General features: G+C 40.6%; 1 protein-coding gene and 1 long non-coding RNA gene across 5 annotated transcripts; one reads left to right on the forward strand and one right to left on the reverse strand.

Annotated features, from left to right (window-relative positions):
• Positions 1 to 3,783: 3,783 nt before the first annotated feature.
• On the reverse strand, positions 3,784 to 95,832 carry ppp1r16b (protein phosphatase 1, regulatory subunit 16B). 4 transcript variants are annotated; one of them, XM_082534241.1, is made up of 11 exons: positions 95,655 to 95,832; positions 65,717 to 66,131; positions 41,381 to 41,451; positions 28,197 to 28,342; positions 24,448 to 24,551; positions 16,450 to 16,574; positions 8,800 to 8,925; positions 8,618 to 8,693; positions 8,332 to 8,461; positions 7,889 to 8,030; positions 3,784 to 7,283 (listed from the first exon to the last, which is right to left on the reverse strand). In XM_082534241.1, exons 2-11 carry the CDS (start codon positions 65,982 to 65,984, stop codon positions 6,810 to 6,812), a joined length of 1,662 nt encoding a protein of 553 aa, XP_082390367.1. In that variant the 5' UTR covers positions 65,985 to 66,131; positions 95,655 to 95,832; the 3' UTR covers positions 3,784 to 6,809. The 4 variants fall into 4 exon arrangements, with proteins under 4 accessions (XP_082390367.1, XP_082390364.1, XP_082390366.1 ...); XM_082534238.1 differs by having other exon boundaries at positions 7,883 to 8,030; positions 95,655 to 95,829; XM_082534240.1 differs by lacking the exon at positions 95,655 to 95,832 and adding an exon at positions 92,392 to 92,415 and having other exon boundaries at positions 7,883 to 8,030.
• Positions 7,216 to 8,632, forward strand: LOC309707123. Its single transcript, XR_014276919.1, has 3 exons — positions 7,216 to 7,318; positions 8,421 to 8,476; positions 8,576 to 8,632. It is a non-coding gene; the product is annotated as an uncharacterized lncRNA (long non-coding RNA).
• Positions 95,833 to 114,826: the final 18,994 nt, after the last annotated feature.

Raw genomic sequence — 114,826 nt, forward strand, 5'->3', positions numbered from 1 at the left:
CTTTACTCATCATTACATAGAGTGCTTTCCACTGTTTCAAATTATTTTGACTTTGAGTCGTTTATTTAACTGCAGATGAACGTGTTGCATGTTCTTTAAATTCTGGGCAACAGGACTGAGACTGAATCCAACATCAAAGGTTGGACATATCCACCAACGCCTGTCCAGCACTGGGTCATTGGCTCTCTGTTGGCAGACACTTTCAGTTAAAGGAAGGAAATGTTGCTGCACGTCGAAAGACTTTGGAAACCAGTAAGTCAGGTTTATTGAAACAAAGCGTGAGGTTTTGGACACTGCAGCATTTCCTCAAGTTAATGTTTAAATTATATGATGCCTTCTCTGCTGTTGGTGTGTTTCGTGACATGGAATCAATATTGATAGGATTTTATTGGTAAAATGCCATTATTCATTCTGCTTGTTTGATTCTTTATTAAATCCGTTAATGACACCTCACGCCAAAATAAAGAGGCTTCAAAGGTTTTCAGCATAATCAGCATAAATAGATATCTGCATGCGAAACTGCAGTATCTGTAGGCAGGGGATAAAAATTTGGTACCTGAAACTTTCTGGTTTCCATTTGTAGTGTGTGCTTTATGAAGTAGTCAGATTAGCATGCATGCAAAGTCTGTGTAAAGAGCAAAACAGCGGTTGCATAAGCCAAAAGTCAATCTCAAACCCACTGTTTATTCTCTTTGTTGCCTATGCAAGAAAAGGAAAGTTTTGAGCGACACAAAGTGATATTCAGGGATTTATTCATTCACGGACTTGGTGAATTTGTGTGTGTTGACATGAAGATTGAGCTAAATGCTAATTCAATAGCTGGGACCGCGTCCTCGTTTAGGTTTGATAGTGTTTCTAGTAGATAATGGCAGACGGCTGGAGCGTGAATTGAGGCTGCGGTTTGTGGAAGGCCTCAGACATGGCAGCTCCCAGACCGGGCAGATCCCCATCTACTAATGAGAAGTGAATGAATTGCAAAAGGGAGGGAAGGTGGGGCATGACAACGAGGACAAACAGCTTGTAGTTGGGTGGGGGGTTATATATAGGAAAGAACTGGAAGGGGCATGTATCGAGGAGGGATCCCACTCTGAAATTTCAGGTAAATTATCCTAAATATTGGCATTAAAATTCTTTCACATTCAGTTTTATTCTTATAAGCCAAAGCACCAGAGAAATAATAAAAACTAATGCAGTACAGCTACAGTATAATTTGTGGTTTGTTGCTTTCATAATGTTTTAAGTGAATAAAGACAACCTGATGGTATTCAATAACTTCAGGGCCTAAGATGTAACTGTGTGCCAAGCTTGTTTAGTTTGGTGAACTCTGATCGCGGAGGAGGAATTTGCTGTCAAAACAAACAAACGGAGATTTCATTACAGTCAGATGCCCTCAGAGTAAAATGAAAGTGTAAGATTTCATGGCAGCTCATCCAAAGGTTCACATGTCAGCACATGCCAGCATCCTTGGTGTGCCAGAAGAAAAGTCATCTGGAGTCCTTGAATATCACTTGATCATTTCAAGGCAGTCCATTTCACATGTGGTCAAGCATCTAAGTAATCAATAAGGTCTTATGTAGAGCCCAGTTTCATCACTCAGAACCGCTTTATATGATCATTAAAGTGATACTTCAGTACTGAAATGCTGCATCATGCTTGAAAATGAGTTGCTGCCTTCGATTGGACTGTGTGTAAATATCTCGGCCTGTTATCTATCAACATTGCTGAGACAGAATGGCATCCCCTTATTGACTTAGACATTTTAAATTCAGGTCAGATAACCCACTGAAGCCCTGTTAGGTCCAATGGACCCTGGGAATAAGAAGAGGTTCTGACCCAGTAAGCCGTCTGTCCGTCCATCCATTCTTTTTGTGCAGCTCTTCTATCAGTCTTGGCTGGACGCTCAGTAGCTATGGCGTCCTCCCAGTGGAGGCCCATTTTAAAGCTGTCATCCACCCTTCCTTTGCATACTTTTTCTCCTTTTAGTGCAAAAACCTCTTCATTGATCCCATGGACTATTCAGCTCCTGCCACTGGTTCATTTTCTTGCTTTATGGACCACATTCCTGCTTGGTTCCCAGTGCTTTTTATCAGCATCCTCCATTTATGTGGCCAGCCGAGTGGTCAGTATGTGTCTGTATGCGCTTTCTGGAACCGATCCACTTTGCCCTCCACAGTGAAGAGGACTGAAGGACCTGGACCACAGCCAGCTGGCCTCCAGTTAGTACAGCCAGGGCACAATAGCAAAGCCAGGCAACACAGAGGAGGCCAATGTTGTCCAAATCATGCGTTTTCCAGCACCATTGTCCTCGCCTCTGTTTATATGCCTTAGACATAGTGACTGTGCCCAAATCAAAGAATGATTTCTGCAAACATTTGCTTAGCACACTTAAAGGCCTGTAAGATGACTTAAATGTTTGCACTGATTGGCCTTCTCAGCGGCTCATGGAGTGAAAAACAAACTATTAGTACAAACACTACATAATTTGCCTAGTTTAGGAGCATGTATATATGTTAATGTAATAGTTTACACACTCACCAGCCACTTTATTAGTTACACTGTGCTAGTACCTGCTTGGGCCCTCTTCACACAGCTGCTGCAGATTTGTCGGCTGCACATTAATGATGCGACTCATGTTCCATCACATCTCAGAGTGCTCTACTGGATTGAGATCCGGTGACAGCATCGTGTTCAAGAAGCTAGTTTGAGATGATGAGAGCTTTGTGACATGCCGTTCCATCTTGCTGGATGCAGTCATCAGCAGATGATGGATGTGCTATGGTCATAAAGGGATGGACACGGTCAACAATAATATTCAGACTGTGGCATTTTAAAAATGCTCATTCGATACTAGGGGGACCAGACGCATCACACCACCATCAGCAGCCTGAGCTGCTGATACAAGGCAGGATGGATCCATCTGAATTTAAATCACTGTTGCATTCCCCTCTGACCTTTGACATCAACACAGCATTTTCACCCAGAAACCTCTTGCTTACTGGATATTTTTTCTTTTTCATATCCTTCACTGAAAAGCCTAGAGATGGTTGCGTGGGAACATCCTAGTAGATCAGCAGTTTCTGAAATTAGTCAGATCAGCCTCTCTGGCAACAAAAACCAAGTCACTTTCATAGTGACTTGTGTACTTCCCCATTCTGATGCTTGGTTTAAACTTCAGAAGGTCATCTTGACCATGTCTACATGCCTAAAGTCATTACTGTATGAGTAGCTGATTACATATGTGCTATAATGGCAATGTGTACATAATAAAGTGGCCGGTTGGAGTACTCATAACAGGAAGAATCTAGGCTAGGTAACAACTGCTGTTCTAAATAAACTGGTGAACCTAAAGCCAGTGAATGAGAGGAAGTGCAAAAACAAAGGAAAGAAAATCTTTGAAGGAGGGAGCAGAACTCAGGCCAAGACCCTGACAGCTGTGAGATGAAGGACGGCACAGTCTCTGCTGGTCTCAGAACAGAAAGTCGCTGCAGACGTCAAAATACAGCAGACATCCAGAGCCAACTGTAGGAACCAGATTTTAAAGAAAATAATGGAGGTTTTGGTGTTTAGTGACCAGTTCAACTGTACATTATACATCTCTATATGAACTATTTATTATAGCTTTTTTGACATCTATCCAAAACCTATTTACCCATTTTCAATGGTTGTGATTACAGTGATTAAAAACAGAAAACGAAAAATGTTTCTTCTCATGTCCACAGCCTGCAGGAAATCTGAACTCAAACTGTAACAGTATAAGAGCTAAACAGATTCAGATTCACCATGTAAAGTTCTCAAAATATACATTTTATTCAAAATATGTTAATGTAACCATCAATATATTCCAGTAATTACAAAATCAGTAGTTTTGTCTTCATAATTTGATCCTTAAACACAAGCCTGGATCTGTGTATGTGATCACAAGTAACTTTTGAAACAGGCTACTGTCCCTTTCTGCGTCATACTGAGCAGTCGGTACTTTTCTTGAACAAATTCCTGTTCAGTTGGATTGAATTTAATTAATAAGGAAACAGGGTTGAACTTTTTTTTTAAATCAACTTGTTTGCAGCTACCAGAAGTAAGCTGCCTCATAACAAGATGACATCGCTGTACCTAAAATAAGGGAAATGGCAAACTGTTTGACTTCATTTCTACTTCCTCAAGTTGAGGTGAAAAACAAACTGACCATTGCAGAAAAATCATGCACTAAAGTTCAGTCATTCAGCTTTAAATGCACCACAGACACTGGTGTCTTAACACTCAGCGATATGTGGGTATGCACTCGACTCTGCAGACATTTTGGACTCCTGGGACTACTTGAGGGTCTACTTAATCGCACAGTCCCCCCCCCCCTTTGTACAACCAAAAGTCTGCTAACACTATTCACCCATATGGTTAACTGTAGTTTCCTATATGTTCATCAACAGTAACAACACAGACATGTAAATGCAAAAACATGGGAACATAACAGGGGGAGTACTGATACAAACATATTTACAAACCTGTCTGTACAAATACTCGAACGCTGTACAGTTGATGTGGTGAGGAAGAAGGGTGATGGCGTGGCATTACAGGTAATCACATTTTCAAAGAAGTCGGCCATCAGAAAGCTTCCCGCCAAACTAAATTATTTTCAACTCATGGAAGACTCTTTGGCACAAACACATTTAAAGGAGCTGTTACATTTAAGGAATAGTTTCGAATTCCCGGGTGTAGTCTGACTGGCTTCTGCAGGTTTGATGACAAGGTTGGTACTAAACTCCTTCTTAGTCTCCACAAATAGAAACTACTTGGCTTAACTTACCACGAAGACTCGAAACAAAGAGAAACATCTTGCTCTGAGAAGAAAACAAAGTCTCACTAATGTTTTTCACTTTTTTCCTGCCATGTCAAGGCAGGAAAAGGACGCCTGCAGTGTTAATGGCTTTATTGCATTTAGGTAAGCCTGCTCACGACACACTGTGGTTAGCGGTTCTGCATGTGCTTGTTTTAAACTAAGACAAGTGTCACTGTGAGCGCACCAGCTATCATCTAATGGTGTGGCAATGACCAGTTTTTGAAGACAGTGTAGCTAGTAAAGATCCAGACAACATATCAGAGTCTAGATTTCCTATTACGGAAGTCTGTCATTTACAATCTGACAATCCTGCAGAGATTTAAAAGTCTTCAAACAATAGCTCATTGTTTTGCCACTGCATTCCCGTTAGTGCATTCCTGCTTTGCTCTCAGACCCTTTGCTTGCTGTGGTGCAAACTGCTCAATATTTCTCAGACTACAACAATGTCTGATAGCAAAAATCAGAGTCTGGGTGTTAATATGCTGACTGCTGGCTCTAGCTCCTCTCATCAACTGTTTCTAAAATGATGAAATATTCATTTAATTCAGCAGACAAACCACTACATGTAGTACTGGGTTTTTTTTTCCTTGGGGGGGGGGCATGACACATTACCTGATATAACAGCCTGGGCTCGCTACATACCAAAGATTCTTCTGAAAACTCATTTTTCATTTACAGTAATCATTACATAACATACAGTTTCAGTTTAGAAGACAAATACAGTGACTCAGGGGAAGTAAAGCCACACAATGGCCACCAGGAAAAAAACAAAAACGAAACATAAACAAATAACACTGTTATTTGTAGTGACATATTCATGAATCCATCCAGTATGATGGCTGGTTTTGTTTTTTTTTTAATTACACGTACATAACGCAGACAGTAACCCTCATTTCATTTGAACCGTTCTTCCATGTCAGAAGGTGCTCAGCTGGGGAGATTCGTCTCCCCCCCACTAACTCACACACACTCTCCACACGCCATCCAAATAATAAATACACTCGACTTTAGAAACCATGTTTTTTCTTTGTTTTGTTGTTTTTTTTACAATTTACATTTCATAAATAAAACATGTACAGTAATTTTCAACCATGTTTGCTTAAATTATCTATACGAGTGAGCACAAAGTGAATAATGCATAAAACAAAGCACGACCTGTCAGTTTAGGTTCCACGTGAGAGGACGGTGAGGTGACGCATAGTTGACGGAATATAGTGACCGTTTCAAACACTAGTGCAGTACTTTTACTCTTTCCGGTTATCTCTCACTGTAGAAGTACACTTCATGAGTATTTTAACACTGTTTTATGGCATTCCTTTCCCTTACTTTTCCAGGCAGCATGTCAACACGGAAAGAGATGTCACAGATCTCCTTTTGCCATGTTTTGCATTTTCTCATGTGTTGTACTACAACAACACGGTGTATTACAAGATATCAGCACCCTTCCAGGATGACTGTCCTGCTTGTTTGAACATGACAAGAATGTGGTTTGATAACAAGATTAGTTTATCCTGGAAGAAATGCTGTTCTAATGAAATAATACCAATCTGTTTGTGGGGTAACAGACAAAGTTTCTTCCATGTGTGAAAGTAGAGGATTCAGTACCTTGCGATCTTCTCTCCTAATTCTAAATTTCTGTCAAAAAACACTCCCCATCCTCTTTGATTTTTAACAGGGAGAGCGGGACCACTTCTTGTCTTTACATTTGTTGTGTAAAGAGACTCCATGTATGAAAGGAATTTCCTCCACTTCTCAGCTGCACTTTAAAGGAGTTACGAGACTGGGAGGTGAAAGGAAATGTTTTCATACTTTAATCGGGCCGCCTGTCTTGAAGACATTTTTGAACCGGGAGTGGTGAAGGATGTTCAAAGACTTTCCTTCTTTCTTCTCCTCCCTTCTACACAGCCTTCCTTGCTTCCCTCCTCTCAGTGCAAACACTTCCTGTTCTGGTAACAGTCACATGACCGCGCACCAACTATGACACGCAGCAGCAGGTCCGCACCTTCGGCTGCTCCTCCTCCATAGGCTGCTTGAATTTGAGCAGGGGTGGGTCGCCGCTGGCTGGGGTATAATATACGGCGTTGCCATTGGAGGAGACCAGCGGCATGCGAGGATCCTCAGTGGTGGTTTTGGCATCAGTGAAGGAGTCTGTGGAGCCGTTACCAAGGTGACCGTTGAACAAGGGGTGGTTCAAGAGCTTGGCAGCAGCTCGCTGCTTTTTCAGCTCTGACAGAGTCTGAGGGCGCTCTTTTGGCCAGGCTTCCTCCTGGGACGGCTGGGTGGTGACAACCCCACCCTTACTGGACGTCGGTGTGCTGCCATTGGAGGGAGGCTGAGGTGGCATGGATGTTGTCGTGGAGATTAGGCCATTCGGCTTGCTGTTGCCTTCTTTGAGGATGGTGGGTAGGTTGGACTTGTCGGGCAGCTCCACAGCGACAACAGGCTTGACCTGCAAGACATCAATAAGGATTACTTTAATCCTCTGTAAGACTTTCTTTTAGCTCATTAAATACACAAAGGCCTGACTGTGCAGGGCAGATCAGCAAACTTTGATCTGCTGCCGAGGCTTACAAAGTTCAAATGAAATCAGATGTAAAGCCAATTTATTTCCTTCATTATAGAGAAAATCTCCCAACTGTTCAGAGTTATTTTGTGCCAGAGCAACATTTCTCTGAATGTCATCTGATAATCTGCAGATAATGTGTGTAAAAAGTTGAGGTTACAATAAGCAGCGGCGGCGGCAACAGAGTCTACTGATAATGGAAGACAGTATTTCAGTTTTTTTCTGTTGTGGGTTTCCTTTTGTGCAATTGCTCCTGGGTGCTGGAGGAAGTCCTCTGTCTGATTCATCCAAATGTGACATTTCAGCTTCTGAGTGGGAAGAATCATCTTTCTACCTGTGCTTAAAAATATCTCTCACACACATTATCATCTGACAGCGTGTGTGTGAGGGGGCGGTAAATTCCACCAAGCCACCCCCCACCCACCCAAAAAACCAAAGTTAGAACTGCATAGAGCTATTTATGTAATCCTTAAAAATAGTCTCACACTAACTACTTGGCTATTCTCCTGATCAGACTCCTTTTCTTTCTCGTCCTCGTCTTCCTTTTCTTTCCTCCACACGATGGCCTCGGTCTCGTACTCTTTACGACACAGGTTGTGTCTGTCCGACAAACTGGCTCGCCGCACCACTTTTCTGTGAACACAAGTGGAATTCCCAGTAAGAAAAAGCAGCTAGAAAAATAACAGCTTACCATATATGGTACTTTTACACATGAAAGTTAAAGAGCAGAAGAACTTATACACACGCTAAACTGACAGCTTCATTATGTCAGACATTATGTCATTATATCAGCGGAGGCTTCTATCCACCATTCTCCTATTAAATGTAAATACAGCTGTAAGTATACAGAACAGATGTTTTGTCTGTTTTCTAATTTCTCCAAATAACAAAGCCTGTAGTAGCCATGCTACCACCAACAGATGTCAGCACATACCCACGACTGCCTGCACTGGACGTTCGCCTGCACAGCGAGGTCTTGTGCTTGAGCTGTGACTTCATGATAATGTCGTGTTTGTGTTTCAGGTCCAGCAGGATGGCTCTGAACTCCTCGTCCTCACACAGATCTTAAAGCAACATGGGTAAAAGGGACACTGTTAGTAATGCTTAACATAAAAGTGAACACTTGGAAATGAGACCCTGCTGAGACGATACTTTTTTTCCCCTGAACTCATTACCAGGTGCACCGGACAAGTGAGTGCTACAGTATACTGTAAACATACCAATTGGAGTCTCCTCCAGGAAGGTCTTGGCATTGAGACTGGCTCCGTGAGACACCAGCAGCTCTGCCACATGCATCTAAAGCAGCAACAACAACAACAGTGGAAGCAATTTGTATTAATGGTTCCAGAAACCTTTGTGTGCGCCTGAGGCTCTTATCTCTTTCCTGTTGTGTTTTCCTTACCTGACCCCAGCATGCTGCAGCATGAAGAGGCTGCCATCCATCTGAATCTCTGAGGTCCACACGAGCCCCCCCCTCCAGCAGCAGCTCTGCAGCCTGCGCGTAGCCATTTGCTGCTGCGATGTGTAGCTGCAACAACAGAGAAGGAAATAGATTGTTTTCCCCCAGTGCTCAGGATTTACTGTTTGCATGCAAAAAAAATAATGTGAAATTCATACTAAAGTGGCAATGAACATGCCAAAGAACGTTATATAGTGGTAACTTACAATTGCTTACTATGTGAGACATTACACCTGCAAAAATCTACAAATAAAGTATTTTTTTGCTTCTAAGTTTAAAGATGTCAGTTTATTGCTGTGCATCTTCTAATATTATGTTAAATTAGATGTAGATTATTGTGGTCAATTCAAGGTCCTGATCAAATTAGGCTGAGCCTGCCTCCATGAAACAACCTAATCTGTTAATGTTAAGATATTAATTCTTGTCCTAGCCTCATAAAACTAGCCTGGAACATGTCATCACTCAGAGGGAATTTGTAATCTTGCCCGAGAGACCTATCCAACATACTGTAAAGAAAAAAAACGAACTGAAACTAATTTACCATTTTCAGACAACGAAACCTAAACCTGAAACTAAACTGAAAACAAACATGATTAAAGTAACCCACGCAAACACGGGAACAACATGCACACACCACACAGAAAGGCTCTAACCAGTTGGTGGAGTCAAACTCCACTGAGCCAACAGTGCTAACCCCTGCACCACCGTGCTCCCCAATAATAAAAACAATGTTTAATAATAAAGTAAACAGGTAGTTTCAAAAGTTCTAATCAATAAAAGTCTCAACAGACTGAAGGGCTCTGTCCCAGAAGTCTTTTCATCTTCCAAGGAACAACTAACAAATTCAGAGCCTGTCATCGAAGATTGTGAGCCTCAGTGTGATTAGTGTGAAGCTGGGATAAATAATTTGAAGCCTGGCTATTTACTGGGACCCGTGTAAAAATTAATGTGAGCTCGCCAACTAGAATATTTTAATAGCAACATTTTGTTAAAAATAACTTTTAATCAAATGGACCAATATGGCAAGGCCATGATGATCCACTTGGTAAAATAAATCCGCTTGGCATCTTTCTTGGCCTTAAGACAACAATTCTGACGGCTAAAGATCCAAACGGGACACAAAAAAACCCCCCAAAAAAAACCAACTTTTTTATTGCTTAGAGGCATAAAACAGATGATTTATCTATAAAAGGGCTTTACAGCAACCTAAGCACGATAACACACAAGCATCAACAATTTCCTCCAGTTCAGCAAAGGAGACCATATATCGTAATTTAGAAATCTTCTTTAAATAAAAGGTAACAGGAACAAGAAATACATTTTACAGGTGAATCAAAGCCCAGACTATAATCAGACATCCCAAACTCTGAACCTAAAGAAGCAAAAGGTTCAGGAGGAGCTATAATTGTGTTCTCAGTTGATGTTTAGAAGAAGGTAATGGCTAGACGGCCATTAATCTGGGTTAAACAGTGGTCCAGGGTTGACAGCCTGTTCAGCTGGTGAGGTTTAAAATACATATGCAGCTTAATGTCAATGGCATAGAAATGTCAGAAAAGGATGAATGATGGCAGATGAAGAAACAACATAGATAGAAAAATAATAAGGGACCCAGAACTGAACCTTGTGGAACTCCACAGGTTAAGGAAGCGATGTTAGAGTTCATCCTAACAGAGACGGTCCTATTAGATACATAAGTAGAAAACCAATCTAACAAAGAGCCAGAGATCAGATGAGAAAAGAGAAATAATGAAAAAATGCAAAGTATAATTACTCTGACAGAATCATCAAGTTTTTACACCAAGTCTTTTTCAGCATTTTGCTTATAAGAAATAGCAACTAAATAATGACCTAATTCAGCTCCACTTTATACATTTAAAAGAGAAGCAGCAGAATATTTGAGTGTCTCAAAGGTTCTCAGAGTAGAATATGCTTTCAACAACCTCAAAATGTTGTTTTAGGAGGAAACAAAAGCAAAAATCTTTTTTTCATTTTTTCATTTTGCTTTTTTAAATCACCAAACTGAAAATTGTTAATTTCAGTTTTTATTGGAACCTCCTTTGAATATTTTCCTTTCCTGGCCTTCAAATTACTGAATGCCTGAAAAAGAAAAATATAATATGATGGCAGCACTTGGCCTTTCATTCTGCCAATTTCTAAAGCCCCACACAAACTGTGGCTGTGAGGTTGAACAATAACAAACTGGTATAAAATATGTTTATTGCAACAGGGAAGTTGGCAAGTGGTGTGACATTCATGAAAGTCTGGTTTGCAGCTTCACGTGTCACTTACAGGAACTGTACTTAATGCTGTTTGCCTCTTTTGGTGAGACCGCAGAAGTAGGTTATGTTTGGGATAACAGAAAGCACCATCTATTCACCAGTCTATCTTTTGGAAAATGCCATCAGCATTCCAGAAGACCGAATATCGAATCCCAGCGTTCCTTTATAGGCATCTAAAGGCCGTGAGACATGCAGAATTAGCTAAAGGAAACAAGCTAAAGTTGTCTAACATGCCATAAAAATACAACTAAGGAACACATGAGTTTAACAGAAAACATCACTGTAATTGTAAACCAATGTACCGGTGCATCCCATCAAAGAGTGGTTACATTGATCAAAACTAAAAGACAGCCTCCTCATTAAGGACAAACTTCCTCATCTAAGTCAGTGTCAGATGAGGCTGAGGACGACAAGTAATAATAGGACAAACCTGAGGCAAATGAAAAGATCATTAGCATTAGCCAAATGACAAATCTGACCTTTTGGCGGGACTGGACAAAAAGCCGCTGAAAACATCTAAACTTGATCTAATAACAGTCTGTCCGGCTTACTGAGACGTTTCACTCAAAACCAGAAATGTCAACCTCATGCTGACAGTACAGGTTAAGCCGGGGGACCATCAGAGTCTTTGCTGAGATTTTCGTTCCGAAACAAACCGGTGGACCGACACTGGGCAACACTGCCTGTGTCACCGTGCCAAAAGTTTCATAATGTCAGCATACTGTGAGCACTCCAGTTCCTCCCACAGTGCCACCAGCAGCATGTCCTGATTTACCCTTCCACTGGTCAAACGCATGCCGGGACAAGTACTCTCTTGTCTTCCGTTTTCACCCACAATCTAACGACATGCAGCTAAATGTGTGATTAAAGGACTGAAATAACCTCCATCGCCATATCTTAACTTAACAATGCGTTTCACTTGTTATTTCCAGTCTGAAATGCTTTGTGTACATGTGAAACTTCACTCGCCTCACTCATTCTCCTTCACAAGGCTAAAACTATAGTTTTCTTAAAAATAAACAAAACCTGAGATGACAGTAATTGAAAAGAGAGGACTGCAATAATAGACCCATAAGTTAGGAGGCAGGCGCCAACGTGGTGCACTTAAGAAACTGCTCATCTACTGGGATTTTCCCTCACAACTGTCACTGGGGTTTACAGAGAATGATCTGTAAAAGTGAAAAGTGAGTTCTCTGGGTGAAAATGACTCATCGATGTGAGAGGTCAGAGGAGAATGGCTAGACTCCTTCGAGGTGATGAAGGCAAGAATAACTCAATTAAGCACTCATTACAACCAAGGTATGCAGAAGATCACCTCTGAACACTCTGGTCCAAAACTGGACAAAAGCAAATTGGGAAAAACATCCACTGGTCTGATGAGTCTCAATTTCTGCTGTAACATTGCGATGTTAGGGCCAGAATTTAAGCAACATGAACGCATGGATCCATCCTGGCTTCTATTATATAGTAGAACAGCATTATAGTATATAGTTCAGGCTGGTGGTGGTGATGTAATGATATGGGGGATATATTTTTTGGAACACTCTAGGCCACCCATTACTACCAATTAAGCATCATTTATATGCAGCAGCCTGCCCAAGTATTGCTGCTGACCATATCCATCTCTTTATGACCACAGCATACCCATCTTCTGATGGCTTCCCCCAGCAGGATACAAAGCTCAAACCATCTCAAACTGGTTTCTTAAGCATAACAATGAGCTCACTGTCTTCAAATGGCCTGCACAGTCACCAGACATCAATCCATCCACAACCAAACCACAGAGAAACATTTCCAGCTAAATCTACACAAGGAAGAATTAAGGCACTTCTAAAGATATAAGGAGGTGTGTCCAGTGAGTGTATTTTTATATATAAACTTTGTGTTTATGTGTCCTTCGTCAGGTTTATGGCACAGAGAACAACATGTGACACTTGTTACTTTTTTTTAATAAACTTCCAACAAAAATGAAAAATATTTCTCTTGCTTTGTGACTTCTGTCTGAAGTCACAAAGCATACAAATCATTGTGCCTGCACATCAAAACAGGATCATAAAAATGCATTTCACTGGAAAACAAAAGATTAACCTTACATAACTTCCTGTCAGTTCAGGGTCTCTTCCTCTCATCTGTGCCAGGGATTTTAATAAGGCATGCTCTAGTTTGCTTCATCGTGCTCGAATGAAGATTAACAGGATGTAGAAAGCAAAGGGACAAGCAGCTCAATCACACAATCTGTAGTAAGACTTTAAAGCTTAACGGGGTTATTTTGGGATACTACTATCCCCTAGCTACTTCCATCCAGTGATCCGTCACTGTGTTTCCCCCGTGTAGCTAAATACCTAATACATAATAAAGACTTCATTAAGGCATCTGACATTATATGCTCTACTCAGTAAATTATGTGCTAATGATTTTTTTTGTACCTTGCTTGACTTTTATTGCATCACTGTACTAAAGTGCTAAACAAAACAAATTTAGGGACTTATTAGGTACACACAATCCTCGCGTACCTTTGCACTATGCAGCAAAGCATAAAGACATGAGGGCCTTTATTAGTTTTCATTCTCTTGTCTACTTAAATCGCTCTAATCACACTTATGCATCAAACTTATAAACTTTAGGGGTTGGCATAAAACGCACACAAAAGGCCAACAGGAGCACACACGCTACTGAAAACCAAATATCCAATCTGACCATGTTTTCTTTGATGAAATGCTGCTTTTATGTTTCTTGTCATCTCTTCCCGCTCCTCTTAAATGCAATTTTATCATCACTACAGGTTTACTGTAATCTAACATTTGTTTAAATAATGACTGCAGGTATCCTGAGCATTCATAACTGGAGCACTCAGACCATTTAAAATCATACAGCTGATTTGTCTTTAAAAAATTATAATGAGGCTCTAAATGCCTGATTAGCTTTGGAGGTTTTACGGCCTCGCGAGACAGTGTTGCAGAGCACATGATCTTTAAAAGGTGAATCTGTAATAAAGACGGTCCACTGAATATTTACACACCATTTGCTTTTTTCCCCCTCTTTGTTCAGACCTGTGACGCCTGATATTAACGCGAGAGGTTTGTCTCTCTGCAGCACATCTGGAACCTGGTGGGTAGGAGGGTTCATTTCATGTTTAGCTCTCTTATCTTATTTTATTTCTAACTGCTTCCTTTTCAAATGCTTTTTCTTCATTTCCTATCATACGTAATATTAAAGAAGATCAAAGTTTCCAGTAATGAGGTCAGTATATATCCAAATAATCCCTATGAGCCAGCAGCTCAGGCTTCACGCAGACTGCTTTAAATGAGCCAATTCAGACAGCTTTTTTCTACTGGCTGTGATGTTAATAAAAACGCATATCCCCAACATGGTCATCTCCGCCACACAGGTCTATGTGTGAGCCAAGAAGCCCTAAGGGTAACTATGGGGGGACAGCAAGCTGTGTTGAGCTTAAAGTCAAGAGTTTTCCAGTGTCATGATGGTGGCTCTGCTCTCTCTGTCTAATATTTTATACATACAAACTGTTGAGCCACACCTTACTAACGCATGAAAGAAGCACTGCTGAAATTTGGCTACTTTCAGTTTGTGATGCAGAAAACGTGTTTATGTTCTTGGTGCTAATCTGCTGCTGAGCCTCTTTTATAGCTGCTGGAATTACAGCTACAAGAAAAATGAAAAACAAAATCCATTAATTACATACTGAATACTCATTCAGTCAATAAAAATAATTTCATTGCTGACTAAACTAAAATGATTTCCATGTCTCCTTTATTATGCTAAGGGAGAATCTCAGACCTGAACACAATGAATAATTTTCAGTATTTAAACGTGTAAAAGGTTTCCCAGCTCTAATGTACAGTTCATTTTAGAAACAAACAGCAGTATCAACACCGGGCCGAGCATTAAAATACATTATGTATATAATTTTCTCTCGTCTTCTTTGCAGCAACACGGTTGCATTTTACTGATATATTTTTTATGTTCTTTATAGCTCTCCATCTTCTGTTCATCTGATAATATTTCTGATTAGAGTAGATAATGCTCACTTGAGCCATTTAGCTCTGAAGAGTGAAATGATGTGTAAACACCAACTTTTCCGTGAGCCTGCACGGATTCTGAAGAAGGAAGCAGCTTGGGTTAACAGAGAAAGTTGATCCCGACTGAGGGTTTGGGTTTTGTCAAGCCAGCTTGGCATGTTGAACTTGCTTTGCAGTCTATTCATCTGCTCATTTGCTATGCAGATCTTCTGTTTATATGAGAAACAGAAGAAAGGAGGGGAAGATGAGAGGGAAGCAAACATCTGAACAGAAGAAAGTTGCTTTAAAGTGTGCTACAACATCGTTTTTCTTTCCTCAGACAGTGGATAAACTGAGGCGCTGCACCAAGTCCCAGTGTAAGATGAATCAGATGAATTTTATAAATGTGTATCATCCAAAACTACTCTTGCAGAATCCAAGGGTAGAAATATGGAGCCACAAATGAGCACAATAGGACCACTTTAACAAGCTTACATGGAAAAAATGGCTTCAGCCCAGGAAATAATATTAAAATCATTTCCTCTTTATTGCACCAAGATTTGTTTGCTTAGATAACCCAACAAAAATAGCAAGAAAAGGCTTAAACCCCAATATTAGAAACCTCCGGGTGATTCACCAATGGAAGAAGCCTCCAGAGCGTACAGACAATTAAAGCAGTGATATGGCAACACACTAACTGCATGGCTGCAATGCATGCATATGTCCACCCTGCTAAACTTTCCTAATCTTTGAATGTAGCAATCTTAATATCTGCTTTCCCTTTTTTAATAATATAAAAACATTTTGTCTGAAGAGCAAAAGCAGTGGCTGTCGTCCAGATGATATCACAGTGAAGATTTTAACCTCTCAAGACAATTTCTACCCTCATCTATGGCAGACTACTCTAACAAAAGCTACCCGCAGTAACAAAACACTTGTAGCTAATTTAAAGCCACAGTCAATTATATCTCAGACAATGTATTGTGGAGCAGCTACAGAAAGGCAGCTGCATTAGCTGCCTATTAACACCACACACAGAGCTTAGCTTTGCCAAATTAGTGCACCATCACTGAGTAACCTGAGCACATAAATCTGCCACTTTACATCACATTTTACATTAATCTAAGTGTATTTATGCAGTACATGCAACCAATTTTATCATTTTAAGCGAGCGCATTCTGTTCCACATAAAAGGAATTAAATGTTTACAATATTAAAGCAGCAAGAACTTCAGTGATGCCGTTTTAAACTGAGTTTAGTTGAGATTTTTAGAAGAAAATCAAAGCAGATAAACTTACCAGAGTAGCTCCCTGAGAGTCCTGCTGGTTGACCTTTTCTCCTTGACTCAGCAGTTCCTGAATGTCTCCTATCATCTTCCTCTCCGTCGACGCTCGCGTCTCGTTGATCATCTCCTGGGTGATGCCTGTCAGTCAAACATGCAGGCAGAGCAGCCAGAGTTAATCGCAGGGGAGTTTGGTCCTGACACTTTTAATATATAACTGCAGCCTGAAATGGACAGTTTTTGATGTGAGGCGAAACCCACTTGGGTATGATACCTCTGAGACACGTACCTGAAAATAAATGTAAAAAGTTAGTAAAGCCTTCTTTAAACTGTAACGTCTTCTTTTTATCTAAGGAGGATGTTTTCTGCCAGCAAAGCAGAAATAACTGCTTTTTGTTATCTTAGTTTGATAATATTTTAAATAAATGGTATTTGTAATATAAAAAAAAAAAACTAATGCTAGTGTTGAAGGTGAATTTAATCTTCACATAAAATTTTTTAAAATGCATTTATTTACTGAAAATCAGTGCAGAGCTGCAAACATTTGGACTTGAGCATCTGAAAGTATAAAGTGACCATTTTCTGCAGGTAGCAGAGTAGTTTATTCTCATGCTGGCTGTCCTTCCATGTCCTGGCAAAGAGGTTTGTTTGCAAAGACGGTTTGGCCCAGGTGTTTCTGGATGTCACTTCCCCTCTAAATTCCTCGTTTAATCCATCTTCCTGCTGCCAGGCAGGGCTAAATACTGAGACTGCCACACTTCAGCAAAGAAGTTATCCTCCTTCGGCTCAGTAACATTCAGCGTTAATTGAAAGAGGTGTCAGTCAAGACTGTCTCTTGTATTCTTGCAGTGTAACTATCAAAATATGTGAATTAACCTCAGAAGAGATCTGGAGCACAGGGTCAAAATATCTACACAACCAAAGTAAACACCCTGCCCTAATTTAACAAAAAAAAAAAATTTAAAAAAAAAGGGAAATTGAATTCTCATTCATCCTTAAAATGCTGTTTACAGAGGACACTCCCCTGGATCTGATCATTCTAACTTGAAATAAATTGTAGAAGCAGTCAGGTCACATTTGACTGCACATTTTCCTTTGTTAGGATTTCAGCCCCGTGACCTTTCTCAGTAATAAATTTGTCACATAAAGCTGAAGGCAATGGCAGTCAGTCATCCACAACTCCTACTGCAATGTCACTCTTTTGTTTTAGCAGGTGTCCACGCATGTGAAGGTTAACAGTCGTGATGAAGGGAGTTAAAAGGGTGAGTTGAATTTGCAATCAGAGTCACCTGGAGGGGTTTTAAAGGCTCACGGATCAAGGAAATGACAGCCCCTTTAGTCGATTTAATCCATGCCTCCAGCAAATGTTTTCTTCTGTGTTTTCTGTTGTTTCTCTCAGATACTCGTGTCACAAATTCTACCTCTTTCATATTTTGATTTTGCTGCAGTGATGCGCCACAGCCTGAAAAAAAAACTCCCAGAAGGATTAGAGGATGTCAAATCTAGAAAATATTCCTCACCCTCAAACAAAGGATTGTTCCCCCTGTTTTTAGCCTTTTCAGGAAACGTACATAACTGGCAGTAAATGTGACTACATTAGTTTCAGGTGCTTCAAATACCCTGTTGAGTTATAAAGTTGTATTTAACTAAGTAAACAATATAAATGAGAACAGACAAGAACATCGGGCGCAGTGAAAAACCTAACCAAACAGTTCATAGCGGTTGGACAAAAGATCTAGTCAAATATTCACCCAGAACCATTGATCAGGTGTTCAATGTTTGTATGTGTGTGTGTGTGTGTGGATGTAGCAGGCTTGTATAAACATACAGTACATGAGGACATGATGTCATTCAAGTATACACAAGCAGTTATATTTTTGCACATAAGGCAACAGAATGTCCTTTCTGTCTTAGGGGCTACTTGTTTAAACAGCTCCTAACTGCAGTGTTAAGCAGAAAGGAGCCTGTCTTAAACTGAAATGTCTGCAATTCCTAGTAAAGGGTAACCATGCTACCATGGCAGATATCTGGTATGGCAATCCTATAGCAGTTTCCTGCAATAGTACAGTAATAAAGACAGTGACTGCTGTGATGGCTGCACAGCTGGCTAAAGCTGTCTACACTGCACTTAAGGCCACTTGTATCTGTTTTTACTTACATTATGAAAATGTACTTATTCTTAATCTTGTGAAGAATTAATTACTTGGAAATAGGTTTTTAGAAATAAGCCACATAATGATTTTTTTTTAGCTCCAGTCTTTTTTCTTGTTCACTGCTCTTTGTGGATTTGGCCAAATGAATTCCACATGATATAAGCAGATGTTATGCATGCTACATGGCTGATTTCCAACCCCTAGAAACTATAAAACTAGTATAAAATGAATAATTCAGTGAGTAAGTCTAATCAGCATCATTATCATAAATATAAATTCCTGCTAGGTTTGACGTCACCCAGTAACAGTACCCTAGTACCCACTCCAACAGTCCATCACTATAAATTTTTATCCCAATACTGCATAATTCAATTCAATTCAGTTTTATTTATACAGCGCCAAATCACAACATCAGTCGCCTCAAGGTGCTCTATATTGTAAGGTAGACCCTACAATAATACATACAGAGAAAAACCCAACAGTCATATGAACCCCTATGAGCAAGCACTTTGGCGACAGTGGGAAGGAAAAACTCCCTTTTAACAGGAAGAAACCTCCAGCAGAACCAGGCTCAGGGAGGGGCGGGGCCATCTGCTGTGACTGGTTGGGGTGAGAGAAGAAAGACGGGATAAAAGACATGCAAACTAACCAGCTGACCTGCACTAACGGCTTGGTATTTCCACACACCTTTTAATAACACAAAATTAGTATATTTACAGTATTACACTAATACTTATATGTATAATTAGTATACTAGGTATAATCAGATATAGTCTAAGTATACTTAGACTATATCTGATTTAAAAACTAAAAGAAATGAGGACGTATTCACTAAGGCTACGTTCACACTGCAGGCGAAAGCGCATCAAATCCGATTTTTTTTGACCCTATACGACCCATATCCGATCATGGTATGACAGTGTAAACGTTACAAATCCGATATTTTCAAATCCAATCTGGGTCACTTTCCTATGTGGTACTGAATCTGATACATATCCGATGTTTTAGAAAGCGACTGCTGTTTTAATGCGACGGTCATGTCGCATTAAATCCGTCTTTTACGTCACTGACACAAGACAGACGCCAATTATCAGCGCCGGAGAAGACATCGTGAACGCTTCCTGGCCATCCAGTGTAGATGTCAGTGAAACTGTTGGGAAGACAACGTTGGAGAAACGTGAACATTTTCTTTGTACTGCATAATCTGCAGATTCTGACAGAAATCTGCAACTATCCTTTGAAGCACCGCTCCTCTCTAAAACAGCAATAAGGATCATTATTAGGTTATTCACATTATTATGTAAATAACAAAATAACTTAAAGCAAAAATTGGGAAACGTGAAGTCCGAAGTCTTTATATTAAGGGCCATCAGTCAAACAATATTGTTTGCTCTGGGTCTAAACAGAGCGCGTTGTGTGTGACGTCTTCTTTTGTGCATGCGCCGCTTTGAGCGTTCACACTAGAGTGCGTTTGCTGTCGCATTTTATTTGTAGTGTGAACGAGCAGACAAAAAAATCGGATTTGAGCATTAAGACCTGCAGTGTGAACGTAGCCTTATTCAGCAATGCTTCTTTTAAACATAACAGTCTTCCTCTCCTTTCTCTCTTTTAGTGCTGCAATTAAAGTGGGGGTTTTTTCTCTCCTTGGGAAGGAGCAACTTTACATTTAGCTCAGATATATTTTGTGAACAGTCTGTATGTTTGGTGTTACGTTTTGAGCTGTATGAAAAGTTGTATTTGAAGTGGTCTGGAACTTTTGTCTCTTAAGTACTGCAACTGCACCTTTACGTATGCACCATGAACGCATCACAGGGATGAGAAGGGAAAAGGGACGTCTGGAAGGTGTAAGCAGGCTATGGGATGTCATTATCTTCTTATTACTGAGCAGGTACCTCCAGGCCCTCACCGGAAGCAGTGCCAGGCTTCAGCACATTGAATAGTAGTATGCATTAACCTGCCAATCAGATTTCATTACTCAATAACTGAAGGTGTTGGAACACTTTTCCGGATCATTTGAATTTAACACCTGAACAGAAGAAACAGAGCAGGGGCTTGTCCAACGAACTATGACTGCTGCTGCACTGGAATCGTGAGACTTTTTCCTTTCAAATAGCGATGCAGAACAGGCCAACGATATTCAAAATATGCACAAAGTGTTACCATCTTCCCTTCTTTATTGCATGTGTGGATTTGACTGGGCATTAAAAAAAGGCATTAAAGGTGTCATGCCCCACTCTATTTTACCCAGATACACAGATCCGCTCCTTATCTCTGCAGCTCATCACAGATGAACTGGTCTCTCCGGGGAAGGATCAAGGAAGCACTGAATCCGTCGATGCTGCATATCAAGTGCTGTGCGTGTGTGTGCGTGCGTGCGTGCGTGCGTGCGTGTGTGTGGGGAGAGAGGCTGACTGTGTGTTCCCATCCCTGCAGTGTCTCAGGGGAGAGAAGTCTTATCCAGCAGTACAGTGCTGAGAACATTACGGGAGCAATTAGCAGCACCACGCTCCTTTTAATCAGCTTAATAATCATTCTTCTCACCTACTGTACCGCTATCTGCTTTCTGCAGCTTGAGAGATCCTATTGTAAGCTGAGAACCTCATTTTCAAGTGTCTGTTTTCCCTCTGAGAGCCCCCGCTCTCTGTCTCTGTGCATTTTCAATAATGCCTCGCATCCACACAATGTGGCTTCATGTGTCCTGTTTGTACTGTTAAAAAGATCAAAATTATTAACTGCAAACTTGTTTATGAGTGCAATAACCAGGCTTCTCGAGCTTTCGTTAACCAGGGAAATATGACTGAGCACCCCTGATGCTCGCCTTCAGTACCCTGCATCTACAGTCTCCTGCTTACTCACACCAGCTCCACACATGCATTTGGCATTTAGCAGTGTGCTGAAGGGCACCTTAACCAACTTAGGAAAGTTTCACCTTTTCTTTACTTTTTTGTTTTTGATACCACTTGTGAAGCACACCAACCAACAGCCTCGTACTGGTAAACAAAGAGGTGTGAGCATATGAATAAGCAATGACTTTTGTGAGGCAGCACGCTGCCCTGAAACACGTCGAATGTGTCTGTATGAGACTCGAAAAGAAGGATTAGATATGATTCATGTACTACTGAGTTTTTTGTCTTTTTTAAAGATGTTTGTTGAATCGCTAAAGTGGAGGTGACGTTAACAGTGTTAACAAAATGTTAGAAAGATTAATATGTGTGTACGATCTGGGAGGCAAAGAATACACTTTAATACTTAGAAGGAAACTGTGCTGCACACTCACTCATTTTAATAAAGTAAGTATGAAGCTACAGCCTGCTAGACTGCTTCTGTACAGGAAAAACAGAAAGTTTGTTCTGTCCAAAGCAAACAGCATCTTCCATAAAAACAAAATCAATGCAGAAGCAGAAAAAAAACTGCAGTTCAGTCAACAGTCGTGTCATGCTGGCCCCAAAAATCTTGTGGCTTGTTAATGGCTTGTTATCAGGCCTTTGCCAAACATGATGGCATGCTGAAGAGATCAAACCATTTGATTCAGCTGTGTTGGAGTAGGGATGCATCTAAAAGCTGCAGGATAGTAGCTCTCGAGGACTGGGATTGGGCACCCCTGGACTAAGTCAATGACTGCCCATGACAAGCAGATGCTACGTGAAATTGCTTGCAAATAGGTAGGCTGCACTAATTGCTCTGGTCACTAAGATATTGCCATGGTGGCCTGTAGTTTGCATGGAAGACAAGTGACAGTGAAACTATGAAAAGCGCAACGCAATCTAACTGGGGACTGTTCACCTTCAAAGTAAAAGTAGGACTTTTTGAAATATGTTTTGGATGCAAAGGTAAAGCACCAGTTTTACTTTGGAGGCAAAAAGTCTCTGTTTTGGTTTGCATCACACTTGTTTGCAGACAAGTGAAACTCTTCTATGCAAACCTTGTAATAAGCAACAGGAGCTTTTTGGTATGACAACATGTATCCACCAAACTGACACAACCACTTGCCACATTTTTCCCAGCAAACCAGGGGTTGCCAGGGGATGCTGACTGGCCTTGAAAGTGTATAATACTGGCACACCAGCTTTGCTAACCAGACATAAGTGGTTAGGACTTAGTAACACTAACCAAGCTAGAAAGCCATAACTAGGGTTAGCCAAAAACCCAACTGTACCCCGTTTCCTGGTTAATAACTACTAATACAACTGGAGGTCTGTGTGACGTCTTTGTTTTAGTCTATGGCCCAAAGGCAACACCATTAAACTATGTTGTAATCAGAAAGCAATTAATTAAATTTTTTTGCAATCTTTTTAATTGCATTTTGCAAAATGATATTTGAAATGAGCCACAGTTTAGCAGCCAGTTCTACAATAGTACAGTGAAAACCGCCTGCTGCTCGTTTTTGTTGTTTTGTTCCCAGCCGTGAGAACACATGCCAGCTTGAGGATGTAACCATTTACCAGAAAACAACAACAAAACACTGAGAGCAGCTCGTGTTAAGAGGCTTGATTTTACTCCAGTGTAAATAAATTTGTCTGTTGCTTCGACAGCTTTTGTACGCGTCTTTCTTCACACCGCACAAACACTTCTTCTGTCAGTCTGCCCCAGGGCAGCTGTGGCTACAACCGTAGCTTGCCTCCACCAGTGTGTGAATGTGAGAGTGAATGAATAGTGGTATTGTAAAGCGCTTTGGGTGCCTTGAAAAGCGCTATATAAATCCAATCCATTATTATTATTATTATTATTATTATTATTATTATTACCGCACAAACAGACAAAAATGCAAACCGCACGAGTTTCCCCCTCCTTCATCACTGATGTGCAGTTATGTCAGCGCTGATCTCCTTGAACTCTCTTTCACTCATGTCGCAGAGACAAACTGTGGCGTCTGCAGCTGTTTACAGTGACACAGCATGAATATACAGTATCCTAATCTGCACCCCGCTGGCACAGAGAGAGAGAACTGTGAATACTTTCAGCTCCTCACAGTGTCAATCATAAAACTGTGCCTGACACTACGTGTGATATCAGGTCACAACTCCGATGCCATCTTCTTCAGCAATCTGTTCTTATGACCGTTAAGACTGCCAAAAGCTGCAAGCCGCAAAGGTTAAAATAAGATTTGCATCTTCCTTCCTTCTCATCTCTAATTTTTGCTAGACCTGGGCTCTTAAACGACTGCTTTTTATAGCAGTCACACTTAAAAAAGTAACAAAAAGTAACAACACAGTCCAAGTGTTAAAGTACAAGGAAGCTGATTAAACTGTGCCTGCCTGCTTTAAACTCCACACATAACCTGTCACAGTTTTATTCAGACTAAAACAGCAGATCTATACAGCAATACATGAACTTTGCTGTCCAGACAATGATTTTTAGACTGGATACAACTTTTAACTTTTCTAACATAAGCTTTAAAGTAAGGTAGCGGTAGGCTGTGTTTTCAATAAGTCTAAGAAGCTGAGGCTGAGTTAGCAAGCTAGCCTCTTCTGGTAAGTCTCCTGGCGTTTTGGCAAAATACACAGTTGTCGACTAGGAATGAACAGATGTAACCAGGGAAGGAAATGAACGGGTTGAACTAAGTGAATGTTGTTTTTCCTGGAAATATCTTGTTCACTGGGAGTCTAAAAAGAAAAAGGAAATGTTTTACAAAAAAACTCACATGTGCTGGTAAAGTTAAAGTTACATTTAATTGGAATAATCCCAACATAAACGTACTTTGTGTAACATCATTACTCCTGCGCATAACTATGTAATCTTCTCTCAATTATCAGTCTGACAGTCTGCAGACAGACTGAATCTGATTCTAAACTTACTAAAAGATTTTATCATCTGTCTAACCTTCCTGTCAGTAACTTCCCCTTTAAGCATTTATTCTCTACCTCTGTTGGCCATGGCCGTCTCAATGATGTCCAGCGTGGGATCATCTTCACACAGGTCGTAGGGCATGTTCCCATCGGAGTTGACTGCCAGCAGATCTGCGCCACTGTGGGAAATGAGCGGATGAATATTTCAACAAATCCAATCAGAGTTAATAAATGCTCCGAATGTACAATATGCAGGGCTAACGACTCAATGAGAAAAAGTGTTCAATATATTACATTTCATAGCACCATCTGTGATCCTCAAAAGTTTAAAAATAACCAAAACAACTTGAGTCATCAGGGTAACGCCGCCCTGTTTTCATGTCCCGACCTACTGTAACACACAAAGATGCTGAAAACTAACAATCTATAACTCAAAGTCTTGGATGGGGATGACAAAACAAATGTGCATTGCACAGCACTAACTGAAGAAGCTAATTAACGTCTTTCAGCCCAGAACAAATGACACTGCCTCATTCAGCAGTTTTTAACTTCATCCATGTCACAGCACGGTCGCTTTGACGAGTCCTGCACGTCAACAGATGGCAGCAGTGTGTTTGTGTGTGTGTAAGTCTCTGCATACAGGCTGCAGTTCAACCCGTCATGTTAACAAGCAGAAACAATACCAATGTGTACACGTGCAGTATGTTAATTTGCCTGTTTTGTCTCTTTGTGTGTACATGTGTCGCTGTTATTGCTTCATTAGGATGCAATTAAAGCCTAATAAACTCAGTCTAATTAAATCCTAATTAAACATGTCCACAATGTGTGAACTCATGAGTCATCTATACTTCTTACACGTATTTGCATCCAGTCAAAGACAGTAACAAGGACATTTTTCCCTATGGGAATTTGGGTCAGTGTTACTGAATTATTAACAACATCTGCATATCAAAGTTGGATAATAATTCAGTCTCTGTCATTATTAAACCACTACACATCCTGCGGCTGGAAATAATTCAGTATTATCCTTTACTGACCTTCAGTGGGTTTGCTTTATCTTCAAATATCATTATAACACTGATTTTTAGTAGAGGATAGTGTCATTTCCACGATGTTTTTCACTCTTTTTTTGTATCATTTGTCACAGCTGTTAGGTGCATTAGCATTAATTGTTGCTTCTGTTGATTTTGGAACAGAAAAACCTAATCTGTCTGGACAAGAAAAAAATCAGGTTCCTCAAACTGCGTCTGTGGCTCATTGGGGACAGTAGCTGCAGTTATATCTGTATATTTGACAGCATGGCAACAACATGCCATGCTATTAAGTTTAGAGTATCATGTAAGCACATGTTTTTGCCTGGGAAACCATCACAGCCATTCATTATACTGCTGGTCAATTTAAACTTTCAACCTAAAGTGGATTCATTATGGTTTAAAATAACCATGATTTATCTTATACTGGCCCCTTAGCAAACTTTTTAGCTTGGGGCTCTTTAAGCCAGGTCTTCTGATTGGCTGTCCTTTACAAACAGAAGAGCTGAAAAGCAGGTGGGAGGGGCTTCCATATTAAAATCCTCTCTTTATAACATCATACAGATCCAGGAGCACCCAAAAAAAAGTTAGAAACAGCGTTTCAAGCCTCCTCGGGAAAATCTGTCCCTTAGTATGAGCCCACTATCACAACAAAATGAACAATAATATGGGAAACCATAACAGACCCACCACAAAATCAAATTGTATTGTTTATTCTGTGGCCTGTAGAGCTATTCATACATCTGATGTTCACAGAAATCTTTATATCTTGTCACTATATCATAACTGTAAGCCTCTTCTCATGAACTGCAATAATGCAAGTGAAGTTTAGTAGAAATGAAGCACGTCTTTTAAACTTTATGACTAATAGTTAACAAATTAACTACATTTTGGTGCATTCAGTCTCGAACTGCAACTGTTCGGTTTGTTTATTTTTGTTGTTTTAATGCTGTGACGTGCTGATCTCAATATTTACCCAGAACTGACATGTTGAGCTGAATCCAGCAAAAACCTGATGTCATATTGTTACAGAGCTACTACAGGGAGTGCAGAATTATTAGGCAAGTTGTATTTTTGAGGAATAATTTTATTATTGAACAACAACCATGTTCTCAATGAACCCAAAAAACTCATTAATATCAAAGCTGAATGTTTTTGGAAGTAGTTTTTAGTTTGTTTTTAGTTTTAGCTATTTTAGGGGGATATCTGTGTGTGCAGGTGACTATTACTGTGCATAATTATTAGGCAACTTAATAAAAAACAAATATATACCCATTTCAATGATTTATTTTTACCAGTGAAACCAATATAACATCTCCACATTCACAAATATACATTTCTGACATTCAAAAACAAAACAAAAACAAATCAGCGACCAATATAGCCACCTTTCTTTGCAAGGACACTCAAAAGCCTGCCATCCATGGATTCTGTCAGTGTTTTGATCTGTTCACCATCAACATTGCGTGCAGCAGCAACCACAGCCTCCCAGACACTGTTCAGAGAGGTGTACTGTTTTCCCTCCTTGTAAATCTCACATTTGATGATGGACCACAGGTTCTCAATGGGGTTCAGATCAGGTGAACAAGGAGGCCATGTCATTAGTTTTTCTTCTTTTATACCCTTTCTTGCCAGCCACGCTGTGGAGTACTTGGACGCGTGTGATGGAGCATTGTCCTGCATGAAAATCATGTTTTTCTTGAAGGATGCAGACTTCTTCCTGTACCACTGCTTGAAGAAGGTGTCTTCCAGAAACTGGCAGTAGGACTGGGAGTTGAGCTTGACTCCATCCTCAACCCGAAAAGGCCCCACAAGCTCATCTTTGATGATACCAGCCCAAACCAGTACTCCACCTCCACCTTGCTGGCGTCTGAGTCGGACTGGAGCTCTCTGCCCTTTACCAATCCAGCCACGGGCCCATCCATCTGGCCCATCAAGACTCACTCTCATTTCATCAGTCCATAAAACCTTAGAAAAACCAGTCTTGAGATATTTCTTGGCCCAGTCTTGACGTTTCAGCTTGTGTGTCTTGTTCAGTGGTGGTCGTCTTTCAGCCTTTCTTACCTTGGCCATGTCTCTGAGTATTGCACACCTTGTGCTTTTGGGCACTCCAGTGATGTTGCAGCTCTGAAATATGGCCAAACTGGTGGCAAGTGGCATCTTGGCAGCTGCACGCTTGACTTTTCACAGTTCATGGGCAGTTATTTTGCGCCTTGGTTTTTCCACACGCTTCTTGCGACCCTGTTGACTATTTTGAATGAAACGCTTGATTGTTCGATGATCACGCTTCAGAAGCTTTTCAATTTTGAGACTGCTGCATCCCTCTGCAAGATATCTCACTATTTTTGACTTTTCTGAGCCTGTCAAGTCCTTCTTTTGACCCATTTTTCCAAACGAAAGGACGTTGCCTAATAATTATGCACACCTGATATAGGGTGTTGATGTCATTAGACCACACCCCTTCTCATTACAGAGATGCACATCACCTAATATGCTTAATTGGTAGTAGGCTTTCGAGCCTATACAGCTTGGAGTAAGACAACATGCATGAAGAGGATGATGTGGACAAAATACTCATTTGCCTAATAATTCTGCACTCCCTGTATTCCTCACTGCATACATGACCTTTTACAGCCTAAGGCAGTGCCATTACTCAATTTTCCTGAAGCATAATGAGTTAAATATTAGATTTCATAAGAACATATTTAGACTTTCGTGGTGCTGGTCTTTATCTCAGACAAGATAAGGGCTGTGCTGCAGGAAATCATGATGTATCATATCTTTATGACTTACTGTGCGATGAGTATCTTAACAAGTCCTGCGTGGCCACAGGTAGCAGCAGCATGCAGCGGCGTCCACAGTTCGTTGTCCTGAGCGTTAACACTGGCTCCTCGGTCCAACAAGAGCTTCACCATCTCCTCATAGTTGTCTATGCAACACTGTATGGAGAGAGAGAGACAGAGGAAAAGGGAGGGAAGGAAAGGAGGAGTAGGACAAGATTAGATTTGGTTCAGGTTTTAGGAAATATTCAATAGCCCAGTATTTTCAGGATTTGAATTTCAGTGTGGGATTGTGGGTACTGCACATAGAGGAAGAGAATGAATGGATGGACCGATGGAAGACACAACAACAGAACAATAAAATATGTGCAGCTCACCACTATCCCCTCCTTACCCAAACAAGTGGTCACCCTTGTGGAAAACAGTTAACCCCCAATTTTGAAATATGACTTTAAAGGCCTGATCTAAAACCTTGGGGGGGGGAAAGTAGTAAGGAAAATACAAAAAAATATGATGGTTTGTAAAATAACATTTCAGCATCTTAATCATTCAAGAATGACAACAAAACCATAAATAAGTAAGTACCCATTTGTGAAATCTATATAGTATTTTGTTAGGCTATCCTAGATTACAAATCTAAGCAACTTCATACACATTCATCCTGACTTCTCAGCCATTGTGTGGGTTTGTTTCCTGGACAAAGGCAGAGGGTCACAAAGTATTTTGCTTGTAAAGCTGGGTGTGATTACAGGGTGGAGAGGAAAGAGAATTTTCCATGAAAACCATTCTCCAATCAGACGGCTGTCAGCAGCTGCAGTTTGCTCCATCAGAGCTAATTAGTGAGTGTGTCAGTAACAACAAATTACTGCCACAGATAACAAAAAACAAGAGAGAAAGAGGCAGGAAAGTGCTGAAGAAAAGGATGGAATTACTTTGTCACAGTGGGAGGGTCAGATATTATCAGAAAATCAAGACGTTCAGGGAGAACAGTTTGTTTCCAAAGTCTGAAAAGGGCATGTCAGCTAATGCCTCTGTTATTGTTTGCGGTGGTGAATCTGGTCCATGACATTTTTAATCAAACCTTCCAAACCAATTTTTATTTTTCTGCTTTGTTTTGTTTGTTCATTTTATACCAAAGAACCCTTGGACACCTTTATATCAAAGGAAATGAGACATCTGTCACACAAAAAAAACAAAACAAACAAATGCAAAATCACCTTTAGCAAATTGTTTGCTGACAATCCTGCTAAAAAACCCAAAAGTGCTTCAATGAAGAAAAAAAGGGGGGGGAAAGAAAATAAAAGAAAGGGGACTGGCAGCAAATACAAAAAAAAATAAAGATAACAAGCAACAAAAGAAAGAAAACAAAATACATCCACTCAGTAATCCGCTTATACTGTGAGGCTTTGGCGAGCAGCAGCCATCTCAGCATGTATTGGAAACCACGATGTTAACACACAAGTCTCAAATTGTTTCCACTTTCTAAATCCCCGATTGCAATCCATCAAATCACAAGCTCCTCTGTTCAACTCCTATGTGATTATATTCTGACTTCAATTCTGCAATTTGGGTAAAAATTAGTCAAAGTTTGTGAACTACAATTTTCTGTTAGCTCACCATCCCATGTCTTCAGATTATTGATAGACTCTACTTTTCTGCAGTTTAACACTTTCTAAAGTGACATTTTTTTTGCACCGTCTTCTCAAACGTGAGGGTTTTTCGGCTCTTCTTTATTTCATCTGATTGCGAATTGTTTACTTGAGAATATAATCTACAAGGAAACATTTTGTTGCATGCACAGGTTAAACCTATGCGCTAGTTATACGATGCTAATCACTTCTGAGCAGAAAAAAAATAGACATTTTCTGTTAAACCAACTGTATGCTTATTTTTAAGCGGCTATAGGTCGTTTTACTTGTATATAAGCAGTTTAATTAGAGTGAACCTGCTGTTCTCCATATTACTTTTCCTTAGTAAAGCCTGTCAGCCTCACTCTCTCATACAAAGCTCCCTTTCCTTAAAGGCCAACATCCCTTTAAGCCATTTTTCTTCATATTGGCTTCCAGTCCCCTGGCTTCTAAACAGAACTCATGACTTTTGAACACCATCCACTCCACATGCCACTGTGAAGGTTCTGAAACAAACAAAAAAACGAAAACAAAAAAAACATAATTTCTTGATGTGATTTGATTGATTAGCATTCAAATATCTCAGTGAAGACAGAACAAAGATCTACCACAAAGCAAGAAAGCATGAGACAACAACAATAATTTCTCATTCTTAATAAGAAATGATAGTTTCTGGCATCTGTCTGTGCAGGTAATTATTCAATCTGGAATAAGAGAATGGACTGTTGGTAATAATTTACTCATTAACTGCTTAATATGGCATTTAAGGTGGATTTGATGTTTAATCCGCAGACAATATAGAAGCTAAGTACAGGGTGGGCCATTTATATGGATACACCGTAATAACATGGGAATGGTTGGTGATATTAAAGTCCTGTTTGTGGCACATTAGTATATGTGAGGGGACAAACTCCTCAAGATGGATTTACAACTCACAATGTTTAAACAGGACTTTAATATCACCAACCATTCCCATGTTATTACGGTGTATCCATATAAATGGCCCACCCTGTACTGTAACATCATCCATGGGTTTCTGGAGGCTTGTTGTGAAGCAATTATACTTTCGCCATCTTGGTTTTAAAGAACTAGATGTGACTACGAGGGTCAAATGTCACTATGAAACCACTCACTCATTAACTAACAACTTAAATCTGCCATCTATGGTTTAATCACAAGCATAATGGCGTAGTATAACAACAGTGATGGTAGGAATAATATCAGTAAATTTTTCTGTGACATACAACTGTCATATCATAATATCAATGGCACAGTGCAGAACAGTGTTTAAAGCCCAGGCATGCCCAACAACGAGAGCAGCGTGTCAGCCTCCAATGATGATTTAGTAAATAGTGAACATTAACAACCTCCAACAAAAGAGCAAATGTTTGATGGGTTAGGGTTAGAGGTTACAGGTTAGGGATTTTCCATTTCAATTTTATTATGTGCAAGCATAGTGCAGGGTCCTGAAGAGTTACAAGGTTAAATTACTTGAGTTATTGTTACTGTTGAAATGTTGAGCATTTCAGTGGAAAAGACTACCTGGGATACTTTTGTGCTTATGCTTTGTATGTATACCTGTATCTCTAATATTGCACTATATTACTGCTGCTGGCACCTTGTGGCAACAGATTCCAATTTTGAATCAGGGCGTCTATGATCCATGAGCTCACTGGAGAACAGAAGGATGGAAAATGCGTTCATTTTGTTTGCACTAATAAATGCTGCTGTCTGCAAGCTGCAGTCACTGATGTTCAGTATTTTTTTTTTCCTGAACTGTCAGAAATGCTGCAAATTTTATTGAAATATTCTGTTAAATTTTCACCTCTAATATTACATTTGGTACCTTTCAAGATGGTCGAGGACAACTTACGAGCAATGAACAAAACCACAGTATGGATAAAATAACAGCTGCAAGACAGCATAGAATTAAAATTCACAACACACCAAAATCAAACAGCATAGACATGTTTTCAGAGATGTTTTCAGGCTGGCTTTAAAGACAGGGACAGGATCAATGTTGCAAATGTGGTGCAGGAGAGAGCTCGAAAGAAGGCGGAAAGCTTTTTGGTAGAAAGTTCAAAAGCCCAAGGTGGACAGCCAGGCAGCTGGTATAATAAGAGTAACAGAGGAGAGTACAGGAAGGAATGGCAATGTGCAGAAAGTGAGAGAAAAATGAAGGTGCGAGATTGTGGAGAGAGTTGAAAGTAAGAAGCAAAAATCTTAAAATTAATGCAGCTGCTGAAGGAAATGAGTAATACGTTCTATGGAAGGAGTTCTGGCTATGAACAGCTGAACCCTATAGAGAAGTTTAAGATTTTTACTTTAATAAATATGATATATAACCAGAGCACGTCCAAGAAAATCAGTACTGATGTACAGGATGTATGAAGCCGACCAATATCACATTGGTAGAAATATGCAGGCTGAGTGATATTATTGATGTGCGTTTCAAAATTTAAGGCATTATGGAAAACAGCAACTAAGCTCTTGATCTGGGAAGGAGGAACGATTTGAGAAGTGGCAACGCACAGAGCGAGCTTAGCACATTTGTTCAAAAAAAGTTTTAGTTGCCCAGTTGTTACACCACTAACAACTGGGCAAGGTTGTGAATTGAAAAGTTTTCACTATACATGCTTTACAGACTTACAACAGACTTGACCAGACTTTAATCTCTTTAAAAGAATATCATGAGAGATTGTATCAAAAGGCAGAACTCAGATCAAGAAGCAACCCAGAGTCGGCTGCCATCAGAAGATCATTTGTGATCTTGACCAGGGGTGCCTCTGTACTGTGAACTGGCCGAAAACCAGACTGAAATTGTGAGATGATTGTTAGTAGGGTATGAATAACTCTGCAGAGCAACATTCTTTTTTGTTTGTTTGTTTTTGAAAGAAGAGTAATGTATGGTAATTATTTTGGTTGAAAGGGTCTTCTTAAGAGTCGAACTTATCAAAGCTGTTTTAAGAGGTAGGGGGGAAAAAGGACAAGATTTGGGAAAAGTAAATTATGTCAGTTATAAAAGGAGCGAGAGAGAATCAACAGGACTTGGCCCCCTAGTTGACAGTGGCTCTGAGGTGTAGTGGTTAACACAGTTGTTTTAATGCATGAAACATCCCCAGCTGGAGGCCAGGAGGAGACCTAAACCCAGCTGTGTTGATCCCTTGGGAAATAAGGGAGCAGCTGAAAGCAGCTAAAAGCACCCGTGCAACAGTGGTGACAGAGCTTAAGTAATTAAGCTAAAATGTCAAATTAAGTATAAAAAAGTTTTAATGTCAGGGGTGTAAAGTAGTTAGTAAAATGTTTTTCTCCATCTCTCTCTAATGTCTCTGTTACACCCGCGAAGCAGTTTTCACTTTTTCCACTTAATAACTATACCCAGTAATGCCAGTGGCTCCCTTTTTACACTCTGCATCGTCTTTTAGCAGCGGTTAGAATGAACGTCAGGACTTCTCAAATTTCCCCCTCATCTTTGAATTTCCACCATAATCATCATATAAACGTTGGGAGGTCGAGGTGCAGAGAGATTTTTTCTTTTTGTGGATTTGCATAAAAGATGAGCTAAAGTGCAATCTCCAGAGATTTCTAGTATCTCAGAGTAGGAGTGAAAGAAGGGAAGGCAATAATACAGAGCGAGGCAAAAACATAACTATAAGCCAACTGGAGAGAAATGCCAAGAAGAAGAAGCATGAGGGGCAGATTAGAAGACAGAAGAAAGTCACTTTGGGATATGTAAACAACAACCGCAGACTCCATTCTTCAGCATCATTTACATAGAGTCCCTGCTTTCAAGTAATTTTAGAAGAATTAGCAGCCTACTCTACTCAAACTCAGAGACCAGAAACCTGTGTTACATTTGACCATAAAGAAAATCCCTTTAGGATCATTTATCTATGTCATGAAACCAACTATAGCTCAGCTGTGTCTGTGAGATGATGTGACAGCTCAGACTGTTACCTTCTGTACCCCATACAGTACATCCCCTCTGGCTCTAAAACAAACCCTCAATCTCCATTCTTTCCATTACTTGCACTCCCTCTCTGACGCTGCCCTCCAGCTCTCTGATAAAACTTTAATCTTAATGCTCGAACAACAATAAAAATTAAAAAAAAGACTTAAACCACACTGACGTAAGAGAAACTGATTTGTGTACATTCTTTGGAGTTTTGTAGTGTTGACTTACAAGGCTGCTCAGATAAGGCACATCTGACACGAGCGTGTGATGGTGGGGGAGTACGTGAATTAATATACAGCACAAGAGAGGAAATGAAATTACAGCACAGATGCCGAGGACAGGCAGCAGGAAGACAGATAAGAGGTAAAATGGATGCAAAGAAGAAAAAAAAGAATGCTGACTGGAAACATGTCGAACTGACAAACACATCCTTTCAGAAACGTTTTAGTGCAGGGGAAGATTTTCATTCTGAAGATTATCGATGAGAAGTTACGAAATGAGGTTTTGCACCTGATCTGCAGAAAACCTTACAGGCTGTCTGTTTAGTTAATGATCATTTTGGATGGATTGATCATCATCAACATAAAAACATAATCAACAATTAAGACAGAGATATGGTTTGAAAGAACCAAATACAAGTTTAAAGCAACGGGGTTTCTTCTGATGGTAAAGTTAGCAAACTTAGTAAATGTATGATTCTTGTGCTGCTACCCCAAAATAAAAATATCAGTGGTTTTAACCAGGAAGTGAAACAAGAAGTCTGGTAAGTCAATGTTGGACTAAATATGAAGTGAAACAATCCAAACTTATTATTGGCCTTGGACTAATAATAAGTCCATATACACACACACACACAAAATGGCTATAGCCTGGAGATCCAGGACCCAGTCGCAGAGCGCCGGAGGAGGTGCGCTCAGACGTTTCTCTTTTTCTCATGATGCAATTTTTCCTTTACTATCAATGATGCAAATAGCGAGGCATCAGACAAAATTAGCAGGAAGGAACAAAGTATCTTTATGACCTCCTTCTGATGCTGCCAAAAGCAGAAGTGGTATTCTGTGAAGGCTGCTCTATGTATGTCAATGACTTCCGGTGTTAATGTTAGAAAAGAAACCAAATTCAAAGGAAAAGACAGAAGTGCATGAGTCACACATCTTTTTTTTTTTTTAAACGTGCGCGTGTCAGTTGATGCATGTGTGAGCATATATGGTGATAAATTGATAAACTGGTAATTCAGTGAACAACTTATGGGTTTCATTTTCCATCCGAGTCTGGTAATTGGCAAGCTGCAAGAGATAATAAAAAAAAAAAAGTGAACACAAGCTTGTCAAAGACATTCAGTACACTGTGTTGGCTTATTCCAGCCGGCGGCAACGTCCTGACAGATGTCATCAGAATCAGAAGAACAGGCTGCAACCTACACACAGCAGCTAACATCTAGGCTAATCTCTCCAGCCTTCTGAATACACCCACATGCTTAAGCCCACCTGCTAGCTAACTGCTTGGCTAATCTCATTTCCTGTGACAAACAAAAAACACACACTTTCACCCACGAGCTACGAAAGTAAAGACAATGAAGCAAACAGGAAAATAATGTGCCATTCATGCAAAGCACTGAGAATGGGAGCATGGTTCAAACAAAGGCCCAGATTATTTCTGTGTGCCTGGAAAACAACGGCAACAGTCTTACCGTGGGCTGAGAGGACCACAGCTCGGGTCGAGGAGCGAAACGATGAGGAAATAAGACCAAGTATTTGAATAGGGGCAGAGAGGGCAGACGGTGACGGGCCTCGTACTTAAATCAAAATACCGAGGGGTTAAGTGAGCAAGAGCAGGGCCAGCCTGCTGAGACTACAGCTGATATAGCAGGAGACTAGAGGCTGAAGGGGGTTTATATTTTACTATAGCTAGAGGAACTAATCCAAATAATAAAGAGTACATTAATATGAATGAATAAAAATAGAGATGCCTTGTTGATGAACTGCAGAGAATTAAATGAAATGGATTAAGAAGTGGGGCATCAATGGATCACCATATACAGCCTGAAAAGCAGATTTCAGGAGTGCAACACAATTTAAACGCCTCCCGTGTCTCATTTCCTCTGGGTTTTTTCCCCCGCCTCCATCTCACAGGCATCATACTGCATCTCCAAAGAAAAAAATGCATATAAAAGTATAGTATATCAAAGAAAGTATATTAATAAGAAAGAAAGCAGGTTATTACTGAATTTTGGAAGCAGAGTATAAGAAGATGATGTCGAATGGCTGGCGTGTCTGAGTCCTCCAAGGCTGAAGTAATGAAGAGCTAAATGACTAATGAAGAGTGTGGAACCACACAGGAATGCCGACTCACAATTTTACAGCTCAGCCTGATCAAACCCTGCAAATGATTATACAGCACGAGCATCAGTCATATCGCTAGCAGTCGGTCTCCCTGCATAAATATCTGCCTGAACACAGCTAATGTTTTTTTAATGCAACTCCAGCAGTCTGTTGCTGTTCGGGGTCATCGTGCCCACTCGACAACATGGAGGCCCCCACCGAGCAAAACACTCAGAGCCGGAAAACAGCTGTGGCTCGCCCAAATATGGGACAACACAAGGCAGGTGTGTTTAGGAAAAAAGAAAAATAGAAAAAACGCTGCCTTCCTCTACCTCAGAATAGCTTCAAATCAAAAATATCCTTGTTTACCTCCATTAACTGCAGATTTCAGATACTGTAAAGCACTCCAAAGGTTATAACATCACCTTAACAAAAGAAACGGATACGATTTATGGTACATAACACATGTATGTAGACAATATTCCAATAGGGCAGCAGCGTTCACTCAGGGCGTCAGGAAGACAAACAGTGTCTGTTTCTGAAAAAAGCTAAGACAAATTCAGAAGGGTTGGATGAGGTGATTCATTTGTTGCAAAGTGCTCATTTTACACAGAGCCATGAATGTGGTTTCCCCCGATTTCAGTCTTTATGCTAAACTAAACCGCTGCTCATATTTACCACAGAGGCATGAAAGATTTATCTTTTATCTAACTCTCAGCAAGAAAACAAAACGTCAAACGGTAAATAACTAAGGATTTATGCTTGAAGCTAACAAGGGCCTACAACAGTGTGCTAGGTGTCTGATATTAATGTTTTGACTCACTCTAACCCTTTACATAGAGTACGGAGCTCAGCAGGGAGATTTTGATGTAAAAATCCCAATAACTATGAGCGATTACGTAACCATTAAACGCAGACTTACTATGAGCTACAGCTCTGTGAAACAATGGTGTGAGCTCCCCCTCGTTTCAACATAAACGTGTTTTATTCACGAAAAGAAATAAAGCCACAATCCTAAATTGAAACAGCGATGTCTTTGATTAGTGGAGGTCAACGTCTATGCCTTTGTGGCCCACAGATACAATCAATCGATCAATCAAACTCGAATGTGTTTGGAGAAAGAGAAACTGAGTATTACCCAAAGAACATCATCCTCACAGTCAAGCATGGAGGCGGAAACATGCTTTGGACTATTTTTCTGCTAGTGGTACAGGGCAACTTTTCCACATGGAGGGACCAGTGTGAATGGGACAAGGTCTTCCAGCATGACAATGACCTAAAACATATCACAAAGGCAACAAAGGAGTGGCTGAAGCAGTGGCTTAGCCAGTCTTCAGACCTGAAGCTTCCTAAAACAACGGTCCCCAACCTTTTTTGCACCACGGACCGGTTTATGTCTGACAATATTTTCCTTTAAAGGCAGCTAAATTGAATTGAATTATAGGTCTTTAAGGTGTCGCAGATAAATACAACAAAATAAAACCAGTAGCGGTACCAAAAAAAGGAAGATTTATTCATAACACACGGGAAAAGACCGAGGGAAACAGAGTTAATAATAAAAACCATTTTAAAAAAAAAATAACGCTAAAAACCAATTAAAACCCTGAAAGCCATAGATTTTAACCCGGGCCTCAACTCTCGCGGCCCGGTACCAAACGTCTTATGGCCCGGGGGTCGGGGACTGCTGTCCTAAAAGATTTAGAGAATTTAGAGAAGAGCAGTGGGCCAAACTCCCAGCTGAGATGAGACAAGAAATGTCTTACCACTTGCCAACAAGGCTTTCTCCAACTACTAGGCCATGTTTGGTTGGGATTAAATTTTAACTTTAAAAAGAAAAAGAAAAAAGCTGAAATTGTGTTTTTTCTGGAGTTTTGGTTGATATTCTATCTCTGTCCCTTAAAATGAAACCACCATAAAACCTTTCATGTCTTTGTAAGTGAGCAAACATACAAATTCAGCAGGGGATCAAATAATGATTTTCCCCCAGTGTATGCTTTACTATTGTACTCGACAAGCTTCCTCATCAAACTTGTCACACTTGACCCCCTACAGCAGGGTGCTTGAAAATGACACCAGAACACATTAGAGGCTCTCACCGCTGTGTTTTATTACATGATTATTTTGGCACGAACATTTACCCACCAGAGTGGAAGCTACACCCCTGAGGCTCATCCACTAAATGGAACATTTACCCACATTTGGCAGTTTGCTGGGTGCTAATTTGAACTCTGGATGTCAGAACTTATGAAATAAAAGAGCAGTAAACATGTTTAAATGCTGCAAATCACTGTAGAGTAAAACTGTTATTGCCTGTATGGCAGTACTGTAATACTGTGCATGTGCATATACTTAACAGACAGAAACAGTGAAAGCAAGTTTTTCCCCCTCAGATATTTTCAGGGTGAGCCCTCTGAACTGGCAGGCTACTACTTCCAATACAGCAGTTTTCCTTAAAATGAAGGACTGAGGCTGTGTTTCGTGTCCACGCTCCACTCACATTTACGCAAACAGACAAATGCATGTACGCTGATTTTAGACATCCCAGCTAAAGGAATCTGGATGCATTCATCGAAAAAACTGTAGTAAATACTGCAGTGTGTGTAGTTGTGTTATTGTACATACAGTGACCCCCTGCAGGACGCCTCCTGATTAATGTCTCGAGTCAGTGAAGCGAGACCAGTCCAGGACAGGTATGACACTTCATTTAGAGAACATCACTGCTACCTTCCTTCATTTATCTCACCTTCTGTCGGGTGTCTGTGTGTGTCTGTATGTGTGTGTATGTGTGTGTTCTCACACTCATTTCTTTCCCCAACATCCATTTCAGTATCTAGTTTACTGTCTCTGCTTAATCTAGCTTCTGAAAAACAAGATGACAAAATGAACACAGAAGAGCATTTGTGTGAATTTCCTTTGTGTGACTGTAATTTTTTACAGTGTGAGCGCATGCATGTGTGCGCGTGTGTGTCTGTATGTGTGTTGCTATTCATAGTCACGAAAAGGTCTCATCTTGAAGACACTGGCTGACCCATCCAAATAGCAGATTACCAGGTACACACACATTCAAAGCTGAAAAGTCAATCTGATCTCTTGGCAGCCCACCACTTTTAAAAACAGCATTCACACTGTTGGTGACTGATGGACTTCAATTTTCTCTTCCCCTGTTCATTTCACCGCCTCTCAGCAGGAGCCTGGATATTAGGCTGTGAACAACCAGGAGAGAGAGAAAAGGACGGCTGTTCGAGCTGAAGCAGACTGAGAAGCTAAAGAAGGAGAGAGGACATAAACTGTCAGGGGTACACTGAAATTGCACAAGGAGACAAACGAGAAGAGCGGGGGACGAGGAGCTAAAGAGCAGAGGGGAAGCCAAAGTCATAAATAAGTATCGGGCCTTCTGAAATGTTTAAATGTCATCACTCAGGAAGTCAGATTTGTTTTTATTTTACATTAAAATGTGACCCCACTTGGGGAAGGTTGAGAAAGTTTGATGACTTCCACATTGTAAACAACTGCTTTTTCACCCATAAAGTTGCCATCCAGACCTAAATAAAATCTAGAGTTTACTCTACGAGCTGCTTCAGCAATTGACATTTCAGCTCAGGAGGGACAAACAAACCGATGCAGTGAGCTATACCAGCAAGTTTATGGCCATCCTGCTCCTTCAATAATCCAGCTTTCTGCAAAATAAAAGGTTCTCTCCTGCTCCCATGTTTCCAGGAATCTTTCAGCTCAGCGATGGACGCTGGGACTGAATAATGGCGATGTCAGAAAACCTACAACTGGGGTACAAAAAAGTTTATTTTTTAAATTCAAAGGCTGACTTTGTTTACTGAGAAGTTTAAAATGAAAAGTGACACGCAGAATTGATTTGGTTGAGGGGGAAGCTTTGATTATCATGTCAGTAATAGCTTTCATTAGCAAGTGAAAACAGGCCTCACATCCTCTATGAATATCCGATGGCAAAAAATGATTCATTTCCCCAAAACTGAACTCATTTCCGGACTATTAAAAATCATTTTTTCAATGTCAGAAAACCTCAAACATTAATTCCCACCCAGGCAAACCTCTCTGGAAATTATTTCATTACATTAGGGGCGATCGTGGCTCAAGAGTTGGGAGTTCGCCTTGTAATCGGAAGGTTGCCGGTTCGAGCCCCGGCTTGGACAGTCTTGGTTGTTGTGTCCTTGGGCAAGACACTTCACCCGTTGCCTAATGGTGGTGGTCAGAGGGCCCGGTGGCGCCAGTGTCCGGCAGCCTCGCCTCTGTCAGTGCGCCCCAGGGTGGCTGTGGCTACAATGTAGCTTGCCATCACCAGTGTGTGAATGTGTGTGTGAATGGGTGGATGACTGGATATGTAAAGCGCTTTGGGGTCCTTAGGGACTAGTAAAGCGCTATATAAATACAGGCCATTTTACCATTTACATTTCAACAAAGAGATGGTGATGGTGGAGGTAGAAAAAGCCTTGATGTTACAGCGTTCAATGAAAAACACATGATCAAAACAAAGAGATTAAAAAACGTTTTACACATATTATGTGTCTAACAATAGTAAATGTCAGCGCTGCCCCAATTAAAATGATTAACGGTGCATTTTTCTGAACATTTCCTCTACCTAATTATTATTTTCACCTCCCCAGTTGGTGCCTTTTTTTGCTTCTTGAAGCTCAGTGGTAGAGGTAAGAGACTGTCACAAAATACAGGAATACTCCACTGAGGTGCATATTTTTAAAAGGGCTGCATATAAACCGAATTCCAAACATGTTTGGATTTCACATGAAAAATAAATATAACCAGACTTTAATGACTGGCAAATCTCATAAATCCATATTGTATTCACAATAGAACCTGTTGGATCCGTTACCAAATAACCAGTAATCAGTTGAAAAATGTTTGTCCAGCTGTTTCTTTTAACTTTTCCAGCCTTTTGTTGCACCCTTACAGCTTTTGTTTGATTTATCGCCACCATCAAATTCAATATGAGGTAATATTTGTCTTAATATTTGTCGATTATGTTCAATCGTGAATAAAATATAGCTTTATTTTTCACAGCATCCCAACTTTTTTAGAGCTGGGGGTGTATATGACTAAAAAATGCTCGTAAAATACTGACATATTCTGCATGTCTTAATCAGGAAATTCAACAATCAGTATAAAAAAAACTGGATTAAAAAAATGAGACTCAAATTATACATCAAGTTCTTAATCTTCTTTAAAAAAAACAGGCAGAGTTAAAACGCATCAGAAAAGTCAAAGATGGACATAAAGAAGGACAGGTGGAGACAGATAATCTTACCTGATGCAGAGCTGTAAGGCCGTCTTCATTGCAGAGGTCTGGACTCACATTGTTCCTCAGCAGGTAACGAACTGTTGGCAAAGTGAAGAAAAGGAATATCAATAAAGCTGAACGTTGCACATACACTTCCAGGATGTCTTCGAGTGCTTTGAAAAACTGCACTTCCTTTTATAAATTTATCCCCTTGCTTTCGCATAATTAAAGTCCATTTTGTGGCTGAGAATTGAAAGATCTTTTCGTTTCTTTCGCCGCTTGTGAGGCACGTGTGTTGCGTGGTTATTCGGCTGTTTGGAGAATAAACAAATTAACAGATCCAGGTTAAAAGCACGACAACACCCTATATACCTTAATTCCTTTTAATTGCTGAAGAGGCTGCAGGTGCACTTCAACTTAACCTTTTAGTTAAGGGGACATCACCAATCAATCTACAATCCATTAATCCTGCAGTATAATCGTGATGCATCTCTGCAGGGACAATCTCTCAAATTATCAGCCCAGCCAGGATGTTACTCAACTGACCTTGGAAATACAGAGGAATGGGCGAAGGGTGAGGTGGGGATTGTTGTGACGGAAGATGGTGATGATGTAACAATGCCTGGGATTACACAGTTAGTCTTCCCAGACAGATAAAACTGCCACAATTCACAACATATCAAGTGCCAGCTGTCTGATTGCTAAACCTGCCGGCCTGAACAGGAAGTGGCACGTAGGGCTCCTCTGAGTGTCATAATTACTCCTGCTTTTTTTTTTTTTTTGGGGGGGGGGTATGGCTGTCATCTTCCCAGACAAAAGACACCTCGTGAGTGGTTGAATCAGATTATGATGCTGAACGCTGAGAGAGAGACATGAGATGGTAATTATCACATCATGGCTCTGTACACACTGACATCACGCAGCATGTGCACGTTTCACAATAATCTTTGTACAGCTGTCTACCTAAAATCAGGCTTCACTTTCTCTATAAAGACTATTTTAAAATCACATTTTCCTTTTTCTCATTTGACAAATTTTGATGTGAATGCTCAGATGTGCATTTTTGTTCTGTAACAACTGATCTTGGCCACTAAAAATGTAACAACAATTTCCACAGATGTTTAAAAAATAAATAATGTGTCATGAATTCAAGCACTTTACACAACAAGATGCCAATCACTCATATTCAGGAATGCAATTATCCTTTTAAACATCAAAGTAATTACACCGATTGGCAGAATTATCCGTCTCACACGGTAACATTTATCTGCCATGCTGACAACTGTAACATTGTTTGCTCCACATCTGGTCATCTAATGGGGAGAGATACCCAGTATCTTACCACAGAAAATGTCAATCAATACTGAGCAGGTCCATTGTCCTTTACTATATAACCTCTGATTTAGATTCAACTCTAGTAAAGTAATTAATAAAGAACAGTCTGTGTGTTCTGTGAGAGGAGAAGAAAAAACTTAATCAACCAACCAACCAATCAATAAACCCGTCATCTCAAACTGTAAAGTGTATTGTTGGGGGTACAGAGTACTAATTGAAACCTGCCTAGCTGAATGTATCGACATTTTGTCAATATTTCACTTCTCTGCTCATTATAACATCAATATGCGGTTTAGATTGCGCCATCTTTTCTTTATTTTGAGCACGAGTATATTTCAGCTCCTTTCAAGAACCTTTTGCATGAAAAAAACGAGCAGCAGATGAAAAGCAGGGTCTTCGGGAGGAGCTGTGCCTGGCATCTTTTGGCAGAAATCTTCTGAAAGTTAAGAACAGCTCGAGCTCCCAGGCGAACGCCCATGATATGACCTGCATTTTTTTGTGACAGCTAATAAAGAGCAGGGAGGCAGAGTGCGCTACAGAGGGAGGTCACGATAAGAAGCTGAATACAAATGGAAGTGGAAGGTTCAGTATTTAAGCACACTGGCTGAGTTGTTTCCTCTATGTGGGGATTTAATTGAAGCACTGCTTAAAAATAATGGCAGATTGTCATAATGGAAGAACACTGTGCTCTGAGTAAAATGTGGCTCAGGGAGTCCTTTTTCCATAATAAAATAGAATGATTAAAGTGCAGCCATTATCAACCTATTTCTATTACACAGCTTCCTAAAACCTGCATTGATTAGACCTCAGTTAAGCTTTTGATATTCACCCACACCACAGCAGTATAACTGTTATATGTTACTTTGAACACTTTTGGCATCGTCACAGTACGTCTACAACTTGAGTTGCTCTTAAAACCCAAAGACGCTGAACCAAACCAGAGAAAATGGGCTACTGCAGCATCACGCACTTGTGCAAAATCTAAGAGAGGAAATAATGATGAGTGCTCAGAGAACTGAACCAAGGTTATACAGTGCAAGCTCAGTCTGACTGCATCCCATAAACGCCATAAACACTTCCCTCGTTTTCTTCCATTTTCCTCCCCAGTGACATGGGTGGGAAAATATAATTGCTCTGCATTAATATTTTATTGGGTGGCCACAAGTTAGTAATGCATTAGGAGAAGATAAGTGAGTGTTGGCTAGACATTACAGTAGCAACTGACAAAGAGATGCACATGTATGACTATCAAATGTAATAAAGCTAAGACTGTGTGGTTGATGGTGAGTGAAGTACTTCTGCTTTTATCTCCAAGTCCTTAATTTAGCACTTGTAAAAAATAAATAACTAAATAACAATAATAATTTGCATATATTGGAAATTTCTGGGGGTGACCATGAGTGCTTAGAAAAACTTGGCAGATCTACGAATCCATGCTAACAACAGCTCACAGGGAAATGAAATCATTATCCAGCTTCCCAGTTTTGGTTCTCCAATCCAGGCTTTTTAGGAGGTTCTATATATAGTCTAACAACATGTGTTATTATACACGCATAACATTTACTTCACAATGAGTTAAAGCAAAAACCTGCTTATTGCCTTTTAATAAGGCTCAGGAAACTCACAAGTAAATGGTGACCACAAGATGTAGAATGTTATTTACTGACCGCGCTAAACATTGCTCAGCAATAAATTTGAAAAATGTTGTGAGGTGGAATCGACAGCTTTGTTCATAAATACAGTTTTGTTTACTCTGAAAGTCTGTGCCTAGAGACTGAAGGCTAATATATATGTCAGACTAAAGCTTTATGGAGATTAGCACATTAGCGATAAGGTGAGTGGTGCAATCGTCTGGCAACAAGCGTGACAAACATTGCGGGATATTATGATGCGTCGCAAAAATAAGATCAATCCAAATCAAATGTATCTATGCTTCATGCATGGAGCTCGTCCAGTGTGCAGTAAACAACAGATTCAGTGTCATGTAGCCACAATTGAGTTATCATGTGCCCACACCTTACCAGCTTGTGGCCATGAGTTATTGATCTTTTCCCACCTATGTTGCCATGGGGGCTCTGTAATTTGCAGCCCTGTGTTGTTACAGTGTACAACCGGATTGTAAACACGAAGCCTCAGAGGAACTATGGGACTAACATCACTTTGCAGCTGCATCCTCTGTTATTTTCTTATAAAATGAGAGAGATTGTGTTTTCCTGGATTTCAAAATATAAAGGTCCTTCATTTGGCTAGGTGCGCAGACTATAGCTGAATATAAATTGCATCCATCAAGCACACAAAGTTAAAAAAAATGGCCCCCGTTCCAGGCAATTTCTTTATATTAAGGAGATGAAATGTCTGATGTCAAATGGAGTACCTCAATATGTGTCTAGTCATATTAGAGTCCCTGAGGATTCAGTGTGATCGACCACAGCAGAGAATAACAGCCCCCTCGTAGCTAAATATTTCTGCTAAGTAACAAATCAAGCACCGACTGAATGCCGACACATGCCACTGTCTCTTCTAATTTCAGACTGAGTTTAAATTGCCACTAAGGCAATCAAAGACAAAAACTATCTATTAAAATAATTCGATTATTTGAGAATCTTACGACGAACTCACTTTAATATCTCTATTTTGGTCATAGGACGTCTGAAAGAAAGCAAAATATAAAGACAGATGAAGATATAAACGCATTCAGGATAGAACCCTCATCCACTTTATTTACACTTTCCTGATTCTTATTTTACAAATTAAATTGTCTGTATGGGGAAGAGAGGGCTGCCTACACAACACCCACCTCCTCCTGTCTGCATGCCAAGTGTCTTGAGCAAGAAAGTGAACCCAAAGTTGTTCGGGATGGTAGACGAGTACCTTGCATGAAAGCTCAGTTGCCAGTGCTATGTGAGAGTATGTGTGAGCCAAAATGTGTAAAGCACTTTGTGAACGACTAAAAGGGGAAAAAAGGCACAATACAAGTCCATTTCCCTTTTTCACTACACCCACGAGTTACCGACCGAGTGTGATGAGTGCAAAGCTGTAATGAGAGGACTTCAGGAGGTCATGAAAGAATATTGATTTTTTTTTTCCCAAAGTAGCTATTCCCCTTCTCTTACATGCAGGGATGCTAGAGTTCAGCTGCAATCTAGTCCCAAAGTACAGCTGGGAGGTGCTCAGCATTTTCTACAAGGAAATACTCACAGATTTGGTATAACCAGCCTTCTGGTTGAATATGGCCATTACATGTTTAGGCAAGAGGTGTGACCCAATACTTTTGTTCATATAGTACATTTCATATTCACTAACCAGATCACAGGCTTAAGGTCCCACGGTACCACTGTTTGCACACACATTAATGGCATGTGTGTAAGCCAATAAATCAGCCCCGTCTTTACAAACTACATTAACTGGCCGTTCATTTCCTATTAATGGAAATCAGAATACATTTACCTCCTCAGGCAAGTCTCAAATATGTTATTCTACCGATATGTTGAGCAACAACTATCACTCTTCACCGACCCCGCTATTAATCTCCCTCAATCTCATTCTGCTGTAAATACTACTTCACCAGATACTTGTTGAATTCATGCCGTGGCGTGCTGAAGTTGTCCTGGCAGCCCCACATCTTTTTAATCTTTAATTTCTTTAATAAGTTAATTAAACATTTGTCCACCTATACCTCCATCTATAGGTGTGTAAAAACAATTACACCTTACCGATGCCCATGAGAAATGATTGTGAGCATGTCATTTCTCCTTCACTTTTTTATTTGCAGGTTATCCTCTGCGTTAACATACTGTCGACACACACATTGTCTTTCTCATTGTCTAAGTCTGGAAAAGCAATCAGAAGGTGCCAGTTTTATAATAGTGTTTGTCGGCAGCAGAAGTCTGATAGCTGTGGAAATTATACATTTTATAAATATGTGAAAATCCACAAATGCGCATGCAGACAGCGCAGACACACTCAGACACATCAGACAGCGTAATGTGCCATTGGTTTTTAGGCTGAACTGCATCGATGCAAAATTGCTCTGTCTGTGACAGGGTGAATATGCTTTGGAGTTATGATGTGCGACGATAAGAGAGGTGTGAAAAATAAAACGTCAGACAACAATGGATGCAATCCACTAGAGGAGTGTTGTCACTTAATATTTATGAACCATGCTATTGGTATTTTATTTCAGCTATCATTTAATGTGTATTTTATATTGTTGTGTCTGGCCTGTCTGACTCGATTTGTGTTAGAATTCATTAAATTGCTCATGAAATTCAGATTCTTTACAATTTATGCAAACTGTAGTTTTAATAAAGCATATAAAGGGCAGAGAGTGTATAAAGTATAGGACCATAGACCTTCTAAAAATCAGAGAGAAAGACACAACAACAAACAGAAATGTCTCAACAAACAGGAGCATATTTTATTTTCTCGTTGAGCGTGTCCACACTTTAGGTAGCACAACATGCAGCTGTAGTTTAAAAGAAATGAATCAAATTTTCTACATTTTATTTGCATCAATATTGTTTTGTGTATATGTGACTTAGTGATGCTGTTGTGACTGACTCGTCTCATTTCAAATAAAATTCCACTGAGGTCAAATCTCCGTGACGTGATTTGCAATAACGAGAGACTTCAAAATAAACCCCCTACCAGCTGAAAGATCGATCGCTGAAACACTTTTAAAATAAAAAACCACAGAAAGCAAACATTATCATCAAAAAACCCACAACAAATAACACCCTTTTAGCAACATAAACTAATTACCATACTGTAATTAACAGATAACTTTGTGAGCATTTTAGCTGTCACAGGGGACTAAAAACGAATAACACCAAAACCTCATAACTTTATCGCTATAATTAAAATTATAAGCTCTGTTAAAAAGTCAATTAGCAGCTTTAGTAAGCTTCAACAAAAAACAAAACAAAAACAAAAACCAACAGGTTTTTAACTGAACTGCTTGACTTACTTTCCAAGTTCACTTTTTAGTTAACTTGCGTCTCCTGTGTCTAATTGTCAGAAAACATTGTAGCAGTTTAAAGGACCTGAATGTTACTGAATGTATCCATTTTCTTAACCACTTATCCAGCCAGTGTCGTGACCCCTGAACAGATCACCAGTCGATCACAGATTTAACAGAGACAGATTAACCCTCGTGCAAATACTCAAAGACGTGAGTCGACTGTGCTTGAAAAAAGAAAGTTCAGCAGTTAGGTCACGTCTCTCCTGAAAAAAAGATCTCAATCACAATAAGACTTTTACCTGGATAAATGAAGGAAAGCTGGCTTTTATTCAAAAATCTCACACTCGGATCGACGTTTTCTGTCTGAAAGAAGTTGCAATAATCTAACTATACAGGCAGATCTTTCTCTTATTTCTAGAAAGAACCACATCATCATTTCCATATACCAATCAGCTGGCCTTATAATGCTGAACATACAAGAGCACGAGTGATAAAAACTGGAACACTGAGATGGCTGCTCTACTTTTGATCAGCAGCACATGGACTTATCTCACTGATGGCACAGCCGTTTTATGACAAAGGGAAAGGGGAATTTCAGAAGATACCTGACATATAAACCGTAGAGTGAGGGCATAAGGGGTAAAATGCAGTCATAAGTTATACAGACAGATTCTGGAGTACCAAAAGATTCACAGGAGGGAAAGAAAAGCGCAGAAAGTAAAATTGAGTTGGCGACAACCCATGAATGTGATTCCTATCAGTCTGTACCAGTACCCTGTGGGACGGAGCAAACACACAAACAGAAAAATCTTTAAAAAGCAATCCATTACATGCAGGAATCACCATGGCAATTATCTGCATACCGCACAATCCACTAACACAAATCCCATGCACGTCTTCCTGGGTGGGTCCCATAAATTCCCACTGAGGGAGTAGACGGAGTTGGACGAGATGCTTCCCCAAAGATAAAAGATACATCAACAAATAACGGTGCAGGAACAGAAACCCACCCTTCCTTCCTGTTATCATCAAGTACAGTGTGTGTGTGTGTGTGTGTGTGTGTGTGTGTGTGTGTGTATGCATGAGTTGGAGATGGAAGAAAATCCTACACCAGTTATTTAGGTCCCAACTTTCCTGAACACAGATTATTGATAAGAAGATATTTCCACACAAAGACGCATGCTCTGAATTAAACTATGAGATATCTACAGGACCAAAAAGGACTCTATAGCTTTCCAAGTCTTCTCTTATTAGAGCTATAACTCCTCTTTACTGCCTAAAGCTAGCAAAATAACATTTTGAAGGAGTAGTTCCAGTAGGTGATTTCGGGATGATAATAATGCACTGATAATAATACACAGCAAGTCAGCAAAGATCACAAGGCTCACTGGTCTACAGGAGATGGAATAAATGAGCCGGCTACGCCTGAACTAAAGCCCTAAGTACTCCACTGTGCATAATACACATACATATTACCGCCGTGCCTGTTCAAAAACACCGGCCAACACCTTCTGATGATAAAGGCTCACGCAGGACTTCAACATTAGCATACCATTGCAAAGGGTGAGCGCAAACCATCATATGAGGACTGCTCATGCAAACAAATTCTCACTCAATGCTCGAATTCCTTCCACAGCAATACACCCACTAAGTGTAAGGTGGCCACACACATAGAACCAGACTCCTTCCTTTAGAGGAGGGCTTTCATGATATGAAAATAGCACAGTGGTGTAAACAAACTGGTAAGCAGTGGTAAGTAACCAGTTCACTTACCACTGCTACTATCTGCAATGATATGTGAATTAACAACATAACATCTATATTTATTTTTTATGTATCATGGTTATTATAAATACATGGTCGTCACCCTTAGTTTATAGTTAAAAATCGACTTTATAGACAAAACTATTGGGCCACACCTCTTCAGTTATTTTTTCATTCCCATCGTCACAGGTGTATAAAGCCAAGCACCTGGCCATGCACTTCGGCTTTACAAACATTTGTGAAAGCTAAAGCTTGTTTTTCGCTGAGCTCACTGACTTCAAGTGTGATGCTGTAAAAGGACGTCACCATTGCAACAAGTCAGCTTGGATAAGCTGTACATGTGGAAACAATTAAGAACCATGGCAACAGAGAGGGGTCTCACAGAGTGGGTGCACAGTGCATATAAGTGGCAACACTCTGCTGGACTCAATGACAGCAGCACTCCAAAACCTCATCTGGAATTAACATCAGCACAAAATCTGTGCACCAGGAGCTTCGTAGCATGGGTTTCAATGTCAGAGCAGTTCCTGTAGGTGTAGAGTATAGTGTGCAATACGTTATACTGTATGTGACATTACATGATACTGATATTTAATTGTTTAAAATCAAAGTTATTATCAATAAACAGTTACTTTTTGAGGCGTTTCTTCAATTATTCTTTTCAAACAAAGAACATATTTCACAGATCAGAGTCTTGGGCGGATATCTGTGAAATTGGGGTTATCACTAAAGAATACCTCTCAAGGACCTTTCACTTTAACATCATCATAAGATCCACATTTGTGGTTTTCTTAAGAAGTCTTAGGTGGATTTCCATGACGTTCAGACCTGGCAGGTGTGCCACAGGATGGACTGTATGGTAAATTTGGTGCAAGACGTTTTGAACAAATAAAGCAAAACTAGTAAGTGTGCAATTTTTTTTATGGCTGGTTAGCGAATCAACGTGCTAAAATGTGTTTGCACTGTTATTGTGAACATTTCACTACGGTGATTAAAGCATTTAGCAACAGGTCTACCACGGGGTGCTTTCACAGAGCTGCCAACAGAGCGGACAGTTGGTGCTGTTTCAATAATAGTCAAAGTAATGCAGAAAGTCGACTGACAGAAAAACAACTGTTAACATTTAACAAATATCAGAAAAAGACTGGTGCACGGGTTTCCCTTAGTCATATATAATTTGAAAACTGAAACATTTTGAACCGTTGATCAGATAAAAGAAGAGATTTTCGATGACAACTTGAGCTCTGAAACTTTATTTGCCACTTTTAAAAGTCATGTTTTACAACTGATAGACCAGTAATTCATAAAATACTTGGAAAAAATGTCCAGTTCATTCTTCTTCTTCGTCAATTATCCTGTAGAAAACCTCTTTTTCAACACAGACCTATTTAAAACTGCACAGTTTACAGCACCAACTGTACAGTTTTCCAATACAGCAGCATATTTCAGTTTTACATTTGCAGCTGTATTGAAATTTTTTGTGTTTGTTAAAGCAATAAATGGCTACCTTTAAACATTCATGCAAAAACAAGCAGTCATTTCTAAACACTGTGTGGAGTTTTGAGATTAAATTTTAAATACATGTCTCTACACCAGGTTTGTGCACTTTCATCTGAATATACAGAGTTCTCATTGATCATTTCATTGCATGCTGAATCTACTGAACAGCCTTCCCCCTTAATGCAGCTATACAGATGTAGATCATTCTGGGTTCATTTTAAGACCCTACTTGTTTCAGTTCACAAAACTCTGTAGATCACTGCTAAGTTAACGGATGCACAGATGCTCTTATCTTTTATTTTAATGTCTTTCAAAGAACAAAAGAAGAACAGTTATTAGAATGGATATTCTTACTTTAAGGGTTTATCTGATGATCCTGACTGCCACCAATCCAGTCAGTCTGGTCATATCTCACACCCATTGCTCACTGATAAGAGGGAATCACCAGTAAAGTGAGGATCGAGTAAAGACTGTGGTATGAGAGAGCCTGCTTGAGGTTCAGGTCTGAGATTATTCCTCATGGACAATTGATTTTCTTTCCAGTGTGTCCCTTTTTATATTAAAGAGACAAATATTTGTTGTGCTGCAATAATAGCTGCCACAGTATCTCTTAAACCACACTGATACCTATTAGAGTGCTTTATCCAATATACCCACCATCTCACAGCCCTTTATAAACCCTCTAAAACTGTGATATGAGGGGAAGCCGGTTCTAATATATAAAATGCTAGGCTGGTATTTCTGTAAAACATTATAAAATGATTCAGATTAAATACCATGAGGGGGTTCTTGAAGCTCCATTAACAAAAAATGACATTTTTCCAAAAAAATTTAAAATGAACAAAATGTATTTTTTGCTATTTCCTTAAAAAAAAATAATGGATGGGAAACTTCTCAGATTTTTTTAAGGAAATAGCATCCAGTAATGCGGGCCACTTCCCCATTTCCACTTCACATTTCCCGTGCAAAATAAGCATATCCCCTGCCCCCTCCCAAAAAAGCTTAACTTTGACATTTTTTGCCTCTTCCTGCACTGATTTAGACGAGTAATCCTAATCAAACACATAGCCAAACCAAATATGTAAGCACTTATGCCCAGCTTGATTTTCTTTTAAATAAAAAAATAACAAAATAAATCAAATGAAATAAATAAATTACAACCATCCATCTGAATAACCAACCACCAAAACAACCATCTTCAGTTATCTTAACATATGTATACAAACAACTTAGAATCGATACACTCGCTATAAACAATTTATGATTTCACTACTTGTATGTGAAACATCGCTTCTAGTGATGAACCCAGAGAATTGTGAAATGTTACAGCTGCCTCGAGTTTCACTCTACTCTCTGTAAACATCTTGGAGCTAGGCTTTAAGTTTTCATCTCAGCGGTTTATTTCATCCCGTCGTTGTTGAAATCACTCACAATCTCCAAACTTTCATATGTAACACAAACGTACATTTCTTTACGTGGGTCTGCCACCAGTTTCAGGATGCAGTTCAAAATTCATCATCACATTGAGAGCTTTTCATTTTTTTAGGCAGTAGCCATGACAAAAAAAGAATCAGAAGAAGAAAAAATAAATACTGCAGCCCTTTATCACGGGCCAAAATCTGATGTCGGGTCTGTTTTTTTGTTCTTCACTCCAGGCTCAAGTCAAAAGGAGATTATCTTTTGAAGGATGTAGCTGCTAAACTTTGGAACTTTCTCTCCCTGGACTAAGATATGTGGGCGCCTTAAAAAGCGGCCGAATGATTAGACTGGATTTTGTTTGATACAATGTTTTCTATACTTTTGCATTTCGGCCCTTTATTCGTTTGCAAATGTGTTTTAACTTAAATGTAAAAGGTGAAATATAAATACACATTCAGGCGTGCTTTACATTCCATTCATCTGACAACTTTAAGTGATTATTTTAAAACATTGGAAAACGTTTCACTATGTTTTAAGACAACTGAGACTGAATAGTACATTATGAGACAAACACCAATATCATGGCTGTGCATGTCACTGTGGCCCGGGTCTGAATGGCGTTATTTAAAAAGATCAATAAAGTTAGTTATAGCATGTATCATGCATCACGCCTGAAAGGGGCTTTACTTAGTAAGTTGTGTAGTTTTTTTCAGATCTTCAGTTTACTGTTTTGATTCGCTCACCTCAGCTGTGCTGCTGCATTTCAGTGAAAAGGCTCAAAGAACCCATTTATAAGCCGAGCTGCAAATTATGGATACAAAAAGTCAGGACATATCAGATGAACGTAGTGGAGCATTCATCGGCTAATGTGACTACGGCTTCTCAGCTAATGTGCATCTTGATGAATCATTTTCAGTTGAATTAACAGAAAACATGAAAACATTTCAAGTCATGATAAACATTAGCTAACTGCTAAAAAGCTGCAATTACGCGGTGTCTTTTGGAGCATTTTAGAGATCGGCTGATAAGCTACGTTAGGCTTTTGCAACCACCCCATTTCAATCATTTCTTTGCTGCATTAAAATGAGAATGGAAAAAGGGGCTGATGCATTGCACATGCTCACCAGAGTGAATCATTTCTTACAAATTAGATATTTTTTATCTTAATGCAACCAAATAGCCCCAAACGATGTCAGTGCAGCAAATGAACAGTTACTTTCCAAACACAGGCATTCAGGCAGCCAGGTAGCCGTTTCTGTCTTCCTGTCAGCTGTGCAGAAAAGTAGGCCACTCTGCACGTCCATAAGTAGCAGCTAAATGACATTGGTTTTACTAGGACGTTAGGAAAGAAGATCATTAATATAATTAGCATTCCGCTGTGTGTTATAATTATCCTCCACATGATGAGCTATAAAGCGACTTTAATTGTATGTTACGCTGCCTTAACAGATGTAGTTAGATAGCACCGCGGGGAAAGCAACAGAAAGACCAAACAAACTGTGGATTGGGATGCAGAAGGTGCTCGCAGGGTCTCGGTGAGCAAACTAAAGCTGGAGCAGAATAAAAATTAATTAATTAATTAATTAATTGGATGAAAGAGGACAGCGATGGCTACGTTTTGAGGGTAAAATCATACCTGTAGAGCAAACGCTGCGGACACAGCAGCAGTTTTAAAAAAGATTTTAAGATTAATTTTGATGTGGGCCAAAGTAGAGGATTAAACTACGATAATCATAATAATCGCTTTTCTCCGTGAGAGCTCATATGATGTACCGAGAAAACCAACCAAACGAGGCTTCATCGTGAGTCACATCACATCCAGTGCAGAGACAGATGGGAGAGAGGCACAATCATTTAAAAAGCTTCCAGAACATTTCAACTGATCCCCCTCTCCAGATAGATCCCCAACCTCAAGCCAAGCTGCCCTAAACCACCACGTTGGTAGCAACTGCTACTCAGTTCTACTCAACCATTCCTGCAAACACACTGACATAACTGAGAAAAATTCTACACGTGGAGGTCACAAATTCATATGATAAACATGCGACGGTCTGATGACTTTATGACACACACAAGAAAAGAAAAAAATCTACACGCACTAATTGTAATTGTCACTTGCTCTGTTTTTTATCCATAGCTGCTGTGCTTTCCCTAGACATTGTTTAAAGTTTATTCATAACACTTCACATGTGCCATTCCTTAAACTGACACTTCCCAGCTCCACTTTCTCTCGAGCAGGAGAGGATGGATGACCTACAAAGACGTTCACTCCCTCGTGCACTCGTCTAAACATTTTCTTAGCCTACACAAGATTGTCCAAAATGAGATACGGTCTCATTACTGGTTTCATTTTAACACAGACTTCAGTCATGCAGATGAGTTATCAATAACTTAACGGCTTCCCAGCCTTATGGATGAGACTTAATTATCGGTTTGCATCATCAACCTTTTAATTTCTCATTCCTCCACCTCTTTTCATAAGGGTGGCGCCCACAAACATCTAACTAGCCTGGAAATGAACTGAGTGGTTCAAATGCCAACTTTTTACTACAAGAAAAGAATTAGTCAATTCTCAAGAGTTGATTTTACTTCCAATGTTACACTTGGCACTTGCCGATTATTGTTCCACTGAGGATATCTGAGGCTTCTTCTCTGTATTGATTGGCACATCCTCAGGCTGTAAACAGCTGCAGCGGTTGCCATTTACTCATCGCAGCTCAGCTCCATTTCTCCTGTTTGGATTTATGGCTTCGGTAATACCTCATATAGACGGCATGACGGTGGGCTGTGTTCCTTGAAACCTTTCAAAATGTATTTAGCTTAATTTTTAAAAACGTGAAATACTGTCTAGATTCAAAAACACATCAGGCTTTACCTTCTGCATGGATAACATCCTCTGACTTTCAGCACGTGCAATTAAGAAGCTACTCAAGATGTTTCTGGGATTTAACATTATCGGTCTAAGTGTTGTTAATGTGGCTGCCCCTTTTTGATTTGTTGCGGTCTAATCCTTGTTGGATAATCCAGAATCCTATTGAAGGATTTATGGTGGGGGCCTGTTTACTCACTGTGAAGGTGGGCATGTGGAGAGACAACCTAAGATATTATGAGGTGGCTTAGAAGAAGCGAGGGAGCAGCGGGATGCTGAACAAGCACTCGGGGGATTGGCAACGGTGGATCAACCTCGATCCACATTGATGCTTAAACGCCTTCAGCGAGCCACCGTGCAGGCAGGTGGGCTTCAGTCACAGCCACTGATAAGATGCAATCCTGCTGCCGGATTTATTTGGAGCTCTGTTCCAATTTCACCATTTAGGATCCTAAAATGTTTATTTTCCCTATTTTTCTTCCAGCTGTGCTTCCTGTTATCTCCTGGTATATTTCCATTAAGATGGCTTCAGCAAATACAATACCAGCAGTGCTATTCCAACTCTTTAATATCAGACTAAAATATTCTGATCTGACAACACTATCACTCAACAGCACATGTGCACTTTCCAAACCTGTAACACCGTGGCTATGATGAAACAGCAGTTCATCTGATCATTAACACAAATATCTAATCAGCCAAGTCAATGCCTGCAGGCTTGCAGACGTGGTCAAGACGACCTGCTGAAGACCAAACCGAGCATCCGAATATGACAGGAAGGTAATTTAAGTGACTTTGAACGTGGCGTGATTGCTGATGCCAAACAGGCTGGTCTGAGAATTTCCAAAACTGCTGATCTACTGGGATTTTGCACACACCCATCTGTGTGTTTACAGAGAAAAGGTCTGAAAAAAAGAGAAAATATCCAGTGAACGGCAGTCGTGGAAATGCTTTGTTGATGTCAGACGAGAGGAGAATTGTTCAGAGGAGAGCGCTTTGAGCTAAGAGGAAAGCAACAGCAATTCTAATCACCGGTTGTTACAACCAAGGCAGAAGAGCAAAAAGTTGAAGCAGGTGGGTGACGGCAGCAAAAGACCACACCAGCTTAACAACAGGAAACTGGGGGCACAATTTGCACAGGCTCACAACGATTGGACAAAAGAAGAATAGAAAACATCTCCTGGTGTGACGAGTCTCAATTTCTGCTGCGACATTCAGATGGTACCATCAGAATTTTGTGTAAACAACATGAAACCATCCAGCCCGTCTTCTATCAGCAGTTCAGCCTGGTGCCGGTGGTGTGATGGGGTGGGGGATATTTTCTTGGCACACCTTGTGCCCCTTAGCATCGTTTAAATGCCACAGCCGAGCTGAGTATTGTTGCTGACCATGTCCATCGCTCTTTGAACACAGTGTGCACATCTTTTGATGGCTGCATCCGGCAGCATAACATACTATGTCAAAAAAAAAAAGAAAAAAAACTCTCATCACATCAAAGTAGTTTCTTGAACATGACAAGTACTACACTCAAATGGCCAAAGTGGCAGAGGAGATTGATGTACAGCTGACAAATCTACAGCAACTGTGTGATGCCATCATGTCAATGTGAACCAAAATCTCTGAGGAATGTTTTCCAGCACATTGATGGATCTATGCCGCAAAGAATTACAGCAGTTCTGAAGCCAAAACTAGGTATTAGCCAGGTGTACCTAAAAAAGTGGCCTGTGAGCTTTTCCTTTCAATAAATCTCAAACGTGTGTTGTCTACGGTTTAGTCCACCCACGCCAGATGTACTTAAGGTCAAGTTAACCTAGTTGCCACAACCACATCCGACGGCCTCTTGCATGCTATGCCACGGAGCTGCAGCAGTGATGATGCAAAATTTGTGCCTTTGCAGCTGAGTAGCTTGGGGCCAAGGCTGCGTGGCCCTCTCTGCCTGCCTCAGTTACCATGGAAATAAGAGTTAACTTGAGAGTTGGGGATCTCCCGAGAGAATTGACTGATGTGAAAGAGGGAAGAGGAGGGAGATCTTAGCGAGCCCATTGGCAGCCTACCGCTTAATAACCACGGTTCAGTTAAGATGTGCCTAAAATAGGAAAGAACAATGATGTAATATGTAATTCCACGTATAATAATTTAATTTTGCATGCAAGTTTGCAAAAAGGTGCACACATGAGAAAGAAATCCAAGTGAACAGAAGAGAAGCGTGCTGTAGTGAAAGTAACAGGCACAATGTAGCAGAGGTACTCAGTGGTCAGTTCCAATCAATAACCCTTTGTTGTTGTGCAGCAGTTACACAGTGTCCGAACACGAGACCAAACAAGCCAAAATTCAGATAATTCCTCGCTCCAGTGCATCCTTCCCTTCTGACTGGACCAATTCCTGACACCATATCACAGACGTTCATCCTCAGCACAGCCTCATTGATGTGTCCAGCACCATAATGTTGTTCCTACTTCTGCATCAAGCATTGTGAATTCCAAATTATGTCACATGACCAAGATGATTCAGCCCCCCCTGCCCGAAAGCTTCGCCCAGGCTGAGGCACATGAACAGAGAGGAGACAGCAGTGCCACTGTTGCTGCTCTCCCTAGCACACAATGCCCAAGGAGCTCCGTCTGACGAGTCGAAGAAGACAAATCCAAGGGAAAGAGAAAGACAAGGGCAGCAAAAGATAATGACAACGATAAGAGAAAGATCAGAGTTTTGTTAACCTGCAGGTAGCCTGAGAAACCACCCTAACCACAAAAGGCCAACCAGGAAAGAAAAGGAGGAGGAAAATACATCCAAAATTTCAACACTCCTGCAGTTCAGATGTTAAAAAAAGAAAAAAGAAATTCAGCTTTTTAGAATCCACTGAAGTCAGGCGAATGAAACTAGTCCTCCTAATCACAGGAGCATTTGATAGATGCCACCCTCGCAAGGCTACGCCTCATTGTCGCAGCTCTGCTCGTAGCAATGAAATGCCAGATCCCACTTGAGTAATCAACCACTCCAATGTCACATAAAATCAACGATTATGAGGATGAAGAGGCAAAAAGGAAGGGGGGTGGGGGGGGATGCAAAGAGCCAATGGTGAAAGAGCCTTGATTTAGCCTCGAGTAAAGTAGCATATTTTCAAAGATGCAGGGATAGTTTAAAAAAAAAAAAAAAACACAAAAAAAAAAAACCTCGTCTCAGTCAATGAATAAATGAACAAAGCATAAAAGTGCCATATGGACCTTTATGATGCAGATTAGATGAAGTGAATGCAGAAGTTTTGCTTGACAGATTTAACCGTGTGATGACTAATTAAAAGTCTCACAGCGCAGCCAACACCGTTCTATTGCATCAAGATGAATTATTATCCTTTAGGACTGTAACTTTAAAGCAAACACAAAGTGACTGTTTCATAATAAGGCTTCCAATCTACCAAACTGATCAAAGAGTCCACCTAATATAAAATCATAAAACAGAAAATAGACAGAAGTTAGCAGTAATTATTTTTCTGTCCACTAAATAAGCAAATATTAGACACAAATATCGCACAACAGAGACACTTATTCACAGATTTTCACATTATTGGTTACAATGAAGCAACTCAAGCATATCAAACAGACGTCAGGACAGAGCAGTAACTGTTGAGGGATACATGCAACGCCCGTGTCCTAACAGACCGCTCACCCTTTTAGTGACCTGTGTTTCAGCACATGATGCACGACACCGGCTGACCGGCTTACTCCACAGATGTCACAGGTCATCCCCGGCTTAACTGAACATGTGAGTAAACAACCTCATGTTCTGGGTTAGTAGTTAGTCCTGAGTAGAAAAACAAAAGAGCCAAAATTTTCCTTTTTCTTTTTTAAGTAGAGTTTGTGTTTAACATCAAATATCACAGATCCTTACTATTAAATAAAAAGAAATCCAGGGGGGAAAAAGAACAAGCAAATCCAGGACACATTAAAGTCTACATGCCTCTAATGGACGGCTAAATAGCTTGTCATATCACTGGTCTTATATCACACCTAGTGGTTTATAAAGCCATTTGAAAGCAGGGATAGGTAATAAGCCTCGGGCAGCTTTTAGTGGCTGGTAAAAAAGTTCATCCTTTTATGTCTGTGAGAGCAAATCATCAGAAGTTTACCAATTCTCTTTCGTCTTGGCCCGACATTATCACGGCAATCTAACACAGAGCAGTGACATTAATCTCACAGAGTGACCTACATCATCACTGCACATTTATTTTTTCATGGCACGACCTGTGAGCAGTTCCCCTTCATCTGCTCAGCTCATTACCCTTTCATCTTGACGAAAATACACGTTAATGACACCATCTGATGATCAGAGTTAGTCTGGCTAGTCTGGAGGTTATTTTTATTCCCTCGCACTATAATAACTTTTTTGATTGTTTTTTTTTTTCTTTCTAAAGAAAGTGACACGAAGTAGATTCATCCACTGTGTGTGATCATGAGCATCCATGCAGTGAGGCAACAAAAGGCAAAACAGTCAGTCCATTTAACCCACAAGACACCGAGCTGCTTTCAAGAGTAGAGTTATTTATGGTAAATAGTGGCAGGAGACTGAAATTAATGCGACCATGTGCAATCAGGTTTTCTTTAAAAGAGTTGCGTCATAGACAGCGACCAGGTTTGTGATCATTTGCAGTCCATTACCATCTTCAAGCAACTTTGTCGCATCAAGATGGTGACAGAAATGCAATAAGACGAGTCAGTCTGTTATCAGTCTTCTATCGAATGTGGTCCAGTCTAGCTGCTTGGTAACCTGTGTGTGTGATTATATAGGAATATAACCAGAATACAACCAGTATTGACTGGCAACCAGTCAAGTCTATTGAATAATTTCACAGCATATTGCAATAAATCTGTATTAGTCTGTCTTAGGAATCTGTGTGCGTTTATAAAAACATATGACAATCATTTACGAACCTTCGTCCAGCTGTCTGACCACATCCGGTTGAAGTTGGACTGCAACCGTTTGGAGACAGGTTGCTAAAGTGGTCAACCGGTGGTTGAGGATCTTACACTCTTAACCTCTAAGCAATCACTAGGCACCAAGCCATCCTATTAACATCAGATATTTTTAGATCCATTTCTACTCTAGTGTCACTGAGTCATATGGCAGATATTCTTAATTAAATGTGACTAATTATGGTTTTCAATCATTTTCATGGCAAAAGAGTTTACAAAAACCCAAACTGTATCATATAAGTTGTGCAGAAACACTCGAGGCTTCTGCAGCGGTAAATCCCACTACATAAAATCTGTTTAGCCACGGTTCACTCCAAGACAATGCAGTGATTAGAAGAGGAAAAATGCAAATACAATCAAAGCCTATAATAAAAACTAAAGAGCCATGCTGGCCATTTGCTCCTGCTGTCTGAAATGCCTTTACATTGCGATGTGTTCATCTAATATTTTGAATCCAAGCACTGTGCTGCCAAAAGTCATTCAACCACCTTAAATCATTTAGAACAGATTTATTTTCTAAAAGCAGAAGTTCACTGGATGTGAAAATCCAACACAAAGCTTCTTTTAACCATCTGGGCTCTTCAATTTCTTATGTGCTCCGATAGAAAGAGTTGGTTGGTGTGTGAAACCAGATGTAGAGATGAACCAGTGTGTAGTTTGTTCCTCCTATAGATAAAAAATAAAGAATGAGAGAAAGCTGGAAACAGTGAACTGAGGAGTGTGATAGAAAGAGACTGAACAGATATTACTGTTAAAGGTCACTCTTCTCTTGACAAGCGGTGACATCTGATGTGAAGCATTTATGTGTGTGCTGCCTTTTTTTTTTTTTTAATTTAATGGCACTCTATTGCTGCCATATGCCTGGGAGCAGCTAAGCCTGGCCGAGGCCTCTGAGGGGAAGGCCTTATGAGTCTAATAAGACAGCAGAAGAAGACAAAAGCTCCTCTGAGACCTAATTTGCAAACAAATAAATACGAAGAGAAAAGAGACGAGGGAAAAGCCACATGTGAATTCTCCTGCAGGAGTATTTTTCTATCCCGAAATCCACATTTATTCCTCCTCTTTGTTTTTATGGTGATATGGCAGAAGAAGAAAAAAAGGTTGTGAACCAAGAGCAAAAGCCGCATCGCTAAAAATGGAACGTGGATTTTAAGTGTGGCTTTTCAAACTCTGAGTTACAAGTTATGATTTTCAGTAGGGAATAAGTGGTAATTAGCGTGCTGGGTGTTGCCACGTGAGTGGGTGTATAAATAAATAGAGCTCAGGGGTGGGAAAGGCAAAGAAGCTGCAAAACACAACCTGGGTTCAAGAGAACACCACTGCTTCTGTCACTGCTGCCGTTCACATGATCAGAAAAGCCGAAGCCCTCTCATAGAGCGAAGAAGAGGCACAAATTTAGAAGTAGAACAAGTTGATTATTTCTCCCCACAGATGTTTGTGCATTTTACACATTCACAAGACTTTCCTCCCCTTTTTAGATCCGTTTTACAGCTTCCTTCTTGGCATGTATGATAGCTTGGTGAGGGAGATGTTGCACCAAAATATCTAAAAGTTTGTACTGCGATTGAGCAGCAGCACAGATAAAAGATAAGGAGGGGTTTGAAGCCCTAAGCTGTCTTTGTCCTATTTGATTTACAACTATCGGTGGCAACAATTCTGTCCCTGTGTTTGACAGGCTGCTTTTCAACCCGCCTTCAGCTGTTGCTTCTGGGAACGACTGTAAACCACCCCCAAAGACAAAGTCAGACAGCATGTTGTTTGAATGATCCGGGGGGGGGGGGGGGGGGGGGGGGGGTTCCAAAAAAGCAGCTCTTACAAACAGACATTGAAAACAAAAAGACGGCACAAGATACTGAAAAGCAGTTACTGAATGTCCTGTTCATTCACACTACTTTTCACCCACTTACACTCTCGCTTATTATAGTTGGTTTTCTCCAAATGCCTCCATTGTTTTCTCAGATTTTGCTTTCTGACGGTGTTTAAAGGCTTTAAGTCAGACATTTTTCCCCCCTCTACAGTTCTACTCTTACTTTTTTCCCCTCTTTCCATTAATACTGTTGACTCCCGGGCCATCTCATCAGATTACCCAGCGGTTTTAGGAGGAAATGTCAGGTCATACCACGCTGACTGTCTTTGAGTTTTGTTGACCGTTCCTTCTGACCCCACTAGCTGCTCCTCTGCAGGACGGCAGTTCTCTGGAGAAGAGAAATCCCATCCATCTCAGTTGCCGAAGAGGCGCGCATAAAAGACACCAAAGTGCTTCACAGTAATTTCACAGCCATCAGCCTTCATCACTATGAGAGGGCAGTGGGTTCAGGATGGTGCGAACCACGGGGCGAAGAAATGGACTCACACTCGGGATCCAGCACTTTCCTACTCACTGCTGCTTTCACACATCTTGAGACAGACACTCAAAATTTGCATTTACGTAAGCTCAAATATTCTTCCTTCTCTCTCTGTCACAACCACACAAAAACGTTTTGCATACACACACGCGCACACACACACACAAACATTCTTAAACATAAATGTACAATATACCCTCTGCAGTTTCACCATACCCGTCCCGTGTCTCTCACAGTCTGGTGAGTCTGCTTCCTCTCTCAGCAGACAGGAAGTTATAATGACAAGAATACGCACGGATACACACACACACACACACACACACACACACACACACACACACACACACACACACACACACTTAAATGCAAGCATAACACCTGTACACCTGCATCTACATAGATTTTAATAACAGTCAATATAATAAAGCTTGAAAATACACAAAAAACTTCATTTATAAAGCATGCATAGGAGTTATCACACATAATATTGGTTATGTCCTCACACAATCACAGGCCGCCTCCAGCCAACGCGCTCTGAAGCTCTGACCCAAACCACAGGGAGAGAAAAAAAGAGCAGGCAAAGAATCGCAGGAAGCAGCTCGCCTACTCCAACCAATCAGGGATTAAACATGACTCAGCCCAGCCTCTCATCTTATTGTGGCCTTGAGGCTGTTAGAGCAACTCCTGGGTCAAAGTTAGTCTCTCTGTATTTACTTCTCTCCCTTCCGTCCTGTTCATGAAAAAGAGGTGATGATGGCTACTTTTGTTCCCAGCCTCATCGTCAACTCGCTGCTGCTAGCGCCGCCTTTGTAGTCATTCTTTAGGCCGACCAGGGGTTTAACTTCTGTCCAATAAACAGTCCTGATTTCTAAAAATGCCTCAACCTTTTCCCATCATTTTCATCTACTTTCGATTTCCATTTATTCATTCATTCATTCATTCATTCATACATTCATACATACATACATACATACGCCTTTTTGAAATTTCTTTAAAAAGGGTGCTGTGTGCTGGAGCAGCACAGTGTGTGGACTCATGACGCCTGATCGAGCATTTGGGGACCAGAGGGAATGAGAGAGGAGATTATCAAGCTCCTAAGCTAGCCAGCTGCCACTGGAGCTGTGTGGGCAACACTACATCCTGTCTCCCTTTTTTTTTATCCTCCCTGCCTCTTTCATGGTCACTCTCATTAGACAGTAGTGATAGCAGACATCTCTATACGGAAGTACTGCAGGACATAAGGAGAAGGAAAGGGAATCAAAAGCAGAGAACCATCAAAAATCATGCACACTAAATTTGGAAAATTCCTTTTCTCTCTGCTGGCATGTTATTCTGACAGTCATGATGGTGGAGCTTTTGTACACCTGAACCACCTGTAAGCCCTCTTATTAATTTTAAACAGTCTTCAGACTCCGATAATAAATTTGTGCTTAGAGGTGGTAATCGTAGCTCGTTGTATAGCACAGTCACGACACAACTGTGTCACAGAAGAACATGAAGTCTTTTCACTTTTGCTAACTTCATCCTAATCCATTTGCAACCACAAGGAGTCACATTATAGCAGCTCCTGCAAGTCAAAGCATTAACGCTCAATTAATTAGTCAGTTTATCGATAACTGCATCAGAAGGAGAAGAGACACAGTGTACAGTCAAAGCAATAATGTATCCCCCGTCTAGCTGTATTGAAATTAAAAACCTCCTTTTTCTACTCTTGAAAAATTGATCAGGAATTTTTGTATGTGTGCATCCTTAACATGGAGGACACAGCTGAAGAGTTCAAAAAGAAATCTATCAGTGGTGTACAAATACTCATTCGTTCTGACACGAGTAAGTGTGTGACAGCAGACAAATGTTTGTTGCTGTTAAACCATCCCTGAAAGGGACCTGTCAATATTGATGAGTAGACATTGTGTGTTCCTTGCTTCCTCGTGTGGTTTCTCAAAACCAATCTAAAGACTCACACGATCAGCCCCAACATCCTGGTGCAGTCTAAGTGCCTCAGCAGACCTTCTGGGAAATACACACAGCGCAGCAGTTTGCAATAAAAGCCCCGAAATGATGCTCAAACCATTTCTCACATCACGCACAACAATGAAACCAGCAACAAAAACATCAAAGATTTTCTTTTTCAGTTTTACCCAATTAAGTAACTTCCTTTTGCTTACACCAAAGTTTAATTTCAGCTACACGCCGTGATAAAATCCAGCAGACCCCTGTAGACATCACAAGACTTCTAGTGTCTCACACTCCAGCTGGAGCTTAGACGTGCCAGTGAACAGTCCACGTGTGTGTACAGGCACAGCAGAGTAGCTTCAGCCTTGTAAAAATTATTGTGAAAATACATCAGCCTTGAGAGGGATGTCCTATCTGTGAAGACAGCTTGCATGAGCAAAGAATATACAGTAGCACTGCTGTGGGCTGCATTTGTGACGATTAAAAAAAACAAATAAATAAAACAAACTTCAATCCAATTTCAAGTTACAGTGACGTTAAATTAGACGCAAAATCTAAGCGATAGCAGCCTGTTATCATCCCTGCATCGCCGACACACTGTTAGCACAGCCACAGCAACACGGGGCTGCCGGTACTGGAGGAAAACAATTATTATCTCCAAATAGGGGGGCCCCATCCGTAGAAATTTTAATTAAAAGACTGGCAGAGTTTCATCTCAGTGTGACAACTCCATTATTTCTCAATGATAAAACAGTCTCCTAGCAGAACAAATTCAATTGGAATGGAGTGACTTCCACTGGCGGTTTAAGTGGGCAGGCCAAGCTAATCGTTTTCCTGACCTTGGCATTTTGATATCCAGGGGAAGTAGTGTGGTGAGGCCGAAATTAGCGTCATTATTCAAACGCGGTGTCGAGGGTAAGTCTGAGCTCAGTTGAGCAAAACTTTATTTAAACTATTTATTTTTGAAACAAGGAATACTAAAGTTCAACAAATAAATTAAAAGGGCAACGCCGGCCTCTGTGCAGCCTGTTCATCCTCCTGTCGTCTCGCAAGCAACAAAGAAATAACCCCAGCTCTACTCACCCTGCCCCACATCCATAAATAATACCTTTATTTTATCGCTAAATCAAAATATTTAGGATACTTGATGTAATGAATCCAAACTAGTTGTAATTAGGCAAGCAGAAATAAATAAGCCACCCTTTTATTTTCTGATCTGCACGTATCATTAATATGCTGTACTGGTCTTACCTTCATCTGGATCATTCCTGGCCGAAGCCTCCAGGAGCGCCACGCTGGCGGCAAACGACACATGTTTCTTGGGCTCTGATTGCTGGAGGCTGTTAGCAATGCGTCCCTTCTTGTCGGCCTTTCGCTTCTTGTTTTGCATCTCCTTCTCATACACAGCCCATCTCTTCAGCTGCTGGGTGCGCCGCTTCTGGGCCGCCCGCAGTCTCTCCAGACTGGGCACCTTGTCCAGCTGCTGCAGCTCTTGGATCAGCTCCAGGTGGTTGGCCATGGTGCCAGGTTGGGGTGGGGTGGACAGCAACACTGGGCGATGGTAAAGGGGTGAACTGGAAGAGAAGTAGGATTCTAGCGAGGGCTGCACCTCCGGCCGTGGCCTCCTCCCACGATCGTTATCATCCTTTCAGCGGCAGTGAACGACCTGGAAGAAGAGACGGAGGGAAAAGCTGAGCCACAAAATGCCAGCTATAAACTTTTTATCATCTGGAACTTTAATACACCAGTAAATAAAACGTGAAAGTTGTTTGATGCTTGTTATTCAAGCCGACTCTGGACTTTAAAGTTGTAAAAGCTCTACATTGCAGAGTCTATTGGGACACACTGACATTTAAAAGAAGTGCTGGTCTGACACACCACAGCAAAGTGCACAGAGCTGCATTCTGGTGTCCTAGTTAAACAGACCCCAGAACAAGCTACCAGTTAACAAGGCACCGAACCACCGTTTGAGTCTACTTTCTTTTGTCTGTTGTGAACAAATATGAAATCAATATTTTGTTCATGACCGCTTCACTTCTTTCACCAACTTGCATATTTTCACTTAAGAGAGAATCAAGAGCAAGAATGAGAGGTCACGGTTTCAATGTTTAACTGAACTGCATGGGTCATAGTCTTGGTGATCCACTTGCTTTGTGAGCTGTTAACGGGTTTTTCTACCATCCTCCATCAAGGCAAACCGCTTCCTGAACACTACAAGCAAGCGCCAGCACAATGAGAGAGAGAAAAAGCACCGGAGCAGCGAGTTGACGTGGGGACTTTTCATGACAGCGCTGCATTTGTGTAAACATGAATAAAATGCATCTCTCCTTTTCTCTCTGACAATTGACAGCAGCACCGTGAGTGAATCAGCAAAAGCCCATTTTTCAGTTTCTCGTAATTTTTGTGGACATGCAGAAAAAACAGCTAACTGTGTGGTGAAACCTAAAGAGGAGACAACTTACTTTGGTCATTGTATAAAGATCAGCAGCTGCAAAAAGTTAAGCTGAGTAAATAAAGAATAAACATGCAGGAACAGTAAGTGGAAAGTGCAGTGATTGAGTTTTGTCAGGCTACTTCCTTTGAACAGCACTCACAACAATGTACGGACGTTTTAACGCCACGGCCAGAAAAACTTCTCATCAAGTCCGGCAGGATTATCACGCGATCGTTGATCATTTGTCACACAAACACACGCACACCAAAAACAAACAACACTAAGTAAATAGCTTGAAACGTCAACATCTGCATGCTGGATGCATGACACATGCTGGCTTCTTTTCAGTTACTTACCATCACGTAACCACTGATAAGCATTTCCCTGTGCCCGCAGCTGTTCACCAGTGAAACCTGTGCAGTCTGGCTGCATCCCCTGATGAAAGGCTCCACAATGCAAATCGCTGCTTTATGTATTCAGCCTCCACCAACCTCGTTCTACATTTCCTCTGCAGCACCAAAGTGCTAAAAACACGGACAGGAAGCAAGGAGCACAATCACTTCCTACAGCATCACTTTCAGTCGCCAGCTTACCAGCACAGCGCGTCTGTCTCCGCTTGGCTCAACAGAAGTTTTCCGTTAACATTCTCAAGTGGCAGCCAAGTGAGCGGTGCAAAAATGTCATCACAGCACACAAATGAAACGAAACCTTGACACACCGTTGACTCTTAGGTGCATAAGAGTTTCCAGCACAAAGATGTGAGCGGGTTCTCACAGCTTCTCACTCAAAACCGACGAGATGGAGACAACGGGCCGTGATAGTAAATACTTAGTAAAGAATGTGTCATCACTCAAAGGTCGATGCAGGAGGATTAGCTGCAGGGTCTCAGATTATTCTGCAGGAATTTAAAATCGAAGCTGTCGGCAGTTCTTGCACCAGAGGTCGTTTAGGAAACTGACAGTGAACGCAGAATTCCTGTCTCAGTTTCACTTGTTGGTTTTTAAGATGGTCTGTATACTGTTAAGTATACATTAGTGCTACACAGATATGCAATGCACAAATACATGAAAAAACTACACACTTCATTAGAAGAATTATTAATGTTTTGCCTGTGAGCATACTCTGACAGACTACTACTTACTCCCACCGTACTGTGATAGTATCAACTCGGTGCATAAATACTGTGTGATATTGTTTGTTCTGTCAGAAGCATCTGTTCCTGCTCCTCCTCAAGGAGGCCCATGCATTCAAGTAAGGACATGAAACACACCGTGAAGCTCATCCCGAGGCCTATCACTGCTAACACAGGAAATGCACCATGCTGGGTAATAAGGACACCGCTTGGATGATGTGGAAGGTTACAGACAAGGGTTATAAACAATGTCACACACAGCAGCGCGCCTACACAACTTCATCTGCGATGAGTTTTATTTTTATATGTAGAAAGTGTAAACGACCTGCAGACTTGACTGTTTTGCTCGTATTATACTTTATATATTTAGCAAAGAGCATTAAAGTTTTTACTGTCCTATTTTATCGGCGAAATGAAAGTTTGCACAGCTGAACTGCAGCCAGAGAGACAGCCGCCCGTTTCTGGTTTATAGGGGCTGATTTTAGCGAACGAGCTGATGAGATAATAAACTCACACACGCACACGCCCTCGCAACACTGCTGCTCGGTTACAAAAGGAGCAAAAGATTTCTGATCATCCGCGAAAGTGGATATTGCACCTGCAATCGTGCCACGTCCAAAGTCACTTAAATTGCCTCTCTTCCCTGTTCCGATGCTCGGCTTGAACTCCAACAGCTCGTCTCTACTGTTTCTAAACGTACTGAGGTGTTGGCCTGTGCTGGACGGTGATTCGATATCTGCATTAGAAAGCACTTCAACAGATGTACCTAATAAAGTGGCCAGTTAATGCACAAATCATGGGAAATGAGTGTGAGATTTGGGATTTAACTCTAAAACCACGAGTTTTCAAATGAAGATGAAGGAAATGTCGATTAATAAACTGGGCCTAAAACCTCTTTAAAAAAAAATGTATGAAGCCGTTTTATTTTACAACATATTGGATTTTACAATGTTAAAGTTTCCTCTGAGGTACAGTGAATGAGCCCATCCAGATCAAAATGGGCTTTATTAGCCTGAGAGTACAGTATTGCAGTATCATACAGATTCCTAGATGTAGTGCTGGGCGATATGGAAAAAATATTTATCACGATTCCAAATAATGATATGTATCACGATATACCACCTGACCTGTGGTCATCTAGAAAGTATGCAGTCTGTAAACAGCTTGTTTAAAACTGGTAACGGATCAGTCCTCCGTATCTGCAAATATTTAGAGCTAAGGTATCTGTATCGGATCGGAACAGGATCTGTTAGCGTAGATAAATGCATGTGTCACTCAGGTTAATGCATATTTGTGCATGCTAAGCAGCATCATCTTGTCAGCTTCTCAAAGGCGTAAATTTAACTTTAAGAATTCATTAAATTTGAAATATGAATTTGAAATACACTTTTCTGTTAAAGAGAACAGTTTGTCTGCAGTCTGCAGGAGGAAAATGAAACCTTTTCCAGGAAACAGGCAAACAGCTCTAAAAATCAACACCTCCAAAACCAAGGTGTTGTGCACCCATCAGTTAAAAGTGGTCCTCTGTGCTATGTCAAGGCCCTGCCTACCTTCACAGCCTTGTCAGCGAGAACAATTCAGCACAAAATGACAGCAGTGCAAGCCCTGGCAAGGCATGCAGAGCATTTGCAACACTCCAGCCCACACAGCTGCTGAACACAGGTCAGACTTTATAACAGCTTTGTCAAACCAGATATCCTTTACGGCTCAGAATACCGACACCCGGTAAAAGGTAAACTGCTCTAAGATGGACACCACCTGGAAAAATGCTAGCAAAACCACCCCGAAACAACATGGCAGTTTGTGGTCACTGAGCAAGTCTCTGCTTTTTATGTTCTACAGTAGACAATTTATTTTCTTTTTAGGACCTGGGGGCAAAAATCTAATCTACTTTAACTTTTAATTTCTTCTTTCAACAGTTCCAAACAGGTTTCCACTGTCTAATAATTGACTTTCTTTGATTGGTGTTCAGACAGCAGTGTTTCTGTGGGAGTGGATATTTAGTCTCAGCTCCAACTGACCCCATGCTCTCTCCCTTTCGCTGCGATTTGTCAGGGCAGCAGCCAAAGTGAATTAACTTCAGAAGGGATGTGTGACAAACACAGAGCGTCCACTGTTTTCCTTAGCTGTCTTTGATGCTCAATGGCATTAGTGCAGGAAATATGAAACCCAGGAGCTACTGTTGATCAAGTTAGAGGAATCAGAGCAGAGGTAATGATGTTACACGCGCACACAGACACACACACCAAGTGACAGAAAAGACAGGAAGATAGAAACCTACCCAACTGTTGATGAGAGATATGTTAAACTTTATGTTACTTCACATGTAGTTTAACACATATGTATATATATCTGTTGTAAAGTTTTAGTTCTTCCTCTTGTTTAACAGAACCGATTTGTCCAGATTGTGCCACAGAATAAACACGTATATGGCTCACAATCAAAGTTTCTGACTAAAATCCAACTGTGCAGCTGTCACAATCCCAGGGAAAATCCCTGACAGAAGTTTTGAGTTGATCAAAATGTTCACATGCTTAACCAGGCTGTCCTTTTACGTTACTGTGCATCAGCAGTGATTAACTTTACAAGCAGCAAAATGTGAACTTTTTCATTTGCCTCTCAGGCAGCCATATGGTGCAGCTTTTGGGGGAACTCTTGTGAAAAATGTCTGCCAGCTCCTCTGTATGTTTCTCAAGTTATGGCTCCAGTATGGCAGTGTGCTGGTTGTGCACTGGTTTCTGGGCTACAGAATGTACAGACTTGCTCCTATTTTGATGTCAAAGTGGAACAACTTGCAACAGAAGCTTCGCTTGCTTGTGTTTGTGACCCTGCTGTCATGTGCAGTATAAAGTCAATGCGAGACACTTTATACTATAATGTAAAGAACCAATGAGCAGCACTTGACAACAGAGGGATTGAAGAACTCCCTAAGAGGATGACTGAGAGGGATAGCCGTCTACTGCAACCAGTTTGGAGGTAAGAGGAAAAAGAAGGTGAATATAGGGATACAGCACAAAACACACTATGCTATTTAATAACATGCAAAAGCAGGAAATGTGAGGAATGAAGGAGTGAATTTTTCCCTTGTTAGATGGTAAAAGTCAGTGCTTAAACCATGCAGCACTCTCATTGTTCATGAAGGTGTTGCACTGGTCTACAGCCAAAATAAATGTCATTGGATTTTGCTCATTTTGGGTCCCTGAAAATGAAAATGATGCTTAAAACTGTCATTTGGCTCTGGTTTTCATGATATGTTAGTAAATCAAAAAGTTCTTGGCAGGAACCAGAAATGACTAAAATACATTTTGACCCTTGAAAACACAAATGGCAGTAGTATAAGTGGGTGGTGATTTTCAGATCGGGCTCTATATGACGTGTAAATCCTAATTGTCAGATTTAAACTTTTGATTTCTGCTCTGTAATTCCTTGTAGTAGTAAATCACTTCAACTTTTTACTTTTCTTTCACAATATGCGTTTGATTGTACTGCGACTCATCAAAGTTGCACCAGTGACACATCTGTAACCTTTGCATTTCCTCTATTGGCACCATACATTATTAAATAAATAAATTAGTTTGGTTAGGAAACATATAAAGGCTGATATGCAAGTGGTGAAATGAACATTTGTGGATGTCATAATATTCTGGGTAACTGACGAAACCGACGTTCCTCCGTGTCACAACATCCTAGCATGCTAACACACTGGTCATTGAGTTTTTCTGTGAACTGTGGAAAAACCCCGGCGTGTAGCCTAATATAATCTTTCAAATAAAGTCTTCTCTAGACCTTTTTCTGATTTTTAAATTGTTCCGTAATGAATAAAGATGAAATATTATTATATAAAGTGACCATAACCAGATGAGAATGGTGTAACATGTAAAAAGACATGAAATAAAAATGGTAGCCAATCAGCTTGTTTTACATTTGAAATTTGCACATCAAAATCCATAAAAAGCACAGTTTATCTCTGAAGTCGACAGCTTCTGAAAGACTGCTGACAGCATGCTCTTTATCATGCTGTATTCTGGGAGCAGTGACACAGAGCATATAAAGGCATTTTCTCTGGATGATTTCACTCAGTCTCTAAAGCTTAAAGATGCCCACACGCTGATACGCCGACTTGTTTTTGTAAGATGAAACCAGCCGAAGAGTAAAATTGACATCAGCATAGTCATTGGTGTTTATTAAACAGTTTCTGATAGCAGAGAATAAATCATTCGCAGCCTTAAGGGGAGACCGTCTGGCCCACAAGGTGCTTCATCAGGACCTAAATATCAGACAAGGCAAACAGTTGTACCTGATACGATGGCCTCACAGGAGGCAAAGACAAACCATGTGAAGATATGTAAAACACAGGGTGTTCTGGTGACTGTAAAGCCTCTGGTGATATCACAGCTGGCGCCCGGGGCCAAGGCTGCAAATCACAGATTGACCTCAATCGGCTCCCTGGCTGCAGATACGAACGTTATACTACGCTCACGCATTCTGCGAAAAAGACACAGCATACATTTGATAACAATTAAGGCAAAAAGCAGGACAGACACTGAACATGAAGCACAAACACTTTACTAGCAGCAGCAGCTGCTTCACGTTCGGTGTCTGACCTGGTTTTTCAAATTCCCAAAACAGAGCAATTATACACAGTTTTTCAAACTGTTTTGCAATAAACAGTCTGAATTTATTCAGGCTAGGTTGTTGTCTTCATAAATTGGCAGCTGCTACAACAAAAGCCCTGTTTTGCTGTGATTGCAATGTCACAGAACTGCAGGCGAGGTCACTACAAAACATAAGCAGCCTGGATTTTAGGAACACACTCTTTCCTCATAAAGTAATAGACAGGAAATCCTTCTGAAGTAGACTTTCCATTTAACCTTTTAGTCTCAACCCATAATTGACTTTCCTGTTTCAAGTCTAAGAAGAAAAGGTATAACATGAAAGGCAAAGGCAGGGCCTCAAAAAGCAATATGTCCTAACAAATGAAGTTTGGGGTTTTTTCTAGCTTTAAGCTGTTTACTACTGCTCGCGCAGGACGAGCTTCAAAAAGAAACGGAGACGTACTTTCTTTCACTGATCACTCGCATCTCTATGATCCAGGTCAGGTAAAGTGGGTGTTCGTAAGTTTGCTCATTTATTGGGATTGTGTTAAAATGTTTAAGCAAGGAATAAATGCTTCCAACGAAGGCCTCATCCATTGGTGTGTGTGTGTGTGTGTGTGTGTGTGTGTGTGTGTGTGTGTGTGTGTGTGTGTGTATGCAGCAGCACTGACATCAGCTTTAAGCCACCAGCATCTCCAGAAACCAGCTGAACTGAGGTCATTTAGGACTTTCCATCATCATTATGAAGGTGAATGGGCACTAATGGTTATAGACATATAGATAATGGCAGAGTGTGTGTGTAACACCACCGTACAGGACATAATACTCCATTGGCAGGATTTCATCTAAACCTCTTAAATGGCTGGCAGGATTTTTGTCTCCATATAATGCCGGATAATGTTTGAATCGTGTTCGTCAGCAGCAGAGAGGAATATACTTTATTTCGCAAGAAAACCCTACTTAAGGTCGACTGATTTCAAGGTCGACAGCAAACTCACACTTCACACTCTTCCATTTGGTGATAAAGACTGCAACAAAATAGACTAAAAATGATTCAATCCAAGATTGAGACTGAAAGTTTTTTAAATCTTAAACTAACAAAATTATATTTTTGTCACACAAGAATGAGAATTTGTGTGCAAGAGGCGAGCATGAGTGCATAACTCTGCTAAGCCCACACTGTGCAAAAACCTCTTATATCCAACATATCCAGATTGGTTTGTGATGTTTTTTTCCTTGAGAACATCAAGCTGTTTTTGAGAAGATATGGCGTGAAATGTCAGTGCAAAGATAAAAAAAACAATTCAATTTAAAAAATTCCCCAAACTAGATCCTTATCATCTACTCCAAAGTCTTTGATATAACTCTGATGAATATCTGTGTGCATCCCAAGAGAAAGACAGACTCACAGAACTTCCTTGGTGGTAATGATAGAAAGGCTCTTTAAATCAATTGTGTCAGTTTGATACAGCTAATGACTAGGGATGGGTACCGGTATCCGGTGTCATTATGGCACCGGTTCTGACATAAACGGTGGTAACCAGACCGAAAAGCAGCGCACATTTCGGTGCTTTCTTTCGGTGCTTTTTTTCCCTTGAGATGTAATACACTTTGAATTCTAGCCAATCATTTTACCTTTGCAAGCATAGTAGGCGGGCCCGGGTACGTACGTGCTTTTAGAGCAGAGCTACAGATTAAAAACGCCCAAGGCGAAGCGGTCAAAGTCTGGCTGTACTTCACAGCAAAAGATGCAAACTCAGCAGCCTGCAACAAGTGCTTTAAGCTGATACTGTGCAAAGGAGGTAACACCTCAAATCTGATGAAACACCTGGCGACGCATAAGGCTTTTTTTAAAGCCGAGAAATGCGCCGTATTTGATAGCTTGCTGCGAGACCTCACACCGGGCACATCTACTGCGGGTGTGGTGCCTGTTATCGGACCCGGAGTTAGCAACATCCCCCAAGAACCCGAAGAGGAGCGTCCTGGCCCCTAGCCCTGCCAGTGTAGCAGAAATGATGACGGATGATGATGGCAGCAGCAGCCGTTCTTCTCTGCGTGAGTAGCTTAACGTTGTTCGTGTGTAATTTACGTTGAGTAGGCTAACCAAGTTATTACATTAATGCATGTAAGGTGAACTAGCAAACACCGTCGTAGTTACATGCGGCTGTCTTCTTGTTTGATGGGAGATACTCCCTTCACCCTGGCCAAAAAGGCTAAAATGACCAAAGAAAAAGTGGAAAACAGCTAAACATGAGAGGTTTTTGGACCAATTTTGTGTTCTCCATTCTTTAAGCACCAGTTTGAGCACCGTTTAAGCACCGGCACCGTTTCAAAAGTACCAGTTTGGTACTGGTATCGGATAAAACCTAAACGATACCCATCCCTACTAATGACTAGCATTTGTCTGCAACACAGCCTGGATTATGCTACTGCTAATGCACGCTAAATGCTTCGTATTAAAAAGTGTGTGACGGGTTAAACACCTTTTATGAAAGATTAAAGACTTTTTATGCTGCACACGCCTCTACTTTCCCCACAAAGTAACCCACCCCTGCTTTTAGATGTTTATAATAAAACAAACATTAGCTTTGTTGGGTTGCTGTGAACTGATGCATCAGCTGCTGAGGTATCTGTACAGGAATCAGTTACTGCAGACTTGAACTCTACTTGCTGTTTTCACTGGACACCATGATCGACCAGGACAGACATTTTTACGATAATACAAACTTGCACTGAACACAGAGCCCAGCTGGAACCGACTGAGCATTTTATCTGTAATTAGAAGACTTCCTCTAATTGTAAGAAAATGCAAGACCTTCTCTTCCACCCACGTAGATACACCCAGTGTAGTCTGTAAGAAAGGGTTTATGAGGAGCAGCACAAATGAACACAAAGTTAATCCCCCATGCACTGAGGCAATGCAAGGTAGGCACGATTTTCTATTCACTGCTTCAAAATGACATTTCATCTATTAGAATTTCCAAGTCAGTCACTCATTTTGAATGTTTTTCTCTGAGCACCATCATCAGTGTCCTTAAGCACATTTGCTCACAAAAAAAAAATAGAATAAATAAACAGGTCTGAAGTTGAAAACGAAGCCCAGTGGTCCCACACCTAAAGGCCGTTTCCCCCTCATATCACCCTTTTGTCCCACTCAGCCGCTCATTAAAATGTTTTTGACGAAGAACGTTTTTAACACAATGAATAGAGATAAGCGTTCAGCTTAAATGGATGCTGGCTGACTACAAAAGCAGTGTCAGTATTCGAGTAGAATCAGTGCTGACTAAAAACAGCATAGAGGTCATTTTTTTCCCACTGAAAACACAAGTTTTTTTAATATGCCAAGTATGCACACCTCTCTATTTAACAGCTTATAAAAGACTTTAATAATATCTCAAATGAAGCCACTATCTTTTTAATGACTTCACATTCAGTCACTTATTCCATCGTGAATGCCTAATATCATCATAAAATGCCCTCATAATGCATTACAAATACACTTCTTGTAACTCCAATGAGAGTTTTCTTCAAGTAGTGAATAGATCACCTTAACAAGCACTTACTTCACCAGATGGCAATTAAACGGTATAAAGTTTCACAGCTGCCCTCTAAGCCTGAAAGCACCGTTGCCAAAATAAGAAGGCTCCGCCCACAACGGCCGTGACCCTGTCAATCAGCAACTCACTCGATGCATGTGTCCGCTTTCTCTCAATGTGGATGCTTCTGTACATGATGTGCTGCAATGCTCTGATCTGTCTCTGCCTGTCACGAGCAGATGTAAAGCCAGAAAGGTCAAAAGACACAAATCGCGCAACCAGACGGCAAAACATCAACAACAAAGCCTTTCATCAAAGGACGGAAACATTAACGCACAGCAGTTTCCATCGGAATTTTGGACTGTTTCCAAAAATAAAGCACAACGAATCGCAAAGGTGCTCCGTTTGCAATGATTCAAAATTAGGGCAGGCTGAAGATAACCCAAGTTACAAAGTTATCTTGTATCAAAAAGTGACTCAAATGATTATCAAACACGTTATCTTGTTTATTTGTCCAACCCTGGAGCATTCACATCACGTAACTGTCACCGTGAGAACACACACTTGGCCCACTTTGATACACTAATCATGTCAGTAACTTCACATGACATTTAGCAGCGAGAGGGCGTGTGCTGTGTCAGGACGTACTGCGTGGAGACACAGTAGTGGTAGTGTCACACATACAATACCCCATTGTGTTTGACAGAGCGCGTGTCTGTGTGTTTTCTATACGTGTGCACGCATTCATGCAAGTTGTACAAACCCCTCTATGTCATGATAAACTGTGTGTGCAGAAAGAGCCAGCGCCCTCCCCGATCACCACCACAGCTCCCTCAATCCCTCACACCCCGAGTTCCAGCCCAGTGCTAATGTCTCCGGGTCAGGCTAATTCATTTAATCACCTGCTAATGCCATCGACAGGCCAAGCAGATTAAAAAGACCACCGAAACCGTTCAGCAAGACGGCAGAGGGAGTTACAGCTGTCGCACAAGTGACACACACCATCATTCACTGCAGAGATACGAAGATTTAACTCCCCGCAGAAAGCCTGTCAGGACTGAGAGGCAGAGGAGACAATTTCACTATTAATTACAGTAAAAATGGGAAATTTATTACAGGATTTCTCTGAGCTTCTGTGTGAAATGGAGGATTGAGCGCTGCACAGCGCCTCTTTCAATCTATGTCAACTTTTTATGCCACTTCTGGAAAAGTACAATGAGATTATTTTGTGCAGTAAGAGCTCAATCCAATTTCATGTCCACAATGAGAAATATAGCTTCTTGGTTAAAAAAAAGAAAAGAAATGAAATGACTCCCTGCTTATTTCATAGTTTAGCTGAACAGCAAAGACTTTTACAAAGCGAATGCCAGCTCTGGGTTCATTACTGAGCCCTACAAAAGTGTTGATGGCATCAGAGAGAGAAAAAATAAATCCATACCATTAGGACCGCACAGTAATTGTCAGCATACTGTGCCTTTCACTGGCACTGCTGAAGGTGACGGCCTCAAATAACATATTGCACTCAAGGAGAGCAAAGCGGACATTTTGCATAACAGAACACTTGGTATTAAGTATGCGGTATATATTAATGGATTAATCTGGAAGGAAGTGCTAATGAGGACTGATAAGGATATATATAGTCCTGGTAAGGAGAAAGCTCTCCTTCAGTTATAAGGCTTTATATATCAGAATGAAAGTAGCCTGGTCCCTAGTGGGCCTTAAAATCAGTTACGCACAAACATGACATACACCAACTATTTATTTATTTAACAACCATTAACCCAACATTTAGAATCAGCGAGTGAAAAACCAAAAACACCATTACTGCTTAGAGGGTAAGTTAAAGCCGAGTGCTGCTAATCACATGCATTTGATTTCCTGATCATGAGCAAGTGTTGAGCAATGATCTTATTGTTACTGTCCATCAGTCCGGTAAGGCTTATAACAATTAGAAATTCGGCATTCTTCAGTGAGGCCGATTATTCACAAATGGAAAACATTCAAAGCAGTCGCTAATTTTCCCAGGAGTGGAAATCCCAGCAAATTCCTCCCAAGGTCAGATCACGCACTGCTCAGAAAACCTCTACACTACTCAGTTAGCACATTAGATATTAAAATTCATAAGAGTACAATTAGAAAAAGACTGAACAATTTTGGCCTGTTGGGAATGATTGCCAGGGGAAATATTACCAAAAAGTGAATGGATGATCAACTTCAAAGGCCATGCTCTTCACCCTCAGATGTGCCCGACATTTGAATTTTGTTGCTCTGTGTTTCAGCGTAGTGTTACTCATCCACACTAGCCTAGGACACTTCAAGCTGCACACTGCAGAAACAGCAGGGATTGGCCTATGCAGGCATGTGGTCACCCGTACAAAACCAGAACGTGCCTCACATAAAATAAAACCTATGAGATTTTTTTTAAAAGCTGTAATAATAATAATACAAAAAAAAGCTGAATGATTTTGACAGCACTTGATTGGCTTTTGGTTTTGGAATGTTCGCTCAATCATGTTTGTTATTGAGATTAAAAGTCGATTTACTGTGCAGCACTTGTACCAACCGTCAATCACAGTGATGATTTGGACCTGGGAACTCTGCAGAAATTGAGTTGACCATGAAAGCCTCTGTATACCAAAGTTTTCTAGACTCAAATGTGCCGCTGCGTCTCCGACAGCTAAAACTTGCCCCAAATTATGTCATGCAACAAGACAATGATCCAACACACAGCAGCAAATCTGTAACAAAAAGAAAAAGAATCAAAGCTTTGCAATGGCCCAGTAAAAAACAAAAAAACAAAAAAAAAAATACAACACACCTCAATCTGACTGTAATGCTGTGGCGGGACCTTGAGAAAGCTGTGCACAAACAAATGCCCCCAAATCTCAATGAACTGAAGCAACGCTAACGAAAGCTAGGGCAAAATTCCTCCACAGTGATGTGAGAGGCTGATAAAGTTATAAAGAAAACAACATGGAGCCTACTAAGGGTACACAGCAGAACAAGGGCTATCAATCTGCTCTCCATGACAAGATGGAGCATGTCAGCCCTATCATGGAGAGGGAAATTTGTGACACTATGAGGTCATGTCAGAGGTATCTACGGTATGGGGAAATGACAGAAAGGCGGTATAAACAGACCTAGATCACAACAGAAGTGCAGGCCCACTCTAAAACTGCATTAGCTGACTTGTTGTGTGATGAATTTCAAACTGCTGGCCTATTAACTTCTTGGTCTGAAGAACCATATTTAAAAAATCATACAAAGTAATTTCTGAGAATGGTAGCTTAGGCAGAAAACAGAAGATTATACTGGCTGGTACATCATCAGTTTTAGATAAATCCAAAAATAAACACAACTAACATCTTTTATTTAAATTGTGAGGCCACACAATTACAGCAAGTACACTCAGTTAAACTTAAACCGGGAAGTTGGTCCTCGCAGACTTTGGAATTCACGTGCTCTCCATCATTATGTTGTGTTTGAAAGGCTGGGAGGCTAGAAGATTCCATAAGCCTGTCACAGAGCAGTCCCTGGACTGTCTCTTTTTAATAGAATTACTTTCTACTTCTAACAGTATACTGTCACTTTTCCTAAGCAGGTAAAACTGCTAGCCTGTAACAGCAATACTTCAATAAGTAATTCATAGCTGACTGGGTCCTTCAATGTCTGATAAAGTCTGGAGAAAGTCGAGCTGTGATGTCTTGCAGCCATTAATTGCTGATTTGGACAGCGCTGGTTTGTTAGCGCTGTGCAGCTGAGACACCTGCGTGCAGCCAGGGAGGTTTATAGAGGTGCACGACACCTCGTGTTTCCGACCTCTTCAGCAGTGTTGTTTCTCTGATTGTTCTCTGCAAGTTAAGTACTGCAGTGTTATCATTAATGATGGAAAGGGATAGCCAAAAACTATTAAATGAAAAAGGTGGCATCATCTGATAATTATAAGACAGTGACACCAGCTTTTTAACTCATCTGACAGCATTTTAAAGAGATTTAAGCTTTACCCCAGAGGCCTCATTATCACACACTGCCAATTATTCTGAGCCCTTACCTAGTGTTGAAGAAACACGGCGCAAACGTCTAATGACACAGCACACGGCAATTAAAACAGGAAGCCGTTAGTTTTGACTGTAACACCAAGATTCGACACCTGACCTTTCTGACAAAACACATTCATTAACCGAAACACGACCCCTGGATGTGTCAAACTAGTCTATGTGGTCAAACTGACAAAAGGCAGGTCTGCATTTTGACAGAGCCAGGAACACACGCACACAATCACACCTTCAGTGCAGTGTCAGGCACTGTATCGTACTGCAGTTGTTCAATTAACCGTGCAAGTACGAATATGATACGTCTATAATGTGCTGTCGTTCTACTTCCCCACAGATGTAGAAATAAAGACCAAGGCTTTTTGGAAATTTTGTTTTTATGGGCTCTGATGCAACGAACCGATCTGTCCGTGTTTTATGTTGTGTTATGTTCTGGGCGCCAGTCTCCACTCGCTCAGTAGCAACAGCAGCAGTTTCCTTTTTTCGCTGAAAACAGAGTAAAGAGGAAACCTTGTTACTCAGCAGCAGAAGAGAGAGCAGAGGAGCAGCAGCTGCTGCTGTACGTAAACAGATAAACAGAAAACCGAACAGGCACTGGTGAGATGCACACACGCGCTCAAACACACGCACGCACGCACGCACACGTGTGGTTGAAGACGCTGATGTTAATGGATATTTGAAGTCAAATACTGAAAACAGGTAGTCTCTCGGTTATAGTGGTGAGCTGCAACACCACAAAGAGACAACTAAAAGCTGAGACAGCTTTGATAAAGTTTTATCTGAGAAATGCATGAATACAAAAACACACAAAAGACATTTTGTATAAGTAGACCTGGGTAATTTCATATTTTTCAACATAAATGTGAATAATTTACTAAAATGTCTCTTGTTTGATGCCCTAATTGGATGAATATTAAAGTCTTTCAGTACAAAACATCAAAAACCCTTAATTTTAATAGTGTTGTTTACTTTTTTTTAAAACTGCCGTCAGCAGTTTGATGAGATGCCATTTATATTACATTAAACTAGCAGCTGGTTGCTTAGCCTATCACAGACTCCAAAACAGGTAGTCTAGGTTTGTCTAAAACAGGGGTGGGGGAACTCCAGACCTCAAGGGCCAGCGTCCTGCAGGTTTTAGATGTGTCCTTGATCCAACACAGCTGATTTATAAGGCTAAATTACATCCTCAACATGTCTCGAAGTTCTCCAGAGGCCTGATAATGAATTCATCTTTTGATTCAGGTGTGTTGCCACAGGGTGAGATCTAAAACCTGCAGGACACCGGCCATCGAGGCCTGGAGGGAACAACTTCAACAGAGTACTCTTCAAAATATTCAAGAAAAAACATTCCTGTTGAAGGTGGAAAGTAGAAACTTGTTTCAATGGATGTGGCACAAACACACAATCAACCACCAGGATATGATGGCACGCGAGGAGGAGATAACCAGCAGCCGGTGATGAGGGGCCCAACAGTAAACAAATGAGTCAACGGAGCATCGCTGGAGCTCTCACGTCCTGCACTCCATATGATAGAAAGAGCGGTGCCGATGTAGTTAAATGGTACGACTACCTGATTGTGTTAAAAGAAGTAGCGAATAATACTATTTTTAGCTTCTTTTTTTTTTTAAAAATACCTAAGGCTGGAGAGGATTTGACATCAAAAGCAATAGACAGCAAATCAACAACATGCCTTACCACCTAAATGCCTGTGTAGTTTCAGATCTGCACCACTAGGTGACTGGATCCTAGTGGCGACTTTAGAGACCTACCAGATATATTTTCATTTATGTGACAATATTGTGCATCCTCCTGATAAGTTACAAGTTATTTTAGTGACTGTTAAACTGAAATGTTAAGCAGTTCTATTATACTTTTACTTAAAACTTCCAAGGCTATTTTTGCACTTACATATGACTTATACTGTTTAACTACTATTCACTTTAATGCAGCTGCTGGTGGCGCCTCGTGGCAATAGATTAACACTTTGAATTAAGCATTCTGTCATCAGTGACAGTAGCTCATTGGGAAAGACAGATAGAAAATGCCCTTCACTTCCATCACACAATTCATCCTAAAAATCATTACAGTAAATTTCCTTGAAATATCCCATCATAGAATTTTGAGGGTATTTTTCGCTCCATCTCTCCTACAAGCACCTCTAAAGCCCATTAATTCACACACCATGCTTGGCTACAAGAACATTTTTTTATTTACATATCATCTAAAACTGGTGATGTAAACTACGAACTATCAAAGTAAGCAAACAAGTCTGCTAATCCCATCAGACATTCTTGCAAACATTCTAATGGTCGGTCTTTTAGATAATTTAACTAAAGTCAATTGTATTCATGTAGTGTCAAATCACAACAGCCATCGCTTCAACCCTACAGTAATATTACAATCAGACGAACCCCTATGAGCAAGCATTTGACGAGAGTGGGAAGAAAAAACTCCCTTTTAACAGGAAGAAACATCTGCCAAAACCAGGCTCTTGGAGAGAGGACTAGAGACACACTTAAAAAGCTTAAAAACTAACATTCAATACAAAATCTAAATATGGAAAACAAATTGTAGAGAGGTGAAGAAGACAAAGCTCAAATGTTTATTTATTTTAGTTTCTGTGGGACTGCTCTGACTGGTTTCCCATGTGATACCTCTCCATCCTTTTTCTTTTTCTCTTCCTTTCTTGCCAATTGTGTCTTCCTTCATCCCTCTCTCCCTCAGCGCCCTCTAAAAGGACGATTTTATTCTGTCTGGATTACTTGTCCTAGTTGGCGCTGGGCGTGCTGCTGGGGAGAGAATTTATTTCCTCTGGTGAAGCCTTGATTTAAAGCACTCAGGTCAACTTGATTCTGGGTCATTGTCTCCCTTGCCGTAATGAACCAGGGCAGAGGTAGAAAGCCCGCTGCATATCGACAAAAGCAAGGAGTTGATGTGCCACAGGATACCTCAACTGACCGTCTGCACCCAGAAGTAGATTAAAACCTCTCTCGTGCCTGTGGTTTTAATGCTCAAAAGCAATTCGATTACCCACTTCAAAAAAAAATGTGACGCAATAAGCTCAAGTCAACTCATAAGCACACCAGTTACATTAGCTTACGTCAACATAAGCTGTTTACTTTATGTTTGTAAGTACCGAGCCAGCAATCTTGCAGTAAATCTGTGTTTCTCTGGCAGAGCTGATCCTGCAGGGACCTACTGACCAACATATTTATGGCTGCATCAAAACACTGCTGGCCCTACAGTCGTGCAGGGTATAAGTCCTGTTAATTTAATTCATGGTCCTGCCTGAAAAAACTAGCTCAACACTGCATCAACAGTCCCACGGTTATAGCATCTTCAATTCTGCATTTCAGCAGCTGGGACGTGCCTCACATCACTTCGCATCATTTTCAAGGAGAACAATAAATAATTTTGCTTTTGCATTTTAAAATGTAATGTACGGACAGTGTACAGTCTCAGTGCAACAGAGTTCCAACCCCTTGTAGCATGTAGATTTGATAGATTTTTAGAACATTATACATATTTAAAAACTAAATAATTGTTTCCTTAAACTTCTTTTACATTGGTTGCTTCTTTGTAGTCTAATGGTTTTTTTCTTGGTTTGAGTGAAGGGAGAAGACGCTCTTTATTCATCCCAACATTTAAAGAAGTTTAAAAAGGACAAGACACGTTACACTCCATACTGCCTGTGAAGGTTTGACAGCCTTCTCTAAGGAAGCACGCAGATGTCACCAGTCATTGTTCAGACAGGCATCCAAATAGTGCACCTAAACTTCAAAAAGCAACAACTTAAATGTACAACAAAATCTGCATGGGCATGAAGTCTCTCGAAACTTCAGCCAGGCTGAGTTGTACCATTCGTTTTCTTTCCTTTTTGTGATGTAAATAAAAAGTGGAAGGAAAGAAGAGCTAGAAAAACACTTTGTTTGCTCTTCACGGGTTTCTTGTGGTTGGTATCGAGAATGAGTTTTCTCACTTCTAACTCATTTGTTTTCCTCTCTAAATTGTGTATTTACCCAAAATAGAAGATGGGCAATGATATAAATAAACAGGTAAACTAAAAGCAGGTGTACTACGAACACATGGAAAGAATAACCAACGCAAAGTTATGTTGAAGTTGTGCAAAAATGCTGACGTGTTTAACCAATGAGCCAAATTGCACAATGTGCGATGTGTTGTTTGTTTTTTAGTCATAAATCCAGCCCTTCTTGTTTACTTCACAATATAAAGCAAGCTTGATACATGTTGGGGAAAGATGGAGTCAAACCTTTTGTTCATTTGAAGTATTCATACATACAAAAAAAAAAAAAAAAAAGAGTTTAGTTTTGGTTTATGCACAATCTTCTGCCGTGCACAGCAGCTATACTGGTTTACATTTGAGGTTGGACTGCCACTCAGAGACATGCTTCCAGGATCTGTCCGTCTTCCCGACTTCACTGGGAAACACATACAATCTGACTAAAGTGGATCTGACTATTCTAGGTGTCCAGTGTGTCAGCATAGCACATATTTAGCAAGAAGACCATTTTTAAAACTTTTTGAAGGAGGGACGCCACAAAATTCCTCCATGCAGGAGAAATCCCACATTTCCAAAAGCCATCTTTGCCCACTTTAATCTGGTAGTATGTGCTTTAGTTTGTTATCTGCTTTACTTAGAGGCAGGGGTTCATCAGAACACAAGGTTGAAGGTTGGGGGTATATTAAGATTAGCAGCAATCTTCCTCCATGGCTTTAATGAGGACAAAAGCAGTGACGGTTCCAGTCATAGGATAGAGAAGGGCAGATTTTATGTACACAGACAAACTTCTGTTCACCTTGGACTGATATCATTTTCACTTCTCTTCTTAAAGCATTTGGTCTATGAAATTAGTACTAAAAAAAAGCTAATTTGTTTGACTTACCATAAAGCACAGAACTATTTAAAACACAGGGAAAAAAACTCCACATTCAAGAGGCTGCATACAAAAACAGTTTGATATATTTTTGGCTTGAAAATACCATTAATCAATTATCAAAAATCATCCTGAGTCTTCTGCTAATCAACACAAATTGAAGACACTAATCAATAAATGGAGCGAGCCTTTCATGTCTAAATGCATTTCCTTCCTCATAAAATATTTGTAAAGCCAGTTTTGAAAATTGTCCTGTACTCATTACATCCAAAGTGCACAAGCTTGGGGTCTTTTACTGGGTCAGCCATTGAAGGTCCATTTGCATCAGCAGTCAATTAGCGCAATAGCATGAATTTCCATTGCCTCATTCACAAGAGACAAACAGAGAACATAAATGTCAGGAGGGCTACGAGTGGTCCAAAACTTCACAGGATGCGATTTCACTTTGTCATTATTGTCAGACGAGACATATGGCAAAAATATCTTAATATATTTAACACAGCTGTCATTTCTATATACACTGGGGGACCTACAGCAGGTGTGAACTATCGGTTTTTGCAGCTAATTTAACAGATTTTTTGCAAGTTCCCTGCGTATAAGAGGCTTAAGTCCTCTGATCTAGTGTGAGTCATCTGTATTCCTGTCTTATAGTCCATTAAGCAAACTTTGAAGGAGTATAACTCACCTCCTCTCACCGGCGGGCACTTTGCAGTAAAGATTCATGTCCCTGCCACGTCCAAAAAAACACTTTAATTATTCTCCTTACTCTGCTTTGTTGTTATGTGCATCTGTAGGCTGCATTTGCTTGTCATCTTCGTTAATGCGTGACGGCCCTTTTCATTCTTTGAGACGCTCCTTTAGTACAAATGTACAGCTTTTATTTCACCTGCCCACACGAGCCCATTGCTTTCTGTTACATCAGTATAAAAGCATGCAGGTTTAGAGCTTTAAAAAAAAAAAAAAAAAAAAAAAGAGCGCGAGAGACCCACAGCATACACCTTTTTAACTTTCCTTTAGAAAACATCACACTGCTCCTCTTTCCCTCAAGTTCTGAGTTGGGCGTGTATCTGAAACGGGTGCTTTCTGTAGGACCACATTTTTCTAGTGTGGGGGCGTCTCACAAAAGGCCTGACGCCAAAGCAAAGGAAAGCTTGACCTGCACACGACAGCAGCTCATGTTTAGCGCCCGCTGTCCGCTCCGGATCCTGGGTGGAGTTACTCATCAATCCGCTGCACACTAACACGAGCAATTTGTGTTTATTTTAGAAGCATCTTTTTGTTTATTTATATAAGGGTTTGACCACGACACGCCCTGGCCTCGAGGGTCTATAACCCACCCTGCTGCAGTCAGTGTGCTCTATCTCCAGGCAGATTCAGGAAATATCTTCTGCTCTTTAGGTTTTTGTCCCTGCTAGATTTTCCCTCCTATTCTTTCTTTCCTCTCTGCCTTACATTCGATTCATTTCACTGCTTAATAACGGTTTGAGTCCCCGGCTAAAACCCAGCCAGAGTAAACAAGGGTTAGAGTCAGCCAGCCTGCAGTAAGTGTCACTTCTAATCCACTACTAAACCAAGATGAGTACGCAGTGAGCCTGCACCGTGCCAGTAACCGCGGGCAGAGCGAGAGTCAGAGATTACGTGCCGATTTCTCATTTTACTTTTCTACAAAGCAAATATTCGTCTGTATTTGTTAGATTCAGAAAAGCAGAAAAAGAGAAGAGCGCCACAATCTGTTCTTCCTGCTGGGCAATTTGATGCTCCTCCGTGAGTGAAAGGTGAATGAGCATATGCGTCATTTGGGGGTTTCTTAAAGGATAATTCCACTTTATTTCCACCCGGTGTACTTCCTGTTCATGTGGATGTTTCAGCCTAATGGTTCACGCCAACTTTGCCCCCCTACTCTGGAGATTTGCAGAAATGTGAAGGCAAATAGCACATCTGACCAGCAAAATGTAACATTGATAACAATATTATTATTTATGGCAATAACAATATGGCTTTTGATAAATAGAAAAATACCAACATATGAATATTAAATGTGTTTCTTAGAGATAGGGGCTAAGGTTGTATTTGGTGAGAGAACCTCTGCAGTGTCTGCTCTGTAGTAATCGTGGTAAAGAGAAACTTGAGCACACAAGGGAGGCTTCCAATGTACCGGGCAGTTCACTCCCACAGTGATCATCTCGATGAGCTGTTAATCATGGCCAGATGAATACGCAAATACAAGCAGAAGAAGTACACTTCCCTCGACCGGTGTCTGGGCTCATCGTTAGAGACAGGGTGAGGAGTTTGGTCATTCAGGAGAGCAGAGCTAGTCCTAAATGCTGAAAGGAGCCACTGAGTGGGTTCAGGCATTTCAAGAACATGTCCCCTGGATGCCTCCTAGGTGAAGTGTTTCCCACAATTACTACCAAGAGGAGACCCCAAGGTAGATCCAGGACACGCTAGAGAGATTAAATCTCTCTGTCGGCTGGCTTGGAAACACCTTGGTATTCCCCAAAAGACCCAGAGGATGTGGCTGGAGGAGAGGAAGGCCTGAGCATCTCTGCTTAGATCACTGCCCCAAATACCAACCAACCAACCAATACTGAGGGTTGGTATATACTTCAGTTGCTTATATTCATAGTACATGACGAAAGGAAAGATAGAAATTGTTATTACATTATGATAAATAAGAAAGGTAAAAACCTTTATGAAAGAGTAAATGATACCACAGACTGGAACAAAAGCAAATAAGTAGGAAGGCAGATCATCAGAAGCAATTCAGCTGAACAACCAGACACGGAGTTTTTGGTTTTTTTTTAGAAAAAACAATTATAACACTAGCAGTCTAAATTTGTCACATTAATGTTAGAAAATGTTGTGTTTTCTTAATCACGCTCACTTGTCTGTATGGAATTATTGCAATTGGTTTTTACTTGTGTTGTATTTGTTTTAATCTCAATGAAACTTGCCCCACATAATAATGGAATAAGCATGCCACTCTTTGCATTAAAGTAGATGAGAATGAACGAAGAATTGTAATAAAATCACCATTTGCAACATCAAAAAAATCATTTTAAAAGAAACACAAATCAAAGACACTTTGAGACAACTTCAAGATAAGGCAGGAAAACATAAAAACATCCTTAGAGGAGGTACCGTATTTCCCGGACTACAAAGCGCACCTGAATATTAGCCGCACAAGCTAAAATCAGGGGAAAATCCTGTTTTGTACATACATTAGCCGCACCTGACCAAAAGCCGCAGGTGTTTCAATGTTGACTTATCATATGTAAGAGAATATGCACAAAGTGAATTGTCAGGAAAGAGATGGCTGTTTGGAGACACACCCCTTTTATTAATATTTTGAAAATCAAGTTATGGGTACATATTTGCACATGTGCTGTGCTTCATAAATGAGTAACAAATGTAGTACATAACAGTAACCTACAGCACACCAGAAAAATAGATTCAGACTACCTTTTAGGCTCAGGTGCAGTGACACATCTTTAACAAGAAGAAAAGTCAGTCATTCACCACCATCTTCCTGCGCACTAAAACCACCAAAGTCCTCTTCTCCAGTGTCGGATACGAACAGGCTCAGGATGGCTTCGTCATCCACTCTCAGCTTCTTTCCTTCGTTGTCACTTTCAAAACCAAAGATAATCCTCATTGTCATTGTCAGTGTCGGAGTCGAACACCCTCTGAAGGGCCGTGGCGGTGTCCTCCTCTCCATCATGCAGCAGTCCAGCCCTTCGAAATCCGTTGGTGATCGTGGATGTTTGCACACTTTTCCACGCTGTCAGAATCCACCGGTAGAGTTGAGCACAACTTGCTTTTCGCAAGTTTATCGCCGCTCGTCATCCACGCCTCCCGCTGAACGCGTAGCGCTACTTTGAAGTTTGTTTTTCGCGCTACTTGTACGGCACTATGTTGCCTGGCGGATGGACATGTGACCAACACACCACTCTTGAACCCCGATCCTTCCGCCAGGCAACGTAGTGCCGTACAACAGCGGAACAAACAAAACAAATCGTCTTACGATATCACAAAAATCATGGACAATCTATAGAAAAGCCGCACCTGACTAAAAGCCGCAGGGTTCAAAGCTTGTGCAAAAAGTAGCGGCTTATAGCCCGACAATTACGGTAATTAGATAGCTGGGGGACTACAGCCCTGCAGCGACTGTGAACCACAGCAGAAGAGAAATGACCACATCCCTGTAACTGTGGTACCGCTCTACTCCCTGTCCTTTCTGTAGATTAATGCTGGAAGTGTTGTGTATCAGCAAGGACATGTAGATCATCATCATGTCTAGACACTGATGCACTTTTAAAACATTTGGTCTCTTGTGAGGTTTACTAAAAGGAAGCTTTCAGATAAACTTGTGCTCACTCATCAATTTTTAAAGAGATACAGATGCAAACATTTTGAAGAGATCCTACAGTTAAGGAATCAAAGCTACAGAGAATCAGTTAGCACTATTTTTAAGCTCACAGAACACCAACAGGCAAAATATATATGTGTGTGTGTGTGTGTGATTTGAGCAAAGTTGCTCATAAAAATAAAGGAAAAAGAAAAAGGGGACAAACTTGGAGATGCATCTACGGTCATGCAAGCTCAATGCAGAAGAAACCACGCAAGAGTTCAAACCACAACTCACTCACACACACACACAATTACTGTGCAACTGCAGCCTTGGCACGACCAGGCACGACCAAGCACCAGAGCATGCGGTCAATTTTAGACCAATGGGTGCAGGGCACAGACAGAGAAGCAAGACAGAGCAAAGCAGACATTAAAGGGACCATCTCCAACAATGCAGGGAGAATTCATAAAAACAAGCCATCAAAAAGCAGGGATGCACACACACACACACACACACAGACCCAAGGATGGTTTCAACAACACTTTCAATGTTGGCTGAATTTTCCCTTTGAAGTGCAACAGCTGTGGTCGTCTAATCTAAGAGCCATTTTGCTCATCAGGAGAGCAGAATAAAAGCACGACACTCTGTGAACAGCGACTATTTTGCAGCCTTCACCTGAGAGCCCTTTTACTACTGCCTGGTATCTGTAGGTTATAGATACAATACCATCAATACAGCACAAAACAATCCAAGAATTTCATGTGTATACAAAGAGGCATATGTTGAACTCAAAGAAAACCAGAGAGGCTCAGTGTGCTTCACACAACAATGTGAGGAAAAAACCTTTACAATCCCCCCTCAGTCAAATGCCTTCCTGAGCACAGTGCAAGCCTCAAACTCTATGAGCTCACTTCCTGTTCACTAGCTTGCTTGACTGACTACTCTGGCAGGTCTGTCTCTGCAGAAAAAAAGCACATAGAGAAATAGGCTGAAAGGTGTATATTTATAGCAGGGGGTTATAAAAAATAAAAAAAAAAGCCAAAACCCTAAATCCTTACAGACACTCTATAAGCATGAAAACCTATAAAGATGTGTTGTTTTTGCTTTAACGGCAACAGCAGAAAAGTCAAAATAGAACCTTTAGCTCTGCTATAAGAACATCAATGACGAGTGTTAAGGGCATCTACCTCTTCAAAGTCATGCAGGTCCCCCTCCATGATATTCAGAAAATACAGCAGGGGAGCGAGACCAACAAGTGTAGGAGATGAGGCCCTGTGGTTAGTGTGTGACAGAGGGAGGGTCAGGGGATACAATGTAGCCTGGGCAGAGACGTAGAGCTGCTAGTCAGAGCTAACCAGCCATGAGAAGCTGTCAGACTCGCTGTGAGGGGACTCTGGTTGAGCTTTGACAGTCACTAGAAACACAATTATGGCCTTTTCAAAAGCTCACTATGCGGGAGCAGCACTGTCCCGAAAGCCATTTTGCCGGCCTTTGGACTTTCAGTAGTGGATATTTGAAGCTTCGTGCAAGTGCCGGGGACTCAAAATCACCTTACACAACAAAACAAGTTAACGACCATGGCTGCAGACGTACAATGTTAACTGAGAGAGAAACTTAGACACCAAAGAATGTGTCATACTTTCTCTTCCATTCAGCTGTGCACTCTGTCAGAGGTAAAAGCTCGCTGTTCGCTCACTTGCTGGAAAGAGCAGAGTCAGAGGGAGAGCTGTACCTGCGCCGGGAGAGCAAGACCTCGTTGAGAAAAGAAAAAAAAAAAAGGTAATGTCAGTACAAAGGAGTACATGTTTCTTTGAAGCTTTTTCTGAGAGAGAGAGCGAGAGAAGAAGAAAAAAAAGTTGCTAAATGCAGCGAGAAGGTGGCAGTACAACTGCCATTTGAGTTCTCAGTAAAGATGGAAAAGTGGTGTATAAATACAAATCCATTTACACCGCTGTCCCCATGCTGGGACATTAAGCGGTGTGCAACTGTCTTATTGATCAGCAGCTTAGAGGCACATCGCAGCTCTCTGCACCTGAACTGTCGACTTTATCGTTTCCAAAATGAAATGAAAAAGCAGGTTCAATTCAGGTGGCATCTTTAAAAAAAAAAAAATCACATTGGAGTTGCTGGTTTTTAAGTGGACAGTGACCATTTGCAGATTAAATGCTCTGCAGCTAAACCTCCACCCACCGAGCAGACTGATTAGGGCTGCGTGGTGCTAAAGAAGCTAACGCACATCTCTGCAAAGCACTGATGTTTGTGGTTTTATCCTCTCAGTGAGGGGTCGCATGGGGGGCTGGGGGGGTTAAGATATCCTAGCATCAGTCAGCAGGGGATCCGCCATTACTCCCACTGATCACTTAAGTATTTACTCAGCTGAAGCCCACCACTTCACAGACGGTCCAGAGGAGAGTATAAATTAGATGAATACATGCAGAAACGCCACACAAGTGAAAATGTGTGATGATGAAAGACAGATGAAGGATTATTAAATCATACTGAACACAATTAGCAATCATGCAGTTTTTTTAAAGCCAACCTGTTTGAATGATTGCCTGTTTTCTTAGATTGGAAAATAAGAATCTGAATTCTGGCCTGTTGGTTGGACGAAACCAAACATTTTACTACATTATGTCAGAATTTGGAAAATTGTGACGGGCATTTTTTATTCTTGCATGATCAATCAAAATAGGTCATGTGTAAGCTCAAAGCAGATAATAAACCGAGGTCTCACTATGAACGCGGGACCTTCTGCTTCACATCTTACTCTGCTCTTCTGACCAGTGAGCATAGTGTTTGCATTGGTATATTTTGGCTTGTTGGATTTTCCCTGCCTTACAAGAAACCATAGCAAAGTTTACAAAATCACCTACAGATTTAGAGCAGAGCAAACAAATTAGAGGTCTGAAAGTGCACTTAAAGCAAATTTACCTGACCAGCATTCCTTCCCTGGTGATTTATACCCAACCGCAAAATAAAAGCATTCACACTCAAGCCCACTTTCAAGTCAACCTGAAGACAGCAACAAAAATCAACAAATCTACACCTTAGGAGACGGCTGTGGACTTTGAGGACCTCTAAGTAGGCTTGATAGCTGCCCTGCGATTTGCCTGTCTTAGTATTAAGACCACAGATTAGCAGTCAGTGCCTGCTCCTAGCTGTAATCAGAGCGCTGATCTACTATAATCGCTTATCCATAGTAAGAAAGCGCACTGGTTTGGGGTGCAGCTCAGATAAGACCTGTTTAGCAGCAAGCAGCTGAGAAACAGATTTCCAATTTATACAAAGAAACACAAGTTTTATTTCACGCTTCTGCTGACCCGCTTTGATGCCCCGTTTCACTGCAGGCCCTATTTAAGTATCAAGCGAGGCCAGTGTTTCAGCATCCCTCCAGGGCTGTTTCTGTTTCAATATTTTATGAGCAACAGTCAAATCACCGTGTTGGAATAATTAAACATCAGTTAGGGCACAAAGCTGCAGAGAATATATGGAGGCAGCTCTTCAGTGAGGAGGGAGTAGTGAAGCATAGCAATGGGGCTCCTTAGAGATCAGAGACGACTCACTCAGACACTCACGGGAATATAATTTTGCCATTACTCTGTATAACTGCTGTTGGTAATGTGGACGAGTGCCATGTTAATGTGCCTGTGTGGGTTTGTGTGTGAGCTAAACAATAACGGCAGGCAGACGTCACAATATTACGCTTGAATGTGGCATCTGTTACCGCGCATAACTTCACAGAGAGAAATTCATTATCAGCACAGTTTCGATTTCGATCTAATCCAACATAGAGGCAGTTTGCAGTTACAGTACATTTACAAGGCTTCAACATTTTCTGGGGATTTCACTGTATTTTCCAGTTTATTTTATCCCTAATAGTTGTCAGTTGCTTGTTTTTCACAGCTAAAGTTTAACTTTTACACTAAAATCAGTTCACAGCCACATCTTACATGTTTCAAAGATATAGACTTTACATCTTAGCGCTTCGCTTAAAGTTCAACCAGTTTAACCTTTGACCTTGTTAATAAGTAAATACTTCAGCCTACTCCTTTTCAAACAAATAATGGAATGATATTTTGTAATGATTGTGAAGGCACATGTTTGAAATGTTTGAAATAAAAATGAACTGAACTGAACTGAATGTGTGATCTATTAATCAGCAGCTGATGGGATGACAGTCGCTGTTACCTGAAATAACAACAGCTGGGGGTTGAATTTATCTGTTCGATTGATTATCGGCATTATTACTCAAAACAGTGTGGCCAAATTTGCATTAAAGGCACAGCTTGCCCCCAATTTAGAAGTGATAAACTTTTGGAGTCGCCTCATATATTCACAAATACAAACTTTTTTCTTCATGAAAATTTTGCAAACTAATCTGGATCCAGATATCCTTTCGAATCCAGCAACAAAACTTTGCAGAGGAATGCCGTCTAACTGCTCTTTATTTCTGATCCCTCCTGGGGCCTCCCTGCTACCTGTCACACAAGGGTTGCACCCTCAAGTTTATTATATTTCTATCTGCATCGCAGAGTGAGCTCAGCTGGTACAGTTGACCTCTGGTAGTCAGTGGTTATCTAGTTAAGCACCAACTTGCACAGTATATTTAGCAGCAGCACAATCCGGACTCCTGTTTGTGATGCACACCTGCAGGAGTCCAAGATTTGGGTGTTGATGTTTCGCGTGTACAGACACGCTTCGTCGCTCTTGTGTTGTCGCATGCATGTACAGCAGACATGCACGCAGTACAGCAGAGTGAACCGTCACTCCCCAACATAAGCCAAGAGCCAGTGCAGATGCTGAGAGGAACAGCAGGCGGAAAGCGTTCAGGATGTCTCCACACATCAAAGATTTAAAGGTAACACAGCCAGGCAAGAAGCCCACCTGTCTTAGCAACGGGTACACCTGGCACAAAACGAGATGAATGCTGCTGATGATGTTTGGTGCACATCTCTGGAAGCAGCACATTAGGACACTACTGATATCATCACAGCACTGGGAGGGTCAAACAGATGTTTAATGTGGCCTGATGTGCATTGTAGCCAGCACAGAACGGGTTGTGGTCATGAAATAAAAATAGCAGCCATTTTCAAACGTTTTAGTCACTTATGTTAGAAAAAAAAAAGCCAACATATTTGCCAGTTAAAGCTGCTTACATGAGAATTTCAAGCTCTTTTCTGTCTGAGGTCATTGTGAAGTGAATCTCTTTAGACTGTTGGACTGTTGGATGAATTTAGGGATTTGGGGGTGTGGGCGGGTGTATTATGACATGATAAAGGCAGTATTTAGGGGAGTATAAGCTAATGCTTAAACCCTGGTTGAATATATTTGACCAAATCCTTTAATGGATAAAGTGATTATCAAACAAATCAGCAATGAAAAGTACTGTTAGTGATTTTAATGGCTGATTTTGGCATTTGCTGGTTATTCTGCAGGATTTTGCACTGGTGATGGACAAAAAGGGGCAGTTTGCACATTTAATATAACATTTAGGGTCATTTTTAAGTACATCTTTATTATACTCATACATATAAGGGTTACATATTAGACTAATCATTTCAAATCACATAAAGGGGAGGAATAAGTGAGCATGCTACAGTAACAATAAAGCGGAAACTGTATGAGTGCACATACGAAAATGTCCTATATAAAAGTTAAGACGAAGACTCTGCTCGTCGGCACGTAAAGCCTGAACATCGGTCCTTTCAGCCTGGATTGTGGGAGTCTCAAACTCACAAAGTAAATGCAAAATAAACATCTGCAGCTTCGCCCGCTGCAAACAGTCCCGGTGTCCCAGCAGCAGGCAGCCAGCACTCCCGGACTAAAGGAGGGGGAAGACCCATGTGTGTCACCGCAGCGCTGTTATACCAACATCCATGAGGAGATGTTAAAGCCGCTCAACCCGTGTTGTTGTGTTTACTGGCGCCAGCAGCGGAAACGACGCTTTTCACCGGTTTAATTACAGCTCAGTAAGGCGTCTGGTGACCCGCTAAAGGCGGTAAAGTGCGCTAGCTCGGAGTGCTCCAACAGTAGCCGGACATGCCTCTCCTCCTGCCTGTCTACTGCCCCCTTTTCCTCCACGGGGGGAAAAAAATTCCCTTCTTCCATCTTCTGGTTTAGTCTCAAGCGGTCCACGGCAAACACACCCGAAATTAGAAAGAGAGCTGGCAACATGTGTGGATGTTTGCACTCACCTCAGTCCGGGGTGTTCACACTGAGCAGAGGGTCCACTGTGGTATCCAGGAGGTTTAAAGTTGTCCCGTTAGTAAAGAGACAGCAGCTGGTGTGAGGAGCTCAGAGTGTGTGTGTCTCTGTTTGTGTGTGTGTGAGTCTGCAGAGTGCCTCTCTCTCTCTCTGTGCTTCAACACCAAGTCACTCCTTGAGGGCGGCGCTAAGAAGGAGGCGGAGACTGATAGAGCCACGGTGGATGGCAGTGGTGCACAGAGTGGTGGCCCGCGGAGGCACCCTTTCACATACATTACGGGTTTTCTCCATTGCTTTGGTGCAAATGTCACTGCAGGACCAGTTAAAGGGTTTTTCACATGTGTGCAACTATGCAAGGGCAGTCAATCAGGGGCGTTTTCAGGATTTTCTAAATGGGGTGGCACAGGAGGGGACCATGAAGACAGCTGAAAGGGGGGGAAGGGCGCATGAAACCAAAATGTTGGGTCAGTAATATTTGATAAGTGTAGATAACTGCTGTAAAAACCACAAATTCTCAAGATCTTCCACAGCCCAGCGTCCTATAGCAGATTTATTATGTGAAAAGTGGAGCTGTAGAAGAATTTAAACATAACCTTGTGATGAACAGTTTTATAAATAATAGATTTATTTACTTCTTTAAAGGTTATAATCCTATTTAAATAGCTTAATAGTTCACAGATTGTATATTCAAATATATTTAAAGTACATAAAGTAAATGTATACATGTGAAAGTCAACTTTAGGATCCTATACATCAGCGGTCACCAACCTTTTTTGCGCCTTTGTCAGTCCGACAATATTTTCACGGACTGGCCTTTAAGGTGTCGCGGATAAATATAACAAAATAAGACCAGTACCGGTACCAAAAAAAGAAGATTTATTCATAAGACACGGGAAAAGACCCAGGGAAACCGAGTTAACGATAAAAACAATTAAAAAAAATAACGCTAAAAACAAATAAAAACCCTGAAAACCACAAATTTCACACCCGAGCCTCAACTCTCACAGCCCGGTACCAAACGACTCGGGGGTTGGGGACCGCTGCTATACACAATATTAGTAAGTTATAATTATTGAATTGCTGAGATATATATATATGTCTGTAATGTTCATGACCTTAAATATTTGCAGTATTTGTAGACCTTAAATATTTGGATCAAGTTTCTAAGTAACTTGGTCCATAATAATGCAATCCAGAAATAATAAGTAACTAAAGCTTTAAAATAAATAGTATAGAGTACAAAATGAAGTAATTGTATTCAGAATACAGTGGAGAAAAATCAGATAGCAGTGTAGTACTACTTCAAGTACTTGATTGAATGTACTCAGCTACATTCCTACTCATCCAATCAGTGCTTTCATCCAATGGTGTTGTTAGGCATTGTAAGATTAACGGTACTCTAGTGCAACGGTTTTGGTGGGGAGGCACGAGGAGGGGACCAATCATATTTCTAAGGGGAAGTGATACCACCCCTTGTCCCTTCCTAGACACACCCCTGCAGTTAATCAATCCAAATCTGTGATCAGTAAATAAAAACTAAGACCATTATTTCAAGATTTAGACACCAAATGGTTTTATAGTTTTATTAAAAACATTACTGGCTTTGGAAAGAGTACTGCAAAAATGTGGGACTAATGTAGAATAAAAAGGGTTCAGATGCAAAAATGAAATGTCAAGGACTTTTTTTAAAACTGCTGAAAGTGAGAAAAGCAGAATGATCATTGTGAAACTATATTAATCAAAAAAGAGACATATATATATATATATATATATATATATATATATATATATATATATATATATATATATATATATATATAATATCAGGAAGAAGGAACACGAGAAGCTGGAGAAATACCAAGGGCTCAGAGAAGAGCTCGAGAGGATGTGGAGGGTGAAGGTAACGGTGGTCCCCGTGGTAATCGGAGCACTAGGTGCGGTGACTCCCAAGCTAGGCGAGTGGCTCCAGCAGATCCCGGGAATAACATCGGAGATCTCTGTCCAGAAGAGCGCAGTCCTGGGAACAGCTAAGATACTGCGCAGGACCCTCAAGCTCCCAGGCCTCTGGTAGAGGACCCGAGCTCGAAGGATAAACCGCCCGCAGGGGCGCGCTGGGTGTTTATATATATATATTAGGGGTGCAACGATATTCGTATCGATATTGAACCGTTCGATACAGTGCTTTCGGTTCGGTACGCATATGTATCGAACAATACAACATTTGTAATTTATTTTATCAACTTTCCTTCCGACGATGCTGTCTGTGTTGAGCGCTCAGTGAATCTGCGTTCGACTACTCCGCCTAGGCTGCACTGTCGAGCGCAGATCCACTGAGCACTCAACACAGACAGCATAGTCAGAAGGAAGAGCGCAGGGCAAGCTAGCAAGACACATGGACCTCCCCCACCCTCATTCAGATCTGGCGTTTGGAATTATTTTGGTTTTCATGTGACGTATGACCCTGAAGGTAAGCGAGTCATGGACTAAAGTAAAACAGTATGTTGGATGTGCCATGCAATGCTCAATTACATGGGTGGGAACTAGTGTGTTAGCGCAGTTAGCTCGTTAACATGTTGGCCGTCTAGCCCCACACACGGGGCGATCGGCGGTAGCTCGTTAACGGAGATTTGCCGTGTTGTGGCATTAAGGTCATTTCAACGAGATTAACCTGAAAGCACTAGTGGGAACACAACGAATATGACTACACATTTACGCAGACATCATCCTAGTGCAAAGACCAAAACAACAAGCATGCTACTAACTTTAGCTGAGTCATTTAGACAGCTGTTAGCACATGATTCTCCTTATGCTGCTGAGAATATAGCCCAGAAGAAGCGGATAGTATAGCTTTTATTTTGGAAAGAGACATTTCTCTGTAATAAACTCTCTTTTCCAAAGATGAGTGATTCCTCAATCAGATACAGGGCTTGCAATATCGCTAGCCCGACGTCCTGGAGCTAGCGATTTTTTTCAGTCGGGCTACCAAAATCTATCTCTTCCCTGCCCGTCGGGCTATTGTAGGAAGGAAAAATATATGTCAATGCTTTTGCATTCTTTCAGAAATGTAGCTGGGTAATTATGTCATTGGCATCGGTGAGCGACTGTCAATATGTGACATATTGAAATCGCGTTTGAATTTGCGCTTGTTTTTTTGCTTTCACTTTGCAATCGCGCGAACTGTGTATAGAGAGCGACAGCACTGGGCCCTGTGCTTCGTACGTCGCTTACTACATCCAAGATCAAATGAAACATCCAAGACCAAACCATCGCGCTAACCGTGAGCGCGCTAATCCGGTTCCCCGAACACACCTGCTGTTGACGATTAGTACAGCTGGACGCAGTAATGTGACATCACTGGGTGTCGTAAAAGGGGCTACGCATCGATAGTGGAAACATTGATCGGCAACCCTCTGATTGGTCGGCAAAAATGTCGACGGAGCGCGCTCGGCTCGGTATTTTTCGGCAGCAGAGCAAGAACTCTTGAGTGAGGGATTTCAGGAGTTTCAGAGTTCAATCAGAACGCAAGGGAACACTGCAAAGGCTGCAAAAGCAAGGAGAGAGGGCTGGCAGAAAGTTGCTGACAAATTAAACTCGTAAGTAATTTAATAATAACAATAATAATGGATTGGGTTTATATAGCGCTTTTCAAGGCACCCAAAGCGCTTTACAATGCCACTATTCAGTCACTCTCACATTCACACACTGGTGGAGGCAGCTACAGTTGTAGCCACAGCTGCCCTGGGGCAGACTGACAGAAGCCAGGCTGCCATATCGCGCCATCGGCCCCTCTGGCCAACACCAGTAGGCGGTAGGGTAGATTTATCATATCACACTATATTATCCAATATTATATTACATTATATTATATTATAATATGTTATATTATATCCCCTTTCACATTAGAGCCACAACAGGACCCACTAGAACATGGGAACAGGTAAAAGTGACATATAAGAATATTCTACAGAATGGTAATATTTATCACTTATATTGCTTTTCGTCTCTTGGAAAGAGACCCTGAAATAATCTGTTTGTTTCTAACAGCAACCAAGAAAAGGGCAGAGCAAAAAAAAGACAGGTGGTGGTCCTGCACCCCCTCGTCAACAAGTTGGTTAAGTAAATAATATCCTCACGGGATAATCGATATCTCTCTATGAGCACACTGTCGCGCTGAGCTAAAGGATCCTGTCTGTCCCGCAATATACGCTGAATTCTGAAAACTCTCCTTATCAATCTTGCACCTTCCGCAATGGGTGGCTCGCGTATACGGACAGGACATGGCTGCGACAGGCTTCCCAAATCCACCTTCGCTTTTATAGCCGTGGTCTCTCATCTTGATTACACAAAGTAATTTGCAATTGCTACTCTGAAATATGAATTACATCTGTAATAATCACATACATGTAATAGAATGTTAATAGTACATTTCCCTTTTTAAGGAAATGACCTGTATCTATCTGTGTGAAATCAATAAATGGATCAGGTGCTGCATTGTCTTTAGTTACATTGATGTTATTTATTTATGGTGAAACAGTGGTGGAATATCGCTGTTGCTTTCGTATGAATGACGCGGGCATACCTGCGTGGCCGCGATCTAATCCTGTTTACATAAAGTAAACCTGCTCCCCAGCAGGTTTACGCTTACGGCTCTGTTGCTATGACAGCAAGTCCTGGATGGGCTTCGGGGAACCGAACGATCCAGGATCACGCGAAATCGTCAACAATCTCATCCAGCTAACTCACTTAGCGCGGTACGAAGAACAGGCCCCAGATCTGTGAGTGATGATAATTTGTGCACCAATTCCTCTGACATCGTCTTATTAATCGTTAGCTTACTATGCAAACATGACAAGTGAAATCTCCCGCAGCTTAAACATGTGAGAGGTTGATCGCGCAGAGAATCGCTGAGCTTATGTGAGTCCGTGTGTAAAAGCATTTCAGTTCTGCTGAGCCAAATAAGACAGGTCAGGGTGAAGAAGTGACAGCCAAAGAAAAGCTTACCACAAAACGGAGAAGTTATGACAAATCAGACTATAAGGCAAAAAGAAAGTGCAGCTTTATGGTTTCATGGACAAAAGAATTTCTGTGGCTGCAATATGACGAGCTATATAACCAGGGCTGCACATAAGTGGTCCGCAGGTGCGCATTCGCTGTCAAAATAAAAAACACGCACAAGGGTTAGGGTTAAATTTAAAAACTGTACTTTTGAGTTAAAATATATATTTATAATTTTAATAAATGCCAAATTAAAAAGGCATGAACATTTTTTTTGTATCGAAAAAATATCGAACCGTGACACCAAAGTATCGAACCGAACCGTGAATTTTGTGTATCGTTGCACCCCTAATATATATATATATACATATATATATATATATATATATATATATATAGATAGATAGATAGATAGATAGATAGATAGATAGATATATCACTCTTTTCCAGGCAAATGTAGAGTGCACAGTAGGTGTATAGCACGTTAATGCAAATATCTAACCAGCCAATCAAATTTCAGGAACCCAGTGCATCTAGGCATGTAGACATGGTCAAGATGACCTGCTGAATGGACTCAAAGGCAGAGCTCACAAAGGCAGACTGAAGTTTTTATTTACAGGTAGATCAGTATAATGAAAATGCACAGAGTGGCGTGGGGGATATCCAGGAAGGGGAAGGCTCCAAGGGGACTCAGGGGTGTCCACACAGGAGGGAGTCCAACTTGCAAACCAAGCCAGCAGCCATTCCACACAATCCAGATCAATGTTCCAGTGATGATTGGCCGTCTACCCACGCCTTAAGTAGGAGCCCCTAATTGCTCATCTTCCACATGTGGGGAACCAGCCACAGGTGAGTTGGGTGGAGACTCAAGAGGAGCCCTGCCTATGGACAATCTTGAACACAAAGCACAGACACACACACACACACACACACACACACACACGCACACACACACACACACACACACACACACACACAGAGAAACAGAGAATGCACTGGGGTGCCCGGGTCCTGACATGTTGAATTATGTCATGTTTTAGATTTGTTTGATCGCCCTCTCCTAGTGATGAATTCTATTTTCTTTAATTACCCGTTTTTCCTTTTTTCTCCCTTTTGTCTTTTTGTCACGCCAGAATTTCTATACCTTATTTATTGTTTCACTTTGATCTCTTAAATGTTTCATTTATTGTTTGTTTCTGATCTTGTCCTGTGAAGCATCATCATCATCATCATTATTATTATTATTATTATTATTATAATTATCATCATTATACCCAATAAACCCACCACACACTAAGACAGTTGACTACAGTTATTCGACTATTCGACTTTACACATGTGGTTCTATAAAAATGGGACAGTCTTCATACAGGAAGTTGCAAGCGTGACGTCAATGATGTGTTAGTAACAGCTGGAAACTGTAGACTGTTGTGAGTTCCGTTTATGTAAATGCTGACAGGCAACAATTTAATCACAACACAAGTGTGTTCAAAGGTGGATTCCGAAGAACTAAATCTTTCACAAGCCAAGCTGCTGTGATAATTCATGTAAAATATGCTTTTCTTTTTTTTTTTAACTTCTTTCTTTAAGGGCCATTCTTAGATTGGAGATGTGTTTAATCACATAAATGGACACAAAATCCAAAAACATATATCTACATACAGATAATCAGTAGTATTCATCTTCATATACTGAATATTTATTTGGTGGGTGGCTGACAGACAGACAGACCAACTGAACTGAATTGAACTATATTGCTTCCTGTTCACAATAGCAGGTGGCACGATGGTCCCCGCAGAGCTCAAAATTGGACACATTTAAAGTGCTAGTAGCTTAAATTATCTCGTGATTCGATGTGACGTAAAACAATGTAACACTCTGCAGTCTGACACAGCCCTCTGGTTGCCTGTTGACTCAAACGTCTCACACATATGCCTAACAGGTTTTTGTTTTTTGTTTTAATTTTTTTAATGAGACCAGAGACGTTTTTTACCACACGATTTCATGCGTTGATTTAGGCCTTTAGAAAAGGCTTCTAATGAGTGTCCCAGATTTCAGCCTGAGCTTTCCCACATTAAGAACTGTGCACCATCTTTTAGCACTATGGCTGCAATTTCTTCTCTGTGTGTCTGCGCATCTGCTTTTTCAGATATGATTAGAGAAAAACCTCAAAGATTTCAGAATGGTCTTGGGTGCAGATTATGTTATAGGCTATTTACTTTTCTCTATGACATTAAATCACTACATTTAGAGGTACGCATAAAATTATGTTATCTATATTCTTGGATTCACTCATTTGCACTACTTTTGCAGCCTGTAAACCTGAAATAACTACATGAAAGCTACTTTTGGTGGCTTTGCTCCCTTATTCACAGGAGTCACCACAGCGAGTATCATACCATACAACTCTAATTATAAAGCACTTTAAAACAGCCACAGGAATACCCTTTTTCTGTACAAAGAAAGGGAATAAATACATTGAAAATGATAAAAATAAAATAAAATAAAAATAACACTGATAGAAAGAACTACAATATAAAAATAACAAGTAAGATCAGTGCCTGATTCTGGATCAAAAGCCCAAGAGTATAAATGCATTTTAAGATGAGTTTTCAAAATGGACATTGTAGACCGATGTCTAACATTTAAACAAAATTAATCCACAACTTAGGGACAACCATGGAGAATGCTCTGTGGTTTTTGTATATGTAGGAGCAACTGGTCAGACGTCCTGAGAGCTCAGACAGTTCAATTCAGTTGAATGCAATTCTATTTATATAAAACCAAACCACAACAACAGTCGCCTGAAGCAGCTTTACCCAATAAGAGTGTAGGGGTAACGCAGCAGAGGTAAGCCTTTTCAGCGCTGCATTACCCTTCCTACCCTTCCTCATGTAACCCCAGAGAGATTTGTATTTCTTCCTGGGATTAAACTGAGGATGTTTCATTTATTAGGTGAATGTGTAAACCACTACTGGTCTTTATCTTTATTGCAGTCAAAAAATTTGACCAATAAAGCTGTTTCTAATTCTAGCTTTCCCCCCCCCTACACATCAGCCTTGTTGCTCTAATAACACTAATGTTTGTTTTCCAGCTACGTTTAATTTAAATTTAAACCTTTTATCCCAATGAGAGAATATTTATTGTAAGCTTTACATTACATTTATTAATTGCCAGTATTCTTACTCATCTTAAGGCTCAGGAGTTGTCAGTAACAGTCTGAAGCTGAATAGGAAATTGACTTTGTCTTCGCCACCTCGTCTCTCTACTCAAAAAGTCGACCTTGGATCAGATGTGATGCATATGAAAAAGGAAACGAGCCACTGTGATTCCTGTATCACTCTTTTTATTTCTGTATCTTCAATTCTTGCACATATCTTTTCTCTCTCCTCTGTCTCATATCTATCTCTGGTTATACACCTCAAACAATCTCTCGCAGACTGAAGTGGGTTTTCAAATTTTTAACGTCTTTCATGGAAATATGTGTATATAAAAGCAACAATATAACCAAACAGGACGCTACACTGTATGATTTACTTACCAGCACACTTGTAATTAGAAAACACTTAAATGTCACATTTGAAATGCTCAGCATCCATCACTAAATCCATGGCAAACCATTTTTTTATCATTATGCAGCCACATTAAATTGATTGCAGCTTCATCGAACTGCATCGCTAGGATAAGCTGTACTTAAAATTTACTGAGAAACGTGGCCTGTGCTTCGCTGAGGCTCCTTTTTCATTCTCAGTGGCAGGGGGGCAACTGCAGCGATCACTCTTTTCCAGGCAAAGTCTAAATGGTTTATTTTTTTATGAGTGTCGTTGCACAAAATGAGGCCTTCCACAAATATGTGAAGCCATTCTTCACCCATGCTTCTCTGTGCAATCTGAAAGGGAAAATTAAAAAAAAATGGTGATAATTTTACTATTCTTTTATTATTGCTACCCAACTGGCTTCTATGGACAGTACTGTCAAACAAGTTGTATTATTTCAGCGAGATGTTTCACCTGATGAAAAATGAAATGATCTCAGTATTACGGTAAGAACTTCTAACAAGCAGTTACATATATAATGTGAAATTAATTTGCATCTTCGCAATCATGATAATCTAAAGACTTTATTGATACATCTGTGCCTAAAGATGTAAACTGTAAAAGTGTTAACACCACACACCCTAGCTGAGAATCTGGGTCAGCAACGGCTGATGGAGTTAAGTATTTGCTCATACCTATGTGCCCCCCTTTTGCCTCTTAACCCCAATCTTCCAGGTCCCATGGTGGCTGTAAATGGTGTGCAAGCTTAAGACTTTACTCTACATATTTAATGGATTTGCACTTGGCCCACTTCTCCCAAGGAACAGAAAGGGGTAGTTGTTTTGTTGATAACTCAAAAAACAAAGCCCACAAGTATCAGCAGAGAAAGAGGTTTCGTTCCCCCCTGTTTTAAGCGTCCGTGCTAAGCTAGGCTCACCATCTTCTGGCTCCAGCTTTAAGTTCAGTGGACAGACATGAAAGTCATGTGGAGCTGATTTCTTTAACCTTGTTCAGGAGAGCATGGAGCTGCTTATGGTGACGTGTTTAAAAATGATTAATCTGATCATTAAGCAATGGAACTGAAAGTAAGTTTGCACTCAGAAGCGCTCCATCATCATTGGTTTCATAGTTTAAAAAAGCAGGCAGAGGACAAAAAAGACAAACTGCTTGACTGATGAAACCAGAAGACAGACAGATAATACCCAATGCTATGGCTGAACTCTTCTTGGAAGAGCAACTCGGGCAAGATCATTTTTCTTTGTGTGATGCTATTAAAAATGTATTATAAATCAGCACACAGCACGTCTTTCTGCCCCGCAGTGATCCACCCTCTCTTTTATGCATCTCCATATCTTTGTCTTCTCGCTCTGTTGTGAAGACTGGATTGGCGCCAAGAAGCTGCCACGAGCAATGAGTCCATATTGTTAACTCCCACATTAAGATATTAATACATCAGTGAGGATCGAGTGTGCTCTTATTATCAACCACTTAATTTTTTTCAATCAATTGTATATGAATCAGACTGTTATTAATCATAATGTAATGTATACAGTCACATACTTTCTTGCGGAGCGCTGCTGCATATATTATCGAGCTGCTTCGTGTGGTTTACAACAGAGTGAAGGACTGTCAGTGTCATAATGGGCTTTACACTAAGTATTGAAGTGAATGTAATATTTCTGAAAGTGTTCTCAAGGTACTGGTTTTGTCTACCGGAGCCTGTCCCAGCTATCATAGGCTGAGAGGCAGGGCAAACCATGGACAGGCTGATGGCCAACCATTTACACTCACACCTACAGCCAATTTAGAATGACTAAACCTAACGACATGCATGTGTCTGGACTGTGGGAGGAAGCTGGAGTAGTGGAGAGAACATACAAGTTCTTAGACCAGGAACCCAGGACCTTTCTGCTGTCCGGCCGAAGGCGCTAACCACTGTGCCACCCAAAATATTATTACACATAATGGCACAACATATCAAATTCTTACTTTGTATTTGTATGTACATCCATCCATTTTCTTCCACTTGTCCAATTCAGAGTTGGAGAGTGTGCTGGAACCTATCACAGCTGTCACCCTGGACAGGTTGTCAGTGTGTCTCTGGGAGAACACACAAAGACAGGCAACCTTTCAAGCTCACATTTACTCCTACAGCCAACTCAGAATCTCCAATTAACCTACCCCAATGTACGTCTCTTGGTCTGCGAGAGGAAGCTGAAGTACTCAGAGAGAACGCGCACTGACTCCACACAGAAAAGCCTCAGTTTGGATTTGAACCCAGGACCTTCTTGTTGTGAGGTAACAGTGTGCACCACTGCCCCACCCTGGTACCCTACGCTTGTGTTCTTCTGTTTAAGTAAGATTTTGATTGCACATATCGCAGCATGAACATCTCTATGCTTCTTGCATCTTTGGAAGAAGGTACATTTTGGCTATAATTGTCATAATTGACCTGATTATCCTTTATAAAATAAGATAACTTTTGAAAGATCCTTTGGAAGAACATAACCTAGCAAGGTCAATAAAGACTTCTTTTTTTGACCCAGCTACATTGCTTGATCCATATCCAAGTATCAACCGTGCTAATTATTTTTGCAACTTAAACTAATGTAATCTCTTTGTAAATATATTTGTAGCTGAAAGAGAGTTTTCATCAACATTCGATTCTTGCTTATTTTGTGATCTTAAACTGATAAATAATGAGGGGAAACACATTAAGAAAGACATGTAAAGCCAAGGTGGTTTTTAAAACAATTTTTAAACAACATTTCAGACAGTAAATATCATCCCATGCTGAGGTTTAAATGTACCATCATTAAGCATGACTGCAGAGGTGGAGTGCAAAAAGTACTTGTTGTCGTTCTCTTCTTTCTGTATTGTCTTGAGTAAAATTACAAATCCAGAATCGGTGTCTGAGTGCTGCCAGCTTTAATGTAGCGTGTGTCTGAGCTGTGTGAGTATGATTGAATCACCCCAAACCACCCCTCACCCAGATTCAGCCACCCCTCATCTCTGTCATGATAAGTGTGCTTATGAGAATGTCATCTAATCTCTGTCTGCTACCTGATCAATAACTTCAGCATACAAAGTGTTTTGTTAACGCTATTAGTCACAGGCTTTAAAATCATACTATAGTTTTTTACAGTTTAAATATGCAACAATACTTTAGGCAAGACATCTTCTTCTTCACTGACAAGTTAGATTTCCAAACTAGTCATTATGTCACAAAATTATGCTCATATACACATTTTGAAATTCAGATTCAGCGTCTGGTGTCAAACTCTGCACATGCATCATTCTGCACATTGAAGCTAAAACATCGAGATGAAGTAACAGTATGCAAAGCACTTAAAAAAATCTAAGAGGGGACTTCTACAGCCTGCATAGAGTCTCAAAGCAAAAGCAAGAGTGTGTGAGTGACAGCTGCAAATGACACATGTTGTCCCTTAGCGCCAAAGGAGGGGAACATCTCCTGCAGGCAGAGACTTTTAAAGGTGAAATGAACTGTGAATGCACCAAATTAAGCTATGGATGGAGATTAATGAACAGAGAAATGACTGCACACAATTGACCTTATATTTATGGTTACTTTCACAAACTTTTTTATTACCGCTCAAGTACAGACAAACAGGACTTTAATATCACCAACCATTCCTATGTTATTACGGTGTATCCATATAAATGGCCCACCCTGTAGAAAAATTACAACTCGTACACCCATGACTTTTTTCTTTTTTTGTTAGAAATACCAGGACTTTTTTTCTGCAGCAATTATGCTGTACCAGCGATTCTTCTGAGTACAGAAAACAGTGTCATTATTATGGCCCCAGGAAAGAGAATTCACACAAGACTGTATTTCCTGAGTGCACTTATACTATGGCTATTTGCATATTGCTGATGTGTAACATCGACTTAAGCAAACAAAACAAAGACTTCCAAGCACAAGGAAAGTGGTGCATTGGTTTTGGATAGATAGCTTTTTTTTATCTGGTTTTGTTGTTTTTGCTGTTGTTGTGATATACTGTAAGACCTTATTGTCATCCACAGATTTAGAATGGCTTAAAATTTGTTCATTAAGTTCCAATATAGTTAAAAAATGACAATCATATCAAACTGCAGGATTTTGCATTCGGAGACATAGTTCATTCCTCGACCTCCCCACCCTTCCATGCACAAATGTGGAAAGCATGAGTTCAGGAGGTGAGCAGCAAGACCCCTGTATCAGTGCAATCAGTGATAACAGACGTGACACTGATTTAAGTAGACACAATATGAAAGGTGGAGGTGCTGTTGAGGTCGAGTTCCAAAGTGGCTTGGAGATATATGTATCTAATGTGCACTATGTGCGATGTATGATAAGGTGAGCTAAGACCAACCTTTATTGGTCCCACACGTGGGAAATTTTTTGGTCACGGCAGAAAGTACAAGATAAGAGCAGTAAAAATTAAGAAAAGGAAAAAACCCAATAGAATGGAATAGTATGGAAAGGACGCTTAGCAGGACCAGTGCTGAGAGCAGCTGATCTACTGGGAACTGCAAGTGAGAAATTAGACGGGTTGTGAGCTGATTGAGCTGATTAATGATGTATGAAAAGAGAAAAAAAATGAGATCGCCAATGCCTAAAGATTTACTTTGAAGGGTCTCTTTGGTAGTACTGCTAAGAACACACAGACAAGTGAAATATGACAACAGACCTCAATGAAAAAGTGTTTTTATAAGGAATTGAGGCGGAGAGGCCCAGGATTGTTCTTTAACAACATTTTACACTTTATTGGCTCAGGATGGGGCTTTTCAATGTAAAACCATGATGTTAACTATATCTAGTAGCCATGCTTGTTAGATAAATGTAGTAGGGGTAAAATGTATGATATTTCACCCTTTAATATAGTGAAGTAGAGGTGGTGGCATAAAATTAAGATAAGTGAAGTACTTGCTGCCCACCACTGGCTGCAGGCTCCATCTTCACTCTGTGTTAGATTCTGGCACTTGAACTGAATATTGAGCTCCTCTCCACCCTGCCAATGCAATCAGTGATCATCACGCACATGCTGAGAGGAACAATATTCCGTCTCTGAAGAAAGATCTGAAGGTCTAAGCATTCTTTTGGCAGATTTGACACTTAACCAGATTATGTTGTGATTCAACATTGTGTCATTCTCTCTCATCTGCATTGGCAACAATAAAAATAATTTCTCCTCTGGCTTCTTTTTCTTCTCGGCTTTGTATTGCTGTTCCTTGTAGGCTATGCCAGTAACTGTTAAAGCTTTAAATGTAAACCTATGTTTAGAATTTGGCCGAGACGTCCTTTCATTTCTGGCAATGACTGTACGAAAGCTGCTCTTCCTGTTTGAACAGGCACAAAAATGACATAGCACCTTTCCAAATCTTAAAACACATAACAGCAATAACAGCAGAGGGGTAATTTTCTCTCAGCTGGAGCCGTGCTGCTGTCCGCCCTGCAGTAAAGCTTTCTTTGGAGATTCTGACTGAAATTTAACACCTGTGAACACAGTTAACCGGATCATATACAAAGGTTACAAAGTAAAAGTGTGCAGTAAAAGAAAGAATCCCTGCTTATTCCCTGGACAACTGACTCTTCAACCAAAACAGATACTCTGCTCCTTTGCTTTACATATATTACTGCTATTCACAGCTCAATAGTGACAGTTCTTCAGGGAACTGCCAGCAATTAGTAAAAAGGAATGATGAAAGCGTTCCTTTCACCCTCAATTGCTCTTTGATTGCAGCCTGCGGCTTTATGTAGAGATACAGAAAGGTAAGGGCTCCTTCTAGTGGCTTGTTCAAGAAGTTACATGTAGAAGCAATTCAATAATTATTGTCACGCTGCTAAAAGAAGCACAAAAATACTCATGTTACCAATATGTGAGAAATGGAATATAACTTTCACACGCTGTGTATCTGTATGCCCTCGGAGAACCTTTTAAGTGTAGAAGGATATCACATTTTAATTATGATTCAACTGTAGTGCCCACATTGTGACACAGAGGGGTGCTGGTGTGGTGTTGCACTGCATTTCCCGAACGGCAAAGTGATGCTGATGGAAGCAATGCCTCCCTACACTTTCTACTTACCTCAGCAACTGCGCAATAGTTTTACAAGCTTCTGAATAAGTAGTTGGTGTAGGAATGAGATGGCGCTGCAGTAATGCATTAAAATTTGCGTGTATACTAACTGAAGATTGAAAAGTGAACATAAATAACACTTTATCATTCCATTTGTGAACAAAGTGGGGAAAAGAGATGCTAAAGTTACAAGCAGACGACTTAATATTGATCTTGTGGTCTCGTGACTGAATAGCATAAAACCTACAAAATAATTTTATTAGTTAATTATGATTATTACCATCATCGTTATTATTAGCAACTGCTATTTAATCAATAAATCACGTGGCAGCAGTTGAAATGCCTCCATGTGATGCTGTACGTCACAATGCATTTAGGCACGTAGACATTGTCAAACTGACCTGCTGAAGTTCCAACTGAGCCAGAATAGATTAGAATAGAACAGCCCTTTATTGTCATTGTACATGTACAGCAACAATTGTGGGAGTTAAGTTAAATGACTTTGAAAATGGCATGGTTGTTGGTGCCAGGCAGGCTGGTCTGAGTACTTCAGGTCTGTTGATAGGTGCCACTGCTGTTGAATATGAATGGAAAACTGATGATGCAACTTATCAAAGTGTCACATAGAAGATTGGCCTGAAATCCATTTCTGCTGCATTGTAGAGTCGGATTTTGGCATGAACAACATGGAAGAACGAAGCCAGAGTGCCGTGTAGCATCAGTTCAGGCTGATGGCGGTGGTGTAATGGTGTGGGCGATGTTTTCTCAGCACACTTTGTGGCCCAAGTTGAGCACTGTTAAACACCAAAGCCTACCTGAGTATTCTTGCTCACCGTGTCCTTCCAATGTCACGAAGCTCAAATCATTTCAAAGTTGTGTCTTGAACATGAAAATGGGTTCACTCCATAATCACCAGATTTCAGTCTAATAAAACATCTTTGGAATACGGGAGATTCACATCGTAGATCTACAGCCAACAAATTTACAGTAAGTGAATGATGCTATCATGTCAGTGTCGACAAAATCTCTGAGGAATGTTTCCAGCACTTTGTTGAACCCATGCCAGAAAGAATAACATGGGTCTAAAGGTAAAAGAAGGTCCAGCTGAACACTAATAAAGTGTAAATAATAAAGTGATAAGAGAGAATATGTACTTTTTACTAAATATTTTTGAATCATCTAAGTGTCTATTCATGAGGTCAATGTGTGAAAAGGAGAGCAACAGACAGACTGGTCATCACTTTTCCCATTCCACTGAATTTCCACTGAGTTCATTCTGAGCTGTAACTTCAGAAGAACAAAGCACACTTTTATTTGCTTGTTATTTCCTCTCCCCATCCCCTTTGACATATTTAATTCCCCTGTCAAATTACACTGCAACTTGCTGCTGAGCTCACATTTCACCAAGGCTACTTTGTTCAAAGTGTTCAAGTGAGGGTTAATCCCAAAGCAGGATATTAATCTGAATGAAAGGCGAGTTGGTTAAATATATCAAGTGCAGCCCAGCTTGAATAGTTTCTATTGTCTGAAAATTTATGTAATCTCCACACTCCTGCTAAATCTCTCACTTGTAAAGTAACAACAGAAAAAGTCCATAATTTTATGCAAATGAAAGTCTGATATGTCTGAGCACATTAAACCACGTTCATGACATTAAAGCATGACTGTGATAAATAAAGTGAGAAATTGATGAATTACTTTAAATTTTTTTGGCATAACATTATTATTTTCCTAAAAAAGCACACTGCATTAGATTTGGCAAAGAGAAATTTGTTATTAAAGATCATTTCATTACTTCAATATTAATATGCAATATGAAAACCAAGTTCATACACTTGATAAAAATCCACAAATTGTCCCTTCACACCAAGAATCAGGAGATTTTGCAAGTCATTCACACGAAAATCCATTGTACAGCATACCACATAAGAAGGGCAGGCTTCACGTGCTTGACGTGAGCTAGGCAGCAGATGTCTGGCCCTTTTCCCAGGTCTACTACGGTAAAGCTGAAGGCCCGAGGGATTTAGCAATCCAGCTTAATGCACACATGTCAGTGTAAGCTAATGAAAATCCCGTGCATCAACAATTTCCCTATCAATAAGTCTTTTTTGTTAGCATAAACCAAGTAACAACATCGAATGTGACGCATGGCTCAGTGAAGGAAATTTGGCAGCTAAAGAATGCAAACCTGATCGTCAGCACAGGTAGAGTTCCTCACTCCAGATCGAGTTTCAGTCGTTGGCCTTGCTTGTTATGAGGTCATGGGTGCATACACCCAACAAGAAAGGGAATTTAAACGTGCAAAGTAATAAAAATGCACACTTCTGGAGTTCTAACATGTAAATGAGCTTTCACTCCCTCACACACAGACACATCAATGCACACACAACCCTGATGCAGTGTATTAGCAGATCTGCAGGGCTTTAGTTAGTCAGCTCAAGCAAATGGAAGCATAGCATGCTTAAAGAATTAGCCCAATTTTTTTTCTAATTTTGTATGATTTTTAAATGTATTAATAAATGTTTACCAATCGTCAGTGAAACAGTAAAGTCAAAGGGTTTGTTTTACAGTTTTATCTGTGACTTTTACAGTTCACTTTCCAAATGGAAGGACAATTTGTTTGCATCTCAAATGGAAAAGAAAAACTTCTAAATCAGAAGTGCTTGACTCCCTGGTGTAACCCAAAAATGCGCATGGCTGCCCATTCCTAAGCCTGGTTCTGCCAGAGGTTTCTTCCTGTTAAAAGAGAGTTTTTCCTTCCCCCTATTGCCAAGTGTTTGCTCACAGGGGTTGTCTTATTTTTGGGGTTTCTCTATATTATTGTAGGAGCTTTACCTTACAGTCCAAAACACCTTGAGGGGATTTGGTTCTATATTAATGAAATGAAATTGAAATATATAATAGGCCATAATGTTTTTTGAGTCCATGCTCACAACACTTGCTCCCTGATGTGTTGCACCACTGAACCTGGTGAGATTGTTGTAATTTATGAGCAAAGATATTGAACAAATGCCATATTTTTAATTAATCATAGTGAAAAGTCAAAAAACCCAAAGTGTTGCTATGGATCAAATGCTAATTTAATCTTAGTTCATACATGACATATTGGCCTGAAATATATTTAATGTTATGGATATGAGAAAATGTAACATATTTAGGATCCATCCTCTGGGCACCATAGATGCCTATATGCATTTCTAGGAAATCCATATGTAGTTATATGCAATTTGTATGCTGAGATATTTCAGTTTGGACACAGAGGAGGACAAGAAGGAGGAGATGGAAGGAAACTACAATTACCATACCCATGTGATTATCACAGCTAAAAACAAACACGGAAACAAACAAAAACCCTCAGTATTATCAAATAAATCACATAAATGCATTTCTTTTTATGAGTTACCACTGACGTTTTCTTGTGTTTTTTTAATGGGCAGATTTTAAATTTCAGGTTAGATTATTGTTTATTACTGTCTGCAATTTGCCTTTCAGCAGGTGATGCAGTCATCTGCAGCCAAATTCTCAATCTCCATGGAAACGCACAGCAGCCGTAGGAGGAGCGTGCCAACAGGAGGGTTAGCAAGCTGATGTCCAGGAGGCGTAACCTTGCATAGTCTCATCTGGGTCCTTGAAACAATAGCAGGAAGAGAGCAGACAGCTCTACTGGCCCTCCGTGCCCTCTATTGCTGTGGGGCGCTCTCTGCCAGCTTTTTTTCCTCAGTATATCTGAAATACACGCACACACAAGCAGAAAAACAAAGAGAGGGAGACTTGCAATGATCCAGACTGTCTGTAGGAAAGCTGAGAGGTCAGTAAAAACAATAACAGGATGTCACAAGGAATTTATCTGTCCAGGAGGATGGATCCTTTCCACCTAAATGCTGTGAGCAGACTGCTGCAGGGTTGGAGTGAATGAGTCATACCGGGCTTCACAGTATGTTTGAAATGAGATATCTGCAAGTAAGTCATTCCTTGTGCCTTAGTGTGTGCACGAAGCGTGATGCATTTCACATAAGATTGCAGTGAGAGGGCAGAATGAAAGATAGGCTTAGTCACAGTGGTGCTTTGAGCTAAACAAAAGCAGATCAGTTAGCACCCAAAACCCAGGTGAGAAAGATGGAAATGTCATTAGTCCAATGGGTGCTTGCTCATAAACCAGTCATCCGTCGGGCAGTATGGATGCCTGTACAAATTTTCATCTCAGCTCACGCAGCAGGTGTTCAGATATTACAGTCTTGACCAGCTGAAGCTGAAAATAACCCATAATGTAGCATTTTCACACAGCTGTGAATGTATCTCAGGAAGTAGTGGTCAAACTTTTAGACAGATGGGACTTTGGATGTGAACGTGCCATTTTACACAGCTGATTCATTGTTTAATGTGAGCATGAAGGTTGGTTATTGACCTCGCAAATGGCAGTCTGGCAAAAACTGGTGGCATAAGTAACACTTACCGGAAATGCTTATATTTTTAGCTGCATCTTATGGCCTTCAACAGGGAAAGAGGGCTGAAATGTCCAGTAAGCGGATGCTTGTGAGATTTATTTCA

Source organism: Aulonocara stuartgranti (genome assembly GCF_965226115.1).
Source record: "Aulonocara stuartgranti genome assembly, chromosome: 5".
Lineage (NCBI taxonomy): Eukaryota > Metazoa > Chordata > Actinopteri > Cichliformes > Cichlidae > Aulonocara > Aulonocara stuartgranti.

Excerpts from the sequence above, each read along its gene's own strand:
- ppp1r16b (XM_082534238.1), bottom strand. The coding sequence starts at position 65,984 with ATGGCCAACCACCTGGAGCTGATCCAAGAGCTGCAGCAGCTGGACAAG. Across the intron at positions 8,462-8,617 it reads CCTGGAGGAGACTCCAATTG|ATCTGTGTGAGGACGAGGAG; the intron begins GTATGTTTACAG and ends TGTTGCTTTAAG. Across the intron at positions 8,031-8,331 it reads TCCAGTGCAGGCAGTCGTGG|AAAAGTGGTGCGGCGAGCCA; the intron begins GTATGTGCTGAC and ends TTGTGTTCACAG.